The sequence below is a fragment of the Podarcis cretensis genome, assembly GCF_951804945.1.
Source record: "Podarcis cretensis genome assembly, chromosome: 5".
In the NCBI taxonomy this organism is placed as follows: Eukaryota; Metazoa; Chordata; class Lepidosauria; order Squamata; family Lacertidae; genus Podarcis; species Podarcis cretensis.
In genome coordinates, this window is record NC_137174.1 from 95,542,775 (window position 1) to 95,675,200 (window position 132,426).

At 46.1% G+C, this 132,426-nt stretch overlaps 4 protein-coding genes across 8 annotated transcripts; 2 read left to right on the top strand and 2 right to left on the bottom strand.

Annotated features, from left to right (window-relative positions):
• The first annotated feature begins 18,936 nt into the window (after positions 1 to 18,936).
• Positions 18,937 to 22,146, top strand: CAMK2N2 (calcium/calmodulin dependent protein kinase II inhibitor 2). The gene is made up of 2 exons (XM_079978359.1): positions 18,937 to 19,352; positions 20,187 to 22,146. Exons 1-2 carry the CDS (start codon positions 19,190 to 19,192, stop codon positions 20,255 to 20,257), a joined length of 234 nt encoding a protein of 77 aa, XP_079834485.1. The 5' UTR covers positions 18,937 to 19,189; the 3' UTR covers positions 20,258 to 22,146.
• Positions 22,147 to 43,493: 21,347 nt separating this feature from the next.
• EEF1AKMT4 (EEF1A lysine methyltransferase 4) lies at positions 43,494 to 64,625 on the bottom strand. The gene is made up of 3 exons (XM_079978291.1): positions 64,349 to 64,625; positions 52,388 to 52,671; positions 43,494 to 43,783 (listed from the first exon to the last, which is right to left on the bottom strand). Exons 1-3 carry the CDS (start codon positions 64,542 to 64,544, stop codon positions 43,496 to 43,498), a joined length of 768 nt encoding a protein of 255 aa, XP_079834417.1. The 5' UTR covers positions 64,545 to 64,625; the 3' UTR covers positions 43,494 to 43,495.
• A 4,669-nt stretch (positions 64,626 to 69,294) lies between these two features.
• ALG3 (ALG3 alpha-1,3- mannosyltransferase) lies at positions 69,295 to 78,682 on the top strand. 2 transcript variants are annotated; one of them, XM_079978111.1, is made up of 9 exons: positions 69,295 to 69,522; positions 70,749 to 70,848; positions 70,998 to 71,145; positions 72,131 to 72,291; positions 72,702 to 72,822; positions 74,244 to 74,449; positions 75,144 to 75,220; positions 76,050 to 76,192; positions 78,237 to 78,682. In XM_079978111.1, the coding sequence occupies exons 1-9, from the start codon at positions 69,324 to 69,326 to the stop codon at positions 78,447 to 78,449; spliced, it is 1,368 nt and encodes a 455-aa protein (XP_079834237.1). In that variant the 5' UTR covers positions 69,295 to 69,323; the 3' UTR covers positions 78,450 to 78,682. The 2 variants fall into 2 exon arrangements, with proteins under 2 accessions (XP_079834237.1, XP_079834238.1); XM_079978112.1 differs by having other exon boundaries at positions 69,296 to 69,522; positions 75,144 to 75,219; positions 76,047 to 76,192.
• A 629-nt stretch (positions 78,683 to 79,311) lies between these two features.
• VWA5B2 (von Willebrand factor A domain containing 5B2) lies at positions 79,312 to 118,128 on the bottom strand. 4 transcript variants are annotated; one of them, XM_079977603.1, is made up of 22 exons: positions 117,557 to 118,128; positions 110,865 to 111,041; positions 110,299 to 110,460; positions 109,207 to 109,426; positions 106,713 to 106,867; positions 102,557 to 102,688; positions 101,381 to 101,502; positions 100,788 to 100,964; positions 99,102 to 99,212; positions 96,668 to 96,870; positions 95,259 to 95,373; positions 93,824 to 94,009; positions 93,221 to 93,419; positions 90,256 to 90,551; positions 88,612 to 88,837; positions 86,845 to 87,192; positions 86,469 to 86,606; positions 85,661 to 85,780; positions 82,823 to 82,894; positions 81,560 to 81,629; positions 80,546 to 80,657; positions 79,312 to 80,037 (listed from the first exon to the last, which is right to left on the bottom strand). In XM_079977603.1, exons 2-22 carry the CDS (start codon positions 111,001 to 111,003, stop codon positions 79,378 to 79,380), a joined length of 3,963 nt encoding a protein of 1,320 aa, XP_079833729.1. In that variant the 5' UTR covers positions 111,004 to 111,041; positions 117,557 to 118,128; the 3' UTR covers positions 79,312 to 79,377. The 4 variants fall into 4 exon arrangements, with proteins under 4 accessions (XP_079833729.1, XP_079833730.1, XP_079833727.1 ...); XM_079977604.1 differs by having other exon boundaries at positions 95,313 to 95,373; positions 109,195 to 109,426; XM_079977601.1 differs by having other exon boundaries at positions 109,195 to 109,426.
• Between the last annotated feature and the right edge of the window lie 14,298 nt (positions 118,129 to 132,426).

Genomic DNA, 132,426 nt, shown 5'->3' on the forward strand with positions numbered 1-132,426 from the left:
TCCTTTGGTAGTGAGAGAGGTTGGGGTTGGCCTAGGGTGTGATTGTTTGTTTGTGATTGGCTGTGGTGATCTTTGTTTTCGTGTGTGAGTGAGGTGGGTGGGTGTTTTGGATCAGGTATAACAAGCCTTCCAAAGCCCTTTCCCCACCGGTGCTGACTCTTCCTAGCTTGACAAATGAAGATCCTCGCAATGAGCTGTGATGACATTTCCTGCCCTGAACGTTCGGTATCTGTGAGTTCCCCCTGTGGCTTGAATGCTGCAGACGGTCTGTGCAGCTTCCGTAAATGTGGGCTGTGCCTTCTGTACATCTCCTCCTGGACTTTTTGATTTGCCTCGTGAGAATGGAACCGGGGGGCGGGGTGGAATAGGCTCATTGTGGGGCTCAATATTTGATATCGTTGCTGACGAGCTGGAAAAGATTCAGTTCTGAATATTTTATTAACTGCCAGCAGATTATATTTTTTTAAAAAAAGAGAAAACTTGGCAGTGCCCATTGCTGTGACCTTTCTGCCTACCTACACAGCCAGTTTGTGCTTATATTACCAGGGAGTGGGGCATCCCCAACAGAACTGCGGGACCAGTCTCAGTTTCCACACCCAACCTTTCCATGTTGAGGGGGGAACTGAGTTGCCTTTCCTAAGGGTACCCCAAATCTTGGAGCTAGTGTCTCTTCTTGACTCTGAGCCATGGGGGAAGAGCCATAACACAGTAGGACATCTGCTTTGCATGCAGAAGGTCCCAAGTTCAATCCTTGGCATATCCAGGTAGGCTTGGAATGTCTCCCATCTGAAATGTGGGAGACCCACCGCCAAGGAGTGTAGACAACACTGAACTCAGTGGTCTGATTCAGTATAAGCCAACATTCTAGGTTCTGCTGCTGTTGGTACATGTTTCCCCTCTTCCAGCATTGGAAGGTCCCAAGGTATGGCTTTCAAAAGTTTGACTTCCTTTGGAAGGAGACTCAGAGTGTAATTGCAATATTTTGTTCTATATGCATCACTTTTCAGGGATTCTTTGGTTGGTTACAGTGTGGTGCTGATAATGACAAGGTTGCAGGTTCAATACCCATATGAGACAGCTGCATATTTCTGCATTGCAGGGGGTTGGACTGGATGATCTTCAGGGTCCCTTCCAACTTTACAATTCGTTGATTATACGATTCATATAGAGCAAGCAGCATATATCTCAAGTAAGTGGAAGATCCTCTCCCCCAGATAAGATCCCCAGAAGGAATTGCCTACATCGTCAAATGTCTTCTAGCCTACAACTCATAATTGATCTCTCTCCCTCCCTCCATCCCAAACTGGAAATTCCACAGAGCAGCCTTAGATCTGCCCTTCCTCTTTGGCTGAGATGTGGTGGAAGGTACACTAGCTTCCTGTACCCTTCCCCAGTAAGAAGCCATCAACCATCCATCCTGAGCAATTGATTGATGGATTGAGTTACCGCCTTCCACACAAGATTTAAGATGATTTACAGACATAGCAGAAAAACAACCAAAATAGTTTTAAGAGCAATGCAAAGCAATGACTTAGGATAGGTTTGAAAACAATACAGAATAACTCCTAAGGCAGAGGGATCTTTTCACCCAGCTTGTCAAAACAAGAATGTCTTCAATTGTTTCCAGAAAGCACAGATAATGGGTGCCTGTTGTAGCTCAGTAGTGATGATGTTCTACAGAACAGGGGAGGCCACAATGAATTGCTCTGCTCTGAATTAGTGGCCTCCTGATATTTTAGGGACTTCAAGGAGATACTGTCCTGCAGAATGCAGAGACCAACAGGACATAAAAGGGATAAGGTGGTCTCTCAAGTATCGTGATCCTGAGCTGTAGAGGGCCTTATAGTCCTGAACTTGGCCTAGGAGCAGATGATCAGCCAGTGCAGATCCCACAGACAAGCTATTACATGCTGGCAGCAGCTTCCTCTTACAAGCAGCCTAGATAGTGGCTGTGCAGTAGCTGCAGCCTGTGGACCAACCTCAAGGGCAGCCCCACATGAAGCACACTGCAGTAATCCAAACTTGTGGTTACCAATGCATTGACAACTGGTGGTTGTTATGTAGTGAAGTTTCACCCTGGGCCAGCAGGGGGATACTGTAGATAGTTTTCACTCAGGTCTGTAGATAGTTTTCACTCAGGTCCACATCAGTTATTTTAGGCGGGAAACTCTGGGTTGTTGTTGCTACAATGTTGACAGCCGGCTGCCTATAAAAGCAGGCCGGCTGAGCTCTTTGCTGTTCAGTTCTGCCAGCATACAAATAAAGAGCTGCTCTGGAGAAATTGCTGTGTCGTCTGCTATGTTCGCCCACAACTTAACAGTGGTCAAGCTATCTGGATCCAGAACAGCCGGATCCTTAATAGCCAAACTGGAAAATGGCACTTGTACCCACCAAGGTCCATTGTGCCTCCAGTGACAGCAGCCGCACCCCAGGAATGGCTTCGACTGCCTGGCTAAACCAGGTGAGGGTAGCTGACGGGACTCAAACCCTTGGTGAGTTAGGGACTTCCCCTGCATGGGAAAACAGGCTCTGGCGGATTGAGCGGACAAAACCAATAGCAGGTCCAGTGGTCAAGAAGGTGGTTTCTGCACATGCTGTAGTGTAGAGGGAAGTGAGGGGCAGATGGGGCACATCAACCTGGGACAGGAGCCCATGTAGGAAAATCTGGTCATAAACCTCTGCTGCTTAGCAGGACATCTTCTGCATATAAAAGGCTAAGGGGTACGGCAGCAAGAATATTACTGGCACAGAAATGGAAACTGGCACAGAAATGGAAGAATTACCAACAAAAGAAGAGTGGCAAATGAAATTAATGGACTATGCAGAATTAGACAAATTAACAGGAAGGATTCGAAAGCTGCAGGACCAGAGATTCTTAGAAGACTGGAGTAAATATTTGAACTATCTAAAAAGCCATTGTAATAAACAGATTACACTAGTAGGACTGCAAGAAGTTCTGTAAGGAGGATTATGTGAAATATTGTAAGGAAGACTATGAAGAGAACTATTAGTTAATGATAATTAAAAGTAAAAGAGAAATTAAGAAATGCAGGACAAGTGATAAAGAACGGAGAATCTTCAGAGGTAGTTGATGGAAGTCCAAAATATGGTATAAGATAGAATTTATGTTAAATGCTTGTTGGAAATGATGTTAAAAAATCAATAAAAATGTGTGTGTTTGTGTGTGTGTGTGTGTGTGTGTGTGTGTGTGTGTGTATAGATAGAGATAGAGATAGAGATAGAGATAGAGATAGAGATAGAGATAGAGATAGAGATAGAGATAGAGATAGAGATAGAGATAGATAGAAAAGGCTAAGGGGTAAACTCTACACAAATCCAGAGTGATGTCCCTAATGCAGTTGGATGACTCCTTGTGTGCCTCCTTCCAGCAACTCCTCTAGGCAAGCTGGTGCCAAACGTATTGCTCTGCTTTCCATTGGACCACATCAGTGAGGCTGAGAGGAGGGCAGCCCAGGACCCCCATACCCACGGCCCAGTCTTGCACCCCAGGGAGGTCATTTTGGTGCTGCTACCACAGTACTTCAACTTCACCCCTAGAGGCACACCCCATTACCTCTTGAGACAGACAGATGCTGACAGCGACAACAATAGCTTGGCTTTCCCCAATCTGGTGCTGTCCACATGCTTTGGACTACAATTCCCAGCAGCTGTGCTGGCTGGGGCTGATGGGAGCTGTAGTCCAAAACACCCAGAACACATGGATGGAGAAGCTTGAACTAGATGCTAGATGCTAACTATGGATGGCAGAGAGGAGAATGAGATGGAATGAATGGGTGATGCTCCAGGACAGGGGTGAATATGGGTAAAAGCAACTACATGCCCAGTCCTCACTGGATCTCAAGTGATTTCTCTCTCTCCTCTTAGAATCATAGAATCATAGAGTTGGAAGAGACCACAAGGGCCATCGAGTCCAACCCCCTGCCAAGCAGGAAACACCATCAGAGCACTCCTGACATATGGTTATCAAGCCTCTGCTTAAAGACCTCCAAAGAAGGAGACTCCACCACACTCCTTGGCAGCAAATTCCACTGTCGAACAGCTCTTACTGTCAGGAAGTTCTTCCTAATGTTTAGGTGGACTCTTTTTTTCTTGTAGTTTGGATCCATTGCTCCGTGTCCGCTTCTCTGAAGCAGCAGAAAACAACCTTTCTCCCTCTATGTGACATCCTTTTATATATTTGAACATGGCTATCATATCACCCCTTAACCTCCTCTTCTCCAGGCTAAACATGCCAAGCTCCCTTAGCCGTTCCTCATAAGGCATTGTTTCCAGGCCTTTGACCATTTTGGTTGCCCTCCTCTGGACACGTTCCAGTTTGTCAGTGTCCTTCTTGAACTGTGGTGCCCAGAACTGGACACAGTACTCCAGGTGAGGTCTGACCAGAGCAGAATACAGTGGCACTATTACTTCCCTTGATCTAGATGCTATACTCCTATTGATGCAGCCCAGAATTGCATTGGCTTTTTTAGCTGCCTCGTCACACTGTTGGCTCATGTCAAGTTTGTGGTCAACCAAGACTCCTAGATCCTTTTCACATGTACTGCTCTCAAGCCAGGTGTCACCCATCTTGTATTTGTGCCTCTCATTTTTTTTGCCCAAGTGCAATACTTTACATTTCTCCCTGTTAAAATTCATCTTGTTTGTTTTGGCCCAGTTCTCTAATCTGTCAAGGTCGTTTTGAAGTGTGATCCTGTCCTCTGGGGTGTTAGCCACCCCTCCCAGTTTGGTGTCATCTGCAAATTTGATCAGGATGCCCTTGAGTCCATCATCCAAGTCGTTGATAAAGATGTTGAATAAGACCGGGCCCAAGACAGAACCCTGTGGCACCCCACTAGTCACTCTTCTAGTCACTCTTGGTATCGTCTTCCTCTATTTTCACAACAGTATTTCTACGACACCCCAGCAGTGAAGGTCTCTGGGCAGCTTACATCAAAATCATTAAATGGTCACTAATAAGTAGTTAAAATACAATATGAACAAAAAGCAAACAGGCCATCTCCACAGTATAATACACACTGCAGCAGAAGGTAAACGATACCATTCAATAAAAACCATACAACTATTTATAACTATACAATTCAATACAAACTAAAAAAAAACTTTTAAAATCCCCCAAACAGCCATCCTGTACTTGAAGATAGTCAATGTGCCTCTCAATAGATAGATAGACAGGCTTGATGCTGTTACTATAAAGAAGCAATGCAGAAGAAAGAAGCAGCAGCTAAACCAGCTGCTGGTGGCTGGAAAGCCAGACAGGATGTTTGTGACTGTTACCATGGCAATAAAGGGGCAGTCCATTCTCCTTACTGAGCACCGGATGTGAGCTCAGTGTGTGACTTATGACCTGTACAGGATGTACAAGGGTGGAGTTATGATTCTCTCTGTTGTTTGTGAAGAGTGCAGACATGTTTATCTGTATGGCTGCTAAAGACAGAAATAAAGACATGTAAATACGTTTCTGTCTGAGTCTGATTCCCCTCCCTGGGGAGCAGGGAGGAGGGAGAAGCAGTGGTGTGTTTTTCTCACAGTCTGGGAAAAATTGCCGATACAGACCTCGCATGTTTCCTGCCGGGAGTCGCAGGGGGAGGTCAAAGGAATTCAGCCGGTGCCTGAAAAGGTAGGCACATTCCTCTGACCGAGGCAGAATTCCAACAGATGCAACCCCTGATTTCCTCTGATTCCTTGTGGCATTCATCCACCACTTTTGCATGTTGTCAGCCCCCTCTCAGAAATTCTGCGCTGGGCAAACAGGGTCTGAGTGCCAAAAGGATGCCTTTCCAGCGCTCCGGTGTAGGCAGGTACTATGATGCCTTGAATCTTGGATGTGGCGTTTCTGTTAAAAGAAGCCAAAATGGCAACTGACCTTTTGGGTCCCAACATCACATCCCTTGAGTCATGTTTAGAGCACGGTTGGACTGGCAGTGCTGGAATTTTCCCATTCCAATTAACCACTCCAAATGCCACTTCCACAGCCTATCAGAGCCACAGCAGGGAAGAAATCTCACACCTGTGTCTGTTTTCTTATGCAAAGGGATGCAGTGAATCAACAGACCTTTGCCCAGTTGTTGTTGTTGCTTTTCATTGCAGTGGGTGGGTGTCATAATCAAATAACAATACATTCTGGAAGCTGAAAGGTGTTTGAGGTTAGAAGCAAAATCTGTTTGATCATTAAGAACTTCAGGAGAGTTTGGTTGCCAGATCAGGCAAAAGGCCCAATGTGCCCATAGTCTTTTCTCAGGGTGACCAACCTGATGCTCATGGGAAGCCTACAAGCACAACCTGAGCACAACAGCCTTCCCCATCCTGCCTCCAGCAGTGGATGGTAGAACATGGCCAGCAGCCATTGGTAGTCTTATATTCCATTAATTTGCCAGCAGATGCCTTGGAGGTTGATAAGAGACAAGAAAAGGAGTGTCCGTCATGGAGGCTGGTGCTCATTTGGGCTGGTAGGGCAGAAGGCAGAGAGGCCAAGAGTAGGTGGAATCAGAGTCCATGATAAGTGGAGGCAGAAGCAGTGATAGTCAGAGCCAACTGATTCTAGCTTTGTCCCTTCCTCTGCTGATTGCTACAAAGGCAACAGTGAGGCTAAGGTGGAACAAACCTGATAAGGACAGCTGCAGTAATCTAACCTAGAGATTACCAGAGCAAAGAGGATAGAAGTTAGACTATCCCTGTCCAGATATGGGCCACCAGCCAAAGCTGATGGAAGGCACTCCATGCCACCGAGATCACCTGAGCCTCAAGCAACAGCAGTGGATCTAGAAGTATCCAAGCTGTGTACTCGCCCCTTCATAGGGAATATAACCCCATCAAAAGCAGGCAACCTCCCATCCATCTGGTCTAGGAAATTGCCCACTAACAGTGCCTCAGTCATATCTGGATGGAGTTTTCAGTTTGTTGGCTCTCATCCAGTCCATTACCAAGCCAAGACAACGGTCTAACACATCCACTGCCTCACCCACAGATATAAAGGAGAAGTAGAGTTGTATGACATCAGCATATTGCTGACAACATACTCCACAACTCTGGATGACCCCACTCAGCAGTTTCATGCAGATGTCAAACAGCATGGGAAATAAAAGTGAACCACGAGGAGCCCCCAACTGAAGGCTCCATGGATCCCTCCCCAAGCAACACTCTCTGGAAACAACCACCCAAGTAGGACTTGAACCACCACAAAGCAGTGCCACTCACGCCTAACCTGGACAGTCACTCAAGAAGGATACCATGGTTGATGGTATCAAAAGCCACTGCAAGGTTGAGAAGAATGAACAAGGAAACATTTCCCCTGTCTATTTCCCAGCAGAGGTCAGCAGACAGGGTGACCAAAGCAGTCGGTTTATGTGTCGAAACATGGCCTGAGCCTCAGCCCAAATGGATCTAGGTGTTAAATAGCATTGGGGACAAAGTGGTGCCTTGCAGCACCCTACAACTAAACTGTGAAGATGTACTTCAGTTCTCCAATGCTGTTCTCTGTTACCGGCCATGCAAGTAGGAGCAGAACCGCTGTAAAACAGTTCCTGCATATCCCAACCCATGGAGTTGGCCCAGGAGATTACTATGGTCAATGGTGTCAAAAGCTATTGTGAGAACCCACAGCAGTAGCAGAAGTGCATGCCCCCTGTCTCTCACTCAAAGGAAGTCATCTGTTAGGGCAATCAGAGCTGAGTGTGTGCCAAATCCAGCCTGGAATGGGTCCAGATAATCTGCTTCCTCCTAACAGTTGCGACAGTGGCATGCTTTCACTCTTAGGCAAAGTCTAAGAGGGAAAAGGGCTATTTCTGGCAGCAACTCAGCCAAAGGCACAGTGCTTGAGAAGGAAACGAAGGGTCTGACACTTCTTTTGTTTTAGGAAATGCAATTACCTCGTCGATTTTATAATGCTAAATTAAGTTACGTATCATGGGACTCGGCTCAATGTCTGAGCGGAAGCCAAGCAACCTGATGCTGTCTCAGAGGCTTCATAACATATGCCTTTTAGCTTGGGGGGGGGGGAGTATCCATATAATTTTCACCATTTGCCTTTCATCCTCTGGGGAGGGGGGCGTTTGACTTGTGGGCAACCTACCCTGTGGGGAAAGGGCAGGATATAAATGTAATAGGTCTCAAGTACAAAACACTCTTCACTCCCTTGTCAGAACCTCATCAGACATTGCCTGCTTGCATTGAGAGTGTACATAGAAATATCTAAGACCAGCATCTGATAGGTGCTCCGGAGAAGAAGAGGGCAGGTTACAAATATATATGTTTTGAATTTATATGCTTGCCAATCAGAAGGTCGGTGGTTTGAATCCCTGTACGGGGTGAGCACCCTTTGTTCGGTCCCTGCTCCTGCCAACCTAGCAGTTCGAAAGCATGTCAAAGTGCAAGTACATAAATAGGTACCATCCCGGCGGGAAGGTAAATGGTGTTTCCGTGTGCTGCTCTAGCTTCACCAGAAGCGGCTTAGTCATGCTGGCCACATGACCCGGAAGCTATCTGCGGAGAAACGCTGGCTCACTCAGCCAATAAAGCAAGATGAGTGCAGAACCACAGAGTCGTTCGTGACTGGACCTAACAGTCAGGGGTACCTTTACCTTTAAGAGCATTGCATCAAATGTAAAACACACGGCAGATATGTAAAACCAGTTAGCAAAACAAAAATTATCAGCCTAAAAAACACAGCAGCAGCCAATTAAAAGGGCATTCCTAACCATGTCCATTCAGAAGTAAGTTCTATTGAATTTAGTGGTAAGTGAGGTTAGGATTGCAGTCTAAGGCAGACAGTTCAAGAGAATAGTGGAAGGGGACTTTCACACCCTACAAATCCCAGAGATTAAGAGATTAGTTTGACTAGGAAGAAAAGGCTAAGGAATAGACCCTCCACAAATCTGCAGTAGCGTCCCTAAGTGTGGGTGGCCCCTTGCACACCCAGTGGCATAGCTGAGTTCTAAACATGACTCAAGGGATGTGGTTTCAGGGCCCAAAAGGTCAGTGGGTCATTGCAGCAGCCCTGCAGGGGCCACCCCCCATGACTAATTCTCCCACAGTGCTATTGCGAAGTGTGAAGGGAAGAAAGAAAGAGAGCAGGTCTGCAAAGCAAAAACCAGCAAAGTCTGAAGGGAAGAAAGACAGAGAGCAGGTGAGAGTTGCAGGGGGAGGAAAAAGGAAGAGAGGAAGGAGGCAGAAGGGAAAGCAGGGAGCAGAGGGATGGAGGAAGGCAGGAAGGCAGGCAGACCAACCACAGAGAAGGAGGTAGGGAGGTGGGGCAGAGCCAAGCCAACCCCAGTGACTGTGGAGGAAGTCACTGGCAGAGTGCAAAAGGCAGCGAAAAGCCAACTTTTTGAGTTTCTGGTCCTTGGTCTCTTCTGGATTTGGAGACACTCCTTGCCATGGGCACAGGGGAGCCTAGGTATGCCTCAACTTTCCTGCACCCCCAACCCTTACCTGCAATCCCCAGCAGCTGGTACTGAGAGGCATGCTGTCTCCAGCGGACGTAGAGCTTAAGCCCAAATTTGTCTAATCTCAGCTCACTTCAGTTCAAGATGGTGGCCATCACTACTCTTTGTGGGAATGAGTTCCATAGTTTAACTATGGGCTGCATGAAAAAGTTGCTCTTTTTATCCACCCTGGTCACTCAGCTTCATCGGATGCCCCTGAGTTCTGGTATATGGGAGAGGGATAAAATACTTTCTCCACCTGCTTTCTCCCCACCAGGCACAATCTGATGCAGAACCTCATAGTGCACCTTTGTGCACTAGGGTACATTCCAGCCACTGCAAAGCCAGAGTTTTCTGCACAAAAACAAACACTCCTCTCTCCATTCTCTGTCTAAGTGAGCAAGAGTCATTCCTGGTTCAAGGACACATTCAAGACCGGTAAAAGCACTCAAGGATGGCATGGAGCAAGTCTTGTGGAGTGAGTGTTGCCTGGGAATGGTTTTGAGGGTCAAACGGAGGTTCTCCCACTCTTTCTGCAGTACTTTTCTGCTCCCACCTTCAGCTGCTTTCTCGGTCTTCTGAAGAGTCCTTTTTTATCTATGATCAATGTTTTAAAGAAAGAAAAGCATCTGACTTCCAGACCTCCATCCAATTCTCCGTCTATTTGTGCTGTGCATTTAACAACCCGGCTAGCAAAGGTAATATAGGGGAGAGCTGCAATCAAAGGACTCCTAGATTCTCAGGAACCTGCAACAGACTTGTCATTCTTTTGATAGCTTTGTTTGCTGGATTGAATAAGAAATGAAATAAAAAAAACTTCTTCTCAATGGCTGTGTTGGAGGAGATGCCACATGACAGAAGAAGGTGGGAAGGTTAAGAGACAAAACTCAACAGGGTGCTTAGTTTGCAGTTACATAATTTCTTTTTTTAAAGTAGTGTGTGTTTTAAAGTATTAATAGAGCTTTGCAATGAATGGACAGAATCTCAAGCACCTGTACTGAGACAGAATGCCTTTGTTTATTAATGATGATGGTGTTAATTATTTGTTTCATTTATTAACTGCTTCCTATGAGTAATCCCCCCCCAAAAAAATTTAAAAACAATATGAAAAACCCAAGCACAAGAACACACACACACAGATACAGTGCTTTTTTTTTTAGAAAAATAGGTGCCGGTACTCACCATGAAGTTGTTACAGTAAGTGCCACACTTTTTAATAATGAAAGAGAGAGAGAGAGAGAGAGAGAGAGAGAGAGAGAGAGAGAGAGAGAGAGAGGTACCAGTACTGCTTACCCTTGAGTACCCCCTGAAAAAAAGCACTGCTAAAATATATGATGATATAAGAAAAAAACTGCTCCTTTTCCCTTATGGGGTACCCAAGAGCCCATATAGAGTCCTTTTGTAGGTTCTCTATCAGTAGGAGAAAATAACAGAGACCAACCAGAGAATATTGAGAAGCAAAGCAGCTAGTAAGCCTAATCTTTATTAACTGTTGCAACAGGGTGCTCCCCGACACGCAGGAGAGAGGAGTAGAACCCAGAGCCATGCCTGCAAGCCCTTATATAAGAGGTAACGGTACTCCTGGCCATTAGATCCAGTCGTGGACGACTCTGGGGTGGCTGCACTCATCTTGCTCTTTAGGCCAAGGGAGCCGGTGTTTGTCCACAGGCATGTGGCGAACCACAGCAGTGCACAGAAACACTGTTTACCTTCCCGCCAGAGCGGTTACTATTTATCTGCTTGCACTTTGATGTGCTTTTGAACTCCTAGGTTGGCAGGAGCTGGGACCGAGCAATGGGAGATCACCCCGTAGCGGGGATTCGAACCGCCAACCTTCTGATCGACAAGCCCTAGGCTCTGTGGTTTAGACCAGAGCACCACACTCATCCCACAAGCCCTTATATAGACATTTTAAATTGCCCGCCCTGTAGTCCAAGACCACCCCCCAGATACATCATATTTACATCACAGAAAAGGCGGTCTACAACAGAAATCTGAGTGTGTTGTTTCCCTGACTGCATTATCTGGGTTTTGGCCACTCTTTTGTAATTATAACTACTTAATTTCTGAATCTAGGTCACAGGCTCACACCCTGTTCATATTTGAATGTTCCCTTAAGACAGTATTTGTGAGGACAGGATTTGTGAGGAAAGAGACAATGGAGAGATTTCCCACTTTGACCTTGCTGAGAAATATTTGAGGTCATAGAATCATAGAATAGAATCATAGAATCATAGAGTTGGAAGAGACCACAAGGGCCATCGAGTCCAACCCCATGCCAAGCAGGAAACACCATCAGAGCACTCCTGACATATGGTTGTCAAGCCTCTGCTTAAAGACCTCCAAAGAAGGAGACTCCACCACACTCCTTGGCAGCAAATTCCACTGTCGAACAGCTCTTACTGTCAGGAAGTTCTTCCTAATGTTTAGGTGGACTCTTCTTTCTTGTAGTTTGGATCCATTGCTCCGTGTCCGCTTCTCTGGAGCAGCAGAAAACAACCTTTCTCCCTCCTCTATGTGACATCCTTTTATATATTTGAACATGGCTATCATATCACCCCTTAACCTCCTCTTCTCCAGGCTAAACATGCCCAGCTCCCTTAGCCGTTCCTCATAAGGCATCATTTCCAGGCCTTTGATGATTTTGGTTGCCCTCCTCAGGACACGTTCCGGTTTGTCAGTGTCCTTCTTGAACTGTGGTGCCCAGAACTGGACACAGTAATCCAGGTGAGGTCTGACCAGAGCAGAATACAGTGGCACTATTACTTCCCTTGATCTAGATGCTATACTCCTATTGATGCAGCCCAGAATTGCATTGGCTTTTTTAGCTGCTGCGTCACACTGTTGGCTCATGTCAAGTTTGTGGTCAACCAAGACTCCTAGATCCTTTTCACATGTACTGCTCTCAAGCCAGGTGTCACCCATCTTGTATTTGTGCCTCTCATTTTTTTTGCCCAAGTGCAATACTTTACATTTCTCCCTGTTAAAATTCATCTTGTTTGTTTGTCAATTTGTTCAGGACCTAATCTGTGGGGTTTCAGACATGTGGTTTATATATACAGTTATGAACATTTAATTTCTTTATATATGACCTTAAAATTCTTATAAAAATGATAAATAAGTAAAATCAATTCAAATTCAAGACAGATACCAACTGAGATAAATATCTCCACTTAGAAGGCTTGTTGAAAGAGGAATGCCTTTAACAGTGCTGAAAAGACAAAGGTAAGGTGCCTATCTGATATATAATGGTGTGATGTTATAATTATAGATTATGGTTATAAAGTTGCATATTTACCTAGCTGCATATTACATAATGGCATCCCTAAACGTGACAATTCATAGCAAGGATAGACAATGTGGTGTCCTTGTTGGACTACAATGCCCAACTGTGTCCAGATCAAGGGAAGCCATAGTCCCACTCCATTCTGCCTTGGCCACACCCAGCCTGGAGTTCTGTGGCCTGTTTGGGGCACCCCAGCTCAAGAAGGATGTCGACAAGCTGGAAGGTGTGCAGAGGAGGATGACCAAGATGATCAAGGGTCTGGAAACCAAGACTGGTGAGGAACGGTTGAAGGAGCTGGGTATGCTTAGCCCGGAAAAGAGGAGACTGAGAGGTGACATGATAGAATGTATAACTTGCTGTTGAAATGGAACACTCAGGATGAAACGGTGAAATCTGCTATGATAAAATGGGCACAAGATGTCGGACACAACATTATGTTGGCTGACTGGGAACAGTTATGGACCACAGGTATGAAATTTACGGCATGTAATGCCTTAAGAGAGAATATTATGAAAATGATATACAGGTGGTACATGACACCAGTCAAGCTTGCAAAAATCTATCATTTGCCCGATAGTAAATGTTGGAAATGTAAAGAAAATGAAGGTACATTCTTTCACCTCTGGTGGACATGATAGCCTTCTTCAAATATCTCAAGGGTTGTCTCATGGAAGATGGAGCAAGCTTGTTTTCTCTTGCTCTGGAGGGTAGGGTTCAAATGGCTTCAAGCTACAAGAAAGGAGATTCCATCTAAACACTGGAAAGAACTTTCTGACAGTAAGAGCTGTTTGACATTGGAACAGACTCCCACAAGAGGTTGTGGACTCTCCTTGGATGGCAATCTTTCATGTATGATTCCTGCATTCCAGGAGTTTGAACTAGATGACACTCAGTGTTGGGGTCCAATCCAACTCTACAAGTCTATGATTCTGGTTCAATGAATCAGTAAATGATATGAGTCAGATGTCCAGTCTTTGCCTGAGCTGTCATAATTAAATTGGATCACTGCTGTAAATGGAGCAGCTGCAATAGAGCCTATTGTCTTTCCTCTGCCAGTGGTGGCTTGTGCCCATAGGGAGCGGGAGGGAGGCAGGGAAGCCAACAGTGGCAGAGCTAGATGCCCAGATCATGTGAACACAGGCCAATGTGTATCTGCAACTTCTGCACATGTAGACTGCTGCACCTATCATTTCAAAGATTAGAACAGCTTGGAAAAGGGTGAAAAGGACTGCACTTGTGTGCATCAGTTCCTTCCACTGAAATAAATTGGACAGCTTTGGTTCTGCTGAGGTCAAACCACATCGCAGGACAGTGGTGTCTCTGGAGAACAAAGCACAGAGTGGTGGTTAGAGATGAGTGTTCTCAACAGAGTTCTCCATTTAGGTATGAAAGCACATTATAAATACATCGAGATTATTTTTGCACTGGATCAGCATGAATTCTTCTGGAAGCCCAGCATTTGTCTGCCTCCCCCCTCCATCCCTGTTAACAAATATGTGCAGGGAGAGATTCATTTGCGGCTGCAAGCAGCACAAAGAGCTCCCCACCTGACAGCGGGTCCGAGGACATTATGATAACAGTAGGAGCTTAAGTTCAAGAGTTTTCCTGACATCACCAAGTCCTTCCCCTCCCAACCCCCCTGCTGTGCAAAGCCTGATTCATCGCTCTGTCGCCTTTGTGTTTCAAGTTGGTGCTTCACAAAAAGATTTCACAAAGAGCAGCTGGCTTCTCCATCTCTGACATAAAAGTGGTCTTGAGTTCCAGAATCTCAGGGCTGTTGAATTTCATTCTTGGACATGTGTCTCTGTCAAAAATAATAATGATACAAAAAAAAAAAAAAAAGGTGCTAAGGGCACATCACAGACAATGACAGGGAAATGCTTTTAAGACCCCTCTTTTCTCCCCTACCCTTTCGTTCTTATGTATAATAATAATACAGAGGGAAATTGGTCATTTGTAGAGATGCTTCTTTCGATTGCAGCGGAAAAGCTGGGGGAATGGGAAGCCACAAAAGGGGCATCAGAACTTTAATATAAAAGGTTGATGCCCCCAAAGCATTTCAAGCTGTCATGGGTCTATTTTTGGAGGATAAGTTTTAAAATACAATGAACAGTAAGAGTGTTATATGCACATGCAAGCAGACACCTGAGCTGAACCTCTGTCAAGCAAGCTTTTGTTTCCCAGATTGTCTTGCTACTTATGCCCAGTGCTTAAAAAAAAAAAAACACAAAAAAAGGTTCCAGTACTCACCATGAAGTTGTTACAGTAAGTGTCACAGTTTTAACATTTGCGTACCCCCAGAAAGGGACACAGGTTGTGCTGTGGTTTAAACCACTGTGCTGCTTGGACTTGCCAATTGGAAGGTCAACGGTTTGAGGCCCCATGACGGTGTGAGCTCCCGTTGTTCGGTCCCAGCTCCTGCCAACCTAGCAGTTCGAAAGCACACCAGTGCAAGTAGATAAATAGGTACTGCTCCAGCAGGAAGGTAAATAGCATTTCCATGCAGTGCTCTGGCTTCGCCAGAAGTGGCTTAGTCATGCTGGCCATATGACCCAGAAAAACTGTCTCCGGAAGCGAACAAACTCTGACTCCCTCAGCCTGTAAAGCAAGATGAGTGCCACAACCCCAGAGTCATTCGCTTCTGGACTTAACTGTCAGGGGTCCCTTTACCTTTACCCCCAGAAAATGTGGGATGTATTACTACTAGAGCTGTCAAGTACAACATCTTCCTGTTGCCTAGAATGGACACACAGGGGAATGTGGCTCCAGACAGGGAGGACTTCCTGTCGTACCTGCTCTGGAGCTTCCTCACCCTGTGTGTGACCAGGTAAAAAGGTAAAATGTAAAGGACCCCTTGACAGTTAAGTCTAGTCAAAGGCGACTATGGGGTTGCAGTCCTCATCTCACTTTTTAGGCTGAGGGAGCCGACATTTGTCCACAGACAGCTTTTTCCAGGTCATGTGGCTAGCATGACTAAACTGCTTCTGGCGCAACGGGACACCGTGATGAGTGTCAGAGCGTGCGGAAATGCCGTTCACCTTTCCATCACAATGGTACCTATTTATCTACTTGCACTGGTATGCTTTTGAACTTCTAGGTTGGCAAAAGCTGGGACACAGCAACGGGAGCTCACCCCATTGTACAGATTCAAACCAAAAGGGCTTGTCACGCAACCACCTCTCTCTTGGAGTCTTACTCTCTTACTCTTAGACTCTCACTCTCCTGGCTCTTAGCCAGAGCATGGCTCAACCTTCAAATAGGATGGAGCCCACAAGCAGAAAGTCTGAGATGTAGCTCAGGCTTCTTTTCACTGTAACCACGAGATCAAGCCTGCCTTCAGATCACTGCTGTGAACTGAATGTGAGTAAAACTTTATTCTTACTTTTAAAGAAGATTGTGTTGTGTTATTATTATTTTAAGAGGGAAATAAAGGGGAAACATGCCTGGGACTGGATTGCTTAATCAAAGGATTCTAACGAAACATCAACTTGCTTCCAATAAGTTGTAAAGGGAATGTGCTCTGCTGTTTACTCACTAGCGTGAGTGAGGACGGATAATATGAAAACAATATATCCTCTCCTACCTTCCTTAACATTCCCACAGAAAAAAGCACTACTCACGCTCCTTATTTTTGTTGCTTGATGCGTTGACCCAGCTAAAGAGATCTGTGCATGTGAACAGGCTTCTTTGTAGTTATGAATTGGGGTACAGGCATGAATTGGCACATGCTGTCACATGCACTTGCCAAGCCCAAGTGTCTTATGCATATTTTACTGCACCTGAGTAAGACTGCAAAACTGTCTCCAGTGCACTGCATTCAAGTGTGCATCTCCTGGCACATTTCCATCCAACAGTTGTTGCTGGCATTTGTCTGTCTCGAAAGAGGCAATGGAGTGCACCTCTGGGGGTGAAGTCAAACCTCTGTGTGAGCAGCACTGGTGACCTCCCCAAGGCACAAACCTGGTCAGTGTGTCTGGCTGCCCAGACAACAAGACTCCCCTCTCAGTCACACTGACGTGGTCCAAAGGAAAGCAGAGCAAGACATTTGGCACCAGCTTGGCTGCAGGAGCTGCCACAAGAAGGCATACAAGGCACCATCCAACTGTCTTAGGACTCCTCTCTGGATTTGTGTAGGGGTTACCCCTTAGCCTTTTCTTCTCCCAAAAATGTCCATCTTCCCCAGGTGGATGAGCCCCATCTGTCCCTCATTTCCCTCTACAGCATATTGACAGCTTGTTTTGCATGCCACTAGAGCTGAACTGATGGCAAAACGTCTACAACCCCATCCCAAAGATTTGGGATGGATCCCATTGGGGTATCCAGGAATTACCATACTGCTTTGCATACAGAAGGTTGAATCCCTTACATTTCCAGGTAGTTTTTGGAAAGCTTCCCTGTCCGAAACCCTGCAGAGATGCTGCCAGACACTTTATATGCATTTTATTCCATACCTTTCCATTCTACCTTTCTTTAAGATCCACACCAAGTTTGGCTAGTGGTATTAAAAATCACCAAAATAAATCAAATGAAAAGTACAGGTAATACCAGAAGTGGATAGCAAACTAAGAATTGTGACCTAGGAGAGGCCAAGCATATCAGCATGTATTTTAGAATTAGTTTCTGTAAATGGCTGATTTTATATTCTCTGTTTCTGAATAAATCAGTCAGGTTACCTGAAAGACTGCCTTGTTCCTTACAGACCTGTGCAGTCACTACATTCATTTGATGAGGCCCTACTGATGGCGCCACATTCTCCTGAAATCCATTTTTCAATGCTTGGAGTGGGGCCTTTAGTTGTGAAGGCATCTGCCATGTGGAACAGGTTCCCTTTTGAAATAAGGAATGCGCTGACCACTGTGTGCTGAACACCTTTCTGTTCATCCAAGCCTTCATTTGCTGCTGATACTAATGGGTTTATATCACTGGATGCTGTGGGAATTGCATCTTACTGTATTGTTTTGTGTTCTTCGCTTATGGGTGCGAGCCCTCCAATTGGAGAACAGCTTTTACCAAAGGTGCCATGGATTTTGAAGAAGTATGAACTCAGGACGAAAGGGAGAAATGTGCTAAGAGGAAGGCACGCTTGGCAAACCCTCACCCTGATCAACTCCCACCCAGAAACCTATGTTCCCACTGTGGAAGGACGTGTGGATCCAGAATTGGCCTCCACAGTCACTTACTGACTCACTCACTGTTAAGACCGTGTTCATGCAAGACAATCTTACTTGGCTACAAGTGATCGCCAGAGAGATGATGACGACGACGAATTATCTGGCTATTGTTCTGCAGGTAGCAGCTAGGATGGAGTGGAGAGTCCCACCTATTTGTTCTGTGGCATAGAGCAACGTCTTTGGTTATGATGCATCATGGTAGTTCACAAGCCAGACAAAGATGTTACCTTAATAAGGGAGCTGGATGGACTGGTTTCCTCCAAAGGATTCTACCCCCCCCACAGGACCACGGGTTAGGAAGGGGCACAGGGTATCATCTAGACTGACCCCCCTCCCCGAACTCATAACACTATATTAAGTGCTGGGTTCAGATCTGCTTGGGCTCCCTTCCCCCACCTCCACTCCAGACCACCTGACCCTGGACATTCATCCCTCACTCCTGGAGGACTTTCCAGACTGTGCCTGAGTGGGAAACCCGTAGCAATTTATCGGTGAGAGGAAAGCCCTCTGCCCATGCTCAGAAGCAGCGGATGACTGCAACCGTTGCAGGCTGAGACCGCGACGTCCCCGCGCCTACGGCTCCAAGGAATCTGCTTTGCTGCTGACAAGCGAGTCCCAAGCGGAAGAGAAAGCGAAGCTCCCTATTGCCTGTTGTTGCATAAAGTGGGAAACACACAGTGACGCCTGGAACCAAGGGTGGGGGGGGTGAGGGAGGAGGAGGAAGAGGAGGAGGGGGGCAGGGGCTCAGCGGCTCCCAGCAGGGCTTTCCCCAGGGGATCTGCGGAGGGCGGACAGAGGGCGCGCTCCGCAGGGGTTCTGGGCTCCCAGGGCGCTGGAAAGGGGCAGGCTGCCCCTCTCTGACCCTTCTTCGCCCCCTCCTCTTTCCCCTCCCCCGCTGGGGGGGGGGCTCGTTTGCTGCATCCTCATTGTCATTCCTTCCTCGCCTCCTGATGTCACCGCCTCCCTTCCCTGCCACGCACGGCGGGGAGGGGAGAAAGGGGGGAGAGGGAGGACCGAGCCGCCGCCGAGCCGCGCGCTCAGCCCCGGATGCATGACTTCATCCTTCCGCCTGGGTTTCCTTTATGGTGTAGGGTTGTCCCAAGCGCTCTGCTCAGACGCTCGTCGAGGCTGCTGGACGCCGCACGCGCTCGCTCGCTGGCTCCTTTGCTCGCCTGCCCCAGTTGCTCAGCGCCTCTTGATCCTCTCGGAGCCTCGCCCCCGCCTCTGTCTCGCTCTCTCTGCGTGGAGCAGAAAGTGACCCAGGTGCCGCCGCCGCCGCCGCCGCCAGCACCATGTCTGAGATCCTGCCCTACAACGACGACAAAGTGGCCCGCTATGGCACCGACTCGGAAGTCGGAGACATCTCCTTCAGCTGCCGCCTGCAGGACACCAACTCCTGGGGCAACCAGTCCAAGCGGCCCCCCAAGCTGGGCCAGATTGGCAGAGCCAAGCGAGGTAAGGAGCATCGTCCGCGCGCGGCTGCTTGCTTGGGTACACACCTCGGGGCACCGTCCCCGTGCGCCCCAACAACAACACCCCTCCCTCCCCAGTCCCACCTCTTGCCCATCTGCTGCCAGCGCAGGAGAAGGAAAAGGGAAGTGTTTCACCCCCACCCCTGAGAGCCGGGCTTCAGTCAACCTCGACAAGGCTGACCACCCCCCATCCCGCGCGCCCCGCTTTTTCCTGTCGCTGTGGTTACATATCCTAGCTGGGGTGCCGCAGGCGGAATCTGCTGGAAAGGGAGAAAGAAGGGTGGGTTTTTTTGGTGGGGAGTCTTTTCCCTCGTTCAGCGCCCCTCCACCGCACTCTTTAAGCTGAGCTCCGATCTGAGCCATTTGCCACAAGAATTCCAGTCATCACTACTCCTCTCCTCTCCTCACCCAGCCCAGACCCCCCCCCCCACATTCCCCCAGGGCTAAGCGCCCATAGCGCTGCCCCGGAGCCGGCGCGCCTCGGTCCCCATCTCCTCCCGCACGTTCCGCTGGCTGCGCTCCCTCTCTAATCACCTCTGCTGGCTCTGCGCTCCGCAGCCAGCCACCATCTGGGAAGGACGGGGAGCCATCTTCCTGGAGCGGGTTTCATTACCAGATGTCGAAGGAGGGAGGGCGGGAGATCCAGCCCCATGGCTGCCCCAAAGGAGCGGCGAGGCTGGGGAGGGAGGGGGGGTGCTTTAAGTGTGGCCAACGCCAGGTCTTAAGTACGCAGGATGAGGCCCCCACCCCGCGTGTCTGTTCCCCCTTTCCATTCTGACGGCGTGTTTTTTCTGCGTTTGCTCTCCTGTCCCTGCAGTGGTGATCGAAGACGATAGAATAGACGAGGTCTTGAAGGGGATGACAGACAAGTCGCCTTCTGGGGTATAAATCAGCACGGAAGGCGCCTGCACCCAGCTGCAGACTGATCCCTGAATTTTTAAAGCACTTTTGGCTGCGCATGTTTGTTGGGATTGTGGACAACAAGGAAAGCAAAAGGAAGGAGATGAGGCTGCTGGCAACACCCTCCACCCCCAACGCAGACCCCCAGCCCGAAGAGGTCACTTGACGGGGGACACCATCTCACCCTCCTCCGCATCCAACGGAGAGCATAAGGGACAAAGAGACCTTGCCACCCAACTCTGTCCTAGTTACCAATGCACGATGCCCATCCCCGGAGTTGCATCTTCAACAACAGCCCTTCTAGAAGGGGCTTCTTCTCTCTCTCTCCCCACCTGCCCCTTCCTCCGTTGCGGAATGGAGCTCTTGCGCCTTGGGGAGCTGTCCATTTCAGCACCATCGCTTGACGCGCGGAGCCGTCCGCTCCAGCACCATCTTTCCGACGCGCCTGCAGCTCGGGGAGCTGTCCATTGTAGCACCATCCTCTTGGAGGCTCTTGCTGTGGAGCCGTCCATTGCAGCAGCGCATTTCCCTGCGCCCGTGCTAGGGTGCTGCCTGTTTTCCCATGTGCCCGAACCTTCCATCATCCCGCCCTCCCCCCTCCCAATTCCTTCTGTCCAGCCCTCAGCAGCAGCAGTGTAGAGTCCCCTCTTTGGCTTGGGCGACCCCCTCCATGCCACGATTTGAAGGTGCTGTTCCTCTGAGAGCTCTGAGCCACTGGATTGCCCCGCTCTCTCCATTTTTAAGGGTGGGGGGGAGGTCTCCTGTAGCGATGCACTTTACGCCTTTCACATTTTCGGGGTGGCTGTGTAGCTGACATCTGCATAGACGTAGAAACGAATATACATACACACACTTATACAGACACACTTGCGCGCACACTTCTCTAAATATAACAGGTTCATCGTGTTTGCAGTCATGGCGTCTATATTCCAAACCGGCAACCATCCCGTAATACACAGTAGCTCCCCCCTGAAATACAACACCAACCTGTAAAACCCCAGCCCGTTTGCAAAATACCAGCAAACCCAAAGCCCAAAGCCAGCAGTGCTGAGTGGAAGACAGAGGTTCTGACATGGATGGACTATAACATAAAAGACAGTGATTGTTTTGCTGTCGAGAGACATTTTTGCTCCATCTTTTTTGCATGAGCTTCCTGGTCTTGGTGCCACGTCTTGGTGCCACTAGTCATCCCACTATGGCACGCTTCTTTTTAACAGAAACTCCTCATATTTGTATTTTTATATCTGAATATTTGTTAACAACAATCTGCTAATGTCTAATGTCAAAAACGTTGCATCAAAAGATTGTTTGTATTTTTTTCTTCCCCATAAAGGCAAGACAGAAAAGGTTTTATAAGATGGATTTCCCCCTTGGAAGGCAGATATAGTGAAATAGTTGGCGCTCATAATTATATATCAGTATTGGACAGGACTTCTTGAATGTGTTTGAGGTTTTGCACACATCATCGTTAACAAGAAATGTATTTAAAGAGTCTTATACTGTGATCAATGGCTTTGTTGATGGACTTTGTAGGAACATGAAGAATTTAGAAAAAAAAATACTATTGCACTGTTTATGAATGTGTTCAGATAACTTGCTGGTTATTTGATGCCTCTTTATTAGAAGGGGATGTTCAGAGTTGTTTTTAATTTTGTACTTTAATTTATTTATTTTTTAAAATAAGCTTATTCTTGTCCGTTGTGCATGAGAAACCTTCATCTTTTCAATAATATACGACATTTTATGAAGACAAGCAAAAAAAAACAACAAAAATTATTGTCATGACATTCTAAGAATGACCCATTGTAAATTTTAATGTCATTTTTCACTGTACTGGTGAACAAAACTTAATGAATAAATACATACATGTACTGAAATGGAAGCAGCCAGTTCTGGGTATCTTCCTTGGCAAAGATTGTGCATGATCTATAAGCCAGTTTATATTAGACCAAAACCTTCCACTGCAACTTCACCATTGGCCAAGGGCTCAGATCCCTGTTAGAGAGGTTATTTAAAAAGCAATTACTGTGTTCTCTTGAGGAATCCTATAGAAACCCTGCTGAGAACTTTGCTGGGCTGCAGACCTTGGAAAAAGGTACCACCTCTCTGTTTTTCTCTTGAGCAAGAGGCTTAGTGTGTATGAACTGTGTGGATAGACCCAGGCATTCAACTGTGCAGATATTTCAGCTATTGAAGCCTAAATCTCTGCAGTTGCCTGATTGGGATGTCGAGAACTAAATGACCTAGTTTTGCTTGATAGACAGAAATAGAAATTCAAGCAGCTGAGCAGCTTGTGGATGTTAAATATTTCAGCAGAGCCTCTCAAAGGAGCTGCCCTTTTTGCCTTTGGGAGAGGAAAAGGACTCTGTGGAGACAGAAGGTGGTGCAGAACTCTGCTAGGAGGCCAGTCCCAGAGGCATCTGCATTGTGCAGGGAGTCGATGCCCAACAAGACAATACTGCTGCATTTTTGTCTGTAGTCTCTATCAGGAAGGTGAGCTGACAGCAGCATAACAGAACCTGGTGGCCCAGGGAGCAGGGAGAAATTATCATGATGGTTAGCAGGTCTTTGGGTAGTTTTGCTTGGGGACAGGTGGGATTTCATACCTTTGGAGCCATTTGTGAGATTATGGATCCATTCCAAGCAGGAGGCCTTGAGAATGTCCTTATGAAATGTTTGCAGTGAGAAGGGACTCTAGGGAGAGACAGGCCTGTTTATTTCTCCTTCTGCTCACCCTGGGATTGATCTGGTCTCCATAAAAAACAAAACACATGCACACACAAAACTGAAACCAGTTTGATTTACTTAGTGTAACCTAGCTACTGTTTGGTTCGTTTGTTTCTGTCTGAAAAGGCTCATGCTGCACACCTCCAGCCAGAAAGTCGCTGCCAATGCATCTGATAATGCAACACAGTGAGCCACTAAGCTCCATACATGCATTCGGGGACGGAAAATACTGCTGTTGACTACACATGCCCATTCAGGGCCAGACCCAAGCACACACACATGCACACAAGGCAACGCAAACCATTCAGCACATAAATCAGTTGGTACATATACCGACACACACACATCCCCATATCTGGACAGCTGTGACATCGATGCAGGCACTGAGAACAACACAAAAGGTTACTGATGCATAGCCAGAGTAAGTGTGCACATACGCTCCTGCAAACAAATGTGCAGCATTGCACATAAAGCCATAGGCATCAACAGAGTCATGTGTGTGCATGCACATACAACCCCCCTCCACAAGAAATCACAAACATAACATTCCGGTTTCTAATCTAGCTATATTTGCAGTCTCTGAACACCCCTACCATTGCAATTCCAAAAATACTAGTGTATGTGTTTCAAAATTTGTGAAACATATGGTAGATAGGCTGGGGGAAATTATTTGTGACTACAGAATTTTTTTGCTTTAGTGATGGGGGATGTCATTGTGTGCTCCACGAGAGTGTGCCCCTGTCTTTCAGCCTCTGTGCCAATCTCCCTGCCATGCTGCAGTCTCTGCTGATGCTTTTCCTAATGCCTCGGGCTCTCTCATCCCCAGCTGGTATAGCACAGGGATGTGCTTTACAATCAGACATTTTTATTCACAGGCCAGTTTTCCCCTCCTGAATAGCAATATTTAATTAATCACATTGCCTGGCACCCGAGATCCCCAGACAGTCACCACTGAACACCTCTTCCTGGGAGTTCTAATGACTAAAGCAAGCAGCTATCACCAGCAGCAAAAAGATGTAATACTTCTAACACTCAGGATCCCACTTACTTCTCCTCACAATGCATAATTAGCAGGTAGAATTCACTAGCATGAGATCCAGCGAAGGCATCGTGAAACAGTAGCATTAAGAGGACTGATCTAATGACAAAATTCAATCAGATTGTAATGATGGTTAAGAATTGTGCTGCTTGTTTTCAGCAAAACAGAAGCTACAAAAAACCCACTTCCTCCATTCAGGGACTATAGATCTGTGTTAACCACCTGTCTTCCTTGTGTCTTCATAACAGCTGTTTAGATACTTGGAAGTGTGCTTGTGGACAATCACAGTCACCCTTCACTAATCTTGGTGGGTCATCAGCTGATAAATCCTAGTAGAATTCTTATACTGGGAGCAGGACTTTGAAAGCTACATATTTACTGAGTTTCCCTTGGGGAAATTAACATTGCTGCCTACTTCAGTATGGGAAATCACATAATTTGTGAGGCCATCCACCTTTGCCCAGTGTGGACCTCATCAGAGTGAGAAAGGGATGTGTTCCTGAGGCTTTGTTTGGGCTGCCTCTGTGGTGAAAGGAAGCTGTAGAACTTGGATTTTGGGGATTCACAGCTGCTGCTGCTTCGTGATGAAAAGCAAAGATGGGAAGCCTGAAGCCTCCAGATGTTGTTGGACTCTAACTCCCTTCAGCATGATGAATGGTCAGGGATGATGGGAATTGTAGTCCAACAATGACAGGAAGGTCACACGTTCCACGCCCCTGATCTAAAACCTGAAGAGTATAGAATAAGCAACTTCTAGTAACTAATGAGGGTGAACGCTTGTCCTGACAGTCAAAGAAGCAAGAGGGTAATGTGTGTATGTTTTCTCTTCTCACTTCACCAAGGCCAGCCCTACTGTTGGGCAAAGTGAGGCAGCTGCCTCAGACAGCAGATGATGGCAGTGGTGGTGAGAGCAAGATGTTGGAGAAATGCTGGTGAGCAGAATTTCATGTGCCAGGAAAACTGCCCTTCACCTGCTAAGCCAACCCACTCCCCTCAGTGACAAGGGAGGGGGCTGCCCCATCACCAATAGGGAAGTTTGGTTCAACTGCTAGCCCAGTCAATTTTGATATGTGTCAAGGGAAGGGCACCATCATGTTGTTCACCTCAAGCAGTTCATCTTGGGCAAGCGGGTTTCTTCTTCTTCTTTTTACTTTGAAAACTTTTCCTTTTATTAAGAAGTGTAAATCTGTACATTGTGCAATTTTTAAAAGGGCTTTCTTCTTTTTCTCCTCCTCCTCCTCCAAAATACCAGTTACTTGCACATGTTTTCTTTTAAATGGATTCTGCTTTGCCTCACATCCCTAAGCCTTCTAATACTGCAAGACACACCATGGATTTGCAGATTTGTATCCCCCCCCCGCTTTAATAAGGAGCTGATAGCAGCTCTACCAAAGTATAAGGAGGTTAGATAACCTCTGTGGTTGTTGTTTTACTTTTGAAGTTCTGTTAGTCACCCATCACAGGCCGCTGCTGAGTCTGAAGGGAAAAGAGACCTTTCCAAGATCAGCAGCCCATCTTTTGAAAGATCGATGGTAGCGGAGATGGCTTTCTAATAAGGATTAGATAAACCAATGGGAGGATAGACCCTATCAACAGCTATTAGCCAGCAGAACTAAAGGTCCAGCGATAATATCCCCTTGAATACAGATCCTGGAGACAAGAGATAAGAATCAACCTCCGCACTTTGCTTAGGAGTGCCAAGATGTCTCCTTGGCCATTGCTGGGAACAGAGTGGACCTTGGGCTGAGCCGTTATAATGTTATTCTTACCTTCCAAAGGCACCAGTTGGTTAGACATATAAATAAGTACTTCACCTTCCTGTATAGGACATTTGAAGCTACGGATGTGCTTCACATGCATTATCTCGATAATTCTTACAGCAGCCTTGTAGAGGAGGCCAATATAATAGCCCCCATGTGAACCTATAAAGTTGCCTTGGATGATTTCAGACCACTGGTCCATTGAGCACACATGGGGAGCCCTGTAGGGCCTTTGGGGTGCCTCAGTGCAGGAGTGCTCAAGCTGCCCTCTGCCACCAGACGTGGCTGAGTGTGTGCTCCACCAACCCTCACAACTGTAATATGGAAGATGGTGTGAGGGAGGGTCCCTGCATCCTCCCCAAGCCCACCAAACAATTGTTGGGCAGGCTAGAGAGAATGCACCGTAAGGGTCCTCCAGATGACCTGCTTATTCAGATTTCCTTGCACAAAGCTTATGTCTGGTCTTTACTGAACATTCATTCTGATTTGTTTGTAGGGCAGTTCTATGACTGTGAAGCATTCACCTTGATTGTCCAGGGTGTGTATGTTTGCAGGTCTTTCATTTCTCCCACACCTTTAGGTGCATTTCTTCATCACTTTCCAAAGCATAAAAAGTGGTTTTAATTTCTTGCAGCGGGATGGCAGAAAGCTTCAATTCACTTTAAGTGTGCAAACCTGAAGTTCTGCTATGTGCTTGAATCCCTCCTGCAAAGAGGCAACCTTGTATGCTGGAGGACGGTGTGTGAGGAGGGTTAACTTCCTCCCCATGCACATCTGCCTCATGAGCTTGTATCTAAAAAAAAGTGTGTGAATGGCCTCACCCCAACCACCAGTCTAGGTCATATGGGTTCCAGTCACCCACTGGCATAAAGGTAAAGGTAAAGGTACCCCACTGGCATACAGTCCCCAATTGCCATCAGAAGTAATAAGGTTCCCCTTTTCTGAACTAGCAGAAGATAGAGTCATAGAATTGTAGGAAGGGACCCCGAGAGACATCTAGTCCAGCCCCCTGCAAGGCAGGAATCCTGCCCAAAGCCATCCCTGGGTGGGCTAGAACCATCGCCACCATCTGGAAACACCAGGGATTAAGCTAGAAGTCTTCTGACATGCAAAACAGGTGCTCTGCCACTGAGCTACAGACCTTCCATAAAACTTTAGGCATTGCCGCATTATATATACAGGAGTAGTGAGTGTGGGCTTGAGAGAAAATAGGGTTGGTATAAGGTCACCCCATGCTGCTTCTGGTGAGAATTGAAACGGGGATGCCCGGAGCTGGCACTCCAAGACACTAGGGTACACCATTGTGCATATCACATCTTTAAGCTTGAAATCCAAAGGCCAACCAGATTCCCTGTATGGAGTTTGCTGCCTGAAACCCAAGTAGCCACTTCCAGGAATAGAAGAGGGGAACTGAGATGTTGAATGAGCAGAGAATAAATCAGTAGACACTCTGGTTCAGAAGGTGAGACCCCCCCATCCCCCATCTATAAATTGTTAACAGGTCATAGGCCCTAGGTTTAAGAGCAGAGGTGCAATGGCTCCCAATATATATATGTGGGTATCAATACCAGGGCTGGATTAACCATTAAGCAAAATAAGCAAACGCTTAGGGCTTCAAGGGAAGGGGGACACCACAGAAATTTTTCCATTGCCTGATTTTTAATATTAATGGTCACAAATTGCTCAGCTGAGCATTCATTTTCTCAGTGGAAGTATATTAAAAATCCCAACAGAACAACTATGCAACAATGCAGGCTGGATTCCTTATCTCTACTAAGTATAGAAGCAGAGGTGTTATGTAAGATTAGTTTTGAGGATCTGATCAAAGACTTTGCCATTAGAAAAAGTAGGATCCGTGCCCCCACCCCCAATATAAATAAAGTGGAAGTATACAAAAATTAGTATTATTTTCCATCTTATTGTAGGTCTTGTTTCATTTCAAAAAATTAAAATTTATTTTATGGTTTTATTATTATTTCGAATTAGATATATATGGGGGCACCAAAATCTTTTAAGTACTTAGGGCCTCTAAAGGTCTCAATGAATGAAGGCCCTGATGAAGACGATGCTCGAGTCCTCATGACTCCATTGGAAAATACAGTGGTACCTCGGGTTACATACGCTTCAGGTTACAGATGCTTCAGGTTACAGACTCCACTAACCCAGAAATAGTACCTTGGGTTAAGAACTTTGCTTCAGGATGAGAACAGAAATTGTGCTCTGGCGGCGCAGCAGCAGCAGCAGCAGGAGGCCCATTAGCTAAAGTGGTGCTTCAGGTTAAGAACAGTTTCAGGTTAAGAATGGATCTCCAGAACGAATTAAGTTCTCAACCTGAGGTACCACTGTATAAACATGAAATATCTGAGGCACTTATAAGTGAAGTATTATATCTGAAAGGGATTCCCAATGGTGGTGGGTGGAACTTGACCAAGCAGGACAACTCCCACCCCACTAGAGGAAGGATCTTGTAGACCTTCAGGTGTCAGTGGACTCCGGCTCCTATTAGACGCAGCCATCCTGGCCATTGATCAGGGATTTTGGGAATAGTAGCCACAGGTCCCGTCCTCCCCCGGTCTAGAGTTGTGTCCTTCTCCAAAACTAGAGAAGCACAGAAGCTGCAATTATTGATTGTGCAGTCAGTCCTTGATGCACCTTGAACCATGGAAGCGCTCTACCAAACAATCTCAACTTCATAATGTGTTGGACAGTTTCAGTGAGGAAAGTACAGCTGAGAGAGAGAGAGAGGTCCTCCTTAATATGGGCTTAAAAGTCCCCATTTAGCCAAGACTCGCTGTGTAGCCAAACACGGGTCACTTGCTCTCAGCTCCAGGGCCCTGTCATTAAGCTATCGACCTACTAGGTGAAAACATTCCTCTTCAGCCAGGCCTTTGGCTGTTAAACAATATATGGTCTTTTAAATGTGTCTCTTTGTGTGTGGCGGGGATGTGTGTGTATTTTTTTATCATTGTTGTTATGTGATGTATTTGTGCTTTTATGTTGCGAACCACCCTGTGATCTTTGGATGGAAGGCAGTATATAAATTTAATTGACTGATTAGTTTAGAAACGCAGATTGTACACACATCAATGCAACACCCCCCCACCCCCAAAAACCTACTGGTGGTATTCAGCTAAACAGTTTCTCTTGCGCAAACACTTCTTGTTGTGCAATAAAACTTCCTCTTCCTCTCCTTTCCTCTCCCTGTGCACTCCACCCCCTAAAACACGTTAGGTTGGGTTTTTTAACCCCAGCCCTCCAGACCAGGTTTAGGGGACACATAGGGGGCATATAGGGAGAGGGGGAGAATTTGTGTTGTGTAGCCAAAGGTTTCTAGCAAAACTGCTTAGCTGGATACTGCCCTAGTTATTTATTTTTTTCAAAATTAAAAATCACAGAACCTGGGTTTTTATGGGCAAGCCTTTATACTGCAGCTGTTGGCGCATCTCAATGTACCTGCTGCTGCATTTTACCTCTAATGAACAGCAATCCAAATTCTAAACAGTGATTTGTTAGGTAAATTAATCTATGTCCCCAACGTATTTTAGCGGGAGGCAAAACGGTACCCCTTTCGGCTGACCCAAAACTCAACAGAAAACTTATCAACAGGGACTGACTGTGGGTACCATATCACAACAGAGTTTTCCTGTCACCAACACTAGTCCATTTCTGGGCCCAGTTCAAAGTGTGGATTTTTATTTTAATCTATGAAGCTTTAGATGTCTTAAGACAGCACTTAGATGAACTGTGGACCTCACAGTAATGCATCTGAATAGCAGTTTCTGGAAGCCACAGGAGGGGAGAGTTCTTCTTGTGCTAGAATCCTGCTCGAGGGTTTCCCACAGGCATCTAGTTGGCCACTGTGAGAACAGGATGCTGACCTAGATGGGCTGATCCACTAGGAATGTTCTTATGTTTCCCACAGCACCACCTCCTCTCGCAAAGAGCTGCTCAAACCCTAGGTCATCTCAAAGGCCCTTCTCTGGATGCACTTGCCAAATGAGGAAGCCTTTAGGAAGAGGGCATTATTTTCAAGTGTGGTGCCCCAAGTTATGGAATGGGTGTGATGCATTTATTAAATTTGTTTCCATCATCATCCTCTAATTAATGTACCACTTAATGCCAAAATGGTCTTCTACATTATACGAAATAGTGCACACAGGTCAATATATTTTTATTGACACAGGGGAAGGAAGTATTTCTTTACATTCCTGAATAGCTTCCTCTGAAAAATATTAAAGTTGTTTAACAATAAAAATATAGCAATTAAAACAATTAAAAAACATAAACCTGCAAAAACATACATATAATGTCGTATATTTAAAGACCAATTAAAACAATGCTACCTCTCTCTATATAAAAATCATTCCAGATCCAATACAGATAACAGATTGGGATAAAAATCTCCACATAAAAGGCTTGTTGGGTTAGCTTTTCTTTGGTTTTTTTAAAAATATGGTTTGGTGGTGGTGGTTTCTCTCTCTCTCTCTCGCCTCTTCCTCTCTTTTCAGTTCTGATCATTGCTTTGCCACTCACTTTTCTAAAATTGCTGTGGCTTCGAAGTTGCATTGTTCAGTGCCCAGAGAGCTTTAGTTGTTGAGCAGGACACAAATCCTGGTAGGAAATATGCACATTATAGGCAGAAGGAAAGGTCTTGTGCACTTAACAATTTCCCCCTTGTACATGCCCTGGGATAAATTGGGGTAATAGTGAGGGTTACAGCTACCCCAGTTTATCCCAGGGCATGTACTGGGGGGGGGGGTGGGGAGAGGGATAAAGAGCACATGACCTTTCCATCTCCTCCTCTCCCGCTCCCCACCCTGGGACCATGGAAGCTTTCTTCACAACTCAGTGCATTTCTAAAACAGCCTCTTTCCATCGGGGAGGCAGCGAGTCAAAGCAGGACAAAGAAGCAAAAGCCAGGAGAATAAGCTACTCCATCCCTCTGGGAAGATGCTGCAGAATGCTGAGAATGGAGCTCAAGACCCAGGCAAGTCATAAGCACAGTCTCAAAAGCAAACACAACACACACACACACAAACACAGGAACCCACACCTGTCTCCCCAATCTAACCCTGTTAATAGATCACCCGTCAGGACTTCAATCGCACAAGCAAGCACCAATAGATGGTATTGACTTGGCGGTGGCTTCCGGCAGTTTCCATGGAATATCCTGAATGTTTGCCCGGGTTCCCCGTTGCGCTTGGAGTGGAAGTAATGTGGCCCAGGCCACGTTTCACACAAAGCCAGCGGAGAGGGAGACTCTTTCCTGCAGCACACCCTCAAAAGACTGTTGCAAGGAAGCAGAGGAAGGATGGAAACGGCGGGGTTAACAGCAGGGAAAGCTTCTCTCCAGCGGCCAGAAATATTCCCAGCAGCGATGTAGCGTTTGCCCTTCATGGCTTTACGACTCTCACTAGACCAGCTGCTCTGATCCGCCTCAGCTGCTAAACAAGTCCTGGGCAGGCGAGCCCAAGGCTTGCATTTAGCCAGGATTCGGCCCCATAATTTGTTTTTTTGCTGGTAGACCATAGCCTTGGAAGACATGATGAGGCAAGAGCGGAGGCAAGCAGAACTCTGAGCATATGCAAAGTGCAAGCGCCCTCGCCACTGAATGTGATCATGGCCAGTCTGCACACATCTGGAATCAAGGGTACAGAGGACCCAGGTCCAGTTCCTGTCACTGCCAGGTGAGGCTTGGAAAGACCTCTGCCTGAATCACTGGGAAGCCACTTCTGGTCATTGTAGACAATACTGAGCTAAACAAGCTAATGAAATGGCTCAGTATAAAGCAGTTTTGCATATTTCACCTCACCCATGCCCTGCCTGACCATAGAAAAACTAGCAAGTTGAAACTAGCAAACTCTGGATTAGCTTTCCCCCAAAATATGCTAGTTTTCTAGGTGCAGGGACCTGTGTTTTGAAGGAACATTCCAACAAAGCTCCTTCCTCTTCTGCAGCTGACGCAGGACAAAACAGCTACACATGGTTCTCCTGCTGTGGGCACTGAACACCTCTAAAGGGCTGTAGCATAAACCCCGGACCTGATGCACAATTTATTCAGCTTGTGACCAAGTTGACTGTCCTGATTCACAGCCTCTCTGGGGGTTTGGTTTGTGATCAACCATAACTCTGGACTGTAGTGTCATTAAATAAGCCAAGTCTTCATCGTGTGCTGGGATGGTAGTAACACTTTCTCAGGGTCCTGACACACATCTCCAAACGTTCTCGAAAGGATCTGACAGAACATGGTTCTGTACTTACAAATGAAGCTCCCTCAGCTTGCTGTCACTTCAGTGATGCTCTGCTATGGCTGTGAGCCTCCCAGTGCAGAAGGCAGAAAAATGCTTGGGAATGCATGAAATGCTGAGCAGCCCCCATCACCTGCCACAAACATGTCTCTTCTCCCCAACACATCATAAACAGACTCTTTTCCCCCTCCTTCCTTGAACATCCAAGCTGAGGAACAATTCTGTGTAACTCCAAAGGGTTGCCTGCAACCAACCTTTATGGGAGGAGTTAAACACAGAGTCCTTTGTTTGTTTGTTTCATTTATAAACCACTTATTTTCTCCAAGGAACTCATATTGGCATGCATGGTTTTCCCCTTCCTCATTTAATCCCCACAACAACCCCGTGAGGTAGGCTAGGCTGAGAGACTGTGACTGGCCCAAGGTCACCCAGTGAGCCTCATAGCTGTGTGGAAGACAGGCATCAGATTATCTGCAGGGAGATTACTATACTCCAGTAAATTGCATGGACTGCCTATGGGTGGCAAATGACAGCTAGAGAAGCCAGTTTTGTAAATTAACACATGCAAGTTACTAGCCTGCAGGGATTGTTGTTGAAAAATAAAAATAAAAATAAAAAATAAAAATATATAAAATATAAAAAATAATAATAATATAAAAAATAAAAATAAATAATAAAAATAAATGTCCAGTAGCACCTTAGAGACCAACTAAGTTTGTTCTTGGTATGAGCTTTCGTGTGCATGCACACTTCTTCAGATACCTTGATGGACTTCCATTTCATGTGGCTCAGTGTGGTGCCTACCATGGTTCTAAATTCAGGTAGGTAGCCGTGTTGGTCTGATGCAGTAGAAATATATATATATATATAGATAAATAAAAAACCTGTCCAGTAGCACCTTAGAGACCAACTAAGTTTCTTCTTGCACACGAAAGCTCATACCAAGAACTAACTTAGTTGGTCTCTAAGGTGCTACTGGAATTTTTTTTTAATTTTTAAAATATATTTCTACTGCGTCAGACCAACACGGCTACCTACCTGAATCTGGGAATTGTTGTTGTCTTTTTACCAGCGTGTTAAGGGATTAGCTAAAAAAATAGAAGCCCTCCACCAAGCAGACTGGAGGAGGGGGAATAAAGTAATTCACTTTCCATGCTGCTGCAAGAGGAAAAACAAAATTACTTCGTTTGCATGGAACACCAAGCAGCTTAATGGAGGAGGGATGAAGCGGCCCATGCCCCCCCCCAGCCTGCTCACTTGCCCACATAGAATCCCTTGCACTCACCTGCATGAACTTCCTGGTCGCCTATGGCGAGTTGTTAAATAAGAGTCTGAGAAAAGGCCATTGCAAAGCTTTACAAACGGGCTAAGCAGTGACACATGCAATACCTTCTGAGTCCCCTGCCCTCCAGGAGATATTCCAGTCCCATCCCTGCAACGCAACACCCACCTGCCACCTACTCTCACAGCCTTTTAATTGAGATTCAAATGAAAAATGCTTCAATCAGACTATAAGATGTCCCAAATCAGGACTGACTCACATGACCTACTTTAACACAGGAGTACAGCAGTGAAGTCGTTGTGTGCTGCCCACAGCTTCCGTTCCGGAGAATATTCCAGCATGTGCTTGCCAAGGCTTCGAAAACTACAGCAGCTGAGTTTTAAGCAAGGCGGTGTCAGGTCATGACTTCCCTGTCACAGAGTTCCCACTACATGCCTCTCACCCACCAAGGGTGCACCAGGTCAAAGACTGAACCAGCATGTGCATGTGTGTGTGTGTCTTTCATGGGAATAACACACCATCATTTACGTGTAATTTCGCATATATGTTCATGGGGTCTGAACTGGCAGTGATGGACAAGGAACAAGACCTTGGCGTCATGATGGAGAGCTCAGTGAAGATGTCAACTCGGTGTACTATGACTGTGAAAAGCGCAAATCCCATGCCAGGGATCACCTGAAATAAAACTGTCAATATCATAATGCCATTATATGAATCTATGGTGCAACCACATTTGGAATACTGTATACGGTTCTGGTCAGCTCCCCTCAAAATGGATATTACAGAGTTTGAAAAGGGCAACTAAAAGTGTTCACAGGGATGGAGCAATTCCCCTACGATAAAACACTGCAGTGCCTGAGGTAAGAAGCAACACAATAGGAGTTTATAAAGTTATGCATCGCACAGCGAAAGTGGGTAAGTTTCTCTCTCTCCCTCAGTACTAACTAGAACTTGTGGGCAGGCAATGAAGCTGAATGCTGGAAGATTCAGGACAGATAACATAAAAGCTTTCTTCATGCATCGCATCGTGAACTTGCTCCCACAGGAGGCAGTGCTGTCCACCAGCCTTGATGGCTTTCAAAGAGGATTATAAAAATTCACAGAGGAGAGGGCTGCTGATGGCTACTAGCCATGATAGCGACCCTCTAGCGACGCTTCTGAATACCAGTTTCTGGAAACCACAGGAGGGGAGAGTTCCTCTTGTGCTCGGATCCTGCTTGCCAGTTTCCCACTGGCATCTGGTTGGTCACTGCGAGAACAGGATGCTGGACGACATGGCCCATTGGCCTGATCCAGAAGGGCTCTACTTGTATTTTTAGGAACTGTCCTGCCCGTTCCCTAACAATGGGGTCCACATTCATGCCACCCAGCCTCCAAGCTCCCTGTCAGAGACTTCATGGCCCAACTTGGGGAAGATTTCTCCAACCCCTTTTAAACGAGCTTGTTGCAAACCTTCAGCGATGAATTGACAAATCCCCAGAGAGTACATGGGAAAGGAACCAAATTAACGCCAACTGCTCCCAAAGTGGCAGCTGAAGAGTGAGGCTTACATTTCCTCCACTAGCCCAGTCCAAAAGAGAGATAAATCTAGGTCATGAGCGACACTAATGGTGTTGTGCACACAGAGTCTTATTCCCCCCGCCCTCCTTGTAATGCAGAGCTAATAGAAATACAAGGGGAGCATCATCGTTCTGATGCTCAAGCCTGTGTGGGCGGCCAGGCACCTCACACCTAATTCTGGTGGTGCAGCATCAGCTTGGCAGCTGCAGCAGAGCATCTTTGAAAGAGCTGAAAGACGAGGGAGGCAGCTGGATGACTAACCACAGGACTGCAGACATTTCCAAACGCCTAAAGAGGGACAGTGTGGGAGATGGGGAGGTGCTTCTGATAACCCCAAAAGGGTGCTAAGGTTGAGATGGTGAGAGCTGTTCGACTCCCTCGGAAGGTGGTGGGCTCTCCTTCCTTGGAGGGTTATAACACCAGTTGGATGGCCATCTGCTGGGGATTCTTTAGCTGCAATTCCTGCATTGCAGGGGTTGGACTAGATGTCCCTTGGGGGTAAGATACAATAATCTTTATTGTCATTGTCCCATACAGAACAACAAAATTGAAAAAATCTACATCAGACATTCAAAAACCCACAAGCCTGCTATCCCAGCCTGGTTAGCCCCTAAAAACTCTGATACCCCATAATTAAATACAATATACTCACATAAAGAGGGACGCAGGTGGCGCTGTGGGTTAAAGCCTCAGCGCCTAGGGCTTGCCGATCAAAAGGTCGGCGGTTCGAATCCCTGCGGCGGGGTGCGCTCCCGCTGCTCAGTCCCAGCGCCTGCCAACCTAGCAGTTCGAAAGCACCTCCGGGTGCAAGTAGATAAATAGGGACCGCTTACTAGCGGGAAGGTAAACGGCGTTTCCGTGTGCGGCTCTGGCTCGCCAGATGCAGCTTTGTCACGCTGGCCACGTGACCCGGAAGTGTCTCCGGACAGCGCTGGCCCCTGGCCTCTTAAGTGAGATGGGCGCACAACCCCAGAGTCTGTCAAGACTGGCCCGTACGGGCAGGGGTACCTTTACCTTTACTACTCACATAAAGACTACCTTAAAGGTAAAGGGATCCCTGACCATTAGGTCCAGTCGTGGCGACTCTGGGGTTGGGGCGCTCATCTCGCTTTATTGGCCGAGGGAGCCGGCGTACAGCTTCCGGGTCATGTGGCCAGCATGACTAAGCCGCTTCTGGCGAACCAGAGCAGCGCACAGAAACGCCGTTTACCTTCCCGCCAGAGCGGTACCTATTTATCTACTTGCACTTTGATGTGCTTTCAAACTGCTAGGTTGGCAGGAGCTGGGACCAAGCAACGGGAGCTCACCCTGTCACGGGGATTCGAACCACTGACCTTCTGATCAGCAAGTCCTAGGCTCTGTGGTTTAACCCACAGCACCACCCGAGTCCCTAAGACTACCCTACACTGCATTTGGATAGAACCTTCAGATCTTACAATGCTACTATTCTAAGCCAAGGCAAGAGGAAATGTGGACGGAGGAAAAGACCAGAGAAGCCCTGGGTGGCAAATAGTTCCGCTGGTGCAGAAATTAGCACCAATGCAAAGTGATTTCCCTGCTCTCCTCACCAGAACAGATGGAGGTGTGCAAGGGGGAGAATGTTCTGTTGTGCAATGACAAATCCTTCAGCCAACACACTGTTCACCTGATAGACTGCATTTATATCCCCCCTTTATGGGAGGAATAAAAGCTTGAGCATCTTTTATTGCCTCTATATCCCTTTTCTCCAAGGAGCTTGAGGTGGTGCATCTAGTTCTCCCCCTCATTAAATCCCCACAACAATCCTGTGAGGTAGGTTAGTCTGAGAGGCAGTGACTGGCCCAAGGCTTCGCAGCTGAGTACAGGCTTGAACCCTCATCTCCCAGGTCCTAGTCAGATACTAATCACTATATCACACCTACAATAGGCTGAGAGCAGAGCAATTGGGGCTCAGGGAGCTGTGCATCAGGAGTGGGGAACTCATGGCTGTCCAGATCCTGTCAGGGGCCCGACTCCCATTGGCCTCAGCCAGCATGGCCAGTGGTCAGGGATAAGAGTAGCCTCCAACAACATATGGTTTCCTCAACAGGGCAAGGTGATCTGAAAGTGGGGGACATTGACATCAGTCCCTTGTCATGGTCCAATCACTCCCTGTTGAGATTTAGGCTGTCAGCACCTTTTCACCACTGCAGAGGCAGGGGACTTATTAGGAAGGTCCACCCTTGGAGACTGACGGATCCAGTGGGATTCCAAATGGCTCTGGGGGATTTTCCAGCTGATAAGACTGGCACCCCTGTTGAAGCCCTGGCTGACCTCTGGAACATCCCAATGGCTCGGGCGGCCCTGAGCACCTCTCCCACTTGGCTCCCTGGTATACTCGAGAGCTTAGAGCAACGAAACAAGCTGGAAGACAGCTCAAACACAAGTGGAGGAAAGAACCGAATGAATGCAACCGAACATTGCTGGGGGCTCATCATCGAGCCTACCTCGTGGCAGTGAAGGCAGAAAAGAAGGCTTCCTTTGCTGTCTCTGCTGCATCCTCATTGTGCCGTCCAACAGAGCTTTTCCAGGTAGTGTGAGGCCTTTTACAGTCTGGCTCAAAGGTGGTGACAGAACCGATGGCAGCTCACTGTGACTTATTTGCAAAGCATTTCAAGGGAGCTTGACTCCACTGCTGCAGCAGATGAATCATGAAAGGTGTCCACAACACTGTTTAGTCCTGGAAAAAAAGGTAACGTGCGGGTGGCGCTGTCGTCTAAACCACTGAGTCTCTTGGGCTTGCCAATCAGAAGGTCGGTGGTTTGAATCCCTGTGACAGGGTGAACTCCCGTTGCTCTGTCCCAGCTCCTGCCAACCTAGCATTTCAAAAGCATACAAGCACAAGTAGATAAATAGGTACCGCTGTGGCAGGAAGGTAAATGGTGTTTCCATGTGCTCTGGTTTCCATCACGGTGTTCCGTTGCACCAGAAGCGGTTTAGTCATGCTGGCCACATGACCTGGAAAGCTGTCTGTGGACAAACGCCAGCTCCCTCGGCCTGAAAAGTGAGATGAGTGCCGCAACCCCATAGTCGCCTTTGACTGGACTTAACTGTCCAGGGGTCCTTTACCCCCCCCCTTTTTTTGCCTTTTTCCTAATCCTGTTAGATGAGTTTCAGCTAATAAGGCTTGAGGATGTAGACAAGGTGCTTGGATCGGTCAGGGCGACCACTTGCACTCTGGACCCTTGCCTCCTTGGCTGATGGAAACTAACAGGGAGCGGACAGCTGGCTGGGCCAGGGAGGTGATTAATGCCTCCTTGCAATGGAGGTAGAACCTGCGTGCTTGAAGGAGGCAGTAGTAAAACCACTCCTCAATAAACTCTCTCCGGATTTGGAAAATGTAAGTAAAGTTGCCAATCTCCCCTTCTTGGGCAAGGCTCTTGAGCAAGTGGTAGCAGACCAGATCCAGGTGGAAGAAACTTCTTGGAAGAAACTGATTTTCTAGATCCGTTTTAATCGGGGTTTAGGTGTGGTTTTGGCACAGAAACTGCTTTGGTCACCTTGTATGATGACCTTTGCTGAGAGAGGGATAGAGGACATGTGCCCTTGTTTGTTCTTTTCAACCTCTCAGCGGCTTTCGATACCATCAACAGTGGTATAATTCTGGAGAGGCTGTCCGAGTTAAAGGGTGGGTGGCATTGATTTGCAGTGGTTCTGGTCCTGCTTGGATGGACGTTTCCGGAGAGTGATACTTGGGGAGTGCCCTTTAGCCCCATGGAGCCCACAGTGTGGGGTTTCTCAGGGTTCCATTTTGTCCCCCATGCAATTCTGTGCAAGCTTACTCTCAAGTAAGACCCAAAGAAGTCAGCAGAACTTGCTTCCACGTAAAACGAAAAGGGTCAGAATGAATGAGATTTTACAGCAAATTAACTACACATTATATTTTTATCCAAGCAAATGAGAGTTGAGCATTGATACTAATGTCCAAGCAGGCCTACATTAAGTTTCCTGGAAAGCCTTCATCTGTTACACAACACTTCTAAACTTCAAAGTGTCTTCATGGTTGGGTTTTTTTACCCATTTTACAAATTGGGAAGCAAGGCTGAGGGATGGTGACCAGGCCAAGGTCACAAACAATTCACCCTTGGCAGGTTTGTGGTGTGGATTCCATTCTCTCAAATCTGAATTGCCTCATACTTATAATAGCTGGTTAAAAACCCAAGAACAAACAAACATTAGAAACAGGAGGTTTTTGGGTTAAAAACCCCCTGCCCCCAATAAATGTCATCAAAACACAAAGTGCCTTTTTAATGCTTATAAGACGTTTAACTGTACCGATACATGATTTCAGAATACATTGTCCCGATCTGAGAGATGTACACAGATCACACATACTGGTAGCTTATTTTGCAAATTTAAAAGTGCACAACAGTTTGGGTTTTGAGCATCCTGCTTTGAGGGGCACTTTGTGTCATTTATATAACTGTAACATTTACATTATGAAAGAGAGAGAGAGAGGGAGATGTACGGAGATTATTATAAACAGCCCTGGACACCCCTTCAGAGGGAGAGGAGACTCTGATTAAATCACTTTTTTTTAATTAAAAAAATTTACCCACACTTTTAATTTGCAGTTAAAGGCAGATGCCAAATCAATTCATGGTAAAAAGAGAGATGCGGAAAGCAGGCAAGGCATGGCATCTCTCTCCACCAATTGCATTCACTTGCCTGCAAAAGAGTGCACAGATGCCATTGTGAATATCGCTGCTGCACCGAACTATTTATGTTAAAGCAAGAGCCTGTGAACTCTGGAAAAGATATCTGCACGTTTTGTGGCTGTAGGTAGGTGAAGTGGGGGGGGGGGGAGAGAAAGGGTAGCAGGGAAGAGGGGAGGGAGATGTAGCAGCCCATTAAGTCACATCCACAAATTCCAGGATGCTCAGTCTGGAAACATCAAATGCTGTTGGGGAGAAGAGAAGAGGCAAATGCTGGTTTCTAAGTGAACATCATTGTGCAGAGGAAGAGGAACTACTGAGATGAAAACTAGGCACCCAGTGCTGTGCCCCCTCCCCCACGAGCACTGGGCTTCCCAATTATTCAAGGGAGAAAAACAGGATTAAAGCAATTTGCTTATGGCAGAAGATGAAACAGAAAGCCTCCATCTCTGCGTACTTCTCTCTCCCCCCTCGCCCCCAGCTCCTGTGAGATCTGCATCGGCAGGAGAGAAAGAGAGAGAGGGAAGAGGCAGTACAGTGGTCCCTTCCCTTCTCTTCCTCATGCAAGACGGATGGGGAGCATTAAAATGATTCACAGGTTCCCTGGCAGTTTCATTAACATACACAAAGAGCAGGCAGCTGGACTTCCTCCAACATTAACCAACGGAGGGGGTGGCAGCAGAGGTAATGAGGCAGGGGCTCTGCCCGGAAGCTACTGAACACAACGCCCTTTAACACAAACACCCTTTTGCTCACTGCCGGGCAGCCACGAAATTCTGCCCGGCCCGGCAGGGACCTTTGCAGAGCTGTATAGAGGCCACAGGTGCAGAGGCAAGCTGTCATCTGTCAGGGATCGCTCAGGTGCCGCTCGGGGACTCACAGGATTGTCGAGTTGGAAGGAACCATGAGGGTCATCTAGCCCAACCACCTGCAAAGCAGGAATCTTTTGCCCAACGTGGGTCTCGAACCCACGACCCTGAGGTTAAAAGTCTCGCACTCTACCAACTGAGCCTTGTTGGCAGGGCACCTGCCCTGCTTGCCAAATGTTCGATTCCCAATAGCATTTCCAGGTAGGGTTGGAAATGTTCCCTTCTCTGGAAACCTGAAGTACTGTTGCAAAGTGGACGTCAGTTTAATTAACTTAACTTAAATTAATTACTTCATTGCACGTATAACTTTGTGAGGTAGGTTAGGCTGAGAGCCAGTGAATGGCCTGAGGTCAGTGAGCTTTGTGGCCATGCAGGGATTTGAACTCTGGTCTCCAAGGTTCTAGTCTGGTACTCTAACCACTACTAAACACTGTCCTCTTCCTATGTATATGACTCAGTAACCCTGGACAGGGCCTGTTAGTGACCTGCCAAAGGAAGAGATCCTGGCAAGTTTGGTCCAGAGTTTTCTCTGCAGGGTGAACTGGGCTTTTTTCTTCCCCTGAGTTGGCCTCCCCTCTTCAAACTAGGGGTGGGGTGGGGCTGTTTTATTCTGCCCTGGACCCACGGTTTGCCTGTTGTGAAACAATGATCCCAGTGTGTTCCAGGTCCTGATTTTATCCTGCCTGCTGATTTCACTTAACGATCCGTGTGTTTGCTCTGTGCAAATATAAATAAATATTAAGTTCTGCATCAATTTAACCCTCCAAATTGTGCATCAAGAACAGCCTGTATTAAAAAAACCCATGAAAAACGTATGTACTCTTATTTCGAACAACTTATTATTGAGTTTACTAGTCCTGGGAAGGTTCTATTGTGGAGGGGAGCAACAGCTATCGAGCACGAGAGCCGAACAAAACCTCAGAGGCAGTAAGAACGTTGAGAGCAGCTTGATGGACCAGGCCAAAGGACGCATCTAGTCCGGCATCTTGTTCTCACAGTGGTCAACCAGATGCAAGCAGGACCTGAGTGTTGGTTTCTGCTTCCTTCACTGTGCAGCGAAAGTGCTTGTCACGAGACAGGTGTTTACATTCCACAGTCAATTGCTGTTGGAGTTTCTCACGGGAAAGGAGACTGGATGTGACGTATACTGGTTTCCTGTTTTTCACTGTTTTTCACTGGTTGTTCTCTCCGTGCTTTAGAGGAGAGAGGATGCTTTCTCTGCTCCGGCAGAGGCAAGATGTTTTTCTGTAATCTACCAGCTTTGAAGTGTAAATAAAGTAATATAGAGTATGTGGCACGTACTCCTCATCATTCCGCTGTGCACGGGACTCAACACTGAGCTCAACAACAACTCTCTCCTCTGGTGGTCTCCAGAAGCACATGGCTTCCAGCCAGAGAGGCAGGGCTGGGCCACTGTGGTTTGTAGCCACCATCCCATCTCACTTGTGGGGTGGGGCTGGAAGCATCTGGCCGGCAACTTAAGGAAACAGGATGCTAGACGAGATGGGATCTTGGACGCGGAATAAAGGTCTGCGCTGGGTACGCAGAACCTCTTCGCCCAGAAATGGGAAATGCTAACTGAAGCCACAACACTTCAGCTTCCGAGACAGGAGATGACAGGTTTTCAAGCACATTTCTGCAGCTGTTGAGAGCTAGAAATGTGCATGTTTAAGAACACACACAAAACTCTCAATTTTTTAGTACGTGCATTATCTTGTCTCCTTAAGAGTTGTGGCATACACATTGAACCCTACCTATAATTTAAGTCAGCCATCACTTTCTTTACTAGTCCTAGTCAGGAAATTCTATTCATATGAATGATGACCTTGCACCTGATCCTCTTTCCCCAGTACGTGTAGCCCACACACTGTGTGCAGTTACTAAAAATGCACTAGCATTAAAAACAGGGCAGTGAGGGTTCTAGTCATCATGATTTTTGTGGGACTAAAAACTGAAATGGCACATTAGTCTGGTTTCTAAATGGTTAAATGAAGATTGTTTCTCTACACGTTTCAAATCAACAACAGCTTTTGTTATTATCCAATGGACCTTCACCCTAATTCCATGGGACAGCCATGTTTGCAAAGGGGTTGGCTCTGCCTGTGCAGAAGAGAGGCACAACTTTTCACTCCTGTTAAACAAAGCCACAATTATGCACACAATTTCTGCATACAATGACAACGGAAACAGGAACCCTGCTCCTCCTTTGCTTCTAGTTAAATCTGATTCCCCTTTCCCAGCAAGTGACACAGCTTCCACCATTCGATTTGGCATAAAAAATTATCCAAAGCAAAACAAACAAAGCATGCGGAAGTCCATTCTTATGCTCATAGTTAATCTGCCCAATGAATTCAGATTGCAGAACTGTGGTTCCAAGTTGCAGAATCTGGGATATTTTAGTGGAATGCTGTAGAGGACCCTGAAGAGTGAGTGACAGCCTAGAAGAGAATTGTCCTGGGCCTTCTGTTCTGCCACTTGTCACAGGCAGGACCAACCAGTGAGCCAGATGTGAAGTCAGCACTGGCAATCACTTGCCTTTAAAAAACCAGCTGAGTGGAATAAAGCCACATTTCAAGATGGCCACAGACTCTAGATCTTCCTCTCCACAGAGAGGCCTGGCGAAGGAGCCCGCTCTGTATAGCACCACCCCAGAAGAACCTGGGGATCACAGGATTTCAAGGCACAGCCGTGAGATTTAAAAACAACAACCAGAGTTTCCAACACCTCGCCCCTTTCCACGGACGGGGTTCGCAGCTCCAAAGTGCAGGCACAAGAGAAGATGAAGAAAGGGGGAGGGAAATGTTCCTTTCTTACAAGAGATTTGGCTGCAGAAAACGTTCCCATCCAGCTCCATGGGGAATTGGCTCCCGTTGCCAACTGCAGCTTTTTTCTTTCTTTCTTTCTTAATTCAAAAAATGAATACTGTATGCAGGAAATTGCCCAAAATGACTTGGGAGAAAATGTTGACTCTGGCAGTTCACCAGCAGCAGCAGGCAGATTGGCACGTGGTCACGAGAGCAGTTTTATGTGCCCCCTCTCTCCACCCCACCCCATTCCTTGCCAGCCACTCACAGGTCAATGGCAGAGAGAAAATTCTCACTGTCTGGGTCCTGGAGGTAGCGTACAGGGGGCGGAGTCCGGGGAGGCAGGTGCAGGCTCTGCCCCAGTGCCAAGTCGGAAGGGGACAGCTCCTCGCCCTTCCGCATGACGTAGATGAAGTAGTGGAATCCGCTCCCGTACGTGGAGTGCCGGACGGACCATCCGTAGGCTGGCTGGGCGTAGTGGCGCTTGCGGAAGTGCGGCTGAGCAAAGGTGATGGAGATGAACCGGCCACCAGGGCGTAAGACTCTGCTCACCTGGGAGGAAAAGAGGGACAACATTTCAGAGGACTCAGTGCAGGCTGTGTGTGTGTGTGTGTGTTGGTCTATATGACCCTTGGGGTCTACGATTCTGAGATTCTTTGCTGAGGCTGGGATCTCCTTTCCACCTCTGCCCTTGCCTCACATCACAGAGCAGCACTGTGTCACTTGGCACACCTATACCCCACTCACCATTCTGTTTTGGCATGCAGCTTGCAAGTTTCTAGACCTCATGACAGAAAGTCTTAAGCATGCATAAATCATGGAAGCATCTGCCTTTCGCTTGGACGTCAGTGACCTTGTGCGGCAAGCGCCCCTGAATACCAACACCACCAATCTTCCCCGCTACTCAAATGTGGGGAAACACAGGGAAAGGTCATTGCCTTTGAGATTTCTTATAAACGCCCATCTCTATCTAACAGACTGCTGGGGGCGGGGGGGAGAGGGTGTGCTTGTGCTGATGCAGCAAGGCAGTTATTACTTCTCTTGGTCAGAGAACCCTCCCCATCTGGGCTACAGCTCCTACAAGGACCAGCCTTGGAGAAGAGCCGCCGTTGGCCTACCTGGCTGGCAACGGCTACTTGGGAAAGTCACTGGGGATTTAACCTGCGGGCTTCTAGATGCAACACAGATGCTCCGCTACTGAGCTCTGGTCCTACTGCACAGGTAGTATGTAGTAATAAAGGCAACATAATGTCTTGCCTTTGGGGGGCATTTAAACCAGTGGTGTGGAGCCGGGAACAAGGCACCCTGCTTCCACCCTTGCTCCATGAGCATCCACTCTCCTCCTCCTCCTCTTCCTGCTCCCCACCGTCTCCCCAGAACATTCCTGAGCCAAGATTTTAAAGAGACACTGTGTCCAAGGTACGTCTTGTTTGAAGCCGAGTGGACTTGACCCTTTTAATCATCATTTTCTCCTCGTTGGAACTAAGCTCCTGCTAATAGGATGGAAAAGAACATCAATTTTCTTGCTTGGCTTTATCCAAAGTCAAAGGCATTTACGGCCAGCGACGGCGTGATCGGCATGCTAAACTCTGCTGTTGGCGCTCGGCCGCCAGCACTTTGCCTGCCCGGCTGCTTCCTCCCCCCTCCCTCCCCCCCTTGCCCTGCACTGTGCTGCGCAGCTCTTGCCGGCGGTGCGCACCCAGCGGAGCCCAGGAAACACCCCCGCCCTCTGCTGCCCGGACCCCCTCCTCCCCCTGACAGGTGGGGATTGAATGCCCTTCATCTCTCATGACTCACCAGTTAACCGGAACAGCCTGTAGCAGGAGGCTGCAAGAGTTCTCTTAGAATGGAGCAAAGGGGATTGTAAGAGAGACACACACAGAAAGAGAGAGAGAGACAGGAGGGTGTTTTTTCTGCAGCTAGGGGGAAAAAAGAGGATTATGGGGAGAAGTAGGAGCTCGCCGTTGCAGAAGGGGGGACAGGCAGGCGTCAGAAACCGCTGCAGCACATAAATCCATGCTGGATTTCGAGGGTTGGATTAAGCAAAAAAGGAACTCGGAAGTCCTTGTGTTTTGACGTTTCCAAATGGGATATACTTTTGCTCGTGTGGCCAGAAAGAATTGCACTCAGCCACGAGAATGCTTTGAGGGTCATCTGTTTCACCATGTGCTGTCCCGTCTTCCAGAGTGCAGTTTATCAGCATTTTAAATTTTCTTCATCTGGAAGATTCAAGGGCCATCCCAAAAACATTTCAACATTTCAGTGCATTGTAGGATAGCACCAAAATAGTATATTTTAATTTGCAGAATGTGGGTAGATATCTTTTCAAAACAAGGGCAAGAGCATCAAGAGATACTTAGGACAATCCTGGTTGTGTTGTATTTCTTATCAATAAAAGAATTTGGTGTGGTGCAATGAAATTTCTATTCTGAAAGTGTGGTCCAGAGAAAATTGTGTTTGGGAACCACTGCTTTAAAGCATTGTGAGCAGTATCTGGCAAAATCACAGAAGAGGGTGCTGAGCAGTGTCCCCAATGCTCAAGGGGACGAGGGCTGGAGATCCTCATCACGCCTCACCCTCCACTCTATGAGAACACCACAAGAAATATACATCTTGCAACCTCAGGAATAAATGTGCAATGCTGCATAATTTATACAGGTTGCAGGATTCAAGTCACCTTGACCGAAGAAGACATCCAGGCATTGCACACAGCTGAATGCCTTCGTGGTCCTCATGGTGAAGAAACCGGCCTCTTGGCGCAGGAGGAGCGTGCGCCAAGTTTTCACGACTGGGAATAACTTTGTCAAAAAGCTTTGGAAACTCGGGCTGCCTTGGGCAGTGCTTGAAATGGTCCAGCAAAGTCCCTGGGCCGCTTCACTCTCACTTTCTAGCTCGGAGAAGCCTGCTTTGGTTTAATCCTGCGATTTGCTTAATTACTAGGCAGATCTGGGAAAGAGCCAGGCTCTACATTGCTTCTTTATCCAAGAGTCATAGATATAACTGCTGGCTAGGCTGCCTGAGGCCGAAAGGGACTGAAGTGCAAAATAGTTGCAGGGTCCAATGTTGGGGAAGTCCAGGCTAGCCCCCAAAAGCCAAAACGCAGGTCGTCTGCTGAGAATCCTCATGTAAATAACAGAAGGCGAATTATTGCTACACAATGCGTGGCTTCCTTCAACATGGCATGCCGCCGTGCCTAAATGGTTTGGCACCAGCACACCTCCAGGAGAGGGATGGACAACCTGGGGTCTTCCAGATGTTGCCAGACTCCAGTCCCTCCCACCACTGGGCCTTGCTGGCTAGGGCTGATGGGAACTGGAGTCCAACAACACCTGGAGAAGCTCAGGTCCCCCGTCCCTGTCCTTGTCTCAAGATCTTCCTTGGTGGACCTTCTGTGCCAAAGGAGGAGGCAGGTGGTGGTGTCCCAAGGCAGGGCCTTTTCAGTGGCAGCACCTGTGGCAGGAAGGCTCAACTGGCAGCGTATACTTAAAGTATGGAACTCGCTCTCACAGGAGCCCGTGATGGCCCCACCCTAGAGGGCTTTAAAGGAGAATTAGACAAATCCAGTCAGACACAATAATTCTTCTGCGTAACAGTTGAAGAATGGGAGAGTGGGCTTGTGCACCATCCCAATTGTGGGTTTCCCACAGGGATCCTGTAAGAACAGGATGCTAGACTAGATGGATGTTCTTATTCATCTAGACCTGGATTTCAATACTGCAGGTCAAGCCTACCCTAAAATTATTGCCCTGTGGATTTCCTAGTAGGCCACCTCCAGTTTACACAACCACTGGCTCTCAGAGAAGGGAATTCTAATTCACCTCGTTGGTCCCATATAGAAACCTGGGATTAGACTGGAATTAAGGGCTGTGTTCTTCCAGTGTAAACTGGTGTCAAGGGATAGCAAGCAGTGCGGATGAGGTGTGTGTATGGGTGTGTGTGTCTATGTGCAGAAGATGCACCCAAGTCCAACTGCATGGAAGGAGGGAGAGGGAAGAGAGATGTTCTGCTCCAGCTCCTGAACCAAGTTTCTCACACAAGTGAGGCACACAGAGAGGGAGAGAGGAAAAGATTCCAAGTGGGCCCATCATATTCGCTGAATGAGATCCAGTAAGCTTTCCCCTTTGCCAGGGCAGCCTGCAGTTATCAGAACAGGAAATGCTGTTGCTTAGAGACAGCTGCATGGACTTTGGCCAACTGGCAGCTATTGCAGAGTCTCTGGGGGGCTGTTAAACTGAAGAGGGGAGAGAAGCAGGGAAGTATTGTTTCTAGGACTGCAGATCCAGACTTTGGACCCTATTTCTGCAACACTTTGGAGCTGCAATGCATTGGGCGAAGGAGCCAAGATCCATACACCACGAGTCCGTTTAGCTCTGAGGCTGGCTACCTAACCCTTACAAGCAGTGTGCACCACTACCGCTCACAAGGAGCTTCGATGGCACCTGAATCAACAGCGCATTGTTTGCTTGTCCTCTTCATTTCCTGTTTGCGCCAGCTCAGCCTCTCCTCCATCAAACACACTGGCTTGAGCATGTCCACATCTCACAGGCTTCCAGGAGAGGACATGCAGCCTCCCTTCCATTCTGAACAGAGAGGCGCAAAGAACTTTTCTCTGTGAGGGAGTGCAGCACCCCACAGATGGGGTAGCAGATAAGCTAACATGCCCACACCATTTTATGGCCCCGACTCTTTTTTCTGCTCATAAAGACAAGGCAGCTATTGTGCCATGCCCCCACAGCAGCCATTTTGTGAGTGGCAGCCAGGGCACTTTCTCAAAATTACAAATATGCCCTACTCAACCCTGTCCCAAAAAGGCTGGTGCCCCCTGCCTTGCCTAGTTTTCAATTCAGATGGTAAACCTATACTTGGAATAAACCAATTCAGAACGTAGCAGGTGGAAGTTCACAAAAACATTCCCTGCAGACTAGCATGGAAGGGCAAAGTGTGCTGTAGCCTGACTTTCTACACATCACACTGGTTTGTTGTGTGGAGGGGCATTCAATCATGTGAACGCCCACCTTCAGCCTGAAATGGTACAGTCCAGGCACAAGTCTGCAACCTCCTTTGTGCACTAGAATAGAAGATGCTAAACTTTTGGAACGTGCCACTTCATACTGCAGGGAGGCGGGTTACCATTTTGTGTGTGCGCATTTTACTGCTTCTCAACATAATAAGGCTTCCCACATGCAGCAAGTTGAGATGGTGACACAAAACCCAAGTGTCCAAGACTGTGACTTGCGTAGTGAGCTTTTTCCACCATTCAACACAATAACATGCAGCAGGTGGGAGGCTCTTTGTCACCTGCCAGAAGCCCGGCTGCAGCAGCAGAGGGAACAGGTAGGATACAAGGCCACTCCACTTGCACAGCCAAAAGAATGGCAGCCTTTAGAGCATCCTCTCCTTGAACTTTCCTTTCCATCAGAACAACTAGCAATCAAGACCTTGAACCCGAGCTTGCTTATTTCCTCCTCCCTCCCGGTGCATTTTCCTTTAGCGCCGTGCCCTGTTAAGAGCGAAAGCCTGAGGGTAGAGACGTTCTCATTTTTATCGATCTAGAAACTGCTCTGGAAGTTGGCTATAGCGTGGGATTGTGTTGGTTTGGTTTTTTTTAAGCACCAAACTTTAAATAAATATATGAGGCGATGAGAATTCTTGACTAGAACTTTATCACACCTTTGACAGCTCACCTTTGTAAAGACAGCACAGAGAAAACCCTTTTACTCTGATGTGCCAGATTTAACAAAATGAGTCAATCATCCGTCTGCCTCCTCTCTCTCTCCAACCCCCCCCCCAACATTTTTCTCTGGAAATGGCTGAAATGAAGCGGAGATTCTGGAGTCACTTTAAATGGCTCCGTCGCTGCAGCCTGGCTTGCTAGCTCCAAGGGAAATGGGAGATCACTCCAAAGCACCCAGCCCCTCGCCAGGAGACCTTGCACAGATGCTGCCTCTCTGCTCAACGGCAAAGGTCATCTGAGGATGCCGGCCAGAGAGTCTCCCGGTTCCTCAGGAGGGCTGGGGAGTTTGTGGGGCAGGAAGCCTCTCTGTGGGGAGGGGAGGGGTGCAGGTAGGGGAGGACTGATCCCCTCGCCTGCCTCTGCCAGAGAGACACGAGGGACCTACATGGCAGGATCCCTCAAGGGCAGCAGCAGAGAGGAGAGGGGCTGACCCACGGAATCACCCAGCGAAAGCACTCAAGCAGGAGATTGGTCGGGTGGGAAATCAGACGGGGAAAAATGAGAGGCAGAGGCAGAACGGGAGGCAAAACGACTCCAGCTGCTCTAGAGCTACTGTGGGGGTTATCCAACATTAACCCTACTCAGAGTAGGTCCACTGAAATTAATGGCTTAGTGGTAGAGCACTTGCCTTGACATACAGAAGGATACAAAGCCTCCACAGGTATATCTGAGATTGGCTCCTGGTCTGAATCTCTGGAGAGCTGCTGGAAGTCAGTGTTGGAGATACAGAGCTGGTTGGATCAGCAGCCTGGCTCAGCAGACAGCAGCTTCCTGCATCCCTGCGTATTCATTCCAGTGGTTCTACTCGTGAGTGGAGCTAGGCTAGATACCACCCATTAGTCACCCGTGGGCATTCGTCCCAAGCAAGTGAAGACATTCCCCCCCCCCCCAATCTCCTTTGGTGGAAACTCAGCAAAGATCTTTTGCCACTTTACACCCCACATGCATGCAAAAAGAGCCCTGAAAATACAGAGCTAGGAGAGAGAAATGCAGGAGGAGAAGACTGTAGGGAAAGACTTGAGATTGGAGGAGAGAGCGAGAATAAGCGTAGAAGCATCCACGATTTCCAATCCTGTACTTTCCTAACGCCCCCCCCGTGCAAAAAAATAAAAATAAAACACACACAGCCAAATTCAATATGGTTCCCGCTGCTATGGACACATCAGACCAATTAATAACAGCCTGGAGGCATTGCCTGTCCCTATTGCAATGGCATGGCCTAGTCAATAGGGATGAGGGTTTCCATGGAAACAGGGAGAACCAGCTGACCATTTTTTTTGGGGGGGTGGGGGGATTTAAGGAGAAAAGAGAGATCCTTGAAGCTAATAAGAGGGGAAGACAGGCAAAATGTGGTTGGGGGGCACTGGATATCAACACATTCTGTCCCCCCCCCCACTTTCTTAGCCCAAGACGCCAGAGGCCTATTGGCAACAACAGTACATCCTCCCCCCCAGGGGTGAAGATGCTCAGCCTGCGTGAGCTGTTCCCCCACATCCCCGTGCTGCCGCTACCAACCCGCCCCCCCCCAAATGCAAGTCCCACGGAAATGCTGCAAACAGGACACTTCCCTGGGGCTACCCCTTTAACCAGAAAAACATGAAAAAGAAGTTCTCTCCTCCCTACTCAAACCCTGCCATCTGCAAGCAGCCATTGATGACAGAGCGGCATTGCCATGGCAACCGGGGAGATTCAAGCTGGGCCTTCTCTCTCTTTTTGTGGCGGAGAAAGAGGGAAGAGATTTCCCCCCCCCCAAAAAAAAAAACCAAATACATTAATGTGCAAGATACTGAAAGGTTGGGAGTGGGGGGGGGGCGGCGGAAGAAAAACTGATGGGGGTGGGGAGAAGCCACACTCTTCCGCCATCAGAGCCCCAACAAGTGCTGTTTGTTTTTATTTATTAAACTTGTATGCCGCCCTTCATCCGTAATATAAAAAATAGAAAATCCCCCACAAAATACAAGATAAAAGCTAGAATGAAAACAAACTATAATGCCCCCCTTGGTTGGCAGGGTGCTGTTGACTCTGCTTTCTTCTTATCATCCCAAAAACAAGCTTGCTTGGGAAATTGTTCATTTCCCCCCCCCCCGCCAATGAATCCTATCCTTCCCCCCCCCTTCCCACCAACCCCTTCACCCCTCCCTCTGGCAGCAAATACTTTGGGTGCATCTGCACAACTGTCCCCCCCCCCCCCCCCAATTGCAGAATGGTATCAAACCCCTAGGGGAACAAGGAAGCTACAGGCTGATTATCAAACCCCATAATGGGAGGGAGATTTTTTTTGGGGGGGGGGAGGCATGCTTTATCTGACTGTCATTTACCATCTTGACTTGGCTGAGGACTGCTGTCAATTTTCTTTTAATAATTTTTTAATTAAATTTTACATATATTTTCCAAAAACCATATAACATATATTCTTATCTTATACAATGTTTTGGACTTCCATCAGCTACTTCTGTAGATTTTTCGCTCTTTATCACTTAATCTGCATTTCATTAATTTCACTATTACTTTTAATAATCCTTAACTAGTAACTCTATTCATAAATTTTCTCTGCAATATTTCGCAGTCTTCCTTACAAAACCTCTTGCAGGGAGGACGGTTGTCAATTTTAGGAGGCCATGGAAGAGGCACCGTGGTCAGGATCAGTCCTGAAACATAGATAGAATGTAGGACAAGACAAGGTCCTCCACTCCAACAACCCCGTTTAAAAGGACAAGGTTTTTGGGTGATTCAATGTGTTTTATATATATATGAGCCCAATCCACACTTTTTCTAGAAGTAGTCAGGGGGAAATATGTTGGAAAATGGAGGGGGAAGACAAGATTTCTAGGGCTGCCTAAGCTGTGTTTGCAATCTACATTTTGCATCTTGCGAACTCAATATCCCACGTTCAGATTCATTTGCGAGGATCAGTTTTTATATATATTGCTTGTTTGTTTATTATATTATGCATTTTGTGTTTTTATAATGCAAACTGCCCTGTGATCTTTGAATGAAGGGCGTATATAAATTTAATAAATAAAATATTTTGAATGGGCTTTGGCAGTTTGCTTCCTTGCTCTGGGTCCAATATTTCAGCCTTTGCAGATCTTGGGGTTTGTGGAACGCCCCCCACCTCCATCCGAAAAGGAGCTGTGTGATAGCAGCATGACGGAAGGCCAGACCATGGGACAGAGATAGAGATCAGATACTTTGCAGTCATGAACATGAGGGCTAGAAACATAAGCAAGGATAGATTTTTCCCATCAGAAATGTGTGATTCTGCAGCACTAAACAGCAATCAAGAAAAAAAATCAGTGTAGTGATGCTTGTCTAATGTCCTTAAAGTTTGGGAACAGGCCAAGATTCAAGAAGTCACACATGGAAATGGTTGAAGATGGTGCAATCCAGCCCAGGTACCAACAGGAATTCTTGCCGCTCACCTCAGTTAACACTTGATCCAGAAGCATCCTAGCCTCGGGGGAGACATTCCATGGGTCTATTTCTTCCACCATCATGGAATCCAGAGTGCCCTTCTCCAACACCACATCAAAGCTCCCATCCACAAAGGTCAAGGCCCGGGCGTCCATCACTGCCCAGTGCAGGCCTGGGCAATGGGCATAGCGGTCTTGCACGCTTGCAATGCATATGGGTGAGTAGTCAATGCTGGTGATGTCTGTATAGCCCAGCTGGAAGAGGTTGTAGCTCAGAGCACTGTTCCCGCAGCCTGCAAAAGAGATGGGCTTGGACTAATTAGGCGGAAGAATTTCATGTATCGGCCAATTGTAAACAAAGGATCACCCACGTGAACCAACTACAGTGGTAACTCGGGTTAAGTACTTAATTCATTTTGGAGGTCCGTTCTTAACCTGAAACTGTTCTTAACCTGAAGCGCCACTTTAGGTAATGGGGCCTCCTGCTGCCGCCGTGCCGCCGGAGCACAATTTCTGTTCTCATGCTGAAGCAAAGTTCTTAACCTGAGGTAATCTTTCTGGGTTAGCGGAGTCTGTAACCTGAAGCGTATGTAACCCGAGGTACCACTGTATCCTAGAAGACAGAGACAGTCTGCTGCAGTTGCTCTTTCCCTGCAATGCACGGCCTTTGGTGAGTGCTGGATGTGTTCTAGGATTATGAAGGATTGGCCAAGGATCCATTAGTCAGACCCAAGGCCCATCACAGAATCATAGAACTGTAGGAATCCAAAGGGTCATTTAGCCCAACCTCCTGCAAGCCCAACAACCATTTTTTTAAAAAACTTTACACCTTTAGCTTTTACCAAGACAGTCAACATGGGTCCAGACTGTGCCTCTTTAAGACGGCTGGCGTGTCTCATGTCATTGGGGCTGACATTGGAAAGTGTTTAGAAGCTCCAGCTGGTCCAAAATGGTCTGGGCAGACTGGTGACTGGGGCTGGTTACAGGGAGAATGTTACTCTCCTGATAAAGAGAGCAGATGTCTTTAAAACTTGTGGCTAACCTTGAGCCGTGATGCTTCTCTTAAAAAACAAAACAAAAACAAACCCTGAGCCCAGCAACAAGACGCTTCGTTTTTCCAACTCCAGAGACAGGCAATTCTAAGACCCCCCCCCCCCCCGCAAACTGTTCCCCTTTGGTAGCTTACCGAACCCGGAAAGCCACAGGTGGCTGCGGAGGGCAAAAAGAGAGAAAAGCAGGACCGAGTGGGTGCTGCGGATCACAATTAGCTTAATTAGAGATGAAGCAGCACTTAATGAGCGGGTTGCAAAAGGCGCTTTAATTACTTCCACATTGGGCTTGGCATTTGTACGCCTGGCATTTACACTTACACCCAGAGGAAGGCTCAAGGATCTCAACACTCAATCTACATAAGCCACCCTACTAGGCTCTCACCTGCACTGTCCCCAGCCCCTGGGATTTAAAATCCAGCCTCCCTGTCTCTCCCCTCAGTCTACAATACAGTATATTAAATGGACTGCAGGTAGAGTAATCATGCATTACACAAGCCAGGCATCCAATGAAGACTCTGGCTCCAAGACTTCCGACTAGTTACTGCACACACTCAGACATCTCCATCTCTATCCTCCATCGGCTCCGGGGTGTGTGTGTGTGTGTGTGTGTGTGTGTGTGCATATTCCAGCCAGGCCAAAATGCTCAAAAGGAGCCAGAAGGGAGAGCGGTAAAATGGCAAAATTGGGAGGGCAAAATTGAAGGGCAAACCTGAACATGTCCACGTTGGAGGGAGGGATTTTTTAAAAATGTAATAAATATAAATAAAATAAAGATGAATCAGACATGTTTCACATGATTTCTATGCCTATCTAAGATAGGATTTGGTTTTGTACCATTGTGCATGAGGTTCTCCATGCTATTGAAGTCTAGACAATGTGGTGCCCTCGAAGTGTCGCTGGACTCCAGCACCCATCAGCCCTACTAGCACGGACAATGGCGGATGATGGGAACTGTAGTATGACAACATTTGAAAGGCCACCGGCTCCACATTCCAGGTCTAGATCCTCCCACAAAAGAGTTACAGAATGATCTCCGCACCCGCAGAAACCTAGGAACTGGCCTTTTCCCAAGCCTATCATGGGTCTATCTAACTCAGAACTGTCTACGAGGCTTCAGGTGGAAAGCCCTGACCAGCCTCACCTGAAGGGAACCAAACCTGGGACCTTCTGCATGCAAAGCAGATGTTCTGCTATGGAGCTATGATCCCTCCCTTCACGCAGAATGATCTCTCCGCCCCACAATGGCACTTCCAGAAAGAATGAGAAGTGCTGTAGATTTAGGATGCTGGAGGCAGAACCCCACCCTTCCTGATACAAAGCAGGGGCTTCGCCACTGGAAACTCAACCCCAAGTGGACTGCACGATTTGCAAGTTCAATGCCTGCCACCTCAAACTCAGACGCATCTTCCATTTTGTCCTTCACCCCCTGTGTTTTCCAGCACGGCAAGGATCCCGCGACTGTTAATCACACATCCAGCAGACGGGCCCTCTAACAGGCTCAGGCGATTAGACCCAGTTAATCCCAACCTGCTTGGAAGCTCCAGCCTCCCTCCCTATATCAGATTAAGGAGCCACCACGTTAAAAGCCACCGCAGCAGCAATCAGATCAAAGAGATAAACCATCAGGTAGGATTAATGGAGGCTTAGAGCCCTCTCCTTCCCAGTCGGGACTTTTGCAAATGGTAAGCCAGGATTCTGTTAATTTGCTGGCTGTGATTAGGGCGCAGGGGCACGGGGCGCCCAGCGTGGCAGAGCCTTTGGGAGAGGTTCAAAGAAGAAGCCAACGAACGAAGGCACATCAAGATCCCCAAGCAAGAGAGAAGAACAGGGAGTCTAACCTGCTAGCCAGGCTTGCATAACTAGTTGGGGCATCCCCCCCCCCCCCCAGTGAGAGAGCTGTTGCCTGAAATTTCATCAGCTTTTAAGGTGAAGGTATCCCAGATTCAGCACAGCAGAGATGAGTCTGGAGCTGTCACTTGCCACACTGAAAACTCTTGCACAGATGCAGGCTTATTTCTGCGTTTGGTACTCTGCAGAGATTTTATTTTAATCTAATTGGTTCTGAAATGCCATTTGACAGCACAGGCATTAAGGGAAGGGCTGCAGCTCCCTGACAGAGCATCTGACTTACAGGCGGGCGGCCGCAGGTTCAATCCCCGCCACCTCCATGTAGGGCTGGCACACTCCCTGTCTGAAACCCTGGAGAGCAACTGTCAGTCAACTGAGACCACACTGAGCAGGATGGAAAATGTTCTAAATCAGCACAAGGCAGCTGCTGGTGCTTCTGAACGCAGAGAATTGCTGGGAGAAGCCAAGAGGCCGCAAAGATGAAGCCTTTCCTGCAAAGCCAGCCCGCCCACCTGCCAATCCCGCCTCTCTCCCATCAACTTCCACCACTCAGATTACCGCGTGCCATAAATAGACAGCAGATGTGCTGCCGAGAGATTAGCTCCGCAGCTGGCTCAAGTGAGCAAGCCAAGCCACGTGCTACGGAGGGAATCATTTTGAATGCATGAGCAAGCAAAGGGCGACATCAGCAAGTGAGGCTCGACTGGTGACCAAAAGCAGTACAGTATTAGAAACTCAGATGCATAAGCTAGGTGCCAAATGGCCCCTTAAAGCAAGGTTACAGTCACCAAAATGGAATGTCCAGTTGCCATTTTGCGGCAAGGTGGCTCTAGTCTTATTTTACAAATGATGCACTGACTGTGATTGATTTTCAGTTAAACACCTTGTGGGTGGCGCTGTGGGTTAAACCACAGAGCCTAGGACTTGCCGATCAGAAGGTCGGTGGTTCGAATCCCTGCGATGGGGTGAGCTCCCGTTGCTCGGTCCCTGCTCCTGCCAACCTAGCAGTTCGAAAGCACGTCAAAGTGCAAGTAGGTAAATAGGTACCGCTCCGGCGGGAAGGTAAACAGTGTTTCTGTGCGCTGCTCTGGTTTACCAGAAGCGACTTAGTCATGCTGGCACATGACCCGGAAGCTGTACGCCGGCTCCCTTGGTCAATAAAGCGAGATGAGCGCCGCAACCCCAGAGTCGGCCACGACTGGACCTAATGGTCAGGGGGCCCCTTTACCTTTTAGTTCAGAAAACTAACCCAAGTAGGTTTAAGAATTTAAAGAAGAAAAGTCACTTGATCCAGGGACAGTCCACATATCTACTGGCCTATTCCGAACTCTTTTTCTTAATGGTGACATGGGCCATTCCAAACGTTGGAATATTCTTCACAACTGTGAGCAGGACAGTGGGATGGGGTAAGCGAAAAAAGCCACAACAATTAACTATAGCATGGGCAGTGGTCAGGGATTATGGGAGCTGTGGCCCAACAATGGCTGCTAAGTGATTTTCTTTCTTTTTTTAAGAAACCCAGGCATTAATAATCCATGCGAATTCCGTAAGATTTCGTACTGTCAGTCAGTTTTTGTAGACAGGATAGTGTCACAAGACTGTTCCCTACCAGCTACATATTATAAAATGTGTTCCAAAAAGACAATTTCCCAAATATCAAATGATCTACACCTCTTTTGGGGGGGGTGGGAAGAAGTGAGATTTTCATAAAATCACTATATATTTTTAGGTTGCAGGGACATCCTCACCAGATTAATCTGCCTTGAGAATCCTGGCTAAACCCATAAGGCAGGATATAAATGTGAAAGATAAATGTATAAACAGTTACCCCGTTTGTAGATAAATATTAAAATAGTTATATTTTTATACCTGAGACAGACAGCCAAAGACAACTTGAATATTTAAGGTTTGTGCAATTAACAATCTGCATATCATTTCCATGGCAGATGCCAAATTAGACTTGGCGGGCAAGTTGCTCGTGCTCTATGATATTCTTACTATTAACCATCAGTGTGAAAAGCCTGAGTCAGCCTTCGAAAAATCCTGACAGATGGGCTCAAGTCACAAGACAGGGGAAAAAAGGAAAGCATTCAGGCACACTTCAATTTGCCTCTTGGTTTTCACATCTTCCTGCCTTTCTCAGCTGTTGCAGTCATGATGGCTAGAAGTCTAACTTTTAAGCAAATAAGCACTGGGGCTTTGAAGGATTCTGAAAAGGGCATCAACAAATATATACGGTCTCCTTTTTCTCTAGTAGCAATAGGATCAGGAAGGTATTTTTATTATTATTTTAAAGGGTAAAAAACAGAAAATCATATTCCTAATTCTCATGGTGACACGTCAGAGATACAGAAGGACTCGGAAGGATTTGCGGAGGAAACAGGGCTTTCCTGAAAAGTCTGCTATAAGGATGGGTTCTCAGTTGCAGACCAGACCAATGCTCACATCCACTATTTATAAATCACCTGTGCTCCACCAAGAACAGCCCTTCAAAAGGGGCAGAGCATCACTCAGGTTCTGAACAGTGGCAGAGAAGGCCATTGAAGCATCTATTCACACTGCCCTCTGGTGGTGGCCAGGAGGAACCGGGATACCGCTTATTTACAAAATGTCAACCCTGCAGCAGAAATACAAAGGTTTCCATTGCACTCCCTTCCCCCTGTCCCCTCTGCAGGAAAATTGGGTACTCCAAGACATCAAGAGACGTGAAGCCCCTTCCCTCCAGGTGTAAGATGGGAGCAACTTCTTTTTTGAAGATGGATGTAATAGTTACGGTACATTGCCACAGATCCCCTGGCAAGAGCTGCACCTTCGATTGCAACCTTTTCAACTTTCCCTCCTCTCTCTCTCTTTTAGCTTCTAGCCCAAGACTGCGAGGAGAAAGCCTGACAGCTGCCTGTCTTTCTCTCCCACTTTACTCCATCACTTCTTTCTTTGCCAAAAGAACCAACACATTACGTTAAAATCTGAAGCAGGGAAGGCCGAATTAAGCACCGCAACGCATGAAAAATACACCAAATTTGCAGGAACCACCCTATCAGCAGAAACTGTGTTTGCTAGGTATAATAGAATTCACCCGAGTCCCCAATACAGGCTTCTCTGAGCAACTCGCATTTGCAAGATAAAGGATATTAGAAGTCCCTGCTGGATCAAGCCATACAGTCCAGCAGCCTGTTCTCACAGTGGCCAACCAGATGCCTGTGGGAAACCAGCAAGCAGGATCCGAGCACAAGAGCAATTCTCCCCTCCTTTGGTTTACAGCAACTAGTATTGAAAAGCATTGCTGCCTCCAGCTGATGCCCTTGATAGCCCTCTCCTCCAGGAAAGCAATGTTAGCTTCCTCCTGAAGCTCAGCTGCATCATGGAAACCCAACAATTGCCTAAATTGTTGCTGGGGAAACCTAGCCAGATGGGCAGGGTAATAATAATAATAATAATAATAATAATAATAATAATAATAATAGCTGATAGGATTGTAAGTTCTCCTGCTCTCTCCCACTCCACAATCTCTACGCAGCCAGCTGGGTGGGATATGCTGGCCTATCTCCAGCTGAGCCAGGATGAGGGAGTTATGCTCAGCCACAAAAACTGCTAGATCAAATGTGTCTTTGCTTTCGTTTCTCTCTCTGTGCCTGAGACATTGAAGCAGGCAGTCATGTTTTCTCTTTGTTCTGACCAACGCTGAATAAAGTTGTAAATAATGCTCTCCTGCGTGCATCTTTCGCTGTGCAAATTCTGTTGATAGAGCTGCATACTTAGGGGGCAATCTTAAGTCTAGATCTATTGGGATGAGATGAGTTTTGATCTAGCAGTTTTTGTGGCTGAGCATAACTCCCTCATCCTGGCTCAGCTGGAGATAGGCCAGCATATCCCACCCAGCTGGCTGCGTAGAGATTGGCAGATCTTAAGCCCTGAAAAAGAGGTGTTGCAGGTGGGGGAGACTTAGGCTGGATCCTAGGTAAAGGGGACCCCTGACCATTAGGTCCGGTCGCAGACGACTCTGGGGTTGCAGCGCTCATCTCACTTTACTGGCCGAGGGAGCCAGCGTAAAGCTTCCGGGTCATGTGGCCAGCATGACTAGACTGTTAGGATATTTCCGTTCCACCTTAAAAGGGAGCAGGATGTTTGTGTCACAGCCTGCGTATTTCCTGTTCACAGGATGTTTCTGTTGTGTCTTTGCTTTCGTTTCTCTCTCTGTGCCTGAGACATTGAAGCAGGCAGTCATGTTTTCTCTTTGTTCTGACCAACGCTGAATAAAGTTGTAAATAATGCTCTCCTGCGTGCATCTTTCGCTGTGCAAATTCTGTTGATAGAGCGTGCATCAGCTCTGGAATGTGGCAAGCTATTTCTGGAGCTCATGTCGCTAATTGATTGATACTGCGTTTCCACCTTTGCCCGATAATAAATGTTGAAAATGTAAAGAGATTGAAGGCACTTTCTTTCACCTTTGTTGGACATGCCCAAAGATTAAGACCTTTTGGGAGATGATCTATAATGAAATGAAAAAGGTATTTAAATATACCTTCCAGAAGAAACCAGAGGCCTTTCTCCTGGGCATGGTCGGCCAATTGGTGCGAAAGGAGGATAGAACTTTTTTTTATGTATGCCACAACAGCAGCAAGAATACTCATTGCAAAGTTTTGGAAAACACAAGATCTACCCACCCGGGAAGAATGGCAGATGAAGGTGATGGAATATATGGAACTGGCTGAAATGACTGGCAGAATCTGGGACCAAGGAGAAGAATCGGTGGAAGAAGATTGGAAAAAATTTAAAGTTTATCTTCAAAAATATTGTAAAATTAAGGACTGCTAGAAAGATGTTGGGTAAAGAAAATTATGTGGTTTTAGTGGAAATGACATAAAGGATTACGTAAAAATGAGTTGGTGAAAGAGAGAATGTAAAATTATAGTATATTAAGATAAATTATTAAGATAAAAATAGGGTTGGAAGGATTTGCTGAAATAACAAATTGAAATAGAATACAAAAATGGGAGGCGTGAGGACGTCAAGGAAATAAGTGAATATAAGCAAGTGATGTTTGATTTGTTTTTTGTTTTTGTTTTTCTGTTTTTTGATGATGGTTTTTTTATAGGTATTGTTTTTTCGTTTTTTCTTGGATTGTTATTATTTTTTCTTGTTTTTTCTGTAATCTTTAAAATCTTAATAAATATTTATTTATTTTTTTAAAAAGATACTGCGTTTCTACGGGAGGTCAATGGACGTCCGGAGACAGCGTGGGGGCATGATGGCTTTTGTCTCCCTGGCAGTATCCCAACATAGACTGCTTCTGCAGCGCACGGATCCTAAGCCAGTTCAAATCAGTCACACACCAACTGGCAATGTGGTGTAAATTAACCTAGCAAAAAGGGTGGTGCAACTCAACTCAGGTGACACACATAGGATTGCATGAAGATTTTGCCCCTTTGCCTCAGCTGAAGCAACTGTTTACACACACACACACCAGTGCGAAACAGGCACAGACTTCAGGAAAGAGCTGAGCAACAAACTCCATAACGACTGGCCAGAGACCACTGCCTGTAACATACTGATGGATCAACTGTGTGCCACTGCTTCCCCCTAGTGGCTCATAGGAGCAACATCCTAAGAATATTTTTATAGCTCAAAAGAATTCTGAATCCAAAGTAAAAGGTAGTGAGGAAAGTGGGTCCTTGAGAAAGGCTGTCCAAATCCATAGTAGGGCAATATCTTTATTTATAGGAAAGGGCAGAAGTTGGTTGTCAGAGCAAAGGCTTCAATCGCAGGTTCAATCCTTGGCATCTCCATGGGAAGGATCACCAGCCCAAAATGCAGGAGAGGCAAAGTCAATAATAACATTAAGAACCTTTTGGGTCAGGCCCATGGCTCATCTTGTCCAGCATCCTGTTTTCACAGTGGCCAACCAGATCACAGAATTGTAGAACTGCATGTTCGGAAGGGACCCACAAGGGCCCTCTGGCCCAAGCCCCTGCAATGCAGGAGACACGCTAAATAATCCCTGGCAGATGATCATCCAACCTGTGCTTGAAAACCCCCAATGAAGGAGAGTCCACCACTTTTTGTGGTAGATGCCTGCGGGAAACCCACAATCCGGCCCTGAGCACAAGAGCACTCTCCCCTCTTGCAGTTTCTGGAAGCTAGTGAGAGGTGTGTTTTGCTATTTTGTGCACGGCGCTGTGGGTAAAAGCCTCAGCGCCTAGGGCTTGCCGATCGAAAGGTCGGCGGTTCGAATCCCTGCGGCGGGGTGCGCTCCCGCTGCTCAGTCCCAGCGCCTGCCAACCTAGCAGTTCGAAAGCACCCCTGGGCGCAAGTAGATAAATAGGGACCGCTTACTGTCGGGAAGGTAAACGGCGTTTCCGTGTGCGGCGCTGGCTCGCCAGAGCAGCGATGTCACGCTGGCCACGTGACCCGGAAGTGTCTCCGGACAGCGCTGGCCCCCGGCCTCTTAAGTGAGATGGGCGCACAACCCCAGAGTCTGTCAAGACTGGCCCGTACGGGCAGGGGTACCTTTACCTTTTACAGCCTTGATGAACCTGGCACCCTTCAGAGGTTTCGGATTATAACTCCTTGCCTTCACTTCTACTCTTTTCGGTGCCTTTTGAAAACATCCCTCTTTAGACAAGCCTACCCAGATGCTTTGAAAGTTGAGGTAATTCTAATCTGCTTTAGCATTGTAACCTTTTAAAGTGGGGTTGCAATTTTTTTCTTGATTTTCTTGTTTTCTCATTTCATAAACCCCTTTGAGGTTTTGTTTTGTTTTTACAGCCAAGCAGCCCCTGAAGTTTTATGAAACAAACAAGTAAACTAACAAACTCACTCCCAGCAGCCCCAGCTAGCTGGCTGAGGCTGCTGGAAGTTCAAAACACCTGGAGGGCACCAGGTTGGCAAAGGGCCCCAGGGTCTTACTCCAAGTCTGCATGTTATGTGTCACACTGTGCTACAAAGATGTCTGCAAGCGTGACGTGAAGACTGGCAACATCTACCCCGCAGTGTGAAAATGACCTTAGGCGGAAGAAGATTGGAAGAAGTTTAAAAACTACTTACAAAAACACTGCAAAATCTTTGAATGTTGAGGACACTGAAATGAAAAGAAGAGGTTCAAGTAACTAAGATAAGTAAGAATATGAAAGAAGGGATAGATATTGGATGAAAATTTGAATAATATAATATTTGAAGGAACTTTTAAAGGATAAAACTAATATAAATGAATTTGCTAAATTAAATTTGAAGTGGAATACAAGAATGGAGGGCGGGTGGAAGTCAAGAAAATAAGGCTATGAAGGACATGAATTTGAAAAGAGTGTTCTTTTTCTTCTTCTTCTTCTTCTTCTTTTATGTTAAGTGTTTGTATTTTTGTGGTTTGTATTTTTTTGTGCTTTTCCTATTTATTGTTTATAATTTTTTTATTGTGGAAATTTAATAAAATATCATTATAAAAAAAAGAAGAAAAAAAAAGAAAATGACCTTAGTGCCTGGAGACATGGAATGACAGCTGGGAGGAGCGCAGAGAGAAGAAATCCCGCAGAGGATCTGCAGCAGCAAAACCGGACGCCTTCATCTGCCCCAACAAAACATGTCTCTTCTGCATCAGTTTCTACAGCCACAAGCAGGCTATGCAACCTTCCAAGAGTTTGACCTCACCCCCAAAGGTGCACACAGTCATTGTCTCCTGAAACTGACGGGTGCCAACAACAATTGTCTGGTTGGTTGCTTTGGACTGCCCTGAGGAAGATAAAGCTTGTAACATATTTAATAATAACAATAAGAGCCAGTGTGATGTAGTGGTTAGAGCAGGGGTTGGCAAGATTTACCTTGCCTGGACCAGTTCACTCCAGCAGAGATCCCTCTGTGGGCGGGATCGCATGCGCCCGCAATTTTCGGCACCGCAAAAGCGAGTCCCCGCGTCACGCTGCACCGGTTTAGTACAGTGCGAGGGGACTCGCCGAGTGGGCAGCTCAGTTCAGGGGCAGCTCATGGGCTGGTTACACGACCCCCGTGGGCCGCTTGTGGCCCATGGGTCTTAGGTTGCCGACCCCTGGATTAGAGTGCTGGACTAGTACCTGGGAGAAACTAGTGTTGAAATTCCTGCTCGGCAATGAAGCTTACAAGGAACCTTGGACCGGTCACTGCCTCTCTCTCTGCCTAACCTATCAAGGAGATTGACTAGCTGGAAGGTGTGCAAAGGAGGGTGGCCAAGATGATCAAGGTACTGGAAACCAAGCCTTATGAGGAACGGTTGAAAGAGTTGTGTATGCTTAGCCTGGAAAAGAAGAGATGATAGCCATCTTCAATTATCTCAAGAGCTGTCACATGGAATACAGAGCAAGTTTGTTTTCTCCTGCTGTGGAGGGTAGGACACGAACCAAAGGCTTCAAGATATAAGAAAGGAGATTCCGACTAAACATCAGGAAGAACTTTCTGATAGTAAGAGCTGTTCTACAGTGGAACTGTCTCCCTCAGGAAGCGGTGGACTCTCCTTAACTGAAGGTTTTTAAGCATACGCCGGATGGCCACCTGTCATGGATGCTTTAGTTTAAGGTTACCAGACATCCCCGTTTCCCGGGGACATTCCCCAGATTTACAAATCAGTCCTCACAGAACTCTAGCCCAATGGCTGCCATTAATTTGATTTTGAATTGATTTTAGAATGAATTGATTTTAGAACGCTGTGTTACTTTTATTGTTGTTAGTTGCTCTGAGCCCGGCTTCAGCTGGGGAGGGCGGGATATAATTTTATCATTTTATTATTTATTATTTTATTATTATTATTAATAATAATATTATACAAAATCCATTGAAGCTGAACAGTGTCCCCGGATTTATTGAAAAAAATCTGGTAACCTTACTTTAGTTGCAGGGGGGTTGGACTAGATGACCCTTGGGGGACCCTTCCAACTCTACAAACCTACCTCACAGGGTTGTTGCAGGGCTTAAATGAGGATGGGGAGAACCACGGACACCACCTTGAGCTCTTTGGAGAAAAGGGTGGGATATAAAACGCAACACAGAATATGAGATCAATAACAACGTGACAGACCATACCACGCTTCCAGGCAGGCAGGCAACTCACCCAGCACCAGGATCCGATCACCGGGGCTCAGCTCCGCCTCCAGCTGCTCTCGGAATCGCTCCAAGCCCCCGAACCATTCGGCCGGAGCCGCCCCTTCGTCCTGGTACCGCGAGTCCCAGAATCTCCTGTCCCGGTACCGGGCGTTGGAGTCCGGCAGCTGCCGCCTTCGCGGAGCCGCCTCCTCCTCCTCCCCCATGTCGCTTCTCCGGGGAAGGGCGGCCAAGCGAGGGCAGGGCTGTCCGGGGGGGGCGGGGGGGGAGCCTACCGAATCCAGCCTCCGCCCACGTGGCGCCCTGAAAACCACGTGCAGCTTCCGCTCGCCACTTCCTGATCGGTGGTGGAGAGCTTTGCTTCCGTCTGTTGGGTCTTGCTGGTGGTGGGGTGGGAGAATGTGGGGCGCTAGTCCTCAGCGAGGCGGGGCTGGCCCATGCGTGGGGTCTTTGCCACTACTTCGTATGAATGGTTTCTCTGTGCAAAACCCAGGGAGGCAGTAAACCCGTTAGCTAGCTTGCTGCAGAGATAATCCAGGAAAGAGTCTTGCAGGGCATCTTAGTAATGCAGTCCTAAGTCGTGTCTACTCGGAAGTAAGTCCCATTGAACTGAACGGGGCTTACTCCCAGGTAAGCGGCGTGAGGACTGCAGCCTTGAAAGGCTCACAAGTTTATTCTCCACGTATGCTTAGCCTGGTAAAGAAAAGACTTGAGAGGAAATTTGATGTTGTTGTTGTTTAGTCGTTTAGTCGTGTCCGACTCTTCGTGACCCCATGGACCAGAGAACGCCAGGCACTCCTGTCCTCCACTGCCCCCCGCAGCTTGGTCAGACTCATGCTGGTAACCTCGAAAACACTATCCAACCATCTCGTCCTCTGTCGCCCCCTTCTCCTTGTGCCCTCCATCTTTCCCAACATCAGGGTCTTCTCCAGGGAGTCTTCTCTTCTCATGAGGTGGCCAAAGTACTGGAGCCTCAGCTTCACAATCTGTCCTTCCAGTGAGCACTCAGGGCTGATTTCCTTCAGAATGGAGAGGTTTGATCTTCTTGCAGTCCATGGGACTCTCAAGAGTCTCCTCCAGCACCATAATTCAAAAGCATCCATTCTTCGGCGATCAGCCTTCTTTATGGTCCAGCTCTCACTTCCATACATCACTACTAATTTGATAATCATTTTCAAATATCTAAAGGGCCGTTGGTAGAAGCTTGTTTTCTCTTGCTCTGGAGGGTAGGACACGATCCAGTGAATTCAAGTTACAAGAAAGGAGATTCTGACTAAACACCAAGAACTGTCTGACAGGAAGAGCTGTTCTTGCAGTGGAATGAACTCCCACAAGAGGCGGTAGATTGTCCTTCCTGGAGGTTTTTAAGCAGAGGTCGATGGCCATCTGTCTTGGTTGCAGGTAGGACTAGAATCTCGGATCAGCAAACTTTTTCAGCAGGGGGCCGGTCCACTGGCCCTCAGACCTTGTGGGGGGCCGGACTATATTTTTTTTTTGGGGGGGGAAATCAACAAATTCCTATGCCCCACAAATAACGCAGAGATGCATTTTAAATAAAAGCACATTCTACTCATGTATAAACACCAGGCAGGCCCCACAAATAACCCAGAGACGCATTTTAAATAAAAGGACACAGTCTACTCATGTAAAAACACGCTGATTCCTGGACCGTCCGTGGGCCGAATTGAGAAGGTGATTGGGCTGCATCCAGCTCCCGGGCCTTAGTTTGCCTACCCATGGACTAGATGCAGTCCCTTCCAACTCTGATTATATGATATAAATTTGCACAATAAGGCCCCTTCTAGGTGTCCCTTTTTGTAGTGTGTTCACAATGACTTGTTCCTCATAATGATATTGGGGTGGTTATACACATCATTGGTTATGTGGTACATATTGGGGTGGTTATATGCTATCAGTACTCCTTGCACCTGCAAACTTTTTGGGGAGGACGTACTGTTTTGTTTCCATGGTCTGTAACGCTATGCTGAGTTCTTGTCAACTTTCTATGCCACAAATATTATGGGGGTCTTTTTTTGTCCTGCTTTCGTTGCACTATGGTGCAAGAGTGCCTCTCCAGATAGCAATAACGTGATCCACTTTGTGGGAGCAGCACGGAACAACTCATAACATGTGAATGGCCCAGAATAAATGCATTACTAATACACTATTATTGCATCAAGAACATGTTGCAGAATACAACCTAACAGGATGGCCCCTCTGGCATTTGTCACACATACACACGAATTTGTAGATCTGTGCTTTGAACCCAGAGCTTAAAATACATGACCTTTCACACACATGCATTTGGAGAGGATCCCTAACTTAGCAGAGAGAGAGAAGTGGAAATATAGGACAAATTCTGCCTTGCGTTGAATCCAACTGGAATACTGGCGGATCCTGCATTATACCAGAACGGATGGCAACCCTATTCCCTTTTCTCCCTGCATGATGCTTGAATATTTTGTTTCCCCCTAAAAAGCACATCTTGCAGGTCGGAGCGAAACAATACAAACTTAAAGCTTTTGCAGATGACCTAGTTTTGACCCTGCAGGAGCCAGAATCTAGTACGAAAAGAGTGTTACAATTGATTCAAGACTTTGGTCGGGTGGCGGGATTCAAATTAAACAAACAGAAAACTAAAAAAAATTTGACAGATACAGAGTCAGAACGGTTTCAGAAAAAGACAGAACTAACTGTGGTTAAAAAAGTAAAGTACCTAGGGGTTAACATAACAGCAAAAAATCTGAGTCTTTTTAAGGATAACTATGAAAAATGTTGGTCTGAAATTAAAAGAGACTTAGACAGTTGGACAAAATTGAAACTTTCTTTGTTAGGCCGAATTGCTGCTATTAAGATGAATGTATTGCCAAAAATGTTGTTTTTGTTTCAAACACTACAGATTGTGGACAAGACGGAGTGCTTCCGGAAGTGGCAGAGAGACATCTCTAAGTTCGTCTGGCAGGGCAAAAAGCCCAGAATTAAGTTTAAGATATTAACTGATGCGAAAGAAAGAGGGGGCTTTGCCCTGCCAGACCTAAAGTTGTACTATGAGGCCGCAGCTTTCTGCTGGCTAAAAGACTGGCTACTTCTCGAGGACACTGATGTTCTGGATCTGGAAGGTTTTAACAATGCTTTTGGTTGGCATGCATACTTATGGTATGACAAGGTTAAGATCAATAAGGCCTTTAAGAATCATATTGTCAGAAAAGCAGTGTTTAATGTCTGGACAAAATATAAAGACTTATTTGGAAAATAAAACTCCAAGGTGGCTTTCACCGCTGGAAGCTAAGGCCCGAAAAAGACCCAGTATGGAGGCCAAATGGCCAAAATATTGGGAAATACTAGAAAAAGATGGAGACAATTGGAAATTGCAGAGTTTGGAGAAAATGAAGGATAAAGTGCGAGACTGGCTACACTACGCTCAGATTAAAGAAGTTTTTAAAAATGACAAAAAGCTAGGGTTCCAGGTGGAGAAATCGAAGTTGGAAACAGAACTGTTAGAGCCTAAGACTAAGGTACTTTCAAGAATGTATAACTTGCTGTTAAAATGGAATACACAAGATGAAATGGTTAAATCGGCTATGATAAAGTGGGCACAGGACATTGGGCACAACATTATGTTTGAGGACTGGGAAAGGTTGTGGACCATTGGGTTGAACTTCACTGCATGTAATGCTTTGAAGGAAAATGTAATGAAAATGATATATAGATGGTACATGACCCCAGTTAAACTTGCCAAAATATACCATTTGTCTGATAATAAATGTTGGTAATGTAAAGAAAATGAAGGAACATTCTTTCACCTCTGGTGGACTTGCCCTAGAGTGAAGGCTTTCTGGGAAATGATATATAATGAGTTGAAAAAGGTATTTAAGTATACCTTCACTAAGAAACCAGAGGCCTTCCTTTTGGGTATTGTCGGCCAGAAGGTGTTAAGGAAGGACCGAACATTTTTTATGTATGCAACAGCAGCAGCAAGGATACTTATCGCTAAGCACTGGAAAACCCAAGATCTACCCACACTGGAAGAGTGGCAGAAGCAGCTGATAGACTATATGGAATTAGCCGAGATGACTGACAGAATCCGAGACCTGGGAGAAGAGAAGGTTGAAGAAGACTGGAAGAAATTTAAGATTTATTTAAAAAAGCATTGTAATTTGGTTGAATGTTAAGAAGGATGCTAGATCATAAATAATTGAGCACCACTAAACTAGATGGAATTAGGATGACAAGTGAGATTGAGGAAAAAACATAAACCTTTGGGAGGATTATTAGATTATATTTTAAATGAATGGGATATAAGAATGTAAACAAGATGATAAATTGCGGGTAAGAATTGACAATGATGCAAGTGGGAGCGGGAGACGTGAGGGAGTCCAATGAAGTTAAGAAAATATGTTATGATATATGTTTCATTGTTTTTATTTCTGCATTTATGTTTAAAAATTTTAATAAATATATATAAAAAAATAAAAAATAAAAAGCACATCTTGCATTTTCTGGGCATGAGAAAGCAAGGAGATCCCTGCTGGATCCGACAAAGTGTCCACGGGAGGGTTGCACTACTTAGGAGGATCCTTTCCAGCTCTGCAGTTCTGAGATTCTATGAAGTGCCAGCTTAGGGCGGCTCACCAAAACTTTAAAATAAAATAAAATAAAAGCCCTCTTGGCAATCACAGCACCAAAAAAGTAAAAATAAATGCAACGGGAAAGCAAAACGGAGACAGCAAAAACTTAGAAGCCTCCCAGGGCTTCGTGGCGTGAGGCTACTGATGCTCCGCCGCCACCGGGAATGAGGAGGAAGAGAGCGAAGAGGAGGGAACCTTCCGAGCGCCGGAACTGCCTGCTCCGGGCGGCGGCGGCGGCGGGGCGCGTTTCGCGGTGGCACCACCTGCCCGGGCCGCCAGCAGCCGTAGCAGCAGCAGCAGCAGCAGCAGCAGCAGCAGCAGGGAGCGTGGCCGGAGCTGGGCGGGCGGCGGGGCGGGATGGCTCCGGGTCCCGCTCCGAGGAGGAAGGGGGCCGCGGGGCCTGCGGGCGGGCTGCCCTCCGTCCGCCAGAGCCTGCGCCGGGCCTGGCAAGACAAGCACCTGGTGCTCTTCGAGCCCCACTACACCCCGCTGGTGGCCGCCTGCCTCTGCCTGGCCGAAGTGGGGGTCAACCAGTGGGTCATACACAGGGTGGCATGTGAGTGGGGGTCCGGGACGGGGCCTGGGTGGGGGGTCAGGAGAGTGGCATTGGGGGTGTGGATAAGGGGCAAGGCTTAGGTGGGGTTAGGACCCTCTCCGGGAGGGAGGGAGGAATATAGCTCGCGCCTGCAGCTCTTCTGATAATAATAATAACAACAACAATAATAATTTATTTATACCACGCCCATCTGGCTGGGTTTCCCCAGCCAGTCTGGGCGGCTTGCAACAAAAATTAAAAATACATTAAAATGTCACATATTAAAAACTTCCCTGAAGTTGCCTTCTAAATGTCAGGTAGTTGTTTATCTCTTTGACATCTGATGGGAGGGTTAGTGTGCTGGGCAGAGGGAACCCTGCGGTTAAGGAGGGTTAAGGAGGCAACAGCAGCCCTGCTGGCTGGGTCAAGCAAAAGGTCTCCCTGCAGTGGCCAAGCAGGTGGGAAGACCATGGGAAGGAGGTGAGCATAGGAGCCAACTCCTAGGGTCGAGGTCCATTTGCCCCCCCCAAAAAAATATTTGAGGGCTCCCCGCCCAAATATTACCAGTCAAATGGTGTGTGTGTGCTACGCTATGTGATTGATTATGCAGGGTAAGGCTTGCCTGCCCCGGCATATGTTATTCAAGTTGGCACCGTTGTGTGAGGGCAACAGCATGTCCCTCACTTGTGTCCCAAAACCCCTACCTTCAACTGGTAGTCGGAGTCAGGTCTCCATAGATGCTGGAGGCAGTATGCAGTGCAGCCATCAGGAGCAGCAGGCGTTGCTGGCTTCATCGTCCACAGATTTGTCTGCCCCCTTTTCAAAACTGCCCCAATTGGCAGCCATTGCTACGTCTTGTGGCAGTGAATTCCATAGTTGAACGATGCACAGTGGGGCGTCATTAACCGGACTACATGAAAGGTTCCATACAATGTGTAGTCTGGGGTAGTTTTGACGAAGGGCTGGGGCTTCATTTGAGCCAGGGCATAGTGTCAGAACTGTTTTTGATTCTTGTTGTCCTGGCTGCTAGAGCCCAGCCTAAATAAAAATCTGTCCCAGCCCTTCAAAAACAGGTCATGACTAAATGCCTTACACAGAGGAACATCCACCAGGCATGGCTTTGCATGTGTTCTTGTATGTAGACTCAGATAATTTTAGAGCCCTTCTTTTAGATCCTGACCGTTTTCAGCAGCTGAACTGAGTTCCTGTTCATACTTGATGGTACAGCTTCTGTGCTTTCCCCAAAGATACAGAGATTGACTGGAAAGCCTATATGGATGAAGTGGAGGGTGTTGTCAATGGGACTCTGGATTACACCCAACTAAAGGGGGACACAGGCCCTCTTGTGTGAGTAACACTGAGCTTGCAATTATAATGAGGGTTTCAGGAGTGGTAGGGTGGGTACATCTCTTAAAAATGGCGTCTGGGCGGCAATAGGGTAGTTTCTCTTGCCTTCCTCTGTAGTTGATCTATTTATCCACTCACTCTCTCTACAGATATCCTGCTGGCTTTGTTTACATCTTCCTGGGCCTGTATTATGCAACTGGCCGTGGCACCAACATCCGCCTGGCCCAATATCTTTTTGCTGCCCTTTACCTTGCCACACTGCTGCTCGTTTTCCGCATCTACAGCCGAACGAGTAAGGTCAGTAGCTCCTACAGCACCTCAAGGAGCACTAAAGACTGTTCTTTTTCCTATCACACAGTAGATATGAGCCCTCACCCAAACACAGTGCACCTGTGCAATACATGTGGGACCTGAAAATTAAAGGCCAGGAGGAGGACAGCAAGGTTTGGGTGGGTGCAGGTTAAGGTGGAATTCTATGGAGCTGCACTGCTAAACTCTTTATATAGACTGAGACTTCCATGTTCATGATACTGTACACAGCATTGTAAAAAAATGCAACCTCATATTCCAGTTCTACCACTGAGATCTTCTGTAGGAGCATCGCTGGTTTTCCCCCAGGTCGGTGAGGCTCATTTGATTTCAACACAGAGCCGAGCTTTTAATGTTATTGGGCCAAGCCCTGTAAAATGATCTTCCAAAATATATTCAGCAGGCTTCCGAATCTGTATTGACCTTTAAATGATTGCTGAAAACTTTTATTTGCTGCCAGGCTTATACAAACAATTAAGACAAACTTTAGTTAGTGTTTTTTTTAATAATAAAAAATTACGTGGTCTTTATTTTGCATGTATTCTTGTTGTAAACTGCTTTGATTTTTTAAAACGATGCTTTTGTAGTAAAGGTTCATATAAAACGTGTTCATATGCTGTGAATTAGAGGACACAGCTACAAGTTTTCGGTTTGGCGGTTCTCCCTCTCTTGCACAAGAAGGAAGAGGATCCTGGGAACCTGACCTTACAATTTGAAAAAAAAAAGCAACTGAGCATGCAGTTGTCGGGAAAAACTTAGGCACTTTCTGCTGAATGCTTGTCTGTTATTATTATTACAACTATTATTTCACCTTCCACACATTTCTCAAGGCGATGCACAAAATACAATAAAAACAGTTAAAAACAATACAGAAAGCAGCAGCACTTAAATGGGAACAGCGGCAGCTTGAGTCATTTGAAGCCGCCCCAGTGGCAAGTGGGCTTGATTTTCCTCGTTGACAACTCTCCTGCAGGTCCCGCCCTATGTTTTCTTCTTCATGTGCTGTGCCTCCTATCGCATCCACTCCATCTTTGTCCTGCGCCTCTTCAATGACCCGGTGGCCATGGCGATCCTTTTCCTGGCTGTCAACCTCTTCCTGGAGGAGCAGTGGTCCTGGGGCTGCTTCTGCTTCAGGTGAGAGCCCCTTTGGAGCCAATCCATCCAATGGGAGGGTATTTTAAACAAACAAGTGGTTCTTGCAGAAGCACAAATAACGTGCACACCTGATTTTTCTGCTTGCAAAGTGGGAACTTTCAGAGCCAGCTCATTGCTTCCTGTGGTCCATCTAAAACGGCCTTTGCCAGCCTGAGCCCCTCCAGATGTTTTGGACTACAACTCCCATCAGCCATCTTGCTGTAGTCCTGACTGTTCAGTGTAAACTGTAAACCTTGTGGGCAAGCAGGACAGACTCTTGCTCTCTGTGAAAGTCTGCTGCTACTGTAGTTCTTAGCAATTTCAGATGGCAAAAGCAAGGTGCATGGGAACTGGAATGGGCCTTGTATTAACCGCAGGGATCAGTGGCACCTTTTATCTCTCTCCTCCAGCCTGGCAGTGTCTGTGAAGATGAATATCCTGCTCTTTGCACCGGGTCTCCTCTTCCTCCTCCTGCAGCGCTTTGGCCTGCTAGGAGCCATTCCCAAGCTCGCTATCTGTGCGGCCCTGCAGGTAAGGAATGGGAAGATTTGCCATGTCCAGATTCAACCCCTGGTATCTCCAGCCAAAAGGAATGGTAGGCCTAGGAAAGGCCACACGGCATGACAGAACAGACAACACTTAGTCTACAGTGCCTGGTATTCCCAGGGGGTCTCCCATCCAAATAGTAACGAGGCCTGACCCTGCTTAGCTTTTAGGAGATCAGGCATGTTGAGGGTGGTATGACCATAGGCCAATACTTGTCTGATTCAGTTACTACCTAGTGACAGCAGAGCCAGGTCAAGGTGAAACACTTTGAAAATATGCACAGCTGTGATCCTGTCTGTTGGATCATCAGGTTTTAGTTTTTAAAAAGTTTCCAGCTCTCGTTGTTTCTGCAAATAAGCAGGCAGAAACAAAGAATGTATGGATGAGGCTTCCAGTGATCATGGTGAGACTTCTGTCCAAATATATATATTTCCATATCACCCTGCTCCATCTCTAGCATTTTCTGGCCCATCCTCTCCTTGTCCTTGTATTTGTGAATTTGTTTTGTGTGGTTGCACATCATTCCATGAGTTCAGTGCATGTGAGCGGTTACACAATACTCAGTGCATAACACTCAATTGCACAAAGCAAATAGTGGGTGTTTCCCCTGGTGTTTTATTTCTTAAATGGAAGGGAGAAATACAATTTATGAAGGATGCAGACAAGTAAGTTTCCCCTCAAGCAAACATTAGAGAAGGCAGTTAATGTTGGCCAAGCTCGCAGATAGCTTTTTTGGCAAGGGAAACCTCATCGCTAGGTGCACATGAGGTTCAATTACTGTCTAGCAGCCATTAAGAGGAGGCTGCCCAAAATAAATGCAGCAGGTCTTTTGGAACTGATGCCGGGAAAGAAGCTGAACTGCAGCAAGAGGACCCCATAGATAAAGGAAGAAGGGAAGCAGAGATGGGAGGGATGGGCCAAGCAGTATTTTCACACCTGCATGACTTCCTCACAGCTACATTGCATCATGAGTTTTGTAGGTTTAAAGCAGCAGAAGTAGTAGCTTGTGTACCTGATGCTCCAGCATTTTGCTAAAAATAATAAAGCACTTCCTGGATGAATGTGCAGCAGAGCCTATGAAGTAACACGACATGTCTCTAATTTTGGAACACAGAGTTGTATTAGCAGAACCCGAACCTGATTTCTGGCTTAGGTGGTAATATCAATCAGCAGTGACACTGGCTCATCTGCTGCAGCTGCAACCAAACATGTCTTTCCCATTTTACTTCACCCCCTCAGACGCACACTTTCATTGTCTTCCAAGAGAGACAGATACCTACAAGTGAAGCTGGCAGACTGAAGAATTGCAGTGAACTTAGCTTCCATAATTTGCTGCACTTGGAATGCCAAAAAGTTGCATTCATGTTCTTTGTGGGAGAATTTTAAGGCACAGTTGTTTCTTGCAGGTTGTTTTGGGGTTGCCCTTCCTGGTGGTGAACCCTGTTGGGTACGTGTCCCGTTCCTTTGATCTGGGCCGACAGTTCCTCTTCAAGTGGACAGTAAACTGGCGATTCTTGCCAGAAGAGGTTTTCCAGCACCGGACATTCCACCTGGCATTGCTGGCCGCCCATTTAGCTGCCCTGGGGCTCTTTGCACTGAAGAGGTGGCACAGGTGAGAAGGTGGCATTATCACCGTGCTCAGGGGGCAAGTACGTGTGAAACTCAAATCTGGGAGAATCAGGCTCACAATTTATGGGCTCTCAGAGAGAAAGAGATTTTGTTGTTGTTATAGCTTGTCAAAGAGCGAGCTTCTAATTCTCCAGCACTGGCCTGATACAAAGCAAGAGAGAAAATGGGACTTTGGGGGCACATACACAACCCACACTAAATCAGCCTTTGCAGGATTCTGCTTCAGTTCAGTGCAAGGGTGCAGAAACCACTTGCACTGAAAGTCAGTATCATGTGGTGCACAGAATGTGAAAGCTGGGGCAAGTTCTGGGTTCAAATCCCTACTCACCCATTTGAAGCTTAGTCTTAAGAACAGCCCCACCTGATCTCAGCAGAGGTCCACATGTCCTAGGATCCTGTTTCCAAGGGGTTGAGCAGATGCTTGCAGGCATCTTATATATAGGGTGTGGAAAGCAGCAGCTGTTGTCTGTTTTTTGCCCCAGCACCTAGTTTTAAGAGAGAAACTGCCTAATTGGAGATCTGCTCTGTCACTCTCAGCCTAACCTGCCTCATGGATTAAGAAGAGATTATGCTAAACTGCCCTGAATAAGAGTTTACACTTCCAGCAGGAAGGGTTCCACTTTCTCATGGATTGCAACATATGCTTCTCTAACCCCTACCCTGCCCCCGAACTTCAGGTGTGATGAAAGCATCCTGTCACTGCTGAAGGATCCAGCTGAGAGGAAGAACCCTCCGCAGCCCCTCTCAGCCAATCATATCCTTTTGCCAGAGTGGTGGGGATGGTTTGCCACATGGTAAATGGTTTGTGTGATGGTACAAAAACGGCCCTTTTCTGTGGTGGGCCCCCACTTGTGGAATGCTCTCCCTGGCGAAGCTTCCTTGGCACCGAAGTTACTTATCTTTAGGCCCCAGGTAAAAACTTCCCTCTTCTCCTAGGCCTTTGGATAATTAAACAATTAACTGCAGGGTGGTGGTGGTATACTTTTCATTATGGTATGTATGTTTGTGTTTTTAATATTGTAAATTGCTCCGTGATCCTCCAATGGAGGGTGGTATAAAAGTTTAATGAATAGTAATTTATAAAAGGGTGGGACGCGGGTGGCGCTGTGGTCTAAACCACTGAGCCTAGGGCTTGCTGATCGGAAGGTCAGCGGTTCGAATGCCTGTGATGGGGTGAGCTCCCATTTTTCAGTCCCAGCTCCTGCCAACCTAGCAGTTCAAAAACACATCAAAGTGTAAGTAGATAAATGGGTATCGCTCCAGCGGGAAGGTAAATGGCATTTCTGTGTGCTGCTCTGGTTTTGCCAGAAGCGGCTTAGTCATGCTGGCCACATGACCTGGAAAAACTGTCCACGGACAAACATCGGCTCCCTCGGCCAGTAAAGCAAGATGAGCGCCGCAACCCCAGAGTTGTTTGGAACTGGACTTAATTGTCAGGGGTCCTTTACCTTTACCTTTAATTTATAAAAGGGCATGGAAAGAGGCAAGCTTCCACACTCTTGATGCTCCTCCATTCCAGAGCTGCAGTGGATTTCAACTTTCAACTTTGCGCATTGCAACCTTCCCTTAACCAAAGGCCACAGGTAGTCTTTGCTCTCTTCACTTCCAACTTCATCGGCGTTTGCTTCAGCCGCTCCTTGCACTACCAGTTCTACGTCTGGTATTTCCACACTCTGCCCTACTTGCTCTGGTGCACGCCTCCCAAGAAGCTTGCTCATCTGCTAAAGTGCGTACTGGCAGGGGGCGGGGAAGGGAGACGAGTCAAGGGGACGCAGGGTCATGCCATCCATGTGCCTATTTTCTCTGTGCAGTCAGATCCATGTAGTGTGTAGGAACTGCATTGCAGTTTTACAGAATTTACAGCATACATGCCTGTGATTCCAGCACGTGCTCACTTGGTCATGATTACAGAACTTTGGGTTGCACCCAGAACTCACATTTCACTCAGAGGGAGGGGACATTTGAATGCAACCATTTATTTATTGGGGTATTTGTAGGGTCACCTTTTCTCCCCCAAAGCAGTTAGATGACGAATCTTTGAAACAAAGGCCATATCTGCACCATACATTTGAAGCACTCTTGTACCACTTCAAATGTATGTTGTGGATGTGGCTGAAGTGAGGACCACAAAGAGAACATCAAAACCAGTGAGGGGGGGCGGGGCTAGTGGGAGTTAAGAAATGTCTGTAAAATTACATTTCAAATAATTTGCACATGTTAGACACACACACAAAAAACTGGATGAAGAGGGGAGATGTCACGGGTTTCTGGAATAAGGACATTTTAAAAAATAGCTCAGCTTGCTGCAGAATTTTGATGGATTAGGGGTGAAGCAGGGAGTTCAGCTTTCCACCTCCACTTATGAAAACCTTGATGCAGGTGCCACTGTAACATAATTCATGTAGGATTCTAATCAAAACTTTTTATAAAAAGGCCCGTATATTTAGGGGAGGTTCAGAACTCTTTATTGGCACATCTGTTTGGTTTAAGAATGTATAAACAGTTTCCTAATCAATGTTTTCCAAAGCAGAATGCAGAATATGTACACAAATCCGAAAACAAACTTTGAAATCATTGAATTATCCAAACTCGGTATACATTATAAAATGGCCAAGTCACACTTCAGAGAAGGCTGTCTTAAAAAGAAAGTTTTCAATAGCTACCTATATTTCAGTTGGATGCCGGTTCCAGAAGGCTGGAGCTGCAGCATTAAAGGCCTGGTATATTTAATGATATCAGGTGTACTTCTGGGGCATACAGAACTCTTAATGATGCCCTGTAAGAATAATGCAATTGCCAGAGAGGAGCATGTGGGGCAAGGCTTAAGTTTCTCAAATGTCCTAGCCCTAACTTGTATCACTTTAAATGCTAGAAGCAAAACTTTTAACTGAGCCACATAACGTATTGGCAGCCAAGTGCAGTTTCTTAGCAGAGGTGTTATATACTGTTGGTGGGATGCCCCAGCCAACAGCCTAGCTGCATTATTGTAACCTAGCTGCAGTTTCTGGATTGCTCAAGAGAAGCCCCACATAGAGTGCACCGCAGTAATCCTGTCTTGAGAGTTCCTGATGCCTGGATCACAATAGTCATAGCTGTCTCGCCAGATGAAGCTGATAAAAGGTGCTGTTAGTCACTGAGGTTACCTGGGACTCCAGTGACATACATGGATCTAGGAGTACCTTTGCTGAAGCAGAACTGAGGGCAGGGTGGGGGGTGGCAAAGAAGCAAGTGCTAAGTTCAAGATCCTGGTTCTGGTGTAGAAAGCCTTTACATCGTGGTACCAGGATACCTGAAATATCATCTCATTTCTTACATACACAATTGATCACTGTGCTCTGCAGATGAGGGCCTCCCACAAATAGCCTCTTATCGGGTCTGTTATGCACAATAGCTGAATTGGGCTTTTAGCATTGTGGCACCTACCCTTTGGAATGCCTTCCCCTTGAATATTGGGTAACATCTCTGTTGTTGTTTTTATGGCGCCTACTGAAGACCTTCCTCTTTCAACGAGCCTTTTAAGTTGAGCTCTTTCCGAGTCTGCATCTGTGCTGGAATAGTTTTAAATATGTTTTGTATTGTTTTATCTTGTTCGCTGCCCTGGGCTCCTTTGGGAGGAAAGACGGGATAGAAACGTAATAAACAAACAAACAAACAAACAAACAGTTTTTAAGAGTAAAAGTGAGGGAAGGAGAAAAACCCACTCCTCCTGCTATGACAGCCTTTTGTGACTTCTTGAACAATGTCCTATTTGTTTTTTCCTCTCCCTTCAGGGTGCTCATTCTAGGTTTGATCGAGCTTTCTTGGAACACGTACCCGTCAACAGTTTACAGCTCCGCCGCCCTCCATGTTTGCCATGCCATCATCCTTCTGCAGCTGTGGTGTGGGACGGAGCCCTCCATGACCCCCCAGGAAGTAAAGAAACAGCCTTTGAAAAAGGCCGAGTGAAAACTGCACAAGAGGAGCTTCCCACAGTGAGAGCATGAACAAGATGGTCCAGGCATGGATGTTGCTCTGGGTCAGATGCTGATGGACCACTTCCATTCCCTCCGGGGAGGACCTCTTGCTCAAGTGTAGGCACTGCCTCCTAGCCCAGAGGGGGGGTGGTGGTGTGTGGATGGGAAAGAGTACAATCTGCATACCTGCTGGTGGTAATGTGGAACAGCTTAAATAAAATTAGCCAGGGCTTGGCGTGAGGCCTCTTGCCTCTGTATTTTGACTTTTGTCTCGTGGCTGCATTTCATTTGCTTTTAAAGCAAGCTTCTTGGCCTTTTAAATGTGGATAACACTTGAGAACAGGTGGACTTAAGGTTGTATCCAACACCGTCTCATTAGTGCAAGGACTTCCACTTGCACAATGGAACTGCCCCTCACTCTGCTTCCCCCATGCACCCACTAAAGCTGTTCTGTAGATTTTTCCCAACTTTCCTGAGCAAATTAGCGGGCAAGGGGTGGGCGGAGACAGGAGAGGGAGGGGAAGTTTGGTTCTGCAAGTGGAAATCTGCGCACCAATGGGATGACTTCCTTGGATACAACCCTAGAGTGTTGCTTTTTACTGGGAATAAGCTAATTTTCTGCTGTGGTGGAAGGAGAGCCTTTCCCACTCATTTCAGGAGTCAAGGCTGTGCAAAACAGGCTTGCAATACACTCCCTGTGGGGGACACCTCTCTTCCCTTTTTTTGGACATAACGGTAATCAGGCCAACCCAATAGATGAGTGTAATCAAGATACTAGCCCTGGCTCTCTATAGCAACTCAAGTGTCAGTAATTGTGGAGGTATCTGGAAAAAGCATTGCTGGTGTGGACACAGAGTCACCCAAAGACCTGGGCAATGAAAGAACACACTGCTGCTCTAGACTCTGATCGCGTCTCTTTATTGGCACCCGCAACCAACAGCCTGGTCTGCTCACTACTTCACACGTTGTTTGGGTTGTAACACAGCATGTTCAGCTTGATGTTCTCATCCCAGTGGCGGAGCAGCAGGAAGAGTTGACGTGCTGCCCCTTTGAGAGCGGCGACATCCACACCTTCTGGCAGCTGCTGTGCCCGCAGCCAGGAATCAGCCTTGGCTGCCAGCAACTCCCACTCCACAAAGAACCCGGCACAGCGGTGCTCCAGCCAGGCCAAAGCCACAGCTGTGGCCCAGCTCATGCTCTCCAGGTCCCCTTCCTCTGCATCTGGGCACATCTCCTGCAGGCTGATGCTCACTTCAGAGGCATCCGGCGAATGGTCGCAGGCGTCGGTCTCGGAGCCACGCCCGCTGTCTGCCTGTGCCCACACGGCAGCACTCAGCACATCTGAGCAGGTGCTGTGTGAGTGTGGCGATCCTGGCTCCACCACTCCCTCCTTGCTCGTTCCAACTACTTCACCGCCATCCGGGGAAGGCTGGTTTGCTGTTAGCCTTGGGCTGGCCTTGGCTATGAGTGCCCAAGGGGAGGTGCTGGAGGCAGGGCTGAGGCTGGCACGGTGGGAGGCATAGGGAGAGGCCCGGCGCAAGCGGTCCAGTGGGATCTGAAGGACCTCCGAGAAACACTCGGTCAGCTGGAACATGCCGGGGGCCTGCTGCAGCCGCACCTGTTACAAGGGAGAAGTTGGATGTGCATTTAAGCCAACCTTCTGAGTCCCTTAACAGTTCAGTGGGAAGTGCTTCTGTGCAAGTTCAAAGCTGTTTTGCAACTCCCTTTCATTTGAGAAGGCTTGTGCAGCAGAGATTTTTATGGGTTGTGCCAGGGCTAGGGAACCTTTAGCCCTCCAGATACTGCTGGACTACAACTCCCATCATCCCTGATCATACACACTGCTGGCTGAGGGCGATGGGAATTGTAGTTGGGAACTGCATACTCTTCTGGTTCATTCAGAACAGTCTTATTTGTTCTATAATAGCAATGATTTTATCTGTTATATAATTGTATATTAAACTGTTGAAACCTGCCCTGGGGCCTTATAGTGAAGGGCAGGGGAGAAACCTTATAAATATAATTAAAAGTCCAGCAGAAATCACATAAGATGGGCAACCAATGTGGGATAAAATGATGCTGCAGTGATCTAGGCAGTGGAAATGGAGAGGGGAAGAGAGGCTTACCAGTGGGAGATAGTCCTGAATGGCACTGTCACAAGAGGAGAGTTCACTTTCAGGGGTCAGACACTGGGGACGCAGTGCCAGGCCTTGACCCCGTCGCCGGCTGATGCTGAATCTGCAGAGACCAAAGTCACCCAGGTGAAATGTCATGTGATGTCACCAGTTTGTTCAATCAGGCTAGGGGCTCTTATAGTGCAGCCTTCTGTTTCTTACAGTGGCCAAGCAAAGCTGGATGGGCCAAGCAAACCATGAAAACAACCCTGTTCCCCAGCATCTGGTATACTGCCTCCATTCATAGGGGTAATTCTCAATGGCTCTTAACCCTGATAAGACTGGATCCTGCATGCACTGAGAAAGATGGACTGCAGGCTAGCTTCCTCTAGCCCATGCCAGGTTAACAAAACTCTCCTTTTAGGTGGGGCCTTCTACCCTCCTGTGTGGGGCTCTATATATAATGGAGGTGCTCAAGCATGTTTATATTAGCAGGTACGGGGTGGGTTGGAGGGTGTGGTTTTCCTCTCTAGGAAGGATTATTTCACACAAGTGCTTGCAGGCTTTAACAGGCTTCAAAATGTGTTGTAAAATCCCAAATGCTGGGTGGAAGACAACAACATTACTCATAGAAAACAGAGCTTCAGCATCTCTGTTGCTCCACAGAGATCTAGTAGTGGAAGCAACTGTGTCTTCTGTCCTGATCCTTCCCTGCTCTTTCCACCTTATCGAAGACCACAAAATGCTCTGGATTGGGTCTTTCTCAGTTACGTATTTTGTACAGCACCTAGTATGTAGATGGTGCTAATATTTTAGACGATAAGGGAGAGTTTCCAGAGCTAACTCAGCTGGGAACTTGTAGAGAATACCTACAGTGAGTTTTCTGTTGATCCTAAAAAAGATGATAAACTCTTAAGGATTTTGATTGGTGTTGCATGATATTGCGAACACTCTCAGAATGGTTGGTCAAAAGAACGACCTTCCTGCAAAGTAGCCTGTTGCATCTCTCAGGCTTGGAAGACTCACCTGGAGCCCACAAAGTTCTCCATTGATTTCTGGGAGCCCACAGAGACAGGAGAGGGACTGGAATCGACACCTAGACCAGAAAGGAAGCAACTGGTTAGGAGCTGCAAAATAGCAAACAGCGATGGAGACCAGTGGTGCCCATGGGGACTGGTGGGGGTGGAAGGCACGGTGACTGAGAGAATGTGGAGCCAGGGCCAATGCCAGGCAAAGCCAGCCAATTCTAGGTTTGTCCAAATCCTCCTCTGACTTTTATAAAGGCAACACTAACTCGAAGGAGGAAGTTGACAGCCAGTGCTCTAGACTGTCAGAAGTCAGGCAGGTGGGGACTGGTTGAGGGCAGGCTGAGGTTGGCAGTGCCCCATTTGTTCTAACAGACCAGCCTTCACTGATTGAGACCACACAGCTTTACTTTCACAGGGCTGGCTATGGTAGCTACAGATTTATTGGCAGGGCTGCATCTTAATGCCATTTGCTTAGGATCTCCTAGTTGATGCTACAGTGCCCTGCACAGCAAAACTCTTTATTCTCTCCATATAACAAAAGCAAAATAAGTTACAGAAGGAAAGCAAAAGTACACAGAGCACAAAACCCAACTTTTAGTGCTGTGGAACTTGATTTTGCCAATGTGGTGCAGTGGTTAGAATGTTGGACTAGGACTTGGGAGATCAGGGTTCAAGTCCTCAGCCACGAAGCTCGCAGAGTGACCTTGGGCCAGTCACTTTCTCTCAGCCTAACCTACCCCACAGGATTGCTGTGAGGCTGAAATGGGGAATGGAAAAACTCTGTGTGCTGCCTAGAGCTCCTAGAAGGGAAGGTGGGAGATAAATGTTATAAATAAATAGGGGATGAGTTTGTGGGCTCTTGAAGATGATGTATTGATCAAGCCGTTCATCCTTTCTCTCCTGGAGATTAAATTATATCTGGTCTTCTGATTTCTAAGCAGAGCAGTTATATGACAAGGAGTACTTGTCTTGTATTTGTCCTGATTTGCTCGTGAAGCATTTATATATCTTCCTGTTAGGCCTTAGTTCATCCCACACTTTTCAGTGCATTTCTCCACTTTCCAAACTGCATAAAAACTTGCTTTTTAAAAAGTGGATTTGTTGCACTAGGGTGACAGAGCCCTTTAATCCACTTTAATTGCACAAACCTAAGTTTGTGGTGTGTGCTTGATAGATTTAGGCACCCTAAATCTATTAAAGCACCTGGTTTAATGCAGCCTCTCCAGATCCTTCACACCCTCCAAACTGCTGTAAGACTTACCATCATGACAGTTCTGCTTTTCTTGGTTGACAGAAGTGACACTAACAGGAAAAGAAGGAATCTCTTCTCGTTCTAGGAAGTAAAGAAAATTCCTGACATCAGACTAACAACTGATAGAACCTGTAGAGAACTGGAGGGAAGTCGGGGGCATTCAATCTATTATTTTGTTAGCTGGCTATTTTATCCATTTATATACTGCTTCATTGTAATAAAACCTCTAAGCGGTTTACAAGAAACAACAACAGTATCTAACTAGTTAATGGAAGCTGTACAAGATCAAAACAGACTCCCACAGAATATAAGGACAGAAAAAAACCTGCTGCAAATCAGAAGCTGAAATTGGGTTGCTCAAAGCTCATGCTGATCCAAAAGAGCAGGGATGGGGAACTTCCGCTTAACAAGGCCCACCAGACCTCCCTATGTGGCCCAAGAGAATATTTTGGCTAAACCATGCCAACCGGTGCGGAACTTTGTAAGTCCTGGGAATCAGCTGCAAAAGTAGGTTACCTGATGTCACTGGTGCCATTATAACTAAGAGGAAGACTTCTGGTCTTTTGTTAAACATTATGTTGAACAATTTTTTAAATTCATTATATATGAGGGTCCCAAAAGTTTTTTATTTTCTTGCAACTCCACCACTTGTCAAACTTGGCCCACAGCGGGTAGGGGAAGTAAGAATCCGGCCCACGAGCCATATTCCATTTCCCACCCCTGCAAAAGAGAGTTCTGTGATCAGTCAATAGTGGCAGGGTGGGACTGATACTGCTATATCAAGAAGTGTGTTAAAAGGACCTGTCCACAGGAAGACAGGAGGCTGCATTAAGCTGAGTCGGATTGTTCCTCCACCTACAGTGTGGTGTAGTGGTTAAGAGCGGCAGTCCCGTAATCTGGGTAACCGGGTTCGAGTCTCCGCTCCTCCACATGCAGCTGCTGGGTGACCTTGGGCCAGTCACATTTCTTTGAGGTCTCTCAGCCCCACTCACCTCACAGAGTGTTTGTTGTGGGGGAGGAAGGGAAAGGAGAATGTTAGCTGCTTTGAGACTCCTTAAAAGGGAGTGAAAGGCGGGATATCAAATCCAAACTCTTCTTCTTCTTCTTCTTCTTCTAACTCAGTACCATCTAGACCAGGGGTTCCCAAACTTGGGTCTCCAGCTGTTGTTGGACTACAACTCCCATCATCCCTAGTTGGCAGGACCAGTGGTCAGGGATGTTGAGAGTGGAGGTGGATCTCCAGGGTTTCAGGCAGGGGAATCATCAGTCTTCCAATGCCCTAACTAGAGATGCCAGGACTGAACCTGGGACCTTCTTCATAGAAATCAGAGGGGCCACCACTGAGCTATGGCCCTTCCCCAGCTATGATGCCTCCAAATGATCAGGCACTGCTCATGATTCATCTTCAAAAAGGAGCGACATGCTATGTTGGATTGCTGCAGAGAAGGGAGATGTCAAAGGGCTGACCCTACCCTATAGAACACATTTTTAACAGGGAGGCTGTACAGCTCTCACTAATCTTTCACAACAAAATCACCCAAGCGCTCTCATTGTTAGCAGGTCAGTTTCCTAACGTTCAAACCGCTATCTGCCGTTGCTGGGAAGCAGAGCTATTTTTGCTTTTCTTTTTAAAGGCATATTCACCTCTCCTGCATCACATATAGCTTGGGTTCATCTAGCATTTTTACCCCCTATGGTGATGCAAATTACACTGGTTCCACTGCTACAACTGATCACTCAATTGGTGTTAAAAGCCTTCTAAAAAGACCTAGGTCCCAAATATTGGAAAGGCCTCCTCCTCCCCTAAAGACCTTCTCAACTCTTAAGGATGGCAGCAGGGGGCCTCTTGGTAGCTTCTCCACTGTCACAAATTGGGGGGTGGAGATGGCCGCCCAGGAGACGGCATTCTCTGTGGCCACCTCTAAATCATGGAACTCCCTCCCCACGGAGGTACGTTGGTACCTTCGCTAAAAAAGCTTTTGCTGAATGCTGAAGATGTACCTCTTTACCCTGGGCCTTTGACACAGGAGAAGTATAGCGTTATGAGTTTGGGGTGTTAAGTGGCATGTCAGACCCCACTAACCCCTGGATCCAGCAAGTGTTAAAATTTAATCAAGTCTTCTAATTCCTGAAATAGCCAGGTTAGCCTCCTGGTGAGGCATAAGGAGAACAAAGGAAGGGCCTCTGTGGGAGATGGCAAATGGGTGCAGCCTCTCCCTCAACTCGTGGATAGTTAGAAAGACAGAGCTGGAATTTAGAGCTGAAAAAGTTGCAGTGATATGGGCAGATGTAACGCAGCAAGCTGGGAGAAGACAGAGAAGCAGAGCAATGTTGGATGTATGTTTGAATCCAGGGCTGTGGCTGTGGGAGAAGAAAGACCCTTTTGGGATGCTAATGCTGTGGATTCCTCCATCGTAGGCTCAGGTTGTATATATGTGTAAATAAACCATATATCCTAAAGACACCACAGTCTCTGCTGTGCTTCATTACCAAAGGAAACACAAACCCTGGGTAAGCACCTGGAACCCCTGAAATCTTGCACTGCTCGGAGATTGGAGTGCAAATATTTTTAGGGCCCTATTCTTTTGGTTTAATTTGTTTTAAACTGATTTTAATGTTGTATCTTTAAATTGCTATAACCTGACTCAGGATCTTGTGGTGGAGGGAGGGTAAGAAATTGAATACTACTACTACTACTACTACTAGTAGTAGTAGTAGTAGTAGTAGTACTAAATTCATCTATTTGTATTTGTTTCTCTGCTTCTTCCCCATCCATCTACTGCCTCCCGGGGGTCCTTGTGTCATGTAGATAAAGGGCTCCTTAGACAGGTGAAGTGACACTAGTACCCGCAGAAACAGGAGCATCATCCAGGTCCTCTGAGTCCTGCCTCCGTCCCAGACCTGCTGAGCAACTGTGTTGACGTCGGCTGCCAGAATAGGATCCTTGCTGGTGGCTGAAGAGGCCCACTGGAAGAAAGCATATTTCATTGGGGTGTTTAGAGATAGTTGTGGGGCCAGCACTGTGCATATTCAGTTGCAGAACAATCTCATTTTCTCTGCATGGATTTTATTGAGCTAATAATAAATACAGCCTGCATTCTGCAGACAGATATATTCCTGGCTGCCACTGGAAAATATCCCCTCACTCAGCAGCTAGTTCAAGTTGATGCAGTCATCTGCACCAGGAAAACATGCCACCCTAGATACCTGAAGAAACCTGGAATGTACCAAAATTGTATGGTGGAAATGTCTGTAAATATTTGGGCTGCTCTCAGCAGTTTGCTAACAAAAGAAGCTGGTGAAAGCAGCCAGTTTTGTTCTGCAATCCTGCAGTGGAGTCTAATTGCTGCTCACTATCATTCTTTCTCAATCCTGATATGTTTAAACAGGCAGGTTAGATGCTATAAGCAGCTGGACTCCTTTCTCTTCCAAGGGAAAACAAATGAAGACAGGCTGCTCCAGATTTTGAGCACTTCAGGAAGGAACAGTGGAAGAACATGATTGTGCAATCTGTTGGACAACTGAATTTTTTTTAAAAAAGTTTCTAGCTCTCACGATAGAATTTATTCTCAAAACTAGATCCCTGATGAATCCTGGGGATTCAGATTCTGACCTAAGAAGCAGACCTCTGCACATGCACTCCAAGCAGCCCTACCTGTGCTTCGAACCTCAAGGGCAGAGGGCAAGATCTCCTGGGTGGAGGCATCAACAGGCACCACAGAGGTATATATTGAAGGTGTGTTGCAAGCTTTGCTGGACTGGACAGCCTTAATGCGGAATCTTCGTGAGAAACCTTTGGAGGGGCAGAATCACAGTGCTGGTTACAGTTAAGAGGGGAGGTGGATTTGAGATACAGGGTAGGCAAAGTTATGTATGCTTGTCTTTAAGCAAGTCCATATTCTTTGCGGCTTCAGAAATGAGCTTTGCAACAAGACCCAAGCCCACATTTAATAATCCGATTAATACTCATCATCTGTTTAAGTAGTCAAATTTGAGGCAGAATGGGCAAGTGAAGGGAAGGGCAGGCTTACCATGTTCAATCTCAGCTTCCCTTTGAGACACATTCTCATTATCCCGGATGACGGAGCCAGCAGTCAAGTGGTGAAGCAGTTTGTCCCAGCCCTTACTCTGCTGCTGCCACTGAGAAGGCTCCTCCTTGGCCTGGCTGTCTTTGGCAAGAAGCAGGGAATCCAGGGCAGCTGTCACTTCCCAAGAGACCGGTTTCCCTGCACTGAGTCCATGGATCACAACTTGGCACTGGAGAGGCAGCCAGGCACTGTTGTCACACTCTCCTCGCTCAGTTGCTGGTGATGGGCTGAAAAGGTATGGGGGTTCCAATAGCGTGTCCCAGTCTAGGTGGGCTGGTGACAGTAGGTTGCCTAGGAGAGAGCAAGGCGTGGGAATGCACACACGAGGCTCATCAGGTTTTGCAACAGGATAGAGTTTCCCGCAGGCAGACATCTCTGGAAGCTCACAAACACCCAGTTAGGAGTGTACACATCCCCAAGTTTGGCACTCAGAGACTTTCACTTGCCCTGCTGCTTTCCCCCAGGGGAAACCCAATCTTCACTGATGAATTGGAGCAGATGATATCAGTCGGGTTTTCTCCAGATTGACGTTTGCTCTGATTTGGCACTGAAGATTGGGTTTCTGGGGGAAAGCGATGGGGCAAAGGTAAAACTGTTCAGACAAGTGGAAAACCACCCCAATCTCTGTTTTCTAGGCACGGGGGAAGTGTGGAAGAGCCTTTAGATACCACAACAGCTGGTATGACAGGAACCTTTGCAAGTGAAGGATCCAAGAGGACTGCAAGTACCTTCAATGGTTATTTACAGCAGGGATGGGGCCCTTCAGATGTTGCTGGACACCAACTCCCATCAGCCCCAACCAGCATAGCCAAAGGCCGGGGGTGATGGGAGCTGAAGTCCAAGAGCATCCAGAGGATTGCAGGGTCCCTATCCATGGATTATAGCAAGGCAGTTGCTTGCAGACTGAGCATGAGGCATTTGCAACCATATGGGACTCTGCTTCAATGATGGAAAGGTTTTAGTAGCTAATCTCTGGTCCCAAAGTCAGCAGGAAAGGTGCATTTTCCCCTGCCAACAGAAATGGCACCTGAGCCTGCCAGGATTAGTCTGGCACCTACTGGCTGCAAATCCTGCAAAGCACTCTCCCCAGACTTGGAAGGCTTACAATCTGACCATAATCCCCTTCCTGATAGACGAGGCCTGCAGTCTTCGCTCTTCTGGACAGCCATCTGCACTCTACACAATGCTGGCCAACTCCGTTCCTAGTCACAAAAACCTTGACATTCAGTTTGTTCTGAGACAGGCTTTGGGCTTCCCCTGGCCCAGGTAACTCCCCAGTCAAAGGTGGGTATGGAGGGAAAAATTGAGCAACATCATTCACCACAAAAACAAACAAACCGCTCTACAGATGGACGAGAGCTTCTTCTAAGTCCTGCCAAGTCTTGGAGCAGGGAGGGGATGATACAGATATATCAAGACGGGTTTCAGGCAGAGGACATCCCCAGCTCTACCTGGTGATGTTATGGGGTTGAACCTGGGATCTTCTGTCACTGAGCTACAGCGCAGAACTGGAGTGGGGGATAAACTAACAGGGATGTTATTTGCACAAGACTTAAGTGGGAAGAATAACAGACACCAAGATGCCACCCCCAGCAGATGGCCCACATGCAAGTCTCAGCCACTCTTGCTTTCTCTCATCTTGCATGGGGCTTCTTGCCCCCTCTGCTCTCCCAACAGGAGACTTCCACGTTCTTCTTCCCCACCACTCACTGGAATCAGCAATGCTTCTGCGCATCTTCTGCAACTCTGGCCCAATCTCATCCAGTTTCCCTTCCAGGGAACGGTTCCGCTTCTGGGACACCTTCTCTAGGGCTCGGCGCAGCCGATGGGCATCCAGCTCACCATGTGGGGAGGAGAAGCTACGTCCAGACAGAGCAGCTCGGGCCAAGGCCTTCTTCCTTCGCACCAGCTCCTCGGAGCTCAGGGCCGCAGACACCTTAAGAGAAAGGGAGGGCGAGAAGGTCAATGCTGGGAAAACTCTAAGGAAGCATGTCAAAGATCACTGTAAGAAAGCAAATGCCCTTCCCTTGTGCAGATCTAATGCCGGGCCTACTGCATCTCTACACCTGAGGAATAATCTTCCATTCTCTCCCTCTCACACACAAAGCTCTTCCAACCAGTTTATGGAACATTCACCCTCATTTTCTTGCAGGGCAGTTTGAAAACATGGGCTATTGAATAAGCATTCATTCTGATTTGTCTGCAGGCAGGTGAGACAACATTGCATCAAGGAAGTGTTACTCCAGCCTTTCAATTTCATGTTGCCATTACTTTCCTTATCACAAAAAGTCTGTGTGCGTTTTAGCGGGGGGGGGGGAGTGGGTTTGTTGCACAAGAGCTCCCAATCAATTATAATTGCACAACTGGAATGTGCCAATATATGGTTTAATCCCACCTAAAAATAGCAACAGTCCAGAAGGACCCATAATTATGAAGGACTTTTCAAATTACTCCAAAGGATACTCAGAAAGGCTGAGACCTTGGTTCTGGGGTTTTATCATGGGAGGCCTAAGTTGTCCAGTGCAGATTCGACACTTACATTACAAAGCCAACTGAATTTACGTAAGAACATAAGAAGAACCTGCTGGATGAGGCCAAAGGCCCATTGAGTCCAGCATCCTGTTCTCGCAGTGGCCAACCAGATGCCCCTAGGAATCCCACAAGCAGAAGCGCACTCTCCCCTCCCTGTGGTTTCCAGCAACTGGTATTCAGAAGAATGGCTTCCTCTGAGGGTGTCAAAAAGACTCATGTCTGAAAATATTTGTGAATTTGTTTTGTGTTAAAAGGCTGCAGAACAGCCTTTAAACTAACCCCTGGGGGAAAGGAACTGGGAGGGTATCTGGGTCAGGACGACTCATTGTTTCAGTTGACTGGGAGCCTTTCTAAAGAGGTGGCAAAAATGCTATAAATAATAGAGGATGAGGGTGAAAATGTTTCTGACCATCCAGCTGGGAATACCTCCACCTAAAAATAGGAAGAATGGGAAATCTCCCTTTACATTTCCAATAGAAGATTTGATCCTAGAAAAAAAGACCCAAAGTAGTATAAAGAGCCAGTGTGGTGTAGTGGTTAAGAGCGGTAGTCTCGTAATCTGGTGAACCGGGTTCGCTTCCCCGCTCCTCCACATGCAGCTGCTGGGGGACCTTGGGCTAGTCACACTTCTCTGAAGTCTCTCAGCCCCACTCACCTCACAGAGTGTTTGTTGTGGGGGAGGAAGGGAAAGGAGAATGTTAGCCGCTTTGAGACTCCTTAAAGGGAGTGAATCCAAACTCTTCTTCTTCTTCTTATAAAGCAGCAGGCATCTTTCAAAGTGTGCTGGGTGCTGTGGAGTGGAGGGGACCTGAAATGCCTCACCTTAGGAGCAGCACCAGAGGGAGCCTGGGAGACGGGGGCAGACTTGGTGGAGGAATTGCACAGGGAGACACTCTTCTGGCCTTGCTGTGAGCTGCCTTCGAGAGCCTGGGCTAAGGACCCTCCCACTGGAGGGACATCTCTGGAGCCCGTGGACTCGCTGCTGGTGGAACTGTGGGAGAGCAAGCCGTGGCTGTGGTCGGTGCTGACTGAGCAGTGAGTGAGCACATACTGTTCCTTGATGTAGGAGGGCTGGTAAATCCGCTTCCAGATGTCTCCTCTGGACACAGGATCCCCACCTGCCAGGGAGAAGAACGCAGAGGCACTGGCATGGAGAGCTCCATAATATACCGAGGCACAATTATTATTGTTGCTGATTACATTTGCATACTGCCCTTCATTCGCAGATCGCAGGGTGGTTCACACCATAAAATCACAATATAGAAACCACAAAATACATAGTAAAAATAAGAACAAACTAATAACTCCCCTCTCCCACAACACATTATTAATAATAATAATAATAATAATAATAATAATAATAATAATAATAATTTATTATTTGTACCCCGCCCATCTGGCTGGGTTTCCCCAGCTACTCTGGGCAGCTTCCAACAAAGATGAAAAATACACTAAAATGTCACAGGGCTGCCTTCAGATGTCTTCTGAATGTCAGGTAGTTGTTTATCGCTTTGAAATCTGATGGGAGGGTGTTCCACAGGGCGGGCGCCACTACCGAGAAGGCCCTCTGCCTGTCCACAGGGCGGGCGCCACTACCGAGAAGGCCCTCTGCCTGGTTCCCTGTAACTTGGCCTCTCGCAGTGAGGGAACTGCCAGAAGGCCCTCGGAGCTGGACCTCAGTGTCCGGGCAGAACGATGGGGGAGGAGACGCTCCTTCAGATATACTGGACCGAGGCCGTTTAGGGCTTTAAAGGTCAGCACCAACACTTTGAATTGTGCTCGGAAACGTACTGGGAGCCAATGTAGGTCTTTCAAGACCGGTGTTATATGGTCTCGGCGGCTGCTCCCAGTCACCAGTCTAGCTCCCTCACAGAGGGAAGCATTCACCACCCCACAAAGCCCATCGCCCAGTCCTTCCCGGCTAGCTTTTATAAGCCAGGATGGGCAAGGATCCAGGAGACAGGTGGTTGGCTTCACTCGTCCAAGCAGCCTGTCCACATCCTCGGAGGTAACAGATTGGAATTGATCCCACACAACTTGACTAGACAGGACTCTAGCACTCTCCCGCCCTGGCCCTGCTCCCACGGTGGAGTCTACTTCTTCCCGAATCTGAGCGATTTTATCTGCAAAAAACTTTGCAAAATCATTGCAGGAGATCATGTGGCCCGTACTGGGCACCGATGTCGCAGGTGGTTCCGCTAAATTGTGAACCACCTGAAAAAGTCTCCTGCTGCTGTTTTCTGCAGATGCAATAGAGGCGGTGAAGAAATTCTTCTTCGCCGTCGCTATCGCCACTTGGTAGGCTCGATGTTGAGCTCTAACCTGTGTCCGGTCAGATTCGGAATGAGTTATCCGCCACCGGCGCTCTAGCCATCTCAACGATTGTTTCATTGGCCTCAGATCCGTGGAAAACCACGGGGCTGTCCGGGCTCCATGCAATCGGAGAGGGCGCTTAGGAGCCAAACAGTCAATAGCCCTGGTTAACTCCACATTCCAGCGGGCCACCAGGGAATCGGCTGAAAGGCCATCAACATGGGATAAAGCATCCCCTACCACTCTCTGGAAACCATTTGGATCCATTAAGTGGCGGGGGCGGACCATCCGAATCGGTCCCACCTCCCTGCAGAGGGGATGGGTCGCCGAGAAGTTCAGTTGCACCACGAAGTGGTCTGACCATTTAAATGGGCATCGAATGTCAATTGGCCAAAGGCCTGGTTGAAAAGGAAAATTTTAGCCTGGCATCCACTGGAGATGCCAAAGAATGAACCTGGGACCTCCTACATGCAAAGCAGTGCTGTGGCAAAGAGCTCTGGCCTCTCATCACTCCTCAACTGACCTCCACAATTCAAAAAGGAACAGTGGTCAGGGCCAGTCGGGTGGAAGAGAGTGAGTCCAACAGTAGGCAGAGACACAGCCAGGACAGGTGGAGCCAGCTCTATTTTATTTCCACTTTCCCACCACTGTCTTCCCAGCTGAGTTCTACAAAGGTCAAACTGAGACTAAGGTGGAGGAAGCAGACACCCAGGGCCACCCTCTGGACTGGTTATGTGTAAAAAAAGTCAGTGGGCTTGTAGGAATCAAGACGCAGTTCACACCCACAGCACACATTTAAAGCACCTTCAAGTACATGGCTTCCATCACAGAATTCTTGGGATGTAGTTTAGCTTCGGGACGAGGGTGGCACTGTGGGTAAAACCTCAGCACCTAGGACTTGCCAATCGCATGGTCGGCGGTTCGAATCCCCACGGCGGGGTGAGCTCCCGTCGTTCGGTCCCAGCTCCTGCCCACCTAGCAGTTCGAAAGCACCCCTAAGTGCAAGTAGATAAATAGGTACCGCTTTATAGCGGGAAGGTAAACGGCGTTTCCGTGTGTGGCGCTGGTGCTGGCTCGCCAGCTGCAGCTTCGTCACACTGGCCACGTGACCCGGAAGTGTCTTTGGACGGCGCCGGCTCACGGCCTCTTGAGCGAGATGAGCGCGCAACCCTAGAGTCAGACACGACTGGCTAGTTTAGCTCACAGAGCTATAGGTCTCAGCACCCTTAACTAACTACAGTTCCCAGGATTCTTTGCAGGAAGCCATGTGCTTTAAATGTACGGTGTAGCTGTGACCTCAGGTTGTTGGGGCTGAAGTGTAGAGTGCCCTATTTCCCCCTGTGGACCAGACTGCAGAGAATGGGAGGAGGGGATCACTGCTTAGTGGGTCTGGAGCAAAGATTGTTGCTCCATTCCCAGACAGTCCTAGAGGAAAAAACTGAAAACAAACGCCATCCCACAAAGTTCTACTTACTTTTCATAGACTCCTCAGTGCCCCCAGCAGAAAACTCCAGAGATATCTCACGGGAAATTTCATGAAGGGCTCGGCAAATTTCTTGACTCTCCCCGGCTGGGTGTGGATGGGCTCCTTCCAAACCAGTTGCCTCCTCCTGGGACTGGAACACTGAACCTGCAGAGCCCCTAGATAGACTCCGGCACAACGGCTCTCTGCCCTGGGGAAATAAGGCAGCCAAACTTTAAGGCGAGTAGATGACTGAAGGCATATTTTAAAAGGCTCTGCTCTGAGGGGAACGAAGGAAACAAGGCAAAAAGGCACCTTCTCCAGGCACGGCTTTCTGCAAGTGGCTACTGGAGCCAGGCACAAAATAAACGCAGGCCTTGTTTCCCACAGCAGGGGGAGCCACACTTTTTCGGACAGGGCTGGGGAATGTTTTTCAGCCTGTGAGCCATATTCCCTCTGGAGGGCTGCCTGTTGGTGTTACTACATCACAGCCAGGCAAAAATTCTCTCAAGAGGGTATGCAGCAGGGCCTGGGGAGAGTCCCAAGTGCCAGAAAAAAGCCTGCCAGGCCACATTCCGCCCCCAAGCCCAAGTTTTAAGGGAATGGGTGCTCAACTGTTGCCTTCTTGTCCCGGAAACTGGCAATGTGGTAAAGAGTGCAGTAGCTGATGAGCCGGTCTCCTGGATACAGGGCTGCGATCTCATTGGGCGATAGCAGGGCCTCCATGGTGTCTGGCACATACCAGTCTATCGTGATGTCACTCACAGCCGGCTCAATTGCTTTTTTCAAAGACTTTATCAGCTGGGGGGAAAACCAGAGATATTCAGCAGCCCTCGTATGTCTAACAGCTAGTTGCCATATTCTAAGGACGGATGAGAAATTTGATCAAGTTTGTATTTAAAGGCCAATCTATCAAATTTGTACTTTCCAGAACAATACGCAAACTGAAACAGCCATCCTTTGACATGTGCACTTATCTGAACTTTGCAATGCAGTTCTTCCATCAACCAGTATTTACCAAACTGCAAATGTTAGGAGAAAGTGTGCATAAAAAGATGTTGTTGAATATAACGTACAATAATGTATTGTATGAGGAGAAATTACTTGCAGAAATAAGTGCAGGAGTCAAGACTGCACATAAAAAAGGTGTTTATCAGGAGAAATTCACACAAAACAGGGATGAATTTTCAAGAGGTTTTTTTTTTTTTTTAGAAATAATTTTTATTAGTTTACAACAAAAACAGAAACACATACTAATTTCACATCCAATTTTTCACAAATTATTTCTTTTCTGGACTTCCTTCAGCTTTTCCGTAAATCATCCATAGTCATTATTTAAGTTACGCATTCCTTAGGTTTGTATTGTCATTATTTATACCTTTCTTTTTCTATTCCCTTTAAACAATACTTCTCAATTTTCACAGTGCTTCTTTAAATCCCTCTAGCGCTATCTGTCCCTCACTTATACTTTCCAGATATTCCACAAATTTCCCCCAGTCCTCAATGAACTTTTGGTCTTTTAAATATCTAATCTTCCCAGTCAATTTATCCAACTCCACATAGTCTAACAGCTTCATTCTCCATTCTTCCACCGTCGGTATTTCCTGTTGTTTCCATTTCTGGGCCAGTAACACTCTTGCAGCTGTCACTGCATATTGGAAAAATTTACAATCCTTTCTCTTTATCTCATTCAAGAGGGGTTTTTTTTTTTAAAAAAAAATTAATTAAAAAGTCTGGAAATTTCTGCAGAAATGTGAAGACTGGAGAAACAAGGAAGTGAAAGAACAGAGAGTGACAGACCCCCCATCCCTACCTCCTTGAGCCTCTTTCAGGTGACAATATCCTGAAAGATGGCTTGGCTGCCAACACTGTCTCTGCATGGATTCTTGAACAGAAGGATGATAATGCTACACTGCTGTCTGGATCCTTCATAGCTGATGCACGCCTGTGTTAAATTGTGATTGTACTAGTGTGGACATGGCACATAACTACTGAGCACAGGTGACCACCCAAGTCAAAAATACCAACAATGAAGCAGGACAGCACGTACCTTGGGGTGCAGCCTTTCACTTGGGCTTAGGAATTCAGCCCGACCTCTGCTCACCTTTGCCAGTCCGCGCAGGAGCCTACGGCAGGCACCAGAACCCAGGCCAAAGGTAAAACACCTGTGGGAAAGAAGTCCTTGAACCTCAGACCACCCAGCCTGCTTCATTCTGTTCCACACTCTTATTAGGATGTGCACTGCCAAGCCATGGCAAGCGCTCTGAGCTCAGCAAACTGCACTGAAGTCTTCATCTCATTCATACTTTTTTAAAGCTCATTACTTCCCATAAAGTATCGTGGGAATTGCAGTTTGTTATGGATTCTGGCAACTGTAGCTCTTAGTAGTAAACTACAGTTCCCATGATTCTTTGGGGGAAAGTAATGTGCTTTAAATGTATGGTGTTTATGCAGCCTCTTGTAAGAGGTTTGGCTGCTAGAGAGCCAAGGACGAGAGGCAGAGGCTTGCTTAGGGTCACCCAGATAATTAATGGCTGGGGAGCAATTTGAACACACAAATCCAGTTATGACTACAAGTGTAAATACATCTGCAACATTCTAACATCAGCGGGGGTGGCCTGGAAGTGCCCTCTACTGCATTCAGCACAAACACACCTTTCTTCTGTACCAGACTGAGTCTGGCAAATGATTCTGCAAGTCTACAGTGCAAATTCAGTGTGAGATAGGGAAACATTGGCTGTAGAGGGTGCTTATTGGCTAATTCTCATAATAGATGGCTGACCAGGGCTGGTTATAGGGAGCAGATGGCTCCCTTATTAGAAGATCTTCACTGGCTACCCGTCTGTTTCTGGGCACAATTCAAAGTGCTGGTTATGACATATACATAGGAACTTTTTTATAGTCAAACCTAACTATGCATATCTATGCTGGTTAGCAATCAATCCTAAGTTTGTGGAACGCCCCCTACAATGATAGATTCAAACTAACTCTACTGTACACACATTTTAAAGAGCTTTTAGGGACAGAAGCTCTAGGTCCTCAATAGCTGCATGGCAGGCAGAAATCAACAGGTGAAACCATAATGGAGGAGCAATCGGCTAGTGTGCATAGAAGTTAACAGCATGAGCAGGAAAGGATAGGAATACTGATCAATGTTATAGTGTTGCTGCAAAGATTACTGATATAATGTATGTGAAGTTCTTTGAATGCTTGAAAGTGCTATTTAAATGCTAAGTAATATTGATTATTGCAAATCATGAGGCTATTAGTGGCACAGAGCTTCTGTGCATAATAAAGACCGACCCAGATCCAGCTCTCTTTATTTAATGGATGATACTGCCTCTCCACTTTTCAACACAGAGCAGAGTACTTTACTCTATCCAGGTCTGTAGAGAGGACCTCTTGCACACCAAGGTAGAATTGGAGATCTATGAAAGGCCAGTTCACCCCACTCCATACCTGACACTGCTCGCGTGTCTCCTGACCAGCTCGATGACCTTGCCTGTGTTTCCAGCACTGGCATCCGTAAAAATAAAGAGCTGCCGAGGATACCCGCGGTGAAGAGGGAGCCCCAAGATCCAAGTCAGAGCAGCCAGGAGGTTGGCTCCACCCATGTCAGACCGCAGCTTCTGAATGTATTCACAGGCCAGCCTGAGGGTTTCCTGTACACGGGAGAGATGAGTGGATTATGGAGACAGCAAATAGACTGAGCCAGACTTCTTGCCATAAAGCAAGCTCTCCACCACCACAGAACATTATGACTTCTGTCTCTGTGGCTCATAATTCTGCATTCCAGAAAGTGAGATCCTGTGGCCTGAACATGTTGTGGAAATAGTGTGCCAATCAACTCCTGCTACTTCCATGTATGCATGAAGGATAAGGGACTATAAGGCACAGTACTGATGACAACTAGAAGTCCTTGCTTACTTGCTGCCTGTCTTCTGACATTTTGTCAGGCATTTTCTACACATATGCAAGTTTCTCTCCATATGCAAGTTCTTCTCCATAGCCATAAACCTATTTTAAAAACTAGCCAAATCTCCCAAGAAAACAATGACAAATTTTGCTTTTGTGAACCCTGTTGATCTTTCTGCACCCTGCACTCCAACCATAAAACCAATGGCATTTTCAGTTGCCATGAATCCAGAATGCCCTTCCCAGGGAAGCTTGCATGGCACCCGATCTGATATCTTTGGGCACCAGGCTTTTTATTTGCTTAAGCCTTTCAGCACGTCAGCTACCTGGTTTCAATCTGTGTACTTTTATTGCGTCTGTTGATTTTTACTGTTTTATTGCCCTGCTGAATTATTTTATATAATTATGAACGTTATCATTTTATTAATTTTTTAGCTGTTCTGAGAATTGCCATCTAAAAATACTGTGTGTTTTATTCAACAAATAATCCACTGATCTCATTTGTCCCTTTCTAAGCCATGCTCCTAGACATACCAAGGAGGAATCTGGGAACTTTTTTGGATAAAACTTGTACTCTACCATTGAGTTACAGCCTTCCCTAATCTTCTTGCCTTCCTGTTTGTGAGTCAGACAGACACACAATTCTGGGAGTCGTAAGTACAGCGATATTAATTCTGCTATTTCACAATCACGCTTCACAAGCTGGCATTTGAAATTGGGGGTGGGCAGAATTCAGCTTCCTGAAAAGATGTGGCCCCTTAAATAAATTTAATGTGGCATAAGGTTTTGTGGACTTCAGCATCTGCTTTAAAAAGGAGAAAAGCCTCTAGCATTTATGGTTGGGAAGACAAATCTGAAAATATGTATGAAATGACTGGTATCATCTCATAAGTGGAGGGGTGAGATGCAAGGGAGGATTTCAAGTGAATATGGGACAGATCCACAGAACCTGCACAGCCGCTGGACTCTGGCCAACCCAGAATAAACTGGACATAAAAAGCCAGCATAGCAAGTCGGCATGCTTTGCGTAACATACACAGATCACTGAACTCAACTTCTCTTGGCAAAGAATTTGGGTCACCTGAGCACAGCAGTTTTATCACAAGGACTGAAGATGACGCAACATGTTCCTCCAAGCACAGAATCAACCCAGCAACCTTCATCTTAAGTAATGGCACACAGGTCAAACGTCTTCAGTCCACTAAAGGTTGCATCTCTTCCAACAAAAGTTAATATTCTGGATTTAAGGTGATTCAGATGGAGGTCCTGTATTGCATATAGGCTGCTCAGGTCTGATTTTGGTCTGTTTTGGACACATTCTCCCTTTTCAGTCATGGCTACTCATTGCTATTCTGCAATGCCATCCACAGCAGTGGATGGAGCTTGGTGGAATTTTTTGGAGGTGGTTTTATTTGTTTGTTCATCCATTCAATCATTCCTCCCTTCTTCTACTACCTTCTTATGTTCTAGAAATGCATATAGGTACTTCTGTACTTGGGCATGCAAACCTTTTGTTTTTCTTGGGGGGGGGGTGGAATCCCAGGAAGCGAGCAAGACTGCAAAAACAATGGATCAAGGATTGTCCCTATTTGAACAGTTTTATTTTATTACTATCAATCTGAACAGTCATCAGTTGAGTGTACATTGTTTCTTACATTTTGTGTGCTTGAAACATCACAACACCTTCCTTCCTTCCTTTCCTTGTAGTGCCATCATTGCTTTCCCCACCCCACCCTTGGTATGTTATTATATTCCTTTTCATTATATTCATGTAGGGATTTCCCGTCCTACATTTTCCCTATTCATGATTAACTGGGGGAAAAAATGCAATTAAAGAAATAAATGTTAGAATGATGATGACAACTCATGGCACCATACCTGCACATTCACAGAGTTCTTGTTGGATCCAGTTAATTGCCAGTTAATAGCTTTGGGGTCAGAGGGGTGGACAAGAAGCCGCAATGGTCAGAATACTCACACTATTGCAGGGCTTGCTGGTGGTGAAGACTGGCTTGATGCTGGAGCCAAAGCCAGCCACATTCAACAGGGTGCTGGGAGGAAGGCTCTTCACAGCCACCAACAGAGCATCCTGTGCAGAGAGAGAGAGAGAGAGAATGAGGTGTCCATCCATATTTACCCTTTGCCCTGCTGCTTTCCCCAGGAAAACACTCTCTTTAACACTGAATCAGAAGAAATGGCAATGGGAGGTCCAGAGGATGGCAAAATGAGAACACGATTTTTCTGTGGTGGCTCCCCATTTGTGGACTGGTATCCCCATGGAGGCACATCTGGCACCTTCATTACATATTGTTATGTGCCAGGCAAAAACATTCTGCATTTTAGGAGGCAAGATGGAAAGGAGTTTCAATAGGTGCAGAGAGTCATTCTTTCTTGGCAGCGAAGAGAACACAACACTCAATTCAATGTTCTATTCTTATTTTCTTACAAGTGTAGTTCAAGTTTGCTTGGGACACAGACCAGTCTTGGGGTAGTTAGTGGGAATTTTGCTGGAGAGAGGAAAAACTTGGAGGACCTTGGAGCTGTGTTTGGTTGGAGCAGCACCGTTGGTTAGAGTTGTCTGCCTTGGCATCTTAATTATAGTACTTAACATTTCTGAATTGTTGTGTCTTGAACAGCATCTCCTAATTAACATTCATTATCATCTTTGTGAAAGCTCCATAAGAAAATCGAACAACATTGTACAAAGTATGCAGGTTATATTGAATATATTAGCAATAGGGAATGCTTTTGTGGGAGAAGTGTTGGAGCTTGTGGCAAGCTTGCTGTCAATCAGGGCTCAAAATGCACTTTTAATGAGTTTCTATGTGAGTGGTTGGCTGTATGCACTGATGTTAACATTGTCTAATCCACTTTTGGAAGGTTTTTGTGGTGTCCAAAATTTACAGCAAATGTTCATGGCAAACTGCTTTGCAACAGACACACAAAGAAGGACCTCAGATGGTGATTGCAGGGTCCAGGTTGGTTCATATCCCACACTTTCTTCATCCATAATGCAAAAAGTCTCATCTTTGGGGAAGCAGGTTTGTTGTGCAAGACCTCACAATCAACTATAACTGTGCAACCTGAATTTGCCGGATTGTGACCAAATCCTACCCAAATAGAGTATCAATCTGGAAGCATCCATAGCAAGAGGACAAGCCTTTCCTTGCTCAGGCTACACTAACAGGAAGGAATAAAATCTGAGCCCTGTGAGGAATTCTGAGCATCTTCCCATTAAAGCTGGGAAAACATACATTGTTAAGGATGCCCCAGAGAGGCATCATAATGTGGGAAGATGCTACTTATCTGCATAATAATCAATATAATATCTCATATAATTTTTGAAAACTTGGCAGATGCTGAAAAAACAATTGTGCATATTCTGCAAATATTCTGTAACTGTTGCTCATCAGGTCTGCAAAAATTAGTTTTATTTTACACACACACACACACACACACACAGCATCAGGAGCATATACCTTGATGCCTATTCAGTAAATATGTCAGGTTCGGTCCTTGGCATCTTCAGGCAGGGCTGGTGGAAAACCCCTGTCTGAACCCCAGGCAAGCTGCTGTCAGCCTGTATGGACACTGCTGACCTAGTATAGCACCAATGGCCCGACTTTCTAAAAGACAGCTTCCCATTTCCCAATGCTCTGTTTACCTTGATCCCATCAACGCCAGGGCCACTCATGCTTGTACTCTGGTCAATGAGGAAGAGCATTTCGCGAGTGATGGTCTGGAAATCAGTGGAAACGCAGCTGGCCTCAGGGCAGAAATTCAGCATCAGGACAGGATTGTGAAAAATGTCTTTGTGGAACCTCTTCTGTACAAAGGCAACCTAGGAGCAAAGAAAATATGTTGTGGCTTCAACCTTTCCTTCCCGATATCATTGTATATTATCATGCAATGTGGAGGTTGGTACAGTGCAAATGCACTGGCAGGAGCACCAGAATTTCTCCAGCAGTGTGTGCGCACTGCACTGACTTCACGGTCGCCTTGCCCCATCCCTTCTATCTCCCATCCCCTCTACCTTCCAGTAAGCAGCAGCAATGTGACCAACCAGAGTTCAGCTGAGCAGCAGCATCCCTACCACACCATGTGCTTCTTGCTCAGCCATCAGGCCAGAGAATTTACAGTTAGAGGTGACAAAAAGCAAGGTATTAAGGTGCTACTGTCTAGGTCCTAGTCATTTCAATCCAACTTGAGACCATCCTTAGACAACCAAGGAAAAAAATTCTCTTCCTAGATGGTTACCTGTCTCTCCCAATCATCTTTTTTGGCAATACGAGCATAATCACGGCGGCTCCTTATTTGTGCCTCGTAGTCCTGATATGAGATAGCACCATCTTCTATGATGAGGTGTGGATGATGAGGTTCTTAGGGGAGGAAAATGTAAAGCTGCATGAGAGTCAGAATGATCCAGTGCACAGACAGCTTGGCTGTTTGGACCTAGGTTCAAAACCAGGTATGGACTCAAAACTGGTAGCCTCAGGCAACTCCCAGTCTCATTTCCACACCTGTAAAATAGGAATAAGAATAACCTCCTCCTTTATGTAGAGGGTCACCAGGAACAGCCCATCAGGTGGCAACTGACACCACATGGAGCAGGTTAAAGTAGCTTCATTATGATAGATGATTGACATGCACCAATCCTAAAATAAGTATATCTGTGGGTTGCACTTTGAGGGCCCCTTCTGATGCTACATGAGCAGCATGGATATTACTGCAGGGAGTATCTTCCCTCCAGAGGTCACAGAAATAAGAGAATCAGCTCTTAAAACACTACACAGGTGGTATCTTACCCCACATAATTTGCTATATAGTTGTCTGAATAATCTGCCTAGCTTCATATTTATAAAAATTCTTAAACACATCATCTGGGCTAGTCTGGTTGTTCTTGCTTGAGATTTTGTGTTTAGTCCATAACTACCTAAATAAAAATGTCATGACAAAAATAATATATTAAAAAGTCCACTGTTCCCATAAAGCAGAGACACACTAGAGCAGCTCCTATGCCAGGTTTGGCCAAACCTGGCCCTCCAGCTGTTTTGGGACTACAACTCCCACCATCCCTAGCTAACAGGACCAGTGGTCAGGGATGATGGGAACTGTAGTCCCAAAACAGCTGGAGGGCCAAGTTTGGCCATGCCTGTCCTATGCCAACCTCAGAAAGGACCCCAAGAGGCATTACAGAAGCTGTGCGTGTGTGCTATAAAATAAAAGTTCAGAAATTAATGTCTCTCAGTCGCAATATATTGTTGGTATCTGGGTACAGAACTAAAGATCTGGAAGATTAAATTGTTCAGTCCTAAGGCTCCCCAGTCGGATTATCACCCCTACATTCCCCCTTGCAGTGTGTATTATACATTAGCATAAGGTTCCATTGTTGTAGCGATCGCAGAATCCCTTGACTTCAAAGTGTTCTCTTACCACAAGGATACAAGATAATCTCCAGGTTCCTGTCACATCTGTGCTTCTCTGCCAAGGTGATGCATATAGTTGAGGCAGAGCTGGCAAAAGGATTAGCATCAGCCCGAAGAGCATGGGATGGGCTCTCCAATCCTGCAATAACGAGAGGATTTTATTGCCTGCTGTAATGTAATAACCTCTAAAGCAGGGGTGGGGGACATTTGGCCCTCCAGATGTTGCTGAACAACAACTCCCATAATCCTCACAAACATGATCAATGGCCAGGGATAATGGGAGTTGTAGTTCATCAGCATCTGCAGGGCCAAAGGTTTCCCACTCCTGCTTGAAAGTGTGTCAGATGGAAATGGATGCATTTGTTTAACAGCACCAAGCAAGGCCTCGTTACCACGCACTTGTGCTCACTTGAAGACTTGGCATCAAGTGATGACCAACATGTGTGGATGAACGAACTTGTACATCAATTAGATCTCAGACATAAACAGAGTAGATTTAAATGGAAACAGATCACATGTTTGACAGAGAATAATTGATCGCTGAGTAATGGAATGAACACACACACAAATCTGCCCTTGGAGATTAGATAACAGCAATGCAATAGAGGCATTCTTCTTCCATGCCTCTTCAAAGAATAAGAATCAGGTAAGGTGGCTAACACAGTAATTTTTTTTTTTTTAAATCTTAAAAATCAAAACTATATATTGGGGGGCGGGACCAAACCTAATCTAACAGCAGCCAAACAGTGACAAAAAACCTCATCCTCCTCCATCTTCAGATATTTATCTAAATAATACTTATTTAAAAAGAAGTTTCAGTATTTAGCATCTTTACAATCTGTTTTCACTAAGAAGAAATTGCTGGTCCCTATGGCTGCAAAGGCAAAGCACTGCAGTGAGCGTTCAGTGTAACTCAGGAGCCAGAAGAGGGCTGTAAGATTTCTAGTGCTCAGCGTGTGCCCTCTGAGTTGCAGAAGAATGAGAAAAAAGCAAGCAAATGTGTAAATTTGCGGAACTGATAAAGGTCCTTTCCTCAGCGTAAACTTGTTTGGAATTGTTAGGTTGTGGGCGAACATATCAGACGACACAGCGATTCTTCAAACAGCTCTTGTTTATTTCAGAGGCCAGAACAGAACTGAACTGAAGAGCTCAGTCAGCCTGCTTATATAGAGCTCCAGAACAGCGTAACTATTGCAACTTTCTAAAACTATCCAATCACTGAACGTCACTTTCGATCCTTCATTTGCATAACTATCTACAGTATCCCCCTGCTGGCCCAGGGTGAGACTTCAGTACATAACAGGAATTGTGTGTTTTTACAAGCCATGTCCAAGGAAACACACAGCCCAGGGACTCTCACCTGAAGGTCTCGCCAGTTCGCCCTCTCTTATCTACAGCTCTTACAGAATTCAAACCGCTCTTTGGCAAACCATTCCAAAATGTATAAAGGTTTCAATACTGTGGCCACAACACTAATCCAGCACAGACTTATTTAAAAGAATGCACAGTTAGGGCTCACCCACACTTTCTGCTTGTCCCGTGCCTAGAAAGCAAAGGTCTAAGCAGTTTTCTGCTTGACCTGAGCTTTCTAGGCATGGGTCTAAGCAATTTTGCCTTTGACCTGCTGCTTTCCCCCAGAAAACCCACTAATTAGTGGTAGATCGGAACAAACGGCAATCTGCGGGAAAACCCAGTTGCCATTTGTTCCGATTCAGCGCTAAAGAACAGGTTTCTTGCGGAGTGGGGAAGCAAAAGGTGTGGATAAGCCTTTATATAGCTTACACTAAGGTACATACCTGCCAGCTTATCTGCACTGCTAGATAAATGGAGCTAGATAATTTTTCAGCACACAACTCCCCCGCCATTTTTTTTACCTTTATGCACAGACCACAGTGAAGTCATTCGTCAGCAGCAAAAGACATTTTTACTAGACTGAAGCCCAGCAAGGCCACGAGTGCAGCATTTCTCGGAGGCATGGGACTTGAGCCAACTCCTAATGGGATTAATTCCTTCGTCTGTCTCAAGCATATGCTCCAGGGCTCTCTGAAGTTGCTTCCGTCTCCCTCCCTCCCCCCACGACACACACTTTCGCTTGCTTCCTTTCTTCCCACAGCCATCATTTTTTCATGAGAGAAAAAGAGTATAGACTCAGCACTAAAGCATGCGCAATAGAGATGGTTTAAAAACCAGAGACTTTATTCATGTGGTGAAAATCTCTGCTTTGTTAACCACAGTAGCGCATATATTATTTTAGTGATTAACCAATTCCTAAAAGAGGTTCAGAACAAGCATTTATGAAGTGCTCTTCTGACGCCTTTATAACTAAAGATTCTGCCTCCTCTTCTGGGGCTGCTTCATAAATCCTTCACGATGCCACTAACCAGACAGCACTTCTGGAACACCTTCATTCACTGTCACTTCCCCACAGTCCTCCTTAAAGTAAGACATCTTTGAAACCCAAGTATTCAGTCTTCTGAGATCATGAGATCTATCTATCTATTATCTATCTATCTATCTATCTATCTATCTATCTATCTATCTATCTATCTATCTATCTATCTATCTGGAGCAAAAGCAAAAGTGAATCACCTGCATTTCCCGTAGTCCTGGATAATGGAAGGAATGAAAGGGCATTGCAGCCATTGCATTTACTTCTGGATCAAGAGCGGACAGTAGAAGGAATCTGCTCCCTGTCACTGTTGGCATTTTGGTTTCTATCAGATTCTCACTTTTCCAATCTCAGGTTCAGTTCTCCACATTTCTGCATGTGTTTGTGATATATATATATATATATTATATGTGGTTTACGTGGGGCTTTCGTGGGTTTATGTGGGGCTTTCTGTGGCTTGATGTGGAAGCTGCAGTTAGCGCAGAATGAGACCCTGGCATCACAGAACACCTGTGCTCACAGCTCTGCACTGGTTGTCAATCTGCTACTGGGCAAAGTTCAGGGTGTTGTTGCTGGCATCTATCTGTCTCAAGGGACAATAGAGAGCGCCTCCCGGGGTGAAGTCAAACTGCTGTGTTAGCGGCACCAAAGTGACCTCCCTGGGGCGCAAGCCTCGGCAGTGTGTATGGAGGCCCTGGGCTGCCGAGATGCCTCACTGATTGGGTCCAAAGGAAAGAAGAGCAATACATTTGGCAGCAGCTTGGCTGCAGGAGTTATTGGAAGGAGGTGTCCAACCATCTTAGGGAGTCCACTCCGGATTTGTGTAGGGTTTACTCCTTAGCCCTTTCTTCTCCCAAAGATATCCCACAAGGCAGTGGAGGTTTAGAATCAGAGTTTTCCTTCTCTTAGATGGGCTACCTTCCCAGGCTGATGATGAGCTCCATCCGCCCCTTTAATGTGTTACTGTTAGAATATAAAGCCCTTAACAGCTAGGGACCAGTTTACATGTGAGATTGCCTCACATCACATGTGCCCACTTGAGCATTTCGATTGGTAGAACTGGCACTGCTACAGGTGCCACAAAATATTCATTCCACATTTGTTTAGTGTGGCAGCACATACACTTTGGAACTCTCTGCCTCTTGAGATCAAGCAGGCACTTTCAGTGTACTCTTTTTAGCGTCTTGTTTAGACAATCCTATCGATGCTTAGAAAGTTGATGTGAATTTTAAACTGTTTTAGTATTTTAACTTTTTGTCTGTTTTAAAGTATTGCATTTTTTCTTGATTTTCTTGTTTTATCTTTTTGTAAACTGTTTTGAGGGTTTTGTTTTGTTTTCGCAATCAAGTAGCGTATAAATTAAATAAAGAAATAAGCCTATCTAGATACGCTTAACCTTAGATAAGGTTAATATGTGTTTTAATTTGGTTTTAAACTTATCGATTTAAATTATTCTTTGAATGTTTTAAATAGTTGTTTTTAACTGTTTTTGCTGATAATTTTATTGTTTTATTCTTTTTGTAAACCACTTTGGATTTTGTTTTTTTAAAAACAACAACAAAAACACACAACAATCAAGTCATAGAGAATCCTCAAAAAATGTAGTTAAGGGCTTTGGGAACTATAACTCTGTGAAGTCAGCACCATGAACAAACTACAGTCCCCATGATTTTTTTGGGAGACGCTGTGACTGTTAAAATTGTATGCTTTAATTGTAATCCTGTGCATGTGACCGCAAATGCAAAACACACAGAAATTAGATACTAAATCATACCTGCCAGCAAACAGGGTCCTTTAACAAGCATCTCAAAGCTGAACTCGTAAGGAAAGGCATTGTAAACCTCACCCCTGAAGATGTCTGTATCCTGGGGAGGCACAAGGAAAGACTGCTCACTCTTCAGAGTAGTGGATCCAAAACAACTGGCAGAGCTGATGGAGAAGGAGGAAGAGAGAGAAAAGTCACAAACTAGAGCTGTCTGGCATGCATGGCGGTTGACCTTATTGTGGGAGTTCTTGGGCAAGGGATACATTTGCTAATCACAACACAGCCCAAGGCCTGCAAAGAGGCCTCCTGCGGGCAGGGAAATGCAACTACAGCCGAAAGTGAATTTGGAATACAGCTTATTTATTTTTAAAGACAATCTGCCCAGGAGTTTAAATCACTTAGCTCCATATAGACATTTTCCAAAAGAAACAGACAGATGCGGAAAAAAAGAAACTTTGTTTTCTGCAGGAGAAATTCTGCGGCTGGACCTCTGTTGCAACACATGGGGGCATATTTACAAGAGCAACTAATCAGAATCAGGGAAGTTTTCGGAAACTTTCACCTCAGTGGGAGGGGCCTATTTTTGGCAGCTATGTTCATATGGGTTGAGGTGTGAATTTGGTGTGCTGCTATCATAGCTTAGTTGGATCTGTGCAGATGAGCTGAAAACAATATATATATATTTCCACAAGCATATGGTGAAACTACTGTGTTTCCCATATATATATATATATATATATATATATATATATATGGGAAACACAGTAGTTTCACCATATGCTTGTGGGAAATTGCAGTCAAATACAACTAGCAAGCATAAAGCTAATTAAGTGTATGAAGAGGTTAAGACAATAAAGCTGTGTTTCCTAGACTCAATTCGGTCACACTCCCTCTTCTCTGATGAGGGAGGAAGTGAAGCCTTCTCTTCCTGTTCCCTCTCTCTCCACGCCATGTAACTGATCAACGAAGAAGTGTCTTAAGCTTTACTTCAAGCTTAGAGCACATGTTTGAAGCTCTCTCTCTGTATTTTTTTTTAATCCAACAATATTCTGCCTGTGTTCTCCTTGCTACTGCTTGAATAAATGCATGAATCTGACCTTTGAATCTGTAAGTAAAGCATTTTGAACTTCCTTGGCAGTGTGTGGCCTGTTCCTTGCAAGAGAAGTAGAAAGAAGGAAGCGCTTTGCAAGGGGGCTAAATGGGATATGCAAAAGGTTTAGGAACCTGCATTCCTAACACTTTACTGTGCTGCTTAACATTTGTGACTTTAAACGCTCCTACTGGGTGTTCTGGGATACGGGTGGCGCTGTGGGTAAAACCTCAGCGCCTAGGACTTGCCGATCGCATGGTCGGTGGTTCGAATCCCCGCGGCGGGGTGCGCTCCCGTCGTTCGGTCCCAGCGCCTGCCAACCTAGCAGTTCGAAAGCACCTCTGGGTGCAAGTAGATAAATAGGGACCGCTTACCAGCGGGAAGGTAAACGGCGTTCCGTGTGCTGTGCTGGCTCGCCAGATGCAGCTTGTCACGCTGGCCATGTGACCCGGAAGTGTCTGCGGACAGCGCTGGCTCCCGGCCTATAGAGTGAGATGAGCGCACAACCCTAGAGTCTGGCAAGACTGGCCCGTAAGGACAGGGGTACCTTTACCTTTTTTTTACTGGGTGTTCTCTCCTGCTGGAGAGTGAGTTTAGCCCTGCATTTTGAATCCAGGCAACCAACTGATTCTTTTGTTCTTTACCCAACACACACAGAGGTCACAGGGATTCATATTTTTCCTCCCACATTGCTGAACTCTGCACAGTTGCAACCAAGCTGTTTTCAACACATCAATTTGTAAAGGGGTTCTGAGAGAAGACTGCTAGACTTGAACACTAGCCTGTACATTTAAATTTCCATTCTCCCACTGTGGCAAAAGGTCATAAGTTGCTATTCTAAAACCATCAATCCAGCCTTTGTCCAATGCTCCACTGAAGGACACAAGAGGGACCTCAACAAAACGTTGCACAGTGGAGTGCCCTCCTGCACCATACTCCATTCCATTCCACCTCCCATCTAGTTTGCATTTTTTGATCCAATGTTAGTTAGTATTCTGGGCCCACAAAGCATGCTCAGTCCTTCTTTGGCTGTTTTAAGGATCCCTCCTTTCCACTTAGGGTTTCCTCTGGGCATGCTGATGATTCCCTCTTATGAGTGAGTGGTGTCATTTTGGTTCAATAAGCAGAGGCACTCATAAACTTAACCTTGGATATAAAAGGGATGCTGCTGCTGCTGAGTCATGTGACTCCCAGCCAGTTTCTAATTGGCTCAGGCTCCCATTATCAATTATTTGTGCCACACTCCCATTTGCTAGAGAACCCATATGAGTCAGCAGGAAAGCTCTGATTCCTGCAACCTACACACACCGTAACTACTTGCCAGCTGTCAGTGGTCCCTATAACCTCCTCCAGTCCCTACCCTTCGCATAGCATAGACTCTGAGAAAGCCATGAAAATCACCATAGGGCCAACCTGTCGTCACATAAGCCTCTCGCCTCACTTTCACTTTCGGGGATGGATACAGCGAAGGGCGTGAGCACAGATGGGAAGAGGACACGTAGGGCGCCGTTTGCCAGGGTTGCCAGTTCCCGACTGCTGCTGAAGACTACAGTCAAGGTTTCCGAGGGCCCAACGGGGCCTGTGCTGATGATGAACGTGGAACGTGCTAAGTCTTCGTCAAGGATCAAGTGACCTGGGCAGAAAGCAGAGAGGAGGTAGCTAGGATGGTGCCTCCTATACACTCATGAGGGAAGCTAATGCCTTTACTTTATCACTGTCTTGGAGCCACACTTCTCACTGAGTTACCCATACAGCAAGGTGAAGACTGGAGTCATTGCACAGCCTTCATTTCCTGTTCTGATTTGAAAGTTACCATTGGAATGGCAGCACCTCTGTGCAGGTGGGGGAGCCCCAAATACTCTTCATGATTATCTCACTTAAGTTTCTTGGCACTATATCTATTGGCAAACTGTGAGAACGGTTAGGTCAAAAGCCGCAGATTTACCTGTGGCTGCCTAGTTCTCTTCATGGAAAACTCAACCTATCCACTTTAGCACACATCAGCCGAGGCATCCCCTTGGGATTTAATTTAATGAACAGCTCAACAGTGGGAAATTTACTGAGTGGCTTCATATGCATTATTTCTATGACTTATAGACAGACACCCTGTTGGGTAGTCCAGTATTATTATTCCGTATAGTACAGAAGGAGTGATGAAGGATAGTGGCTTGACCAAAACCAACTAATGCTAGATTGTGGTTACTAGATGCGTTCACAGCAGAGCTGAGATTTGGGGCATGACTCATAGCTCATGCCTTTTAGCAGCTTTCTAATGGATCATTGTAGCCTACCTTGAGTTCTAGCCTAGGGATAGAGCTCTTGGGATGGAAAGCTGAACTATTTATTGCATGAAAGCAGAAGAAAAATCACCTTTGGCTAACTCTTCCATAACCCCCAAAATGTGAAACTGCCTTGAATTGATGTCTTTGCTTCAAGCCCCACCTTGCTATTCATTTCAGCAGTGCCAGAGGCAGAGCACTGCAAGGAGATGTTACCACAACCAACCATTGGTGCAGCAGAGCGGCTGGTTCCAGCTTGCATTACAATCAATGCAGCAGTCCTCCACACTGGGCCGGTTCTGGATCTGGAATGTGGAGGTTCTGTTTCCTGTTATAGCTTCAAAGCTTGAGACCACCTCTGACTCCTCCAGGGGATAAATGAAGACTCCTGTGCATAGAAAGCCAGATTGTCCATTGGTAATCAGTCCACCCCTTGCACCCAAATAAATCTCTCTCTCTCTCTCTCTCTCTCTCTCTCTCTCACACACACACACACACACCCTCTTCAGCTGAACCGTGCAGATCAGCAGAGAAGTGAGGGATGGTATTTTCTTCCCATCACAGCACTGGGCAAGGTGGAAGCTCTCCAATCTACCTAGTGCTTCAACAGAGAAGAAAATTGTCCTCTCTGCTCTTCAGATATTTATAGGACTTATACCATATGCAACATCTTGACCAATGGGGAATCATGCATCCGAAGCAGCAGAGTCACCTACATTCCTGATAGATCTAGAACAGCATCTACCACCTGTGCAGTCATAACCTACCACCGTAGCTGCAAAAAGCTCTTACCATCTATAGGCTCTTCCTCCAAGTTGATGTAAGTAAGGTGGGCAGTGACTCCCAGGGAATACCCATTGGCACAGGCTTTCACACAAGAGCTTTTTAGAGGGAGGGCTGTCCAGGCTGGCCGGCAGTACAAGCCTGGCATGATCTTCAGGTGAAACTAACAGGCCCCACCGACTGCAGCTATGAAAATAAGAAAAGACAAGGACATGCCAGTAGAGAAGGCCCTGCACTGGCTCTGCGTCAAAAGCCTCCAGAGATGAAGTTCTCCAGGATCCTACCCATCCATCAGAACCCAGGGAAATACCACTGTCTCCTGGCACTGAGGTTCTCTTGTGGATCAAGAATTGGTTAAGTAAAAGGAAGCAGAGAGTATAAATGAATGGACAATTCTATGGAGAGATGTAGAAAGTGGAGTCCCCCAAGGACTGGTATTGAGACCTGTATTTTTTCACTTGTTCATAAATGCTCTTAAGTTAGGAGTGAGCAGTCAGGTGGCCAAGGTTGTTAATTAATTAAAATTGCTCATGGTCATTAAAATAAAAGGTGATTGTGAAGAGCTCCAAAAGGGCCTCTCCAAACTGAGAGTGGGCAGGAAAATGCCAAATGCAATTCAGTGTAAACAGGTGTAAACTGATGCATATAGGGGCAAAAAAAAAAATCTTATTTTCATTCATGGGGTTTGAACTGGTGGTGACTGACTAGGAATGAGACCTTGGGGTTATAGCGGATAGTCCGATGATAATGCTGCCCTAGGGCTCATTCAGACTTCCTTTGTGCCATGTTTCTGGCACAGGTCCATGCTTTAAAGCTGGGTGTCCAATATATATAATATAAGTCATTGCATAAATCTATGCTCATAAACAGTTGCAAGGAAAACATGGGCAAAGATTATACACCTATGATCAGAACTAGGCAGTAAACACCACACATTTAAAGTACATGACCTCCACCAAAGTATCCTTGGAACTGAAGTTCACCACACACGGACATGCAATTCCTGGCAATCTTAAGAAACTACTGTTTCCAGGAGTCTTTCGGAGGACTCATGTGCTTTAAATGTATGGTGTGTACACAGCCTTTAAAAGCTGCCCATTGCTTGGAGTTTTCCACTTTCCCCTACTTCATGATCTCCCATCTCTCAAATTTATTGTTGTTAATAATTAATGCCCTGGCAAATATTGCAAGTATCTTTTAACATCCCAGCTACTCTCTACTCTTTTCCCTTCCACATGTGTGAATTGGTCACCCAGGTAACCTCCGTGGGTGGCTTATGGGATGGGGCGAACAGATGCTGCCTTCTCTCATTGGTCCGTTGGAAAGTCTGGGCCCCACTGAGGGCTCAAGCAAACTGGAAGATGATCCGTATTCTGAAAATAAACCTTTGTTTCCAGGTGACCTTGTAGATGCAGCACTGGCTACACTGGAGAGGTTCTGGCCAGCTGCTGCTCATGAAAAAGATGGCATGGAAAAACAAACAGAGGTGCTATGCAAAGCAGCTAATCAACCCTGAACATGTATCGATTCAGTGCTTGCATTTCTCTTTGCAATGTAAGCAGTGACCTGTTGAAACAGATGGGGGTGGAAGGGAGTTGCTGGTTTCTTAAAGCTGCTGTTATGGTTAGAGTGGTTAGCTGCTGTGCTCTCCAGAACAGCAACAATCAAAACAGTAATAAGACAGGAGATGGATGACAGGGTGCGTATTTCCCCAAACCCTGAGAACTGCCACTGACCACTAGGTTTTGGCTGAACCTACCCATACTCAGAGCTCACCACCAGCTACATCAAACCATATGAATCCGCAGGAAGCCATGGAATATGGATCTTGACTCAAAGCCTCTCCTTGCCTACTCAAGACCCTATGGTTTCATGCACAATGCATGTGTTACTTCTGTCTGCCATGACACTGATTGGCTGCAGCTTCATGTTTACCAATGACTTATCACTGCCTGCTTTTTTCTTCTTTTAAATCATCAGTAACCTTTATATTTATCTTACCAAAGTAAACAAGACCCATCTGGTCTTTATGTTTTATGCAGGTAGCTGTGAGGCAGTCTGTAATGAATAAACACAGATCCACAGGTTAGCACCCTGTGATTCCGCCCCCCCCCCCATCCTTTCTTAGTTTCTGGGAATGCAGCAGCCTACAATCTTATTAATATTATAAGAACAAACAACCCTGGATTTCTGCTACTTTCTCCCTAGCAAAAGATCCTCTTCCCACTGTATCCAGGGGCAGTGGCGGTGTGTGTTCATAATAATAATAATAATAATATTTTTTATTTATACCCCGCCCTCCCCAGCCAAGGCCGGGCTCAGAGCGGCTTACAAACAATAATAAAAACAAGAAGAATGATTACAACTTAAAAACAAAAATAAAATACAACATTAAAATAATGGAACATTAAAATATTAAAATGTAGCCTCATCGCAGGAGGAGAAGGAAAAGAAAGAAAAAGAGAGAGAGAGAGAGAGAGGGAGAGAGAGGGAGGGAATCAAATTGGCTCCAAGCCAAAGGCCAGGCGGAACAACTCTGTCTTACAGGCCCTGCGGAAAGAAATCAGATCCTGCAGGGCCCTGGTCTCATGAGGCAGAGCGTTCCACCAGGCCGGAGCCAGAGTTGAAAAGGCCCTGGCTCTGGTTGAAGCCAATCTGACTTCCTTAGGGCCCGGGACCACTAAGGTGTTGCTATTTATGGACCTTGAGGCTCTCCGTGGGGCATACCGGGAGAGGCGGTCCCGTAGGTATGAGGGTCCTAGGCCGTGAAGGGCTTTAAAGGTCAAAAGCAGCACCTTAAATCTGACCCTGTACTCCACTGGGAGCCAGTGCAGCTTGAAAAGCACTGGGTGAATATGCTCCCATGGCAGAGACCCCGTGAGGAGCCTCGCTGCAGCATTCTGTACCCGCTGGAGTTTCTGGGACAGCTTCAAGGGCAGCCCCGCATAGAGCGAATTACAGTAGTCAAGCCTGGAGATGACCGTCGCATGGATCACTGTGGCCAAGTCGGGGCGGGAAAGGTAATCATGTGTTTGTGTGTGTGTGTGTGTGTGTGTGTGTGTGTGTGTGTACATGTGAACAGGGTGGAAAATAAGTGTCCCATTCTTAAAAACCGACACCTTCTCCAATTGTGTGTACAGTGTCTCTCAAAACAACAACAAACCAACCTATAGTCATGTAAAGCATACTCAATAAATACATGAGACGTAACTGGCTGTGTTCTTAGATAAATAAGGTATACTATTCATGTATCAAATCATAAATTTCAACAGAAGTAACTCATAAAGTTCAACAGACAAACGAACAAAGCAGAAGACCCAGTGGATCAGATCATTCTCTGATCAGGTCATGCATAAGGTCCATGCGTGTAAGTGTCTATTCCACCTGTCTGTTCATAAGGTCCAAACAATCCACATGAAGGGTTGTTGCAGTTCCACAGAATCCTTTCACAGTAGTAGCAGCTACTACTATGCCAGAAGATCCACTGTCCTGTAATATCACATATGAGCTTTAACTACTGATGAAGCCCAGGACGGTGAAACAAGGCCAATATTCCAGAAATCCTTGTCTTAGACTCCGTGAAAGGATTCTGTGGAACTGCAACAACCTTTCACGTGGATTGTTTGGACCTTATGAACAGACAGGTGGAATAGACACTATTACACGGGTGGACCTTATGCATGAACTGATTAGAGAATGATCTGATCTACTGGGTCTGCTTTGTTTGTCTGTTGAACTTTATGAGTTACTTCCGTTGAAATTTATTATTTGATACATGAATAGTATACCTTATTTATCTAAGAACACAGCCGGTTACGTCTCGTGTGTTTATTGGTTATACAGTGTCTCTCAAGCATTTCAGGCAGGGCACAATTCCCAACACTGCCTGAAGATCCTTGGAATTGAATCCAGGAGCTTCTGCATGCAAAGCAGATAGTCCACCACAGAGCTACACCCCTTCCCAGAAGAAGACTGCAGAAGAACTAGGAAGCGGGCTCTCTCAGAGTTTGCCACAACAGAATAGCATGGCTGTAGCAATATAAAGAGTTGCTGCAACCAAACTAAGGGCTTTTCTACACTTAGCTCCCTCTGCTCTATCTAGGTTCGGTCCGCACTTTAAAGCTCCATGTCAGAGTGCCCCCCTTTTTTTGCTCTGGAGCTATTCCTGTGAAAACCTGTTCTCTGAAGTTCAATTGGAGCAAATGGTAATATGCGGAAAACCCAAATTATTGTTTACACTGATTCAGCATTAAAGAGCAGTTTTTTGTAGGGAAAGATCCAGAGTAGAGCAAAAGGTAAGAGTGGATAAGCCCGATGTTGGGAACATAATCGCCTGTACAGTTGTCTTTAAAATCTTTGGTCTTTTTAATGACTCTTTTTTGTCTGGGTGCAGTAGCTAAAAGATATCCATAGCAAGGGTTTTTGACAGTAAATCAGTTATTTAAACAATAGGTCCCCCTCATTTTTGAGATATTCTGTAGAGGCTTTACACCAGGTATCTTCACTCAAAAAGATCTAGCAGTGCCCAGAACAGGACTTTGTTGTAGTTGCCCCACAGCCTGCTGTACACAGACATGACTGTTTAGTGGAGCCTTATGTTAGAGTGACATTGGCTCTTTCAACTCCCATCAGCCCCAGCTAACATGGCCAATGATCAAAGATGACTTTTGGGCTGGGGTATTGTTTAGGGAGTTTTGTTGAGGAGGAGTTGTTGCTGTTATTGATATTAGTTTGTTGTATCTTTATTTTATGCTTTATGTGGAAATTGTTCAATTTGGTTGTATACGTTTTGATGTTCTACTTATTGTTTATGACTGTCTTTATTATGGTTGTAATTAATTTTCATGCTGTAAGCCACCTTGAGCTTTTAACTTTGGAAAGGAGGCCTACAAATAAAATGACTGATTGATGATGGGACTTGTAGTCCAGCAAATGCCACAGGTTCTCCATCCCTGCTCCAAGGAGTTGATCACAGCATGCATAGTATACCAGGCAGTTTCCCATCTACTGCTAACCAGATCTACTTCTACATAGCTTCAGAAGCAGAAGCAGAAGCCTAACATATAGAATCATGGAGCTGGAAGGGACCATGACATGTTCAGACCATATTCTTTGCTGCAAATGTTTAAACTTTCATAAACCACCACCTACCCAAGACAAGGCAAAGGCAGAAGCATGGACAGCAGAGGTTAGTACCTGCAGGCAAACCTGGAGAAGTTGTGAAAAGCTCAGAGATGTGACACACATTCTCACCCAACTTCCTGGTAGCTGAAAGCTGGAGCAGAGTCAGAAATAATGAGCCAACAGAGCAAACTGAATGGAGTTTTATTTTCAGGACTGGAATATAAGGACATTATTCTAAATAGGATTATCTGAGATACTTCACTAGCTGTCCGTAGACTGCCCTTATTACACTAAGCTACCCCCCTCTCAGGTCACACCCCCTCCCACAACTTTTGAGGTTATGCCAACTGAATTATTACACGCACTCTTGAGATCCTCTCTCTGGTCCAGGACAAGAGGTCTAAAATGGGAAAACAGACTACTGGTGCCAATGACATATTTAATTATAATAGGTATTAAGATGGAGCCTCCTGCTGGGGTTCACTGCCTAGTCTTAGTCTTGCCATGCAGACAAGAAATTTAAATTTTGATCTAGAACCCACAAACCTAATGAAATGCCCAAACTCACTCTAGGCTGTGATGCTATGAGAATGCTGGTTTATATCTTGTAAACTGTTGTTCTGTGACAAATTTTTCATTGATTGAAATGTTTTTACTGTATGCTACTATTTTGGTCAATTGTATTTTATACTTTTACTGTTTTGTTTTTATGGCAAACCATCTAGAGCAGGCTTCTTTGTCTTGAAAGGAAATATATTAAATAAAATAGACAAAAGTTCAACTTGAGAATGAAATAAAGGAGAGACTCCTTTCACTCACCTTCTTGGAGCAATTTGATAGACGCTCACTTGGGAGTTCCCTCTACTAAGACTACAATGTATTTGATCACATGAAAAATTCAGCCTAATATATCAGTTGTCCCCAAAACTGGGAAAACCCCTATAGTCAAGTGAAACCTCCAATCCAATAGCTTGTGCGGTGTGTGAGACCTCCAGCACTCCTTACCCCTGTTTCTTTTCAAAAACGGTGGAGCAAAATTAGAACTAAACCAGTCCTGTTTGCCCCAGGTGAATACTTTTAACAACAGAGGGTTGGGAACATTTGCTAATATACCATGATGAGTTACAGTAAATAATTAATATGATACATGTTCAATACATAAGTGCAGGTCTCTTAGTGATGCAGCAAGAGCAGGAGCAGCTGCCAAGACAGCTGAAAGGTTTGGTGTGCCATGTTCTGTTTGCTCCCTTTCCCATTCACAAAATATGGGTCACATACCTGCAATATGGGTTTCTCGGTCATAAAGACAAATTAGCAAGATCCGCTTTGTAACAAAGCAAAAGATTTTGTCCATTTGTTCATTTAAAAAAAAATATGGGAAACAGTAGCAAGCTAAAGTTATTCCTTGCTCAGGGATTGGCCAGAGACATCTTACACTCAAGGGGTGCCTGCCCCCCCCCCCAAAGCCAGGGTCCCATACAGTCGCTGCCTCCTGTGCTACTTGGCCTCACCCAATCTCCCACTCTTTTGTTGCCCTACAAAGTTACCCAACACACAACTGAGCATTAAGGGCTTACCTGGAGAATGACACACCGTCTGCTGTTTTAACCAGCTTGGTTTGGGATGAATTAATATGGATGAAAAATCAGCACATTTCTGGATGGGATCCTGGCATCCAGAGTTACCAGAAGCCTAGTTTCTCCAGCCTCTCAGCCTCTGTCTTCTCCCTTTCGAGAGGGAAACTGTCAGATTCCCTGTGCGATTGCTCACTCACACATACACACACCCTCTCTGCTGCAGACTCTCTCTAGTACTGGCTGCCTCAATGCCGTAGTGGCTACATCTCTACTTCCTCAGTGCCAGCCAGATGCAAGGAAACGGAGCAGCTCCAAGCCTGGCCTAATTAAAGGGCCAGGCTGTCTGCACTGCTCTGACAGCACTGAGGAGAGAAAACAGCCAGTTCTGTAAGCATTGTCTTTGCCTTGTTCTCTGGATTATAAAGTCTGCCTGTCAGAGGTAATGAACAGATAGGAAAGAGGGGCAACTTTATTAGAGAAAAGACACTAGGTATAGTCTATATTCATCTATATCAGGGGTCAGCAACCTTTTTCAGCTGTGGGCTGGTCCACCATCCCTCAGACCATGGGCTGGACTATATTTGGGGGAAGGGATGAACAAATTCCTATGCCCCTCAAATAACCCAGAGATGCATTTTAAATAAAAAGACGCATTCTACTGATGTAAAAACACGCTGATTCCCGGACCATCCTCGGGCCAGATTGAGAAGGCGATTGGGCTGTATCCGGCCCCCGGGCCTTAGGTTGCCTATTCTACTATATCTGTATCTCATTTTGGACAAAGTAACTCCATCTCTTGCACCAAAGAAACACAAATCCTGCTATGGGATACATTGTTTACCATTACTAGAAGAATAGGATTTTAACAGAATGTTTTCACAAGGATTGGAGTAGTGGAAGACAGAGGAGGTGGCATCTGCTGTGGCACACTGGGATAACGACTTGTTTCAGTGCCTTCAACACACACTTTCAGACGTTTGTCCATAACCATGAGGCCTAGAAATGTCATGAAAAGTTTCAAGAAGCTATAATTCCCAAGCAAGCCCACAGATTCTATACTGAGTGTAGCACACAAGCAATTCTGGGGTGCACCCTGGATGTCCCCAGTTATAATAGAGAATACTAGGTTAGATGGACAGAAAAGCTGGCCTGGGTCATTAGAGACCCACTGTGGAGAGATCTTTTACATCACCTCAAACAATGTTTTTCAGTGGAAACAGTTTACACACTCAGGGCCAAACCAGACATGATGGGTTATCATTAACACACACCCCTATACCCTTATAAAAGCAGAAGGCATATTTGTTGGCATTCATCTGTCTCTGCAGACAATGGAAGAGTGTGCCTTCGGGGATAAAGTCAAACTGTTGGAGACTTACAGCACCTGCTGTGGCAGTATAGACCAATACAGCAGAGACATATTTTATTGCAGGTGGGGCAGATGAAGGGGTCCAATTTTCCTGCTACAGGTGCACCATGGCATTTCTTCTCTGTGTTCCTCCTGGCAGTCATGCCTCCTATGGTCCCTGCTGAGGATACACAAGCTGTCTGTCTGTCCCCAGGAACTGTGATTGTTTGCCAGGGATTCCCATATGGCGGGGTTAATGTTGCCAGCCTTCATGTCATGCTTGCAGACATATTTGTAACACAGAGTTGGTCTGCCAACAGGTCTTATCCTGAATGCCACTCCCAACATTCGGAGGGGGGGGGTTGCGGGCTCACGCCCCATTCACACCCTCGCGGGGCTGGCTGCAGCCCCGCGGGACCTAGGGAATCCCGGGATTATTAGTATTCATTATTCACCGCAGCAGCCAATCGGCTGGCGGCGGGGGTGGAACTTGTAAGGGGCATTTAAGGTCGGGGCAGCCCATGCTCGCCCCTTTTTTTTCCTTTTAGCAGCTGCGGTTTCCCACCCTCCCGCCCTGTAGGTTCTCATCTGGACTTTGCTATGGGCTTCAGCTGGTTGCCGCAAGGGGCCTGGTAGGAATTTTTCCATTTGGCTAATTGGCTATATTTTGCAAGCCACTTGGTTTTTTCGCCTACGCTGTAGCAAAACGTCACAACACCTTGGTTTTGGTGGTTAGGCATTGGCAGGGGTATTATTATGCAAATGAGATGGGGGGAGGAACGCCATCACCTCCCCCAAATGTTGAAGGGTAGTTCGTTAAAGGACTCCGGGGGGCGTCACCTCGTCCGAAACCTATGGAGGCTAGGGCCTAAAGCGTGCTCCCGTGCGGTAACCCCTTGGGGAGCGCCTAGGGATGTGCATCTCGGGGGCTCCCCCTGTTGGTGCTTAACCCTTCCCAGTTATACCGGTTAGTCTGATAGGGCCAATGCCTAAAGCCAATACCGCTCTTACCTGTAATCAATAAAGTTGTGGTCATTTTTCGCCCATTAACCTAAATTCTGGTGTCCTGTGTCTTTATTTATTCCATTCTGTGGGAGGGGGCGGGAATAGCCACACAAGCCAGTACCTGCTGAGCAGGTCTTGGGGGATCCTACCATCTTCTGTTCTGTGTACATGACCAAGTCGATTAAGCACGAATCCTCACCCCAACCCATACCTCATCTTCAATACTCCAGGCAATTTTCTCACTTCTTGGCTCCAGTCTTGGGAACTGTGGAAAGTGTCTAAAACAACAGATTGGTGGGAGGTAATGCATGGAAATGGATATAAGTCCAGCACACTATTCTACACACTCCTGTTATTGTTAAAGTAAGGCATACCACAACTTCCTCATTTATATGAGAAGAGGGCAGGCACATTAAAAGAAACCCGTGGCAACCACCATATTCCATATGACTCTCAGCTGCCTGTAATCAAGTGTAAAGAAATCATGTGAATATGTATGCCTGTGTGAACCACAGTATCGCTCAGGGATACTTTGAGGCTGATGTGATAAACATGGTTTGATAGAGTACACATGGAAAGATTTCACTCTTTTGATTTATTCACAGTCTTACTACTAACCCATTGGTCATGTAATACAACAGAAGCATTTCTATTTTCCCCTCTCAGTAACTGGAAGGGCTTTATTTATTACATTTTAATACCACCTATTTAATACCATGACTTTTACGAAAGTCATGAGGCAGTGCATATCCTAAAAGACACAGTAATATGCAAAACAAATTTTATTTAATATTAAATAAATATTATTAAATATTAACCAATATAATGTTGCATGTTGAATAATATGCAAAATAAACATTATTAAATATTAAAACAGCAATGTGCAGGTGCAACAGGCTGGAAAAATAGGAAATAAAACTGGAATTACACTGGAATTACTGAGGCTGCAATCTTATCCACAGTGACTTTGGGATATGTATCACTGAACATTAGCTGCACCTCCCCTTTCTCCACACCCATCATGATGTTTCATCTTTAATTTACTTAGTTTCAGCCTAAGAGTTTTAGTCCATGGTATTAAAATCTAAAAACTGCTTCAAAGACATGTTTCAACTGTTGTTTTTTTAAGGTATTATTCTTGCACTCTTCAATTTTTTCCTAACTGGATATAATTTAGTGCTCAGCAGGACTGCCCTGCTTGACCTGAAGCAAAGTTAGTCCAAATGACCCAAACTGAGTCCTGTTTTAGTTTCATTCAGCCTTCTACCAGTCCCTCTAAAAGGAAGTAGGAACGAACCACTTGCAGGCTGGACAGTTCCTTTATGAATCATATTAACTGTTGTTTTTTCCTCTCTGAGCAAGCTCTAAATTCCTTATTCTTATCTTGTCCATTTGCCTGTTCTGAGATCTCAGCCTTCTTCCTGTTTGCCTATCCTGACTCCTTGGTACCGTGTCAGCTGTTATCTGCCAGGAGAAAGTCCTAGTGCTGACTCTGAAAAGACTTGTCCAGCATATTTTTAAGCATATTTAGTCAGAGGTAATTCCCAATAGGGACGCAGGTGGCGCTGTGGGTTAAAGCCTCAGCGCCTAGGACTTGCCGATCGAAAGGTCGGCGGTTCGAATCCCTGCGGCGGGGTGCGCTCCCGCTGCTCGGTCCCAGCGCCTGCCAACCTAGCAGTTCGAAAGCACCTCCGGGTGCAAGTAGATAAATAGGGACCGCTTACCAGCGGGAAGGTAAACGGCGTTTCCGTGTGCGGCTCTGGCTCGCCAGATGCAGCTTTGTCACGCTGGCCACGTGACCCGGAAGTGTCTCCGGACAGCGCTGGCCCCTGGCCTCTTAAGTGAGATGGGCGCACAACCCCAGAGTCTGTCAAGACTGGCTCGTACGGGCAGGGGTACCTTTACCTTTAATTCCCAATGGGATTTATTCCCTAGTAACTGTGTTTAGGATTGCATCCTTTAACTATATGTTTACATTCCAGCTTTGTCCTGGTTTCCCCCTAGGATTCAGATTTGGTTTATAATGGCCCTGGTGACTGCCACCTAGTACTCTATACCAAAGGAGAACAAAGAACTCAGAAAATTCCATTGAAGGATCTACCCTTAGTAAATCCTGGTCAGGGATGAAGAAGGAAACAACTATTATTTAGTATCTTGAACATTTATTATTTGGATACCTAGAAATGTACTCAATGCCATCACATGCACTTAAGGGGCGGGGAATAAATAATTAACAACAAAATCTTTTTGATTTGAATTGCACAATGGTGAACTATTCAGAAAGGTGTGGCTGGAACCTTTGCAATTTCTTGCTTGATGAAATAAAAGGCTGTTATTTCAGGATAACACACTTGCAATAACAACTTATACATTTTTGTTCAGAGCCTGTCATTGTTAGAGAATAGGGAGCAATTTCTGAACAATTTAAGCAGCTGTTACTGTAACTACATAATGGTCGTGTTTTATAACTATATAATTACTGGAAAATATAAATCGTTCTTGATGGGTACAGTATAATATGTTTCACAATATTTATGTTGTAAAATTCACTGATATAACTAGAATTTACTTAGAGCTATAGCAGGAAAAAGAATAAACTGCGGAAGTCAACCCCCATTCCAATTCAACTGACAATTTATTCTGATAAAACAGAAAGTCCTGTATTTACCCTACAATGTATTCCTGGGCAGCTCCTTGTGTGACTTTTGAAAAACGTTGTACCCTCTCATCAATTACACCTACCAAAGGTTCCCCTTTTTATTTTATGGAGGCATGATGGGAAATGGCTTGCACTTTCTCCCTTACACAAAGTGAAGCACAAGGCCCCTTTACATCAAAGTGCAGGGATTGATTCCAGAGAACTGGTGTAGCAACACTAAAAGTATACCTCAGGGACATATAACCACAGCTGCGAGCAGTGAAGAAGTATCAGATTGCTTACTCATGAAAAGACACCTTCCTCAAGAGTAGGCTTCTGACTCTAGGCCTGTAGACACACACTGTGCTATTGTTATTCTATTGGCACCAGCACTCTCAAGGACCTCCTCTGAAACACCCAGGGGTTCTTCCTCAGGTATCAACCCAGAAGTCCTATCAAGGGTTTCCTCAGCATTGGACTCAGGGGGCCCTGCCTGGTCCTTCAGATGTGGGGTGTCTTGTTCCTCCTCTGAGGATTCCATGCCTGGCACCAGATCAGGACCAGGCACACCACCACCTTGCCCAACCTGGCCCTCTGCTGCTGCTTCAGGACTACAATGACTTGCTGCCAAATAATTGCATTACCCACCTGTACAATTATGAATAAACAAATTAGAAAGATAAATAAATGTATCTTCAGCCTCCAGGACTCTGGGAGAACCACTGGTAATTTGGGACCACAGCACTTGCCAGCCTGTTAAACTGCATTACATGATGAAGCAACTCATTCTCCTGATGAGGAAACTGTGCTGAGCATGGCTGAAACAGCACTTTTCCCTTCAGCTGCATGCCTGAAGAATACGCATTTCGTCTGCATGCAGCCCTGCAGCACTTGCATCAACCTCATTAGAGAAGCCAGTAGCAGGACTCCCTTGCATTTGCTGTAGGGGTGTGCCACAGGGAGGAAACGATTGCACAAATGTTTCTTACTCCATGCTTTTATAAATGTAGTGGAAAAAAATGCAGAAAATACATTGCTACATTCTGCTCCCCTGAACCTATACTGTTATGCACTATAATATTTGTCCCTCCTTTGAACATTAATGTCAATGCATAACAACAACAACAACAACAAAGTAGTATTTCTACTGCAACAAGATGCACAGTCCGCATGTTCCCCCCACAAAGAATCCTGGGAACTGTTGTGTACCCTTCAGTTTCCAGCACTCTTAACAAACTATAGTTCCCTGGATTCTTTTTTTTGGGGGGTGGGGTGGGGTGGGGTGGGGTGGGGTTGTTATGTATGTTTACCCAAAATCTTAAGTACTATATCATACTAACCAATTGGCCACTAAATACATGGAGTTTTCATGCAGTGCATTTCATTTCATTTCATTTCATTTCATTGGGTGTGAATAGGCAGTCAATGCAGTTGCTCTTCCTGACCATGCCTCTGGCAGCACACAGGCTGCTGCATTCTGCACTAGTTTGAGCCTCAGGACCATCTTCAAGGGAATACAAAAGTACAGTGCACTGCAGTTGCCTAAACTGAATGTTATCAGAGCATAAGAGTACAGGGGTCAAGTCATTCTTGTCCAGAATAGGTCATAGCTGGTATATATACTGTAGGTGGAAGTTGGCATTCCAAGTCACCAAGGCCACCTGGGCCTCAAGTTAAAATTAATGGATCAAGATCCCCAAACTATACACCAGTTCCTTTGAGAGGTGTGCAATTCCACCTCCCAGACCTAAGAACCTGGCACCTCTGTTGTACTGAATTCAGTTTAAATTTGTAGACCCACATCCAGCCCATCACTACTGGCAAGCTCGGTCCTAGCACCTGAACTGCTTCTCTTGATTCAGATGGTAGAGATAGAGCTGGGTTTCATTAGCCACCTCACTCCACATATTCTGATGACAACTTCCAACAGCTTCATAGAGATGTTAAATAAGCATAGGAATCAGGATGGGCACCAGTGGACTTCCATAAGACAACTCCCATAGAAATAGCTTCCCACTGCTATTAGGACAATAGCATCTGAAAGCAACTATATGCAAATAGATTTACATTCTACTCATGGGGTTATTTGGCGGCCACTCTGAGTTCGTTAAGCAAAATAACCAAAATAACTGAATAATCTTTTAAACAAATGGGGGAATTGATAAATGGGCAGAAATGTAGAGTGAGAAATATTCAGCAATGCTAAGATCTAATTTGAGCATTACATATTCTCTTAACGAAAAATAAGCCATGGGAGAAATATAGACAAAGAGTATTACAGTGGGTGTTATCTTATTCATCTCCCTCTGAGGATGAACAAATCAGAAGGGGATAATCACTAGCTCACCCCAGTACTGGATTCTTCTTCTTTCCAATCAATAACATTGAAGCGAGATGCCAACCTTCCCATCACAACCAGACCAAAGAATGGTATATGCTTATCTAACAGAACAGGGACGTGACCTCTAATATGTCAGGACATGGATCAACTCCATGGACTTTTAATTAGAGAAAGTAAATCCTATGCAGATGGGTGCACACAGTTGTTATGAGGTTACCCTAGCAACTGTAACCTTGCCTTTGGGTAGTAGAAAGCAGAAGGTGTAAACTGACAGGGCTCTGTTAATCTTCAGCCTACCTAAAGGGAATAAGGTGTTCTATGTGGATCACATAACTTCCTGGGCTGAAAGATTCAGAGATACTGCTTTTAGTACAAAATGACCCTATTTATGGATTCTGTCTGCTAGAAAACAGTCTTTACTTAATTCAACTTTAAAAACGCATACTTCGTGAGGTGGTTTTGCTCCCCTCCATAAATGAAGTCTAAAGAAAACCACACTAACAAGTTTTGAAAGCATGGCCATTATTTATTCTTAATTTGTAAAGTGAGCTGCGCTGTAAGAGGTTCTTCATCAGTTCTGACCCAGAATGGATTTCTTCACTTTTTCTGAGTTTCAATAATTTGTGAAAACTGGGTTGAAGCAGATGCAGAAAAGTGTTATCAATGGCTACTAGTTGCAATGGCTATGATCTGCTGCCACCGTTAGAGACAGGAATGTTTCTGAGTACTAAATGTGGGAAACCACAGCAGTGGAGAGTGCTCTTCTGCATCAATCCTACCTGGTGGTTACCCAAAGGTATCTGGTTGGCCATTCTGAGATCAGGATGCTGGACTAGATGGGTGAGTGGTCTGATCCAACAGGCTTTCCTTATATTCTTAAAACCATTTTTATGGATGACACTTTTCTAATAAAATAAAAAAATTCCTTCCAGTAGCACCTTAAAGACCAACTAAGTTAGTTCTTGGTATGAGCTTTCGTGTGCATGCACACTTCTTCAGATACACTGAAACAGAAGTCACCAGACCCTTCTATATAGTCAGAAGGTGGGGAGGGGTATTACTCTGAAGGGTGGTGGGATTGGGTGATTGGCAGATAGCTGTGATGAGCCTGTTGATGACTCTTAACGACTGCAATAGGTCTTACAGGAAAAAGCAAGGGGTGAGAAGGTGAAAAATGGGAGACAATTGGAAATTGCAGAGTTTTGAGAAAATGAAGGATAAAGTGCGAGACTGGTTACACTACGCTCAGATTAAAGAAGTTTTTAAAAATGACAAAAAGTTAGGGTTCCAGTGTCCTTCAGCTCTCTATATTGGACAAACAGGCCAAACCTTACGCGAAAGAATAAACGGACATAAATCTGACATCAGGAACCACAAGACAGAGAAACCAGTAGGAGAACACTTCAATCTCCCAGGACATTCTATACAAGATCTCAAAGTAGCTGTTCTATTACAAAGGAATTTCAGAAATAGACTGGAAAGAGAAGCTGCTGAATTGCAACTTATTACCAAACTTAAAACCATGGAGAGACCTGGTCTGAACAAAGACATTGGATTCTTATCTCATTATACATGACAAAGCCATTTTTCACCTTCTCACCCCTTGCTTTTTCCTGTAAGACCTATTGCAGTCGTTAAGAGTCGTCAACAGGCTCATCACAGCTATCTGCCAATCACCCAATCCCACCACCCTTCAGAGTAATACCCCTCCCCACCTTCTCACTATATAGAAGGGTCTGGTGACTTCTGTTTCAGTGTATCTGAAGAAGTGTGCATGCTCACGAAAGCTCATACCAAGAACTAACTTAGTTGGTCTTTAAGGTGCTACTGGAAGGAATTTTTTTATTTTGTTTTGACTATGGCAGACCAACACGGCTACCTATCTGTAACTTTTCTAATATAACTCAGTCAACAGCACCCTCTAGTGGTTAAAGCCTGCGAATAACTAGAGCTATTGAAAAGAAGAAATTATGGCACCTGAGACAAAATTAGAACCATAGAATTGAGTCAGAAGCTTAAATGTAAAAAAATATTAATCTAATGCCTCCTGCAATTTGCATTATTATAATAATTGTGGTAATATCTAGCACCTATCTCACATGCTTCTTCGAACACGCCAAAGGTTCGAAAGGTGCAGGTCCATAGCTGTCAACTTTCAGATTTGAAAATAAGGGATCAGCAGCCTCACCTGTCCCCGGGGACAGTCTACAAGATATCTAACCATCCGGGATAGCAGCAGGAAATGGCACTGGAATAAGGGAATTTCCTGCAAAAAAAAGGAAAGGTTGATAGCTATGTGCAGGTCAGAAGGAAAGCAAATTAAAAGATCGAAAGAACAGGCAGCAGCGACTGGTATGAAATGGATGGCAAGTGGAGGGAAAGAGTTCAAAGCGGGGCCGCCGACTGTCAGAAGTAAGCAAAAGCCTATAGCCCCCAGTATTCTCAGACGGTCTCCCAATCAAGTACAAATCAGGCCTGCCCCTGCTAATAATAATAATAATAATAATAATAATAATAATAATAATAATAATAATTTTTTATTTATACCCCGCCCTCCCCAGCCAAGGCTGGGCTTAGAGCGGCTTACAAGCAATAATAAAAACAAGTTGAATGATTACAACTTAAAAACAAAATTAAAATACATTAAAATATTACAACATTAAAATAAAATGTAGCCTCAACGCAGGAGAAGGAAAGAAAAAAAAGAGAGGGAGGGAATCAAATTGGCTCCAAGCCAAAGGCCAGGCAGAACAACTCTGTCTTACAGGCCCTGCGGAAAGAAATCAGATCCTGCAGGGCCCTGGTCTCATGAGGCAGAGCGTTCCACCAGGCTGGAGCCAGAGTTGAAAAGGCCCTGGCTCTGGTTGATGCCAATCTAACTTCCTTATGGCCCGGGACCACTAGGGTGTTGCTATTTATGGACCTTGAGGCTCTCCGTGGGGCATTATGGGAGAGGCGGTCTCGTAGATACGAGGGTCCTAGGCCGTGAAGGGCTTTAAAGGTCAAAAGCAGCATCTTAAATCTGACCCTGTACTCTACCGGGAGCCAGTACAGTTTGAAAAGCACTGGGTGAATATGCTCCCATTTTGCTTAGCTGCCAAGATCAGATGAGATCGGGCGTATTCAGGGTAGTATGGCCATAGACACTGCACCAGTCTCCCAACGCAGCCTTTAAGCATATCCCCTATTTTTTTTACAGTGGTACCTCTGGTTAAGAACTTAATTCATTCGGGACTTCCAGGTTAGCGCGATCTGGTTAATGGCGGATTCCCTCCGAGCTACAGAGGGAATCGGCTCCACTGGAGAAGGGTTCTACCGCGACGGCGACGCGGGGACCCTCAGAAACCGCAGGCGCTGAAGCCTGCGGACTTGGTGACTCGGCGGGCACCTAAAGCGCCCCCCCGACCCACGAAGAGCCTTTTTAAAGGCTGCGGAGAGGGTACGGGGAGTGGCGTGGTGCTGTGAGTGGACCGCTACTGCAGTGGAGCGAAGCCGCGAGCCATGGCCGGAGACCGCTGACTTTCTTCCCTGAAATTCGGACTTTAATTAATCCGTGAGTAGAATGGAATATGGACTTTAAAATTTCTACCCTTGAATTCGGCACGACTGGGGGATGTGCTAAAGGGAAGTCCGCACCCCCCTGCTTACAGAAGATTTAAAGCAAGGATCGGAGAACTAAGGTGGAGAGTTTTTTCTTTTTGGTTTTTTTTAAAAGATAATATTTTCATGAATTTGACAGAAGAAGATTTGTGCTGGAGAGTAAGAGTGGAATTTTAGAAGCTTTTGTTTAAACCCCCCCAGACCCAGGAGTGTCCTGTATGTGAGCTGGAGAAAAAGGAACAAGGAGTTTGACAGCTGTCAAAGGAGCTGTCAAACGGGCAGTGAAAGTTAAAAATCTTATTATTTAACACCTTTCTGGACTAAATTTGTTACATTTAAATTAAAGTGGTTGGGAACAAAGTAGTGAAATAATAAAGTAACGGACTGTTGGGAAAAGACTATTAAGTAACCAGAATCCCCCTAGGGGAAACATTGAAACACTACAATGGCTGCAGATGGAAAATTACAGGCAGAGATAGAAAGAATGTTTTTTCTCGTGGGAAAGTTGCAGGAGCAGACTACGGCTATGAGTAAACAACTTATAACCTTGAACTCTAAAATAAGTGACTCTGCTGAATGCACAATGGACTTGACCGGGAAAAAATCTGCAGCTGAATTAGAAGAGACAACTTCGGAACAGGAGGAGAGGGAACAAGGGCCAGTACAGATGGAGAGTACCAACCAGAAGCCTACATTGTCAGAACACAAAGAAGAAGACCTTTGGATTACAAATCTGCGAAAGATCCGAAAGAGGAGGGAGGAAGCCCCTGGAACACTTGGAATATTTGAATTTAAAAGAAACAAGAAATATGATTGGGGCTTCCTCTTTGAGTATGGTTTAGCTGACCTTTCGCAGCAGCTGGTACCAAGTACTTTGGATGGAAGAAAATCTGATGAGACTGAGCTAGAACTCCTTCGAGACCCGAGGACCAACAAAGAGGGCTACCAACAAAATCGGCAGAGAGAGACTGACAGAGATTTAAAGGCCTCAGATGTGAGGAATCCAGGCTAAAAACTGTTTTTGTGGACATGGGGACATTGGGAAGGGACAGAAACCGGGGCGGGGGGGGGGGAAGAATTTTTTAAAAAATGCTTATGACCTTTGTGTTTGATTATTATGACCTATTTTTAAGATAAAAGGGAAATTCGTGGAAGGAATTCGAGTCGACCTTAGAAAAGGATTTAATATTTATAAGAAAACTGGATAAGTAAAATTTGGCCAAGTAATAAGAATTAAGTATTTCTTTAAATATATATATATATATATAATAATAATAATAATAATATGTAAAGGATGAGAGATATGAACTTGCTGAGCTAATTTAATTGAATTAGGATGTATGAAGGGGGGTGGGGGGAGGTCAAGAACTGGGGTTAGGAAAGTAAGGATATGAAACTTTATATGTGTTGTCTTTTCTATACAGTTGTTTGTTATACTTATAAAAATATTTTCTTATGTTCGCAGAGGTCTCTACAGATTTTCCTTCTGTTACAATACTTGTGATAGTACTTTGCTTTTGTTTCTTTTTTAATTGTCAGGCTAGAAGTTTCCCACATTTAGACTGCAGAAAGGTCAAAGGCTTTTGGGAAAGTGTATATAATGAAATGAAAAGTATATTAAGATATAACTTTGGGAAAAAGCCGGAGGCTTTTCTGCTAGGCCTAGCAGGAAGTGATATAAAGAACAATGATAGTAAATTCTTCCAATATGCAACAACGGCCGCAAGGGTCCTATTGGCCCAAAATTGGAAACAACAGAACATACCGACGCTTGAGGAATGGAGAGCAAAACTACTAGAATACGCGGAGATGGACAGATTGACGGGGAAAATTAGATATTTAAAAGACCAAAGGTTCATTGAGGATTGGGGGAAATTTGTGGAATATCTGGAAAATATAAGTGAAGGTCAGATAACGCTAGTTGGGTTTAAAAAAGCTCTGTGAAAAGGTTGGAATATTGTCTAAAGAGAAAAAGAAGGAAAGAGAAAATAATGTCAATATAAGCTAGGATTTGTGTGAATTTGTTAAATTAGCGTATGGATGATTTCAGGGGAAGCTGAAGGAAGTCTTATAGAAAGAAATCTGTGATAACAAGGCGTAAATTGTTTTACTTTCTTGTTTGTTATGATTTAAAAAACAATAAAAATTATGCAGAAAAAAAAGAAGTTTCCCACATTTATTTGCAGATTCAAAGTTTCTCATCCTCCTTAACTTCCATTCTATTTCATGATTTACAACCTGTGAATATTGAATGTGTAGGGCTTTAATTTCTTTTTGCCCCTGCAAATTCTTTGGATTTCCTCTAAGCTTCTTCTCTTTGTCTTTTAATTGCTCCATAATTTTATCTTTCTTCTCATTCTGTGACTCTTTCTAATTGAATTTTGATGAATAAGAAATCCTCTCATTACTGCTTTGCTGGCATCACAAATAACTCGTTTCCATTCCGATTCACACTTAGTTCAAAATAGTCCTTTAGGGCTTTTGGGGCTTTATTTACAATTGAAGTACTTCTTAACAAATCATTTATTCTCCATCTGAAGGAACCCTGTACAAACACTTTCAGGTCCATAAAAACTGCATTATGATCAGAGCATGTTTTAGGGCAAATTTCCATTTTTGATAATTTAGGAACCAAGTCGCTAGATACCCAAAAATAGACTATCCTCAAAAATGATTGGTTTGCATCTGAGAAGAAGGTGAAGTGTTTTTCAGTTGGATTTTACACAGCTTATATATTCAAGACTAATTCTAATCATAGGTGTATTATCTTTGCCCATGTTTTCCTTGCAACTGATTTTGAGCATAGGTTTATACAATGACTTACAACAGCCTCCAAATGCAACCTTTAAAAAGAGTGCTGGGAAAGTGCCTCCCCTGAGGCCCTGGATGATTGCCCCACACAGCTTTCACCTTGCAAAGTTCCTGTTAATTTGTGGCTGTTAAAAATCAAATGAAAGGAAAGATCGCAATTCTTGGCGTAGTAGCACATTTGGGGCCCGGGATGCTTTCCAGGTGCAAGCAGGTTTGAAAGGGGCAGGTCAGAAGGAAAGCAAATGAAAGGAAAGTTTGAAAGAGCAGGCAGCAGCGCCTGGCATGAAATGGGCGGCTAGTGGAGGGGCAGAGCTGAAAGCTGGGCCGCCGACCGGCAAAAGGAGGCAAAAGCCTACAGCACCCGGTATTCCCAGGCGGTCTCCCATCCAAGTACTAACCAGGCCTGACCCTGCTTAGCTTCCGAGATCAGACGAGATCGGGCATGTTCAGGGTAGTATGGCCGTAGACGCTGTACCAGCCTCCAAACCCAGCCTTTAAGCAAGAGCGCAGGGAAAGCGCCTCCCCCAAGGCCTTGGATGCTTTCCCCACGCAGCTTTCGCCTTGCGTAGTTCCTGTCCAGTCGTGGCTGTCTTTGAATGCAATTCAACGGAACAGCCTGCAGATGCATTCCACTTGCAGCTCTCCTGGGGAGCACCTGGTGTCCAGCAGCTGGCGCTCTGCAGCGGTGAAAGCACATTTGTCGGCAGTCAGCCTTTGGCCTAGCAATTCTCGGCGTACTAGCACATTTGGGGCCCGGGATGCTTTCCAGGTGCAAGCAGGTTTGAAAGGGGCAGGTCAGAAGGAAAGCAAATGAAAGGAAAGTTTGAAAGAGCAGGCAGCAGCGCCTGGCATGAAATGGGCGGCTAGTGGAGGGGCAGAGCTGAAAGCTGGGCCGCCGACCGGCAAAAGGAGGCAAAAGCCTACGGCACCCGGTATTCCCAGGCGGTCTCCCATCCAAGTACTAACCAGGCCTGACCCTGCTTAGCTTCCGAGATCAGACGAGATCAGGCGTGTTCAGGGTAGTATGGCCATAGACGCTGTACCAGCCTCCAAACCCAGCCTTTAAGCAAGAGCGCGGGGAAAGCGCCTCCCCCTAGGGCTTGGATGCTATCCCCACGCAGCTTTCG

What these genes read in the sequence shown, in the direction of transcription:
- CAMK2N2 (XM_079978359.1), top strand. Translation starts at nt 19,190, where the DNA reads ATGTCTGAGATCCTGCCCTACAACGACGACAAAGTGGCCCGCTATGGC. An exon ending in GATTGGCAGAGCCAAGCGAG is followed by an intron (nt 19,353 to 20,186) that starts GTAAGGAGCATC and finishes CTGTCCCTGCAG; the next exon opens with TGGTGATCGAAGACGATAGA.
- EEF1AKMT4 (XM_079978291.1), bottom strand. Translation starts at nt 64,544, where the DNA reads ATGGGGGAGGAGGAGGAGGCGGCTCCGCGAAGGCGGCAGCTGCCGGAC. An exon ending in TGATCGGATCCTGGTGCTGG is followed by an intron (nt 52,672 to 64,348) that starts GTGAGTTGCCTG and finishes TCTCTTTTGCAG; the next exon opens with GCTGCGGGAACAGTGCTCTG. An exon ending in TGGATCAAGTGTTAACTGAG is followed by an intron (nt 43,784 to 52,387) that starts GTGAGCGGCAAG and finishes TTTTCCTCCCAG; the next exon opens with GTGAGCAGAGTCTTACGCCC.
- ALG3 (XM_079978111.1), top strand. Translation starts at nt 69,324, where the DNA reads ATGGCTCCGGGTCCCGCTCCGAGGAGGAAGGGGGCCGCGGGGCCTGCG. An exon ending in TGGGGCTGCTTCTGCTTCAG is followed by an intron (nt 72,292 to 72,701) that starts GTGAGAGCCCCT and finishes TCTCTCCTCCAG; the next exon opens with CCTGGCAGTGTCTGTGAAGA. An exon ending in GCACTGAAGAGGTGGCACAG is followed by an intron (nt 74,450 to 75,143) that starts GTGAGAAGGTGG and finishes CCCGAACTTCAG; the next exon opens with GTGTGATGAAAGCATCCTGT.
- VWA5B2 (XM_079977601.1), bottom strand. Translation starts at nt 111,003, where the DNA reads ATGCCAGGCTTGTACTGCCGGCCAGCCTGGACAGCCCTCCCTCTAAAA. An exon ending in GATTATCTTGTATCCTTGTG is followed by an intron (nt 101,503 to 102,556) that starts GTAAGAGAACAC and finishes TCCTCCCCTAAG; the next exon opens with AACCTCATCATCCACACCTC. An exon ending in CAGAAGCATTGCTGATTCCA is followed by an intron (nt 87,193 to 88,611) that starts GTGAGTGGTGGG and finishes GCTCTCTCCTAG; the next exon opens with GCAACCTACTGTCACCAGCC.